Source organism: Callospermophilus lateralis, unplaced genomic scaffold, assembly GCF_048772815.1.
Source record: "Callospermophilus lateralis isolate mCalLat2 unplaced genomic scaffold, mCalLat2.hap1 Scaffold_183, whole genome shotgun sequence".
Lineage (NCBI taxonomy): Eukaryota > Metazoa > Chordata > Mammalia > Rodentia > Sciuridae > Callospermophilus > Callospermophilus lateralis.
The window spans coordinates 7287-151465 of NW_027512861.1; the positions used below are offsets into that span (position 1 = coordinate 7287).

Genomic DNA, 144179 nt, shown 5'->3' on the forward strand with positions numbered 1-144179 from the left:
CTTATCCTAGTCAACTTAACACATAAAATTAACCATTACAGTGACCACTATCATGTTGAAGTGTTGTCATGTTGTTAAGAATTTGCCTTAATCTATTCTTTTTATTGCTATGACAGAAGTCAAAGACCACATAATTCATAGAGAAAAGATATTCATTTTGACTCATAATTCTGAAGGTTAGAAAGTACAAAATAAATTTATGCTACGTTATAACATGCAGGATGGCATCACTTGGGAGAGTGATGACTGGGTACATGCAAAGAGGCAAAACACTTGGTTTAGAATAAACCCTCTCTCACTGACTAATCCAATCTCATGAGAGCAAGAACTCACTATTCCAAGACAAGCATTAATTACTCCTAAGGATTTAATCACCTTTTAGGCCTTAAGCCACCACACTGAGGATCAAGTCTCAACAAGAGTTTTGGTGAGGACAAAATATGTTCAAACCCTAGCAACTCCAGGAATCTTTAAATGTCACTTTATTTGAAAAAAAATGTCTTTGCAGATATAACCAAGGTGAGGTGACTGGGGGGAGCTCTAATACAGTATAACCAATGCACTTATAAGAAGAGGAAAAACAAAAATAGAAAAGAATTCTTATGGTTTAGGTATGGGGTGTCCCCAAAAAGCTCATGTGTGAGACAATAAAGAAAGTTTAGAGGGGAAATAATTAGATTATGAAAGTCTTAACTCAATCAGTGAATTAATCCACTGATAGGAGTTAACGAGATGGTAAATGTAGACAGGTAGTACGTGACTGAAGGAAACACTGGGGGTGTGCCTTTGGGATTTATATTTTGTCCCTTGGGAAAAAATCAGAAATACCAACCCCCTCTATCCCTCACTTTTCTGGTTGTAATGATATGAGTTGCTTTCCTCTCCCATGCCTGTCCACCATAATGTTCTGCCTCATCTCTGGCCTCACCTCTTCCTCACCTTTGACTAATCCAATCTCATGAGAGCAAGAACTCACTGTTGCCCAGAGCTATGGAGTTGTTCAATGATGGACTGAATCTCTGAATCCATGAGTCAAAATTAGCTTTTCCTACTTTAAGTAGTTCTTGTCAGATCTTTTGATCACAGTGAAACAAAGCTTACTAAAAGAGAAATCAGTAATGAGAGTGGGGCATTGCTGTGAACCTGTGGTTTACAAAGCTGATTTTCTGGGGAAGGATTTTGAAAAGTTTAGAGACATAAGCTGGAAAAGCTTTTGAATACTGTAAACAGAATTTAATTTGTGATTCTCCTGGGAGCTTAAAACACCAGAATGCTGATAGAACTGTGAAAAATAAAGACTGGGCTCATGAAGTTTCAGTAGAGGAGGATTTTATTGGAAATTTTACTTGGGGCCATTAGTGTTATAGTTTGGCAAATAACTTGGCTATATTTTTCCCATGCCTTGAGACTTTCTGTGACACTTAACTTAAATGTGATTAAATTAATCTGGTGGTGGAAATCTCAAGGAAGTACAGCATTCAGGTGGTGGCATGGATATTGCTGGTGGATTTTAGCCAATTTATCATGATAATCAGAAACAGAAAGCAAAGCACACAGATTTGAAAATCTTGGACTTTGGCCAGAAAGGTGTGAATAAAACTGGGACTAAGGTAGTTGTGATTGTTAGAGTTTATAGTCACTAAAGAGATGCTAAGTAATTGGCATACAGAAAACAGGAAGATTGACTGAGGGCATCCTGGAAATTGGAAAGAGCATACCCATTTCAGATTCAAGGATGTAAAACAAAAATTTCATTGACAAGAAGCCATGGGGGGATTCTTCTTGCACAGGGTGGGGGGTCTAATAAGTTGTTTCATTATGCTCAATTGCCCAGGCACTCAGAGGCTGCTGTAGCCAATAGTGTAAGAGGTTTGTGTACTGCTCAAGATGATGGCAGACCCTGGCTTCAAGCATGTGGTGCTTTTTTAATGAAGGAATATAGGATGATAAAGTTAGGGTCATGAAGGATTCCACTGGGATTTCTAAGAAAGATCTGGGAGACCAGCAAAGTGCAGTAGGTTTGGAGTTAGTGGGCTAGCCCTGAGACATGATACAGGAATATTTGAGAAGGAAGCCAAAGCTGCACTGGAGATCCTCAAGGGTGTTAGTAACATGGAACATCTGCTGAGGAAAACTGTAGAAACAGATCAGATAAAAAGCAAACAGGAAGGCCATGTGGGCTACAAGCAGCAAGTCCAGATGTGAAGTTATACAAGCCCTTTGGGAAAAATTGTGGTGCCATGTGTTCCAGATATTGGACATGGAGCTTCAGAACTTGTTTGCCCAGGTGGATTTTTTCTTGTTTGGTTCCATCCCTTCTATCTATGTCCCTATTTCTCTCTTATGGAAATGAAATATTTACTCTATGCAAATTTATATAGGTTATATGTGACTTACTTTTGATCTTTACAGGGAAAAAACTTTCATGAGTTTGCTTTGAATCTCAGATGAGGGTTTGGACTTAGACTTTTGGATAATGCTAAAACTGTTAAGACTATGGGTCTCTTTAAAATAGACTTAAGTCTATATTGCACTGTGAAATAGACATGAGCTTTTAGGGGCTTGGGCTGAATGTTATGTTTTAGACATGAAGTCAAAAGCTCATTTGTGAGACAATACAAGAATATTGAGATATAAAATTATTAGATTGTGAGAGCTTTATCTTAATCAGTGATTTAATCCATTGGTATGGATTTACTGAGTGATAACTCTAGGCACAGCAAGATGTGGCTGGAAGAAGTAGGTCACTGGAGGATGTGCCTTTGGAGTTCATATTTTTCCACTGGTGACTAGACCTCTCCCTCTTCTTCCTTATTTCTGTGTCCTGAATTGACTTCCTCTGCCACATCTTTGTACCATATAACTCACCTCAGATCCAGAGCTATGAAGTTATCTGACCATGAACTGAGCTTTTAAATCCATGAGCCAAAATGAACTGTTCCTCTTTTAAGTTGTTTTTGTAAGGTTGTTTGGTCACAGTGAAGCACCATTGACTAAAACAATGATGTAACAGAAATAGAATGCCATATGATAACAGACTGGAGTGATGCATCTACAAACCAAGGAACACCAATAATTGCTGACAGTATCAGAAACTAAGACAGATATTTCCCTAGAACCTTCAGAGGAACACATCCCTTCCTGCACATTGTCTTTGGACATCTAACCTCAAGAACTATGAGAGAATAAATTTTTGACATTTCACACCACCCAGTTTCTGGTACTTTGGTACAGGACCCCTAGGAAACTGAGACAAAACTCTTTCCTTTCAGTTTTAAGATTCATTGCTCTGACTGACAGGCAGGTGTATCAATAAAGTCTGGATATTGCTGAAAGCTAATTGATTGTACACACTTATTGATCTACTTCAAGAAGATAGAGCTAATTAACTCTTTCATTCATTACTTAGGGATGTACAGACTAAAAAATATTACCACAGAAATTTTGTATTCACTTCTTTTTATAAAATATTTGTTTTTTAGTTGTACGCAATACCTTTACTTTTGTTTATTTTTATATGGTGCTGAAGATCAAACCCAGCGCCTCACTTGTGCTAGGTGAACACACTACTGCTGAGCCATAACCCCAGTCCCTGTATTCATGTCTTAGAATCTTTTTGATAGCTCTAAAACTTTTTTGCAATACAGAATTGTATAGAATTTTTAAAATTCAAACTTCCAAAAAGAACAAACAAATATAAAATAGAAGACAAGTGCTCAAACCCAAAAAACTTTCATTTGCCTGATGCACAGAAAATGTGATTTATTTTGAGCATTGCTCAGTGTGTTGCAGACATATTTTGAGGACAAGTTCTGGCATTTCTTCTGTCTTCCCTTCTTCTGTGCTTGCAGCTTAGTTTTAGAAATGTGCCCTGATTTTTTAATATTTTTTTTTAAACTGTGCTCTCCCTCAGTTCTTAGCGAGGGAAGACCTGCATTCTTTCTTAAGGAAAAAATGAAAGGAATTCTTGCCAATCATAAATCAGGGAGCAGAGGGTACTCATAATATGAACAGAAGGTGAGCTGCATGCTGCTGCCCTGGAGCTGTCCTTGCCAGTATTTATGAAGACACCATATCAGACTTAATAGCTAGATACATCTCTAGAGGACTTGTTATTTTATCTTTCAAGTAGAAATATATTTTATTTATATCTGTTAAGACTATTTTAAACAAAATGATAAATAAGTAGAAGAAAACCAGTAGAAAAAAAGAAATGGGAGCGAAGAGAAGAGAAAAAGGAGGAGTACTGGGGCTTGAATTGGAGCAAATTATACTCATGCTTGTATAATTATGTCAAAATGAACCCCAATATTATTCATAATGATAATGTATGAATTTAATTTTTAAAAAGGTAGCTGGGCACAGTGGCACACACCTGTAATTCTAGAAGATCAGGAGGCTGAAGCAGTAGGATTGCAAATTCAAAGCCAGCCTCAGCAAAAGGGAGGTGCTAAGCAACTCTGAAAGACACTGTCTCAAAATAAAATACAAAATAGTGCTGAGATGTGACACAGTGGTAGAGTGCCCCTGAGTTCAATCCCTGGTATTATAACAAAAATATTTATTTTTAAATGAAGTGGTATTTATTTTTATTTTTTGTCAAAGAGCTTGTATTAGGAATATATTCACTGCAGAGATAAATGATTTAGATTATATTGATATGAAGGAAACTCAAGACTAAATCATCACTTAACCAATAATTTATAAAAGCAATGAGTTTTTTAAATGTATCAAATTAATTTTAATTTATTAAATTTTGCAAAAAGTGTAGAAATAATGTCTTCTAGCCATTATCATATACATGCTATATGTGGTAGAATTTATGCAAAAGGTGTAATTTGAAGGAAGAGATCAACCTGGAAGACCCAGAGAAAAGAAAACAACTGATAGTGCTTTAGATGCATAAAGGAAAGCTTAGGCAGGAAGCTGTAGTTCTGCCAACCCAGGAAACTCTCTAGACAGTGGCAGGATTTTAGAAAACATCCCACAACAGAGGAGAGTAGGCTCAGTGAAGATCATGTGTGTTCCCTGGGCCTCCCTAAGTAATGACCCAGAGTGCATCATGTGTGCTGGTGCACACAGCAGGGTGCTCCACAGCAGAGGAATCCTGAGTCACAGGAAGGACAGCAGCAGAAGGCCTGACTTTCATCTGAGGGGCAACAGCACCTCACTTCTCAGGATTATTGTTTCAAATACACCTTGCCTGGATAAGCTGCAGCCAGAGCCTTGTGTTTCTGGGAAATCCAACAAGAAAATGCAACAAGAAATCAGGGTCCATGGAAGACTTCTTCTCTCTACACATCTTAAGGGTACAATTGTCCCCTCATCCCAAAGTGAGCCAAGTTTGGACACCCCAGAGGATGCCCAATAATATAGATTTTGCCTATACATACACAATTGTGATAAAGTTAAATTTATAAATTGGAAACAGTAAGAGATTATCAACAACTAATAATAAAATAGAACCATTATAAATATGTAATAAATGTTATGTATGTGATTGTGGTATCTCTCTCTTCAAAGAATAAAAACAAATGTTAGCATTTTTAAGAAATGGTTGACCATAGTAACAAGACACAGAAAGAGAAACATGGATAAGAAAGAACAACTTACTATATTTCAATGGGTAAAGGAAATGAATTAAAACAATTTTATGGGAAGAGTGCACATAAATTACAATCCATATGTGTGGTTGATAAAAAAGCAAAATAATGCAGCCACTATGGAAAACATGAAAGTTTCTCCAAAAAAATTTAATAAAGAACTACATTCTAACCCAGCAATCCTACTTCTGAGTATATATCCCAAAAACATTGAAAGCCAGATATCAAAGAAATATTTGTATACCCATATTCACCAAAGCATTATTTGCAGTAGCCAAGAAGTAGAAACAACCAAAATATTTATGAACACATTAATAGATAAAGAAAATGTGGAATGTACATATAGTAGAATACAGGCAGCTTTATAAAAAAATGGAACACTAATCACATGCCGTAACATGGATAAACCTTAAAGACAATATGCTAAGCAAAATGAGTCTGTAATAAGAGGATATACACTGTATAATTTCACTTGGTATAAAGTATTTAAAATATTCAAAATCATAAAAACAAAGAAGAAAGTTTGCTTCCAAAAGACAAAGGGATGGAATTTTTATTCAGTGGTACAGAATTTTAGTTTTGTAAGATAAAAAAGTTCCAGAGTTCTGTAGCCTAACAATGTAAGCATCACAACTGAACTACATACTTTAAAAAAGGTTAAAATAGAAAATTAAATGCCATAATTTTAAAAAATTCTCTAAAGTATTTTTTTTCCTCTGTTCATTTCAAATCCTAGTATTTAATTGAATAGCAATGCATGCATGTTATTTAAAACTGGAAATAATTTCATGTCCTTTACCTCTACTTCTATATCCAGAAAAAAAATTCCATTAATAATTTCTTAAATATTTTTTCAGAAATACTCCATACATTTATGTGCACAAAAGTATATATGTTAATCCCAAGAATTTCAAATCGTTGCACAATGTAGTATGATGTATCTCACAACTAAACACTCAAGGTCACTCCAGGTGAACTGGGTTGCATGAAATAACCACACAGAGACAGACAAATACCTTTTTATTTGGATCCTGTGATGGTTCCTCTGACCTTAGGGGTCCATGAAATTAGAGAGAGAGAAAGAGAGAGAGAGGGGGGGAGAGAGAGAGAGAGAGAGAGAGAGAGAGAGAGAGAGAGAGAGAGAGAGAGAGATGAACCCTTTTATTAAAGAGAAGACATTCAAATAAGGCAAAGGGCCAGGGTTCAGGGGGTTGAATCTAGCCTCATGATTTCTGCTGTTAGCAGGTTGACTCACATCTAGGGAGGCCACACCCATCTCATGAGTGTGGGGATTATGGCAGAGCAAGTGAAAAGAACAAAGAACAGAGGGACAACAACAATTCAGTCCACTTTTTGTGTTCGATGTCCATAGTTCACATACACACAGCCTATGGCTGGCTTGCCACATCTCCACATTCTCATCACTCAAGGCTAAGGGGTGCTCATTTCCTATGTGGCAGCTCCCAACAGTAGTACATTGTTTTTCTGTGCTTTACCAAAAGTTTCTTAAAGCTTGTTTATCAATAAGTATATTTACTTCATTCTTTTAAAAGAAAAGGCCTGTATATTCCAGTATTCCATAAAACGAAGGTGTAGTGATGTGTCATGTGCTCATCTATTTACATGAGCTGAATGATGATTGTAAAGAATGAGGCAATGGGGTGGGGGGCTGGGGTTGTGGCTCAATGACAGAGCACTTGCCTAGCATGTGGGTTCAATCCTGAGCACCACATCCAAATAAATAAATTAAAGGTCCATCAACAACTAAAAAACATTTTAAACAAAGAATGAGTCAATAAGTAGTTTGCACACACCATCTGTTCACCTCTGTGAGTATCTCCTTGTGATTAATTTCAAAACAGTGGGTGTGTCATGTGGTGTAGATGGTATCTTCAGGGAACTTAAAGCACTGATCCTGGGCTGGAAGTAGAGCTCAGTGGTACAGTACTTGCCTAGCATGCACAAGGCCCTGTACAGGCCCATAGCCCTGCAAAAAAACAATCCTTTTGCATTGTCATTTCTTGGAGAACTGAAATACACTAAATGCTTTTAGACACTGACTTAATTTCATAGAAACATCCCTGAAAGGGTTTAGTCATTTTATGCCCCTGCCTACATTGAGAGAAACTGCTTCCACTGTGCAATGAGGAAGAGGATCCCCGTGCTGAATCATCTTAACTTCACAGTCACAATTGCATTTCTGACCTGAATCCCCCATGCTGGCTCTGACAAGGCAGTTTTTGTGTGGATCCTGCAGCTGATGGCTGTGACTTCATAATGATCTATGTTACACTGTACAACTGGTGTCATATTTCACACAATTTCTTTATTCTTACATAGCAGGGCCCATGGGAGGATTTGGTGAATAAATATGCAAAAAACACAGAGCATGGGTTCTGGCATCCCCCAGGCATTCAGCTATGTTAATTTATTTTGTTTCTTTCATAATTCTCTTTCTTTAGTTTTATGCTCTTGCTATGCTGTGATATCATAAATCTCATATGCTATTTACATTTTAATCTGAAATTTCAAACAAGATGCACAAATTTAAAATGAAAAGCAGTTTTTACTATGGTACATTTGGGAAAATACTGTTCTATGCAAGGATTCTGGAAAATGTTTTATGTGGCACACTGTTGTATCTTGCATTTCTTCATGGGTAAGAGGAAATGAACATCTTATTAACACAACTTTTTTTAAAATTTTGTAAACTACCTATTTCTGTCACCACAGCTCTCCCACTGCCCACAGCATTAGCTACTTGTCTCTTGCCTCCTCTTCACCATCTTCAGTCTCTTCAAAGAAAGCTTGGAAGAATAAACAAAACAAAAGCATCAACAACAAAAATCTATTTATAGAAATAAAAACATGTCCACAGGGCCCCAAATGCACAGAGTAAGCTTCAAAAGTCTGGGAAGCCATCTTCCACAGAAACATTGCTCCCCCCTATAAGAAATTAGGATACGTTTGTTTTAGGATTGTGTGAAGATACAATAAGAAGATGTGTGAAGTGCCTAATAATTTCCCTCCAGGTACAACCACCTGATGAAAGACAGTCAGGCTGCCTGCACCAGATATTGCTGCCCTCATGGCAATTACATCAAGAGGTCACACTAAGTGCTGCAATTTGCAGCAATTCCATGACTTAGTCATCAGTCATTGCCAGCTTTACTACAGGTTCCTCAGGAGGTAACTAAAAAATACTGAATAATTTGCAGAAGAAGATGAGATGATGAAGAAAACTAAACGAGCAACAATCATGTGAAAAGCTCAGGACTTGCCCTGCCTTCATTATTCGGGCCAAAGATGATTACACTGATCAATGCTTTGGTGGCCCCAGTGAATACACTGCCCTAAAGACTGTTGGAGTGTCAGCTTTTTTAAGAGAAAAAAAAATACTCAGAGTTGAAAGGTGAAAATAAGTGAATGCTTTCTCATTTTTGTGTGTGTGTGTGGTACTGGGATTGAATCCAGGGCCTTGTGCCTGCAAAGCAAGCACTAACAAGCATGAGAGCACAGATAAATTAAAAGATTCGCCCAACTTCAGGGCATCCCAATGTCACTCAAATAAATGCTAAATTGGAACTGTAGCCAAGGTAAGTTTTCCCCCAAATCACTGTTAACATTTTTTCTAATGGCATAGGAACCAGCTCTGTTTGTTTCCTCACTTAACTGCATCTGAATTCACAGGTGTCTCTTTTGTGTTTCTAGATAATCAGTGTGAGTTGGAGGGCAGAGAATAAGCAGTATTCACATAAAGATGCAGGCAGCTGGATGCATGCAACTTGCTCACTCTCTCAGAGATCTCTGGGATTTACACCTGAGATTTTGAACATAACCCTGGAATTTACAAAAGTATTTACTTTAGCTTTGATTCCTCAGTGAACAATTCCAGTTATCTATATGCAAGCTTTCTAGCTACCAGGGTGAAGAAAATGTGGTCTTATCTCTAGAGTCATGGAGGTATGCTCTGACTCCTTTCCCCATGCTTATTGAAATTTTCCAGAAGCCTGAGCTGGTGTGCAATTTCCCAAAAAGTGCATCCATAATTAAAAAAAATCACACTCGGAAACCTAATGGTAAAACAGTTTCTAATGAAATGCATACATACTCTATAGTGGCTCTGCAAATAAACAACTCAAAAATAAATTGAAAATATGTTTATATTGGTCAATCTGAGATGTTCATTAAATTTCAGTAATACTGAGGCAATTAAAGTATATTTAAAATCAAACCCTTGCTAGATAGGCCACAATCATCCCTTGGGCATGGAGTAAAAGAAGGACCTACAATAGTGAATATGTAACTTCTGAAGCACAAAGGCTCCATCAAGGTCAACCTCCTATTCCCCACTCAGGTCATTCTCAAGAACTTAATCATCAGAAGAATTTTTCTCCCAAGTCTTCAAGGGAAGAAAGAACCCTAAATTTGACAATTACTTGCCTATAGCAAACACAGCTAGCCTACTCTCACTTAAACTAATCAAGCCTTTATACTTCTCTGACTCTGAGACCCTATTCTCCTTGCTTAGTTACTTCTTTTCATTCCCTTTAAAAATCACTAACTCTGAAGGTCACTCAGTTTAGCAAAATAATATTAGTCTCCTACTAGCCTTGCTGTAGCCAGTACCTCTGGCACAGGCTTTATAATGATAATCGTTACCTAGGTTTCTTTTCAGGCATGAGAAGGCTGTTTTTCATTTTGTTTTGTTTTGTTTTTTGCTTGTTTTTTTAAAAAGGACTCTTTCCATGGGCCTGTTCAGGTATGTAATGTGTGTCCTATTGATGTTAAAAGGCCAAAGCTCCACCCTCATATCATGCTAATGCTGACATTTTCTGAACACACAACCCAGGAAAAGCCATGAATGTTAATTACACCTATAAAAACCACTGATTACCTCAACTCCAATCATGCCCATGCCTTAAATACCCTGTTTCCATATCCCATAAATGTCCTCAAACCCTGTTCTCAGGAGGTCAATATGAGACTTAGGCTTCCCATCTTCATGTTTGGCCACCTTGTGGATAAACTCTTGCTCCTTTACAAAACTCATTTCAGTGACTGGCATGCTGTATGGTGGGCAAAGGAGCCTGGTTTGGGAACTCAGCTTGAGAGGTCACCACTAGCTTCCTGAAGAGTTGTGGGTACAATCCCCAGCGACAGCTTCCAGTGCCTTTTGGCATTTGATACACACTTATGTAGCTCTTCCTACATAAAAAAAAATTACCACTATTGTATGTTACTCTGTTTTTTCATGTGCACAGTCTCCTGAACAAGTTGAAAGGAAAGAGGCCAGAGAGGCACCATGACATTTTGAAGATCTGTTTTGATCTGTTGCTTTCAGGTCTTAGTTGTTGGAAGTTCTTTACTGACAAATTCTAAAACAGTTCTGCTAACTTTTCACATTAAAAATAAAGTTAGAATTGCTTAGAAAGCCTATAGACAATCTGAATATATACAGTATGTAATTTATGCATGAATAAATTATGCCACCAAGCTGATTTTATCATGTAAAATCCTCACATTTGTGAGGTGTTATTCAGAGATCTGATCAGGGTCAATGAAAGCATCTGTGTGCATCTTCCAGAGGTCCTCTGAGTTACCAAAATACATAAGACTTCATATTGCCACACAGGAGATCAGAACAGTAGCATGTCCCTTTGTTGTCCTTATAACAATTAGTAGTCTGCCCAGCAAAGCAGGAGGCCAGATACCCTAAATGCTGAAAGCTCTCTGTTACTTTTTCTAATGAAGTTAGTTAGTCACTATTTTTTTTTCAAAAATTAAATGTAGTATACATCCATGGCAGGAAATTCAAGGGTGAGACCCTCAGAAATAATTTCATGAGAACTAAATACTCTATTTATTGGTATGGTCTGCCAAATGATTCTGGGAAAGAAATCCCATTGATGGAAAAACATTTTCTTTAAGGATACTATGATAGGTTAATTAACTGCAATTTGTAAATGTGCTGTGAGGGTCTTGGGAGAGAAGAGGCACAAGTAGATTCCCTGTCATAGGATATATATTGCTCTAATACACATGCAAAATAGAGGAAGTCCAAATTTCACAAATGGTGAATTCCACTGGTAAAGAACATTCCAAGAGGGGGCATGTGTCCCCGTAGTGTGATATTTGACCTTATTTCCATGGAGCAACATCATAGGAGTCAAACTTCAATGATTATGGGGAAGAGAGATGAAGGAGTCCCAGAAACAGTAATATAGTCAACCCCTACTCAGGAAGGTCTCCACTAACTTTCAGCAAAATGAGACATTCCATTAGTCTGTAGCAATTGCTATGCTACAAATTAGACCTGCTATTTAGGAATCCTATGTGCTTTGATTTAAAAAGGATTCATGCACTGTAGTGAACCAAATTGCCTCATGAAAGGTCGCTAATTCAACCTCAGCCTTTGGCCAGGAATGAAGGCCCTCCTTGTTGGTAGGCCTTTTACCAGGATCCCTGAATGGGAAAAAGGGGAATCTCTCATTGCCCAGAAGAGGCAAAGCAGTTGTTTGTGCATGGATGAGGAGCCATTGAAAGTATGGCAAGCCATGGGCAAAATATACCTCCATTGGGACAAGCATTTCATTCATAAACAGGTTAAGTAAACAAAGACACCTTGCTTATAAAGAGAGCACACACTAATATTCTCAATGTACTGCAGTGTATCAGGAATAATATAAGAAGCTAAAAAATTAAGAATAGTTATTTTGAAAAAGAAAAGAAATAGAATTTGCTACCCAACTAGGTTAGAATGTGGTTGGTCCCAAGAAGGCCTCCCAGCAACATTTGGGAAGGTACCAAGTGAGCCTTAGGTACTACTTACTCTAAGATAATTGGAAAACTTTCAAGGAAAAATTGTGGTCACCATGATATACTAACCACACCGATCATATACACAGAAATAATTTTGAAATAAGCTGCTCTAATTGTCATTCCTCACCTTTAGTTATTGCTGTTTGCCAGGGATCATTGTACTATTAAGTCCCAGATAATCCAGGGAGAGTATAAACAATTCAGAAAAGAGGAAAGTAGGATGTGATGACTTTGGGCTGCTCAGGAGAAAGAAATGCCTAACACATGGTGGGAAAGTAATACACATTCCTTGCTCAGTAACAAAGGCCCAGAAGATCATAAAAGTCAGAGGAATATGAGAAACTTACAGGCAGGCTTTTGGTTTGTTTCCCTATGGAATTTAGGGATATGATCTTGTAGGGGCAAAGTGGTCATCAGCCATTACCACCCTTTTCCAAATACTAATATTTCTTCACTTAACATGGCATTGCAAAGTGGTGAACCCATCATCTAAAAACATTATAAATGGAAAAATGCATTAAGTACACCTAACCTATCAAATACCACAATATGCTATAGAGGACAGGTTGTTCAAACTTAATATAAGATCATGTGGCCCAAGAAATGTTAAAATATAAAATTCAAAGTACAGTTTCTACAGAATGCAAATCACTATCACACCATAGTAAAGCTGAAAACTCACATGTTGTACCATGCCAAGTCAGAGAAAGTCTGAAGTTCCTGGTTTTACACTCCCTGGTCATGTAAAGCTTTCATTTTCCATGCCCTCTGTGGTTTCACTGGACAAAGTGACTAGTTGCTGCAGCTGAGCTGATAGGTCAGTTCTGAGCCTAACCTGCCAGGACAAACCAATCAGTACTTTTTTCCACTGGCTCAGAGTGACTCAGAATTTCCATCAAAAGGTCATCAAAAGGAGGCAAAGAAGTAAGCTGAGTCTAACAGAATCTAAACAGAAGTTCAACATGACAGCGGCAAAGTAAACATAATCCAGGCCCTGACTTTCTGCTCAGGCCATAAATGAAAGTCACAAACTTCAGGGAGGCCACACCATCAGCAAAAAGCCAAATGACATGGGACACATTCAGCACAGGATGATGACTGCTCCCTGGGAACACTTAGAAAGTCCACCACAGGCTTCAGGAGAAGATGTAATTAATTAGTCTTCAGGGTTAAGGCCAGGCAAACTTCCTCAGCACAAGCAAGAGTCAAGGACCAGCATGAGGAGTTGATGTGTACCATGATGTCTCCTCCTATCATACAGTTCCACAAGGGCAGGAGACTGTCCTGTGCATCCAAATACCATTTCGCAAGGAAGGAACAACACTAATAAATCTAAGCATTCCTGGAAAGTGTTCAACCATCCAAAACAGGCAACTGAGTCCAGCAGAGTCCAGATTCTGAGGGTACTTCTATAATTTGACATAGTTGGAGACAAAGTCACACCTAACACTGCCCCTCCAAAGGCTGCTGACTACAACAAATCTGGCCGGTTTATTCTGTTTATCGCATCTGGTAACTTAAGCTTTATGGAGAATATGGAGGCTCTTAAACTAGAGGAGGAACAGAAAAGAACAAGAGCAGATGAATGTTTACCTTCCATATAATTACTCCAGGGAAGATTCTGTACAAACCTTGTTGATTCAAGGTGCTTCCCCATGCTACCATTTTGCAGTTTGTAAAAGCTGACTAAATAAAGCTATGTAACTGCCAAGAAAGGGCTGTGTGCTAGCACATGAACATATTGAAAACAGACATTTTTACCTTTGGCCTGTCCACAGCACTTCATACCCATAGTGCATCTTGCAGGGTTAAAAACAAACAAACAAAAAAACCCTTTTTATCTCAGGACAAAACATAATGTTAGCTTAAAAATAAAAAATTTCTTTGCCCTCATAGGTCTAAAATTTTTAAAAAAGTAAATAGAATTAAATATCTGATGTGCAAAGGCAAAATCATCCCTGTATTTCATTCATCTTATAGAAATCTAGTTTGCAAGTCCCTTTGCTGTGATTTGAATTGACCTACTTGATGGAACATAGGCCAGTTCCATTAGGCATCTGCCTGTGCATAATAATGAAAAATAAAAAACAAAACATAACAAAACAGAAAACAAACCTAGGTTCTATGGAAAAAATATGAGGGTAAGATTCACATTGAATATTTAGTAATATTCTGATTTGTATCAGAGATTGACATACTTTCAGATATTTTAAATTATCATTTACTCTTTTAAGTTTTTAAAAAACATTTCTTGAATTAAAAGCCAATAAATTTTATATCATACACTATTTGGGAAATTTCAGAATTGAAATTGTAAATATTCATGTTGTAAAAAGCTATTTAGTATCTTACGGACAAATTTAAATATTTTCCCTTATCTAATCATTTTTATTTTCTTATTTATCTTCCTGATGCCCATAACATAAATGTATATACTACTAACTGTATGGAAGTGAGAAATAAGTATCTTAGTGTTAACAAGAGTTTATAAAATGCTTGGCAATGACTAGTATTGGAAGTATTAGGCAAATATTTTCCTGGATCCACAAACATATGAGGTAAAAATGTTAAAATACAAAATTCAAAGTACAGTTTCTACAGAATGCATAAAACAGATTAGCTTATGCTAACTTACAATGGGGTAAGGGGAGAATAGAAGTACTTTGCATTAGATAAAGGTAAATGAAGGCAGATGAGTGCAGTCCATGTTCTGTGGACACATATTCAATGGCATTGGTAAGGCTGAGAATTACAAGGAAAAGAGGAACAATCAAATCAGTTCCATATGTCTCTATCTACTTTTGTTTTGCAAAAACAAAAATTGATACTGCATTCTCAATGCCACTTTTGATTCAGTTGCAATCAAAGAAGTTTACAATTTCCACTGTCTCAAATGGGATCACAAATGCACGTGGCCACTTTCAGCTTTAGAGCTCACAATTTCAGCATCTGCATTATGAACAAAGCAGTCCTTTCCTGGAAAAGAGCATTTTTGCAAGCACTTGGGGAATTAGAAAAGAAAAAAAACACTGGTATAATTTTCTAGTCAATTTCAACCACCTCTGCCAAGATCATGGCTCTGATATCTAGGTCTGCACCTACAGCCCCCATGACTGACAGAATGAGAAGGTGCCAATGAGGCTGGAAGGCACCAGCATCTGAATGCTATAAGTCAGCTCTATCTATGGTCCCTAGAGTCCATGAACAAGCAAAATGTGGAGTGAAAGCTTATATAGAGATAGTTTTTTGTGTTTTTTTTTTATTTTTTACTTTTTAACATTTAACTGGATAAATGTGGAGTAGAAAGTTTCTTAAGAACGATTTTGAAAAAAAAGTGAAAATTAATATTATAGCATTTTTTTTATTTAGAATGCATACTCAGCAATCTGCTTTTATATGAAACATACTAACTCTTAATTTTAGAAAATACAAATTTAATTTTGATGGCAACAAAGTAAACAGTCAAATCCAATTTTGTTAGAAATTTCACCTGTATCAATTGCACGAAAGGTGGAAGAAGACCCTCATCATTATACAAAATACATGTATGATGATGTGAGGGGGGGAAGAGAAATGTGTCACATTTGATTGTGTAGAGAGAGGTGATGGGAGGAGAGAGGAGGGGAAGGGGGGATAGGAAAGGCAGAAGAATAAAATAGTCACTAGTGTTGCTGTATATATATACCTGGCCATATAACTCATGTGATTCTGCAACCTGTACACTTGGAAAAAATGAGAAATTATACCCCTTTTGATTAAAATGTATGATATGTCAAGATCATTGCATTGTCATGAGCAACTAATAAAAAATAATAGATCATTTTAAAAATTGCAAGAATATGATTCTTGTTGGACCATGTCAGTCCAAATACATCTCAGTAACAATGCCTTAGATATGCATTTCTGGTCAAAAGCTATAATTGAGAGTACTTTTTTAATGGGGAATCCAAATAAGTAAACTTATAACCCCTAATTAAAGAGGAAAATATTTTGGTGCAAAAAGATAGTCATGTTCAAGGCATTAAAATTGAATGGATATTTAATTACAGTTAAACTTGTCCTGAAAGTAAACAACAATAAAAAGTGTCTCTTTAAATAAAGGAATTTTACCTGTATCCAATGACATGAATTTTCTTAATTGGGAATAAGTTGTACTTCTTAAAATCTATCAATTTTGGGGCTGGGGTTGTGGCTCAGTGGTAGAGCGCTTGCCTCACCTGTGTGAGGCACTGTGTTCAGTCCTCAGCACCACATAAATATAAATAAACAAAATGAAGGTATTTAAAAAATCTATCAATTTAAAAAACTTTAGGGGAGGCATTGTGAGATGTTAACTTTTAAACAGTTTATGTTTCTTGAAATAAAAATGTAAGGCATATCATGTCAGGGCCACTCTATTAAATGTATACCTGGAACCTACCCTCAGGCTTTAAATGGGAATTCCAGAAGAATCACCACAAGCAGAGCTTTTAAAAATAAACTCTTAAAATGTATTATATATACACAATGGAATATTACTAAGCCATAAAGAGAAATAAAATAATGGCATTAGCCAATATATGGATGGAACTAGAGACTATCATGCTAAGTGAAATAAGCCAGTCCCCCCCCCAAAAAAAAAAACAAAAAAACAAAGGGCAAATGTTCTCTCTGATATGTGTATGCTAACTCACATTAGGGTAGGGGGAGAATAGAAGTATTTTGGATTAGATAAAGGGGAATGAAGGGAAGGGAGGGGGAATGGGAATAGGGAAGATTCTAGAATGAATCTGACATCACTTTCCTATCTTCAAAGATGAATACACGACCAATGTAATTCCACATCATGTACAACCAAATGAATGGGAAATTGTACTCTGCTTTTATATGTTAAAATATATTCTACTGTCATAAATAAAAAACAAATGAACTTTAAGAACATTTAATTCTATGTTGAATGATAATACAAATCCATTACTATTGCTACAATATTTTTTCTCTTCCAGTAAGAAACTCAAAAAAATCACTGACTCAAATATGGCCACAAGATCACTTGCTTTGATGCTCAGCCCCTTGGGAACTTCCTCTCTGTCTTTGGTCACTGGAAACACCTGAACCTGCCCAGACTTTGATACTCAGCCTTCCCAGTACAGTTCATAAGATCCCTTTCCTTTATTTGTCATAAAAGTGTTGCTAAGGAATACTTTATTCTTTTCAAAAATCAATAGAAAACAACACAAATACAGAAATAAATAAAATGCATTAGTATAAAAGAAAAATTATACACATAAAACAGAAAACACATAAATAATCCTTCAGAAGAAGTATTGATACATTAAGCTTTGTAAATCACACTTCAGGAATGAGCATGAAGTTTGGTAGCAATATCAAGGAATATTCATTGAAACACACATTACATGCAATTAGAGTTGCAACCATAAACACTAAACCTAATCAGCTGAATGCTACTCTCTTAGGAAAAATTAACTTAAATATGCAGTGAAAGTAATCTAAATATACATGGTGAATTTAGTACTACCATTTTGTAATGACTACTTATCATATTCTGAGCTGTTAAATTTTTAAAATTATTAGTAATGGAAATAAGTAGATTTGAAACTAGAAGATTTATTCGTCTATATGTTTATGACCTCCAAAGTACCTACTGCAGGGAAACCTGAATCATAACAGGTTTTTGTCTCTGCAGATCAGAAACACAACATGCAAGACCATTGGGCTTTTTTAAAATAATTGAATTGACCCTTCAGTAAATGATTGGACAAAAAATGTGGCATATATACACAATGGAATATTACTCAGCAATAAGAGAATAAAATCATAGCATTTGCAGGTGAATGGATCGTATTGGAGAAGATAATGCTAAGTGAAGTTAGCTAATCCCCCCAAACAAATGCCAAATATTTTCTCCAATATAAGGAGGCCGATTCATAGTTGGATAGGGAGGGGGAGCATGGGAGGAATAGATGAACTCTAGATAGGACAGTGGGGTAGGAGGAGAAGGAAAGAGGCAGGAGGTTATCAAGGATGGTGGAATGTGGTGGAAATCATTATCCAAAGTAGATGTATGAAGACACAAATTATGGTGAACATATTTTATATACAAGTTGAGATGAAAAATTGTGCTGTATATGTGCAATAAAAATTGTAATGTTTTCTGCTATCATTTATTTAAAAAAGAAATTTTAAAAATTTTAAAAATGAAATAAAAAATTGAGTCTTTACTTAGTTATTATAATCTTTGCAACCACTGAAAAGTTTAGGTGTTAATATGGTATTGGATTAATCACCAGACCAAAAAATGTTAATTTGATAATGTAAATAATAGATGAACTCTGGTTTCAATGACAGTATATTTTACAATATATTGAATGAGATTTGAAGTCTAACTCTCAGGCCACAGAATGCTCATGCACATTTAAAAAATGAGAGAGGACAATCATGGGCAATTTAAATATTTTATATTTAAATATCACGTTCTGGGTTTTCCTCTTGTATCGACTGTTTCCTATCAATGTATCTGATAACTAAGCATCATGCATGATTTTAAAGGGATAAAGAAACTCAAGGCTGTACTTCCACCCAGATCTTTGGAATATTACATAAAGGGAGCAAATACTCAACTCCAGGCTACATCACCAATACTTACAATGATGTACTTAGAAGGGGTAGAGCTCATTTTAAATTGTACTTCCTGAATGAATTAATTCACCTATCACAGAAAAATCAGTCTACCTCTTTAGAATTTTGTAGAAAGATTTATCTTTAATTGTATTAACTTATTTAATCCTCTGAACTACTATTTGTGCAACAGAAAAAAGTAATTTACTCAATGATACTGGAGTCCTAAGATGGAATGATACATCTCCAAAAAGCAAGTTCACAGCTTCCTTCATACTACCTGGGAAGGAAATCCCTACTATCAGAACAACCTTCCCCTGGCTTCCTCTCATATGATGTCCCAGGATGGTGCTCATTGCCCATCAGGCAGCCATGTATACCCAGTGCTATATATTCAACCTTGTATGATCTGATCCCAAAGTAGATTAGAAAACTCAGAGGTTAGTTGCTAAATTGCTGCGTGTAGTATCTCTGGTAAAAGCCAACACCAAGAAACAAAAAGATGTTATTATGTCAAGATCAGTCAGACTCCAATATGAAATTAGTTTTTAGTCCATTCAATTCCTGGTTAACAGTCCTATATATCAGCAATTGTGAAAACAAAGGTGACATTAACTTGGAATCCAAGTGTAAGTATCAGGTGTCAGTCTATTTAACTGCCTTTTCTGTTCCAGAACTTATAACTTAAATCCCAATAAATAAAGCTTGCGTTACACTCATTTCCTCTTTTGGAGAAGCTCACAGAATTGTACAGTGCTGTTTTATGCACCTCTAGCCACGTTCTCCTACATCAGAAGCAGGGACGTTGTCACTCAATGCAGAGAGTATTAAAGAAGAACTTGCCAATTTACTGGAATATCAATGGAATAAACAAAGAAACTAAACTTCTTGGTTTACTAGGACTAGATTTGAGAGCATTTACTAAGAAGCTAATCTTTTTATATATTAGAGTAGCAGGAAACAAAAAAGTTTATAGGAAGACATAAAGGAAGTAGAGTATCCTGAGTAGAGTCAAACTAATCCAGGAAGCAAGCAAAGGAGACAGTCCCCTTAGTCACATGACCACCCCAAATAATCTATGCTCTACAAAGATCCTTTTGTACAAATTTCATGGTGATATTAATTGAGCTTATAGTCATTTGCCTTTATGGTAAAAGTATCTATTCTAATATATGGCCCACAAAATTTATATTCTGATGGGTTTGGGGTGGGAGCCCTGGACACAGAATTCAGTGTCATTTCTGGATATGAAACTACATGTATATTAATCTACTTAAAATTAAAATTATCACCTCTATGCTAATAGACTTTTGCATATATGCTTATACAGTCTATAAGACTTTCCTACTCAAGAATTTTCTGCAATTTAACATGGTGAAAAAAAATCTGTTTTCCCAGAAATACTTCTGTATGTATTTTGCCTAGTACAAAGCCAGAATTTTTAATGCTTGAAACTCTTCTATAAGAATGCAAATACTTTGAGGGAAAGGATAATCCCTTATTCATAGCATTAAAAAGTACTTTTTTTCATAAGAAAACTTTCAAACATGTATGTTAAAATATAATTAATTCCAACTTAATTTCCTTTTAAAATTCTTTCCTCCCTTGTAATGAAGTGGGTCAAAGATGATTCAAATGCTTTTGAATCATTTCAAACATTAGAAAGGCAAGTGTGCTAATTTGTGTTTATAAAAAAAGCATTGCATTTAATTTGACAACAGTTCACATGAGCAAAAAAAAAGCAGCAGCAGTTTAATCTCACATATTATTTTGAATAGCACTTAACATTTTAAAGGTATTTTATGAGTTTTAGAAAATACTTAAAATCATATCTAGGTCTTTTCAATTTTAAAGGCACTAAATATACAGCTAAGTAGATCTCCACTTTTCAAAACTTAAGGAATCTATAATGTATTTTGAAGGACAGCAGGATGATTTAATGTCAGTACACACAGAGCTATCTACTGAGAAAATATGCTACAAAAGAAGGGAAAGTATGTTTTTGAACCTTATAATTACCATTAAATAAAGAAGTTACTTGTTTGAAGATGATTCTGTAAATCTTTATGAAGGTTCTATATTCCAATTTTGAAGCTCAAATCCTGCATTCAGAATAAAGAACACAACATGTACAGATGTAAATAATGTAACAATAACAGATTGAGTTTTTTTTTCGTGATTTAGATACTAGTTTATTGAGCCTCAGTTAGAGTTCAAAATTTTCTCCCTTTAGAATCATTTAGGGCTACTTATGAAATATGTTCATTTGGTGACATGGCATAGAAGCAAATTACTGAACACAGTACAAATAAAGAGGAAATTCATTAAAAACTTGGATTGCTTAAAAACTAAATAGTACTTTTAATAGTTCCTATAAAACTTTTCTCAAGAAAATTGAATTCACATAAAAATGAAAAAAATTTATTGATTTTTGTTTGTCTAGATTATTTTTATTAACAAAACGATTGTTTTTAACATTAGGAATTTGGAAAGCATACCCATCTAACCACAAACCCATCAGATACTTATTTTTTAAGAATTAGCCTGAAAGTTTTTTTTGGACTGGTTTAAATGAAACCAGTCATTTTCTTAAGCAAAATATTTATTTAACTGTCTTGCAACTTAAATGTATCTTTAGTTTTAAAAATAAAACAATATATGAAGAGCTGGTTTACTCTTTTTTGATTTATTGTAGGTAAAAGTTACTTACTTGAGATGGCACATTGGCAGGTCTGGTGTTTCTGACACTATGAATATTTAAAAACAAATTCGCTTGAAAAGTTTTATCATCCAGAAAGAAAAAAAAAGGTGACTTTCCAGAGTTGAAAATTTCTTGAAAAAAGGTTGAGAGGATAATAATCTAAAAACCACACCACTCTTGATAAAGAACTGAGGCAGCTTTGAATTAAAACTACAAATTTAAATTAGTTTTATAAAGTACTGAAAAGTAGGTGAAATTACATACATAGGCATTTAATCAATAATAAGAGGAATAGCAGCAGAACTTAAATATATGATAGTTTATCAACAATAAATAAACATTTTTAGTGCAAATAGTGCAGAAAATTTTCTCAAAGCAAAGATCATAGCAAGTATTTTGATCTATACAAAATCAGTCTCAGTTCTGTATACAATCTATATAGTATATCTGTGAATTCAGCCCCCATGATGAAATGCCAATTTGCAAATCATAAATATAAAACAATGTGCTTAAGTTTTATGTCTCATTTTTCTCTTGGCAGTTCATGTTTTTGGGAAAATCTATAGTGGAGCATGAAATTGGCTGTGCATTGCTATCACCTGTTGAAGTTTCTCTTCCTTGGCTCTTCTAACAGTGGCAAATTGTTCTCTTTTCCATGAAGCTACTGAGAAAATTGTCTATTTCAGTTTTTCCCTCCAAGAAATCTTCAGCGATATTATCAGATTCTTCTTCAGCTTCGTGTGCAGCTACTTTCAATCTTGCCTGCAGGGTACTTGCACTACAGCTCTCACTAAGTTCATGCTGCCTTTGCATCTTCTTTTCAAAAGTAGATTTCATTTGTGTAAGTAATTTATACTTATCTAAAACAATCTGCCTTTTGGCTTCCAAGCTAGGTTCCAAAAGAAGATTTTTTCTTGCTAATTCCTCGATACTTTTTACTAAGTCGTCCTTGTCTGCAATAATTTGTTTCAATTGAGGCAAAGTCAGGAACTGTTCTAGTAATGCTTCCTCTTGTTCATTCATATCTGTGAGTTGTGATAAAATTAATTCTGAGAATTCTGGAAATGTATCAGGAACATCTGGCATCTTATAACCAAAACCATTCTGACTTATCGGAGCTGAAGTGTCCGTTGAGGGAACAGGTAATGGCAGACTTGAAAGGACACCAAATGAAGGAGCAGCAGGCTTGGCTGTGGTATAACTTGTTGTTGAAGAAGAAACAGCGTCAGCAACAGACAAAGAAGTGATATTCCTGTTAGCTTCTTGTGGAGGATATGGAGGAAGAAATGGAAAGCCCTGAGAAGCATAAGGAGGCATACCTCCTGGGTTACTGTACAGGTATGGAAATGCTGTCAAAGCAGGAGCTAAAACTGGGGGATTCTTCCAGAACTCATCCAACAGACTTTGAATAATTTTCCCAAGATCTGAATGCATTGTAAAATTGCTTACTAATGGAGAAGTAACATAAACTCCTTGTTTATCCATTAAGTGATGTCTTATTGGTGGATAAACACTGATCACTGGTTTTTCCTGAGGAAATTGTGGAGGAAGTAATATATTAATGTTAATAGTCAGATTGTTTACAGTGAATGGCAATCTGTATTCCACATCTTTCTGTATTTCAGCTATACTGGAGTGTGAGTTCCGGAGGGACTCGATCAAGCGCTGCTTCTGCTGTTGGAGGCTGGTGAGGCCACCAGGAGAACCAATCGCGGAGGAGGAGGCGCTCTTGGTTAGGGGAAAGAGCCAGCTCATCCTCCTTGGGTCCCCGGGCCCAAGGCCCTAGAAGGCTCTGGCCTGCTTCTCCCAGCTGCTCAACCCGGGCGTTCTCCAGCGACAGAGAAGCGGGCTGAGACGTGAGTGGCCTAAACGCTGGGGGGGCCGCATCTTCACTAAGCAAGCCCATCTCGCGGTCTCCGGGTTTTGGGGGACATGCTATAATGCAGTTAGCTGGAGAGGGGCAACGTGCCGCCAGGGATAGGCAGTCCTACCTTCGCCGCCGAGAGGCCCAAACCAGCCAGTCAGGGAGGCTGACCGCCCAGCACTCCACCACCCTAGCCTTCGGCCAACAGATTGAGTTTTTGTACTTCTTGTTCCCTGTACAATTTTATTATAAGAATAAATCACATAGTGTCACTTTTCTTCTTACAAGTCACCTCTGAAAATAAAGCATCAAAGCCTAATATTCTTTCTTGTCTAAATTCTCTTACTTTTTAATGTATGTGAAGAGCAAGAATAAGCTAGAGAAAAATCTCACTGTCTTTCACTGACCCCTTAAAACAGTCTATTCCGCTATCTGTGTGCATCCATCCTCCTCATCACACTAACGTCAACTTGCCAAAATAAGAAAAAAGGACATTTACTTGAGATCAGATCCTGAAAACATGCTTTATATAAAGGTTTTCAATGCTTTTTAGGACATCATCATAAGTGCCACATACATTTAGACAAAAACAATCCTTAAATCTTTTTTTTTAATGCTTTTTAATGAAACAATTGCATTTGCGAATATTTAAGAAAATGTTTACAACAGTTCAAAATGTATTGATGCAGTTTTGAAAGAATATTTGAATGACTAAGATTCTACCACAGTTTAGGAATTATTTAGAAGTATACATTATAGGAAACTATCTATTTTGAGGATTTTAAAAGTAAACTTCAATTTAGAGAACATGTCTTACTATCATCATAATAATACTCAAGTGCAAAAATCCATTTTCTTCAATTTTCAAAAGAATTAGTTGTTCATGTGTATTATATCAGATAGAAGAATAATATACTACTCATCAGAATTTCTTCTGTTATTGAATCAAATTCTGATTTATCCATAGTGTTTAGGTTTCCCATAGTAAGAAATGGCCATGTATTGAAAAGTTTCTATGAAAACAACCTCTTTATAACACCACTCCTGGGATAGTAACCTAAGTGTTAAGGAGATGATGACTAAAATGGGGACTAATGCAGGAATGAATTAATGCACAGTCTATATGTAAAACAATTTGTTGATTTGTAATTTCTTAAGCAATTCAAATAAGTGCCTTGTTGCCATAGTGTTTATAATTTGGTTTTTCTACAATTGTGAACCTTACTTTTCCTCATTAAGAACATTGTATTTTTAGACAATTTAGGTATACAAAATTTTGTATTATATCCATCTAAAATTGGATCTATGTATGAAAACCTCCAAGGAAGTACAAAGTTGTTATTTATAAATGAATGACTTCTTCATGATCTATCAGGGGGACCATTGCATCACACTGAAGTGCTTAGAGAACACAAATGCTGTAGGAAGTTACCATTACTTCAGTCAAAAATCCATTAGCATTGATACCACTTTGTCAACATTTTATTCCTTGGGGAGAGGCAACACCGACATCCAGAGTCAGTTTCTGAAGTGAATACCAGCATTTAGAAACTAACATCTGCTGAGTCCCAATGCTCCAGCTGCCACGGAAAGCAGATTTTCAAAAGTAAATCTGCCTCATTCATTTCTTTGGGAAGTGGGCATTCAATGGTTGAAATCAATTAATGCTTATTTGTGTTTTATCTTAAAATCTATGATTTAGAAACTTTAATTGACAAAAATAATGAATGACTACAATGCATTTTGGAGTTTGGGTTGTATTTTAAAACAAGTGAAGGTAATTGTAAGTGAAAAATGAAAGAAAGCTGCATATCTCAGTAAATGAGTGATTAACCTTTCACCTTCCAAACCAGAGAAGAAACCCTGATGATAATAACCAAACTGCTTTAAAAGTTCTTCAAAATGATAATACAATTAAATTGATAGTTTGAAATTTATTTTCATTGTTTTCAAGCTATTTCAAATTTAGCCTTCCTCATATGAGTAAGAACTTAGTACACACATCTCTCCACCCCCTCAACATATCTCTGCCTTCCTTTTGCTTTGATAGGAGCAGTGATCAAAAGGGAAGGGAGAGAGGAAGAGAGACAGCTCACAGCAGAGAAAAAAAGGAAGAGAGGAAAGAAGAAGAAAATTACCAATAAAAATAAATTCCAGAGGCACAATCATTTTAAAATTGTTTTATAATAATTGAACTCTCCCAAGTTGTTTTTTTGGAGAGCATATAGCTTTTGAATTTGGGGAGAGAAGTAGGGATAAGTGTGCTAATGTACAGCAGAATTTGTAGCTGAAGTAATAAAGGATCAACTGTAGCCTGGTTCATTCTCAAACAGTGGCTATTGCTCTGGTGATCTGGCCCATAGCCAGGCTGGATATCCCCAGCATCATAGGTTGGCAGCTGGACATTCTCACATACTACTTCACAATCACTCAGTGACAGGTTATTCCTTTGGGAAGGGTTTAGGTAATATCTAAATTATATAGGAGAGCTGAATGATTTGGATTGAAGTTGGCCACACTCACACTTCATTAAAATGGAATACAAGATGTGTTAATGTGTCTATTTCTATGCACATGTTACACATATTTTGATATAAAGCATATGTTATACATATTCTGCATATGTTATATATATTCAGATATAAAACATGTTATATAGATATAGCCTGATAAAATGAGATTCTAGATGACTTTTCAAGTCCTTAAGAATCCAAACGAAGCTGTCATTTAAGGTAGACATACCTTAATGTTTCTTTTCAGTAGCCAATCTGTGAACTGATATTTCCATTAAAGTAATTAGAAGCCTGTAATCAATATGATTAATTTAATACTTTTAAAAATACTTACATCAGCAGCTTTACTCTTTCTACCCAAAAAGAGATAGGAGCCTAGCCCTGAATGTTATATTGATGTGATTAAGACTACATAAAAATATTTCTCCTAAAATTGCCTTCGGATAACACCATTCACTTAAAATTACGTTCAAAATTTGAAAGTCAAAATAAAAATACCAAGTCTAAACATTTTCTTCACTCCCAGATTTTACCTTTATATGATTTCTAATTATTGAAAATAATTTCATTATACTTTACAAACCAAGATTTAAAAATGGTGAGTTGAAAAGAAAATGCCATAGGCTCTAAAGGCAATTCCAAAATAAGAATTACAAAAATGTTCTGTGCACATAAACCATTACTGGAACATGTCTTCAGCCTCCCATGGGGTCCTACCTAGTATTGAAAGAAAACGTTTACACGATGTACTTTGAGTTCTGAGATACTTGTTATAAAACAAAACTCTGATAGTACTTCACTGTCATAAGACAATATTTTATTAAATATTAATGTAGTTGCTCTGGGAAGCTACACTTTGATTTTGGTTGAGAAAGAAAGGGATTGGAGTTTAAAAGATCTGAGTTCTAGTCTCTGTGGTGCTCTGACATTTGATGTTAGACTGTGTGGGTCTAGGTTCTCTTTAAAGTAAGAGGCAAATTTTTTTGTTGCTTATAATGATATAAAGTGTGCAAAATGCATTTTAATGTCTAAAGCATTTTGTGACATCAGTAGCCTTACATGGGCTTACAGTCAAAACATCATGAGCCATGTTAAGCTCCAATTATAAATCCCTTCCATCTTCCCTTCAAATACCTGAAAATGATGTCAAAAGAAAAGTTTGAAGATTTCTTTGTTCAGTATTGCATTTGTGTTAAACTTGAACTTTCACCAGACAAATTCACTTAAGATCTAGTACCTCAAGTACCGTACTATGAAGCCAAATATCAGGGTTAGACTCCTATTTTCTTCTCTGTAGAGAAAGTTAAACTGCTGATATATTTTGAAAGTAATCAATTAATCATATTTATTACATCCTTCTAATTACTTAAAGAAAATGTGAGGTCACAAATTGGCTACTGATAAGAAAGTTTAGAATACAAATATTTTATTATTAAACTCATATCACAAAATTGGATCATGGAAGATACATAGAAGAGAATGAAGAATTTTAAATATATGGAAAAGAAGTCTTTCCCTAAATTTATTTCATGTGTTTAATCAGGTATAATAAAAAAACTGATAACCATAACAAAATAAAAATATTAACAATAACCAAAATGTTTGTTTTTTAAAAACTAAAACTTTTACCTTTAATTAATATGAAAGAAAAAAAATACTAAGAGTAATGACTGTGTTGCTCATGCCTTGAGTTTCTGGGCTTATGTCTGATGAGCAGAACTGTGTAAATATTTAGACTTTTTTCCTTTCTAATCGTAAAATAAAATACATGGTTCTCTGATATGGAGTTGGCTCTTTGTATCAGAAATATAATTCTGGTAAGAAGAATTTTCTTGCTATCTCTTGCTGACCATAAGATCTGCAAAGTGTTGAGGGCTTGTTAACTTGTCATTTTAAACACCATATCTTTAGTGAAGGATTTTGCTAACAGATTACCTATGTTTTATGTATCTTAATTTTCCTCTAGATGGAAAAAACATGCAAATTATGAACGTTGACTAAATTATTGAAAACTAATTAGGCAAATTATTTGCATAAATGTGTTTTCTTATTACGTATTAGCATTAGTCCCTGGGGATCTACAAGACCAAACTGTTAAGTCAATGTATAGACACAAATTTACAAACTGTCCCTTAAACATACAAGTTACTATTTACCATTCTTTATAACCATCAGTTATAAACCTTGCTTCATTCTGGGACTCCATAGAATTACTCTTTCCTCAATAAAGAAGCCTAATCCTAACCTTTGTGTTCTTTAAATATGTGAAATAATATTTTGAGTTTAATGTGTTTGCTCTTGGCAGTCTATGAGACTAACTAGAATAATTTGTTATGTACAAATTTTACAGTTCAAAAAAAAAGAGAAGGCTTAGCCAACAATTAATAAAATGTTTTCTTCTTTCATAAATACCACTTAACATTCTAATCCTTTAAGAGATGGCACAATGATTTTTTTACAAATAAGCATACACTGAATAGCACCATATTTTAAGGTAGAATATATTGCAAGCTGTAATAAAGACAATATGCTAAATAAATGGCATCTCTGACCTCATGCTATTGGCTGATTCTTACCTGCTATATATAAGGAACAGCCAAATTAAATATTGTTCCAATCCAGGATTCATTAGCAGGACCTGTCAGCTGTGTAAAAGCTTCCTCACAAGTGTTTGATCCGTACTCTGGTGCATACTTGTTGAGCTTCATTTACAAAATTGTCAGAAATCTAAATGTATTTTCACAGCACCTTGCAAATCTTTAATCATGCAATGTCTAATGAATCTAAAAGGCAATTTCTCAATTCTTTTCCACTTCCTTTTTCTCCCAATAGGATATTTGCAAACAGAGAAAGAAGATGACACACAAATTAGTGGTACAAAGGAAAGACATCCATAATCCACATATTACCAAACCAAAAGTTTCAGTGTCATTCTTCACTTCAAGGAGAACTTGAAGGAGAATTTCTTTTATTACAGGGTCCACTAATGCCAACTCTAAATTCCCATCCTTTCACAGAGGAGTTTATAAAATCCTTCTTCAATTTGTGAAAAGAAAATTTTCACAACACTGATGCACAAAATGACATTTATTGACATTAAAAGCCTCATCAGTTATTTCTCAGTAGTCTTTATTCCTTTTGCTGAGGGCTTTATTGTGCTGTTTGGCAAGAAGGAAACTGGCACACTTTGATTTAGCAGAGTCCGGCCAGAAACCAATACTCCAAATAGTTTCTTTAAAGCCAGGTATTTCATAAATATTGGATTAAGTCTTGTGGGTACCTGTATGTGGCAGAGACGAGCATGATATAATAGAGTCATAAAGATCTTTTGAGGCATTTTCTTTGTATTTAACTGATTAGTTCTATATTTGCATTAGAAATTGTAATAGGCTGCAATGTATTGAAAATCTGTCTTGTCAGCTCACCAGGGTTTTTCTACTTGTGTCTCATCCCAGGAAATAATGGTCACACATTTTCTCATTTTTTCAGCTTCATTCTCAACCAGTCTTTAAAAAAGCAAGCAATGACCAATTTATGTCTTTATTACTTAAACATCTGGAGAGCATCAGAGTTAGGGCCTACCCCCACAAGAAGCTCTTTATCAGGCATTTTTTTTTAAGAACAACCAAGATCATTGGTTCCAATAGGGTTCTTCAAAGTCAAAGCATGTTTCAGACCGTGCACATTAGAGATAGAAATAAATATAGATTCCATATCCTCAAGGAATACACAATATAAAAGAAAAGATATTAATACTGGGCAACAACTATAATAATTTTCGGGCAATGCTATAAGAAAGGCTTTGTAGGCTGATTTTCAATGGCAGGAAAGGGCTTGACCCAACCTGACTAGAAGTGAACCATCATCATGATCCCAAGTACCTTGCCAAGAAAGTTTCTGTTCTTTGTTTTGTTTTGTTTTGTTTTTTCCCTAAAGTTAACTGGAAACCATTAAAGGGTTTGGGATAGAAGATCTGTTAGGGGCTATATGGATTTGACTTCTGATTTTTCTTCAGTTAATAAAATTGAATGGATAATCTACTCTGGATTCAACAATAATAAAGATATGTCATTTTCTTTGACAAATTCCATTAAAGAGAACTAGTTATAGCTGAGATTATACTTTTCTTTGTTAAGTCTTATAGGGCTGTATAGTTTGAAAATGTAGGTTTTAATAAGATGAGTATAGAATAAAATAATACATTTCTAAATAATTTTCTACATATGATGGAATATTTGGTAGTTATCAAGTGTAAAAGACAAATCATTAACTGTAAATATGTGGTTCAAAAAATTAGTCAAAATGATAGCATTGGTCAAGACTTTCAGATTCTAGGAGATAGTTTATTAATACTAAATATGTTTATTTTTCAATATAGGCCCAAATTCTATATATTTTAAAAATTTCTAGCCATGATTTATACTCCATATTAACTTTTATTTTTCATTTATTAACATGACTTTTTTCATTAAATGTATTTTAAACAGTGGTATATTAGGATACATGTCCTTTGAGATTACATACTGATCTGGTCACCTACAGCTAAAGTGGAAAAAATATCACTTACTCTCTTTCTTAAAAAACGTTTAGACTCACCAATGACCTGAACTGGATCTCCCCAGTGCTTCATCACCATTTCCTTTGGGCACAGGACACCATGAGAAATGAGGTGCCGGGTGACTTGTGTCTCCATTCTCTACCTCTGGAACCCTGTTGTCACCCACACAGATTGTACTGTGCAGTGCTGGTATTTTTTCTTTTATTCCATCCTAACAAACGAACTTTGATTTTCATTATTGCATCACTCACATTGCTTTTGGAATTTCAATTTTATTTTGCATATGTGTGATAAATATTTTTGAAATAATAAATTGTGATTAAGCTGAGCTTTCTGCCAAACATAGAAATTAAGAAATTAATAACTAAACAAAAAATCAAAGATCTCAAAATTATATAATTATAAAAATTATAAAAGTGAACTGATTGATTATTACCATTGTGAAATGATGAAGTGATAATTCTGTAAAGTGCTGTAGAATTTGTGAAGCACTCTTATTATCTTATTCAGTTTTAAAACAACCCTATGTGATAATTGTCATCATGTTACATTTTACAGATACGAAAACTCAGTTTTGAGAAATTAAGTGATTTTCTGCAGTTACTTTACCAGAATGTAGCAGAATCTGAGGCCCAGATATTAATCTAACTCTGTCTTCAGGGCAACCACATTCCATTAAAGCTTTTATGTCATTAAGGTATAAAACACATAATGTACTTAATTTTTTTTCTTTTTTGCCACTTGGAATATGATATTGCTCAATAGAAGCAGTCTCTCCTCTCCCTACACCTCATCCACATATGGTGGATCATATTGCATTATGCTAAGTCAAATTCTAGAATCGAGTAATGGTGGTCATAATGATGACATTAAAAATTCTCAATAAAAAGTTTTAAAGGGCTGGGGATGTAGCTCAGTAGAGTGCTTTCCTATAATACCTAAGGCCCTGGGTTCCATCTTCAGCAACACAAAAATTTAAAATATCAAAAATTATATTACACTTAATATCCATTTAATACTATGCAGCTATAATTGTATGTTACTTCTTAAAAATACATCATTATTTAATGTTATTATACCTGCTCTCATTTAACTGATAGGTTATTAATGAAACAATTACAGAAGCATAAAGACAAAGCTAGCACACAAGTTAATATTTATACTATTATATTTTTGCCTCAATTTAAATAGACAAATGTTCTAAAATGTAAATTAAAATTTAGTTTTCTGAATAAAATTCAGTTTGTTATTTCTTTTGGAAGATGAAAAGAAATAAGAAATTTTTGATACATTTAACAGTATAAAAATTGACATTTTAAACATATTTTATTTTTATAAAGGTTCTCTCAGCTAAAATAAGAATATGCTGCTCAAGAATATTGGTTTAAACATATGCACAGTTAAATCAATGAATTATGTTTTAATATGAATTTATGTTAGATATGTTTCTAAATAAGTCATTTCATAATATTATTTTCAGATCAAGGTCTTATGTTTTAACTATTTAATATTACAAATATATCTTAATGATTTCCTAACAAACAAATTTTCTAAAAAATAAAATATCAAATTTCTTAAAAAAATATATAAGAGGGATGAGATGGCTCAAAAGTAATAACTAATTTACGGGAAACTCTCCATAAACAATAGGGCAGAAATGTCCTCTGAAATGAAACTTTTCTATGATTTTCAAGGCTTTTATCATTTGCCTAGTTTTTCTTTTCTTTTTTTTTAAATTCAGCTATGTTTAATTTTCAGTACTATGAAAAGAACAATCTCAAATTTAAGATCAGTTGACAAAAAAATGTTCATGGTCACTCCTTTAAACTTCTCTACTAAGAGTGTAATCTGCATTTAATTTATCAATAGATGTGCAATAATTAAAAGAAAAGTGAGAAATCCACTAGAGCATGGGCTGCCAATGCCACTATTACTCCTCTCTTATGGAAGAAGAAAAATCCAACAATGAAAGAAAAGATAGTTTGGATTTTCAGAGTCTTTTTTTTATCTTAATGATAATTTCATGATACCATTGTTCTAATTTCCTATATTTGCTTTCATTGGAAACAAAGGTTTTAGGAGAATCTGAATGAGGAAAGGATTCAAAGAATGAAGACTGACAAAGCCAAATGAGGACACTTGGACACTCCACACGTTCTCATTCACTATCAAGTGATTGGGATTTTTTTTTCTTTCAATATATTTTTTAAGTTGACTGTGGACCTTTATTTAATTTATATATATATATATATATATATATATATATATATATATATATATATATATATATATATATTGCTGAGAATTGAACCCAGAGCCTCACACATGCTAGACAAGCACTCTACCACTGAGCCACAATCCCAGTCCCAGGGATGTTTTTTCTTTATGCATTCTTAGTAGGACTTGATTGCTAGTACACTTTTACAACCATTTTTTTCCTATCACTTCTGAATATCTTATATAGGTAGATATAAAATTAGTAAATTAGTTTTTGTTTCGTTTTGTTTGTTTTTAAGGAAAAAAACTTGAAAAACAACAGGGATACACACTTTACTTCATACACTCAAGATCTAGTTGCTTTTTATTTTTGGTTTCAGCCTTTGGCTAAATTTTGCCCTGCTGGATTTATTTACCAAGTTAACTGGTGTCATATCTTTTGTATCTTGTCCCCTAATTACTTCAGGTAAAGACATCTGAGTAGGTCAAATGGTGGGTGTCTCATTGGTCTCAGAAACTATGCACTTTGAAGAACCATCTTATTGAACCTAAATCCCTATTTTTCTTTTCAATTTTTGAGAGATCAGTATCCTAATTTGCATGAGGCACAATTCTTCTGTAACATATAAAATCAGCATACACACAGAAACAGAGAGAGGGGGAAAAGAGCAAAATGACCTGAGAACAGCATGAACCTCAGTGGATGAGATGAGAGTACATTTAGAGTGGACTTTGGGAGGGGAGCAACACCTTATCACAGACTGTTATTGCTTAATGAGATCCATGACCCCACATTCATTGTGTGGGATCAACCTGGATCCCTGCTGGGTCCCCACAGCCTGCTGATGGTTGGTGGTTATGATGTTAACTGACTTGAACCCCTAGAAATGTTTCATTTTTTTCTGATTTCTGCAATACTGAAATAAGACTTGAATTTCCCAAGAATATACAGAAGCAATATTAAAATAGCACAGTTTGGGCATTCCCAGTAGCAGTTCTGTGTTGTTACTTTAAGTAACATTTATGTTAAGAGGTCATCTTATTTAAATTTGTGAAATACTTTTGAGAATACTTATCAGCTAACCAGATATGAACAGCTTCCAACATATTAAATTTCTAATATATTGTGACCCTTTAGTCAAAGGAAGCCCTGGATTTACAAATGTACATATGACCAGATGTTTTCAGACACTGCATAGAATAATATGGGTAATATTAAGAGACAATACCAAGTCTTGATTTTAGTCTTCATTCTGATTTTCTGACAGAAAATCTTTAACATATGGATGCTGATGTGAAAGCAAACTACCTTTTATGTAAATTTATCATTTAGACACAGTGAACAACTACTTGATATGATGCAAGCATAACATTCTTCCTAAAAAAATTGTATTTTTCAAGAAGGACAGCCATATTCCTGGCCAAAAAAGAAAAGACACATCAGATATCCTCCCTTCCCTCCCTGCTTATTTTAAAGAAAAATCCCTATATGGGTGAAAATATATAAAAAAAATGTTGAATCTTTATTTTTAATATATAAGAGCAAAAAGAAAAAGCACCATCTTTCATACTACTATCAAGATCAGAAAACTATTCTAGACTGGCAATTATTTGTTCTGGTGACTTTGAGAATCAAGGATAGTGAGGCATCCCCACAGCATACTCAGCATGGAGGCAAAGTCATGACTCAAAGCACCACTAGTAAGTTAGTAAACAACTCTGTTCTAATGTAGTCAGAATGCCATTTTAAATCATTTGATGAAAAGTAAATTACATTTTGAGTAATCTCAGGAGAGAATATGAAAATCAATATTAAAATATATTCTCTAACAAGTATCTTTTCACTTATTGTAAATTAATTAATTAATTTTATTTATAGATTTTTTTGAGAGTTTCTTCACAGACATTGTGTATGTGTGTGTGTGTGTGTGTGCATGCACACACGCGAGAGTGTGGCTCTACATGCTGTGTATGTAATTACTCTACCACTGGACTACACTCCCAGTTTTTGAAACAGTTTTTAAAAAGCAATGTTGGCTTCACTGGATGGTAAAGAGCATCTCCTATATATCTTACTACCCAAGATTTCTTTGGGCATTATAATGAACTACTGAACCGCTTATTGGATTGGTACTCTGGCTCTTCACTGACTTTGCACCTGAAATTCCTTCTGCTCAGAAAAATCTCAGCTAGGGCAGCAATAGTACTTGGTTCTTTTGTGCAGTGCACAGACCTTATGACAGCCAAGATTCCTACTAATACATTTCATAGGAATATGAGCATTCATAACTTCCCATTGCAGTACCAGTGATATAATAAAATTATCATAACAAAAAACATTCATTAAGTACATATTTTGAGTCAAATGTTTACATGTCACCACTCAGGTTAAACTTTTGAGCTTTTCTGCAAATGTGTACATTCACAGAGATTCTAAGTGACTGTGTATCATGACCAATGCTATACTGAAAATAATGATAAAGTCTAGATTTGAATATATGGTGATTGACTTCAAAAGGTAATCTCTTAACCTCAACCCTAATGTGGTTTCACAAATTTATTAGGAACAGCTCAAGGGTAAGTTTCCGGGTCTTCCGTGTACGTGTACTTCTCTCCTTGTATCACATGTATCCATGTACTTCACTTCTTGTATCATTGTAGCAAAGCAAAAAGATAATCCTCAGACAAAGAAGTCTGAAAATCACTAGAAAGTATTTTGTTGATGAATAATGTTTTAACATTGTTTATGGAATTATTTATGACCCAATTTATTATGGAAATGATTTCAATATCTCTCACTTAAATCAAACCAAATGTGGTGGTATATTAAGCAACCAAACAAGTAAATTGGAGCCATTCATATATTTCAGTAGAGAATCTGGGATGAACAGCATTGGTTCTCTGTAGAATGAATGCCAATCTTAAATCTCTTAATCATGCATGACTATGAGACAGAATACTACTCCTAAAACAACAGATATATTACTACTACTAATAATAGGCTGCCATTAATTGAATATTTTCCATGAACAGGACACATGTAGGTGTTTTCTCGAGACCTTAAAAAAATCACATATGGTAGCTTTTAGCCAACCCTTTTGTACATAAGGAAATGATCTGTGATTACTTACTGGTTAGAAAGAAAAGACTAATAAAATTATAAAAGACACTTAGGGAAAATCTGAGATGTATAAAATGAGCCAGCAAGAATAAACAAAAGGGAGAGAAATGAAGGCTAAAAACATTGCTGGAGGAATTAGAGAAGACGTTATAGAATAAGACTATCTGTTAAAAATATTACCTATGATTTTCCAGCCTACAATGATACCCCTACTGTCTAAACTGAACAAAAACATTTCTGAAAAATATTGCTTGGTAATGTTCCCTCAGTTTCCTCAAGCATAAGCCTCTCCTCCCCAGGACTCCATCATCTACTCTTGGAATGGGTTCAATACAAGACTCCATAGCTGGCACTGAAGGGGACTGAGACAACAGATAGTTTTGAATCCACATGATCCAGGAATGCTCCTTCCAGCCAATGAGAGCATTATGATGAAGTAATATGTACTGCAATAAAATTTCAGTGTAAATTGAAAATCTAAGGAATTCTGGAAGTTAATTGTTATTCTGTATGATTATTGCCTATTTTTAATCAATTACATTCTAATAAAAGTAAGTTTGACGTTAACAAACAGAAAAGGGGGATTCTCTCAGTGGTTACAGATAGAAAGCAGCCTCAACACATCTTGTTGAGGTAGGAGTCTTCATGCATTATTCTCCATATATTTACCAGGCAGGAAATAGACACAGAGAGAGGCTAAGTGACTTGCCCAAGGACTAACAAGGTTTAAATGACATGACAGCAGTTATGTATGATAAATATGAATAATCATATGTACTATGATGTTCAGTAACACACTGTAGAAATTATGAGGGTTGAGAGAAGATTGAATTTGAGTTTGATCTTGAGTATAGGATTTATACTGGCAGAGATAGAATTTCTTAAAAGTAGGGAATAGCACAGCCTAATAGAATGGAGATAAGTTAAAGAATCAGAAGTTCAATCAAATGCAAGTGACTTTTTTTAACATTGAGATTTCTTCTGTTAAATTCTTCCATTAAAGCAATCTATTTCTACTATTTAGCCTGTTGCAAAATCAATTGATTCATTTGAAATGCTAGCACTTAGTGGTTTTTCGGGCAACCTAAACGTCTCAAAGAATGCTAAAGGGATCTCATGGAATCTTTCTTATGGACCTGCAGTTTGTAATAGAGTGCTTCATTAGTGGGAGATTATTTTTATGTTATCTCAAAGGATGGAACAGAGAAACTAACTACTATAATTCTTTTTTATTTTTATGGCATATTTGCTCTTACTATTATATCTGTTGGAATAATTTTTTCCCCTCTAAAATAAAGATGGAAAATATTTGGTTAGTAATTATAGTAGCTTTCACTTTCTACTGAGTGCTTTTTATGTACCAAATATTTTCTTGGGATATTTTAAGTATATTATCTTTTTCTTAAATAGCTCTGTAAAATAAGGCATTATAACTTATTTTACAAAAAAAAAGGAAGCTTAAACTCAGAGAAATTAATTAAATAAGCTTAAGAGTGCATAGCTAGAGAGTGACATAGTCTGGATTTGAACTTATCTTGTCTGACTTAAAAGCTTAGAATGTTTGTAGTTCATTCACTGCTTCTACTTTTAGTGTATAGTTGGCATTATTAAAATATGATTTACAGTTTTAGAATCTATTTTTACAAAGCCCATTGTGTATTATTTTCTAAAAGGACTTTGCTTGGCTTGGTTATAGTCTAAATATCCCCATTTTTCTTAGTAATGCTCTAAATAGGTCTAAATTTTTTATCCTTAAGGTAATGGTTTTTAAATGAAAGAGGTTTTTTTTTTAATGAAATCCCTGTACAAACAAAATTTTATGTGAATATCTAATAAATAAAATGGAAAAGTGTTTTTTTGTCAGACATGGCCCAATATATTCCCTAAAATTACGCCATTAAATTCTGGGGAACATACTATGAAAATCCTTATACTAACTTCGTGCATTATGTGCCCTTTCATATGAATGAGTAAAATATTATTCAAACTTAGTTGTTTCCACTTTGTACATGGCAATAAGTGGCTAAAATCACCTAAAGCTGTCAGTAGACCACTCTTCAGTTTGTTAGGTGAGAAAAGAGCTAACATTGCAGTAGACATTTTAAGTTGCTAAATAAAAAAGCATATGAGGGTATCAATTTTTAAAACAAATAAAAGTTATTGTCAGATTTTGTTTTTTTTTTAAACAAATTCTACCACATTTAAGTATCCAAAAGTAATTTATTTCTGGGAACTTGGTTCAGTGTTTTCTGCTTTAAAATTTTTGGTCTGGCTTCTTTTATAATAGCAGTTTATATATTTCTGTTTGAAGCCACATTTAGAATTTCTTGCATAGAAAGGTTATTTTACAAATTATCTTAATTCTTGGAGTTTATAATAAATGTTTTTACTATTTCTGTATATGCTCTGAGTTTGGATCACTTAATTTTTGTTGTTATTTGTGTGATATGATAATTAATTATATTATCTGTAAATTAACTCCAAAGTATTTGTACTTAGTTATGAGTAGTATTTTAGGTGTTCAAAAATATTTTTTCCACTGTTTAAATCATTGTAGGTGTGAATGAAAGTTCATTTTTATCAAAACGTCCTTCTGCTTCTGAAGTAAACAGTGTTAATCCAAAAAAGCCTAAGCCCTGTGAGGGTGTTTCTGGAACAAATTCTCCAGCTGAATTCCCTTCACTTAAACCTCCTTCACTGACATCTTCCCAGGCTATGCCATCAAAAGGTAAATATGAAATCTGACATTCTATACTATAAAAATTACTATAGTATTTATACATAAATTTTAGAAATTATTATAAATTTTGAAACTATCAGTGATTATTTAATGTTCAAAAGTGATGAGTTTTGAATCATAAATGTTCTGAATTTATTTTAGGTGCAAACACCTCATCAAATCAATCTAAAAATGGAACACCTTTTTCAAGAGCTTGTCCAAAGTGCAATATTCATTTCAATCTTTTGGATCCTTTGAAAAATCACATGAAGGTAAAACTTTCAGAATTTAATTTTTATAAAGGTTGAAGCCAGGCATGGTGGCACATGATTATATTTGCAACTACTTGGGAAGATGAGGATAGAGGATTACAAGTTCAAGGCCAGTTGGGCAACATAGTGAGACTCCCCCACTCAAAAAGGAATTTTTTGAGATTTATAGTCACTATGGTCTATCTCAATATTTAGATCAGAAATTTTCTCATAATAGAATTTCTATGTAGCTTAGATAAAAATCTGCTTTCATAGTAATTATGTAAGACTGGCATTCCTTAATCATCAGATTTAAGAAATTAAGTTCATATATGTATAATGGATGCTTATTCTTATTTTATTTTAAAAATCAGTATTTTATTGGTCACATTGTTTTTCAAATTTAGAAAACATTTGTTTAATTTTTAATAACTTAGATATTTGTTACCTTATTTTCATAATCATCAACATGTACATGTCACATTACATATGAAAATCTGAGTTTTTACATTTTGATTTTTAATAGTCAGACATAAACTTCAAATGGTGAAGTGTTTCATATGAAATAATTGTTTTAACACACAGTTCAGAGCATAGTTTATATAATTCTCTTGAACTAGTTTGAGCTTTTTATTATTGTAGGAGGCTCTGAAATTCAGATTTTAAGGAATTTTTTAGATTATATAAGAAAAAGAAGGGTTCTGTGGCAAAGAAGTAAGGAAAAATTCTTGCTCACTATTTCAACGGTACACAGCTTTTTTGTCGCATTTTACAAAAAAAGAAAGAAAGAAAAAAGCAAGGAATCCTTTTAAATTTTTAAATACAGGCTCTTTATTAATGTACAGACTATATTTGATCTATACCACTTCCAGCTCTAGTAGTAGTGTAGTGTAGCCTCTAATCACTTCAATTTAGTGCTTAGGTTCTATATGAAACTATTCCCCTGTGAGTATTTTCAATTTCCTCTTCTTTATAATGTTTTGGTGAGACACCTGATGTTTTTTATGTTTTGCATTATAGGTGGAGAGGACAAAAAAAAGACTACATTCAGTCCTCCCCGAAACTGATCAAACTTTAATCTTTTAGTTATTCTTTTGAAATTTTTTAATTTTTAAATTTATAATTATTAATATGTCCTTATTGTACAAATTAAGAAGTTTCACTGTGATGTTTCAATGCATGTATATATATTGTGCTTTGATCATATCCATCCACTCTCCTACCCTCTCTTGTCCTTCCTTTCTGACCCCTACATTTTGTCCCTTTTCTCTTCCTTAAGAATGTCTTTCCTATTTCCAGGTTATCTTTATGTATTTTGGGCAGTACTGGAGACTTGACTGGACCCAGGGCTTTGTGCATGCTAGGCTCTACCATTGTGCTACATCTTAGCTATTTTTTAAGTTTCCACATATGAGAAAAAAATATAATGCTTGTTCTGTCTCTTAATTATTTTGCTTAATATGGTGTTCTCCAATTTCATCTTTTTTTTTCTGCACATGACGTGATTTCATTTATCTTCATGGCTGCAAAATATATACCGTTTTTCTTAATCCCCCTCATATGTCGATCAGCAACTAGTCTAATTCCATAGCTTGGCTATTGTGAATAGTACTGTAGTAAAAATGGATATGTAGGTATCTCTTGTATGCTGACTTAATTTCCTTTGGATAATAATAATATACCCAGAATTGATAAACTTGAATCATATGATAGTTCCATTTTTAATTTTTAAAAACTATTTTGAGGAACCTTGATACCCATTTTTATAGTGTCTGTTTGTACTGTTATATTCCCACAAGAGTATAAGAGGTTTTTTTCCATGTCTTTGCAAGCATTTTTGGATTTTGTTTTTGATAATAACATTCTAAGGTAAGATAGAATCTCAATGTAGTTTTGATTTGTAGTTCCCTGATGGATGAAGATATTGAATATTTTTTCATGTATTTATGGCCATTTGTATTTCTTTAGAGAAGTGTCTGTGTAGATAATCTGCCCATTCTAAAATTTAGATTACTTTACTTGTTCTTCTGTTGTTAAGTTTTTTGAGTTCTTTATATGTCCTGGATATTAATAATTTGTTAGATGAGTAGTTGAAAAAGTTTTCTCCCATTCTATAGGCTGTCTTTTCATTCTGTTGTTCCCTTGCACTGCAAAAGCATTTTAGTTTAATATCATCCCATTTGTCAGTTCTTGCTTTTGTTCCCTGAGTTATTGAAGTCCTATTCAGGCAATCAACGATTGCTTGTATCAGTATCTTGAAATTTTTCCCCTATGTTTTCTTCTAGTAGTTTCAGAGTTTCAGGTCTTACATTAAAGTCTTTGAACCATCCATCTTGACTTTATTTTTGTTCAGGATGTAAGATAGGGTCTCGTATTTTCAGTCTTTTATAAGTGAATATCCAGTTTTCTATCCAGTTTGAAAAGGTTTCTTTTTTCTGATATGTTTTTGACACCTTTGTCAAGAATCTGTTGGCTCAAGATTGGTGGCTTTATTCTTGTTTTTCTATTCTATTCATAGCCTTCATGTTTGTTTTTACGTCAGTACATATCTTTGTTACTATAGCTGTGTAGTGTATTTTTAAGTCAGGTATTGTGATGGCTCCTACATTGTGCATTCTGCTGAGGATTGCTTTGACTATTCTAGGTCTTTTATGATTCCATACAAATTTTAGGATTTTTTTCAAGTTCTATGAATAATGTCATTGATATTTTCTTAGGGATTGCATGGTACATGTAGATCACTTTTGGTGGTATAGCCATTTAATTTATATTCTCCTAATATGAACATGGGAAGCCTTCCCATGTTCCAATAGTTTTTTCTTTTTCCCTCAAGTTCTTTATGTTTATACCTCTTTGGGGTCATTTTTATTATAGAAGTCTTTCACAGTTCTGTTTTTATTTATTCCTAGGTATTTTAGTTTTTGTTTTCTGAGACTACTGTGAATAGGATTGCTTTTTGATTTCTTTCTCAGTGAGTTTGTTATTGGTGTCTAGAAAAGCTACTGATTTTTGTGTGTGCATTTTGTAAAATCTTACAACTCTGCTGAATTTGTCAGTTCTAAGAGTATTTTGGTGGAGTCTAGGATTTTCTGAGTATAGAATTGTGTCTGTAATCAAGGTATACATTGACTTCCTCCTATCCTATCTTTATCCCTTTTATTTCTTTCTGTTGCCTGATTGGCCTGGCTAAGGTTTTAAGTACTACTATATTGAATAAGAGTGGTGGAACATGTATGAAGGCACGAATTGGTGTCAATACACTTTATATATAACCAGAGGTATGAAAAAGTGTACTCTATATGTGTAATATGAATTGTAATGCATTCCACTGTCATATTTATAAAAAATTATAATTGTAATGCATTCCACTGTCATATTCAATTAAAAAAAAGATTGGTGAGAATAGGTATACTTGTCTTATTGCTGAGTTTATTTATTTATTTATTTTAGTGTTTATTTTTTAGTTGTAGCTGAACACAATACCTCTATTTTATTTATTCATTTTTACGTGGTGATGAGGATCAAACCCAGTGCCCCGCATGCACTACGCTAGCGTTCTACTGCTGAGCCACAACTCCAGGTCCTTGTTGCTGAGTTTAGAAGGGACACTTTCAATTTTTTTGTATTCAGTATGATGTTGGCTATGGGTGTGTTATATATATCCTTTATATGTTAAAGTATGATTGTGTTATATATAGTTTATTCAGAGCATTTTATCATGAAGCTTTACTGAATTTTATCAAAGGTTTTTTTCTCTTATCTATGAGATCATGTTTTTTTTAATCCTCTATTAATTTTTGTATTAATGTGCTATATTACATTTATTGAATTGTGTGTGTTAAACCATCCTTGCATCCCTTTCATGAAGCCAACTTGTGGACAAGCTTTTTAATGTGCCATTGAATTTGATTTGTATTTTATTGAGAATTTTGCATTTATTTGCATTTATGTTTATCAAGGATATTAGTCTATAGTTTTCTCTTTTTTTGTTGTGTCATTATCAGGTCTTGGTTGCCGGGTAATTCTTGCTTGGTAAGCTGAGTTTGGAAACATTTTCTTCCTTTTTTTTTTCTAAATAGCTTAAGAAGCATTGCTGTTCTTTAAAAGTCTGGTAAATTTCAGCATTGAATCTGTCTAGGCGTGGGCTTTTCCTTGTTTGGAGACTTTTCTCCTGCTTCAGTCACATTGCTCATTACTGATCTATTTGGATTTTTAAAATATGTGTCCAGAATCTCCTCCATTTTTTCTAGATATTCCATTTTTTTTGGTATGTAGTTTTTCCAGATTTTCCCAAAGGATCTTATGAATGTTGTCTTTTGTAGTATACCTTTTTCATCTCTAGTTTTGTTAATTTGGGTCTTCTCTTTCTTTTGGTTAAATTTGGTAAAAGTTTTTCAATTTCATTTTTCTTTTCAAAGAAACAGCTCTTTGTTTCATTTATTTTTTCTTTTCTTTTTTGGTACCAGGGATTGAACTCATGGTCACTCAACCACTGAGCCGCATCCCTAGCCCTGTTTTGTATTTTCTTTAGAGACAGGGACTCACTGTTGCTGAGGCTGGCTTTGAACTTGTGATGCTCCTGCCTCAGCCTCCCAAGCCACTGGGGTTATAGGTGTGAGCCTCTGCACCTGGCCCCTTAGTTTATTCTTGTTTTTCAAAGACCTTGAGATTTATCTTAGGTTATTATTTGGGATCTGTTCCCCCTACCTCCCTCAATATAGCCATTCATATCTATAAACTTCCCCCAAAGTACTGTTTTAACTGTATCCCACAGGTTCTACTATATTATGTTTTCACTTTTATTTGATTCTTGGAATTTTTAAATTTCCTTCCTGATTTTTTCCATAACCTACTGTTTGTTCACCAGTGTATTTTTAGCCTCAATGTTTTGATATAATTACTGAAGTTTTTCTTGTTACAAATTTCTGCTTTCATTCTATCATGATACAATAAGATACAAGTAATCATTTCAGTTTTTCTGAATTAGTTAATTCTTGCTTTATGGTCAGAAATATGATCTATTGTGTAAAAAGTTTCATGCACTGATGAAAAGAATACACATTTTGCAGCCCTTAGATGTATATGTCTGTTAAGTTATTTGAACTATGGTATAATTCACCCCTGTTGTTTTTCTGGTTGATTTTATTTGGTCTGTATGGTGAAAGTGGGTACTGCATTTACTCATTATTAGGGCCATCTCTCCCTTTGTGTCCTGTGGTGTTTTATAAAATTGGTGCTCTTATGTTTGGTGCATATATGTTTGTAATTGTTAATGTGTCTTGATGAATTATTTCCTTTATCAATATGTAATGACCTCCTTTGTTTTTTCTGTTTTGTCATCTATGAGTATAGCTATTGCTGATTGCTTTTGGATTTGGTTTGCTTACAGTATCATTTTCCATCCTTTCACTTTCAGTTTGTGTATGTTTTTTCCAGTGAGTTCTTTAGGATGTATATTATTTGGTCTTCTTTTTTAATCTAATGAGCTAATTTGCACCTTTTAATTGAAGAATTAAGACCATTTATGTTGAGAATTCTTATTCAAAGGTGTGTGTGCACTTTTTTCTTGTTATTCTGTAATTTTAAAAATTATTTTATTTGTGCCAAAGATTGAACTCAAGGGCATTCAACCACTGAGTCATATCCCAAGCCCTGTTTTGTATTTTATTAGAGACAGAGTCTCACTGAGTTGCTTAGGGTCTTGGTAAGTTGCTAAACCTGACTTTGAACACACAACCCTCCTGTCTCAGGCTGCCCAGGTGCTGGGATTACAGACATGTGCCACCATGCCTGGCTGAAGTTTTTTTTTTTTTTTTTTTTTTTTTTTTTTTTTTTTAGAGAGAGAGAGAGAGAGAGAGAGAGAGAGAGAGAGAGAGAAAATTTTTAATATTTATTTTTTAGTTTTTGGCAGACACAACATCTTTGTATGTGGTGCTGAGGATCGAACCCGGGCCGCACGCATGCTAGGCGAGCGCACTACCCCTTGAGCCACATCCCCAGCCCAGGCTGAAGTTTTTTCCTAGTTGTTTTGAATGTTCTATTTTGTGTCTTGCTCTTTTATTCATCTTAGAGATTTGATGATTTTATTAATACTGTTTGGTTCTCTCCTTTTTTTTTTCTTATTAGCTGTTCTAATCTCGTCTACTGAAATTTATTTTTTCCTGTGTCATTATTTTTGTGTTAGTCTTTCTTCCTCACTTCTGTGTAGAATTCCCTTATGTATATTCTATAATGCTGATTTAGTGGTCAGGAATTCCTTTAATGTATGCTTATCATGAAAGTTCTTTATTTTTCCTTTGATTTGGGAAACTTTGCTGGGTATGGTAATTGAGTTTGACATTTTTTTTTAGGCCTTGAAATACATCATTCCTTGCCCTTCTGGCCTTTTTGAGTTTCTTCTGAGAAATCCACTATTACTGATGTCTTTGTCTTAAAATATGACTTGACCCTTCTTTTTTGCAGCTTTATAAATATTTTTTGTTAGGTACTTTTGGGAGTTTAAATATAATATGTTGTGGGTAAGCTTTTTTTTTTCTTTTCTTTTTTCTTTTTGTTATGTCTACTTGGGTTTTTTTGTTTTATTTTGTTTTGTTTTGATACGGGGGATTGAACTCAGAGTAACTCAACCACTGAGCCACACCCCCAGCCCAATTTTGTATTTTATTAGAAATAGGGTCTCACTGAGTTGCTTAGTGCCTTGGCAGTTGCTGAGTCTGGCTTTGAACTCATGATCCTCCTATCTCAGCCTCCCAAGTTGCTGGGATTATAGGCAAGCACCATGGCGCTTGGCTACTTGGGGCTCTTTATGTCACTTTGACCTGCATATCCATGTCTTTTCCAGGATTTGGGAAGCTATCTTCTGACATTTCACTGAATAGACTTTCTATGCCTTCAATCTGTATCTCTTCTCCCTCATTCTTTCTGATCATACCTGTGTTTGGTTCTTTAATGGTATCCTAGAGATCTTGTATATTATGTTCATTTTTACTGATTTTTTTAAAAATTAGTTTCTGAATATGATAACTCCTCAACTTTTTCTTTAAGTCTTGTTATTCTTTCTTTTGGTCTATCTAATGTTTTGGTGGGGCTTTCAAGTGAGTTTTTAAAAATCTGACTTATTGAGCTTTGTATTTCCAAGAATTATGGTTGGTTCTGTTTCAAAATCCCTGTCTATCAAATTTCTCATTCATATCCTGCATTGGTCTCCTTAATTCATTCAGCTCTTATATCCTCTTGAAATTCATTGAACTGTTTTTTAAAAAAATTATTCTTTTAATTTCTCTGTCAAGTAGTTGATCTACTTTTATATCTTTGGATTAGAGATTTATTAGAGATTTATAAACCTCAGGAGCTATTCTACTGCCTTGTGCTTTCACATTTCTTGTGTTTGTATGTTGAGATTTGCTCATCTGCTGGGATGGATATCTTTCACTCTTTTCCACTATTTCTTGGTGAGCCCTGGGTTACTGGGTTTCTATTTAGTATTGAATTTAATTCAATTTGTACTTCCTTGTGTACTTTCCTGTGGCTTCTTTGGCTGTGGTTAAAGATTTTTACACAATATATAATATGTCAGAGCCTAAGTGATTTATTTTCTTTATAGGACTTGCAAGAGGGTAGTCTGTCTGGTATTTCAGGCAATTTTGCTATAGACAGCAATAGATATAGAGTGTACCCTCTGTGATTACTCCTATAGTGGGAATCGAAGCCCCTATCAGGTATGTGTTGGGGGTTTCCCTGGGCTTTGTGGATCTTGGCTGTTAACTTGGAAGCAGTTCTGCTACTGGCTGTTCCAATTGTGGTGTTGTCCTGGAGCCTTTATCTTTTGTTTAGACATTCAGGGTATCTCTAGTTGTTTCATGGGGAGAAACAATGGCCAGTTACAGCTCCCTCCACTGTCACACTCACCTCCAACCCTATCAGCAATATGCTGTCTGATAGGGTATGGGAATGACAGATATTGAGGCCCCATATATAGGCACCATATGTATGGTGCCTATAACAGTTATGCTATTTCTTCTGTTCTTGTTATAGTAGTGAGGGTTCCCAAGAGGGACTTCAGATTCACCCATCTTGCCATGCTTGCTTGGAGACAGGTTATAGTCTGTGGGCTTTTATTCCTCCTATTCTCTAAGTTGAAGTATCTGCCAAGGTTTAAGTGTGGCCCAAGCAAGGCATAACTCCCCTCAGCTGGGTTGGGAGTGTAGCTCAGTGGCAGAGCACCCAGCTGATGTGTTCAACACAATCAGACTCAATCTCAATCACTGAAAAAAAAGAAGAGGAACAAAGAAGAAAGAAAAAAATGAGATAGATAAATAAAGTAAAATCCAAAAACTAAAAACAGTAATACCAAAACAAATGAAAAGAATGAAAAAAAATAATATTAAATAACAAACAGTTAAAATAATAAAAATAGAATTAATCAAAGGGATAAAATATAGTTGGAGAAAAGTAAAATAGAAAAGGGAGAAGGGAAGAGAAGAAAAATGTTTCATATTAAAAAGAGGAGAAAAATACAGGCATGGTGGCACATGCCTGTAATACCAGTGACTTGGGAGGCAGAGGTAGGAGGACCTAGAGTTCAAAGCCAGCTTCAGCAATTTAGCAAGGCACTAAGTAACTCAGTAAGACCTTGTCTCTAAATAAAACACAAACAAGGGCTGGGAATGTGGCCAAGGGGTCGAGTGTCCCCGAGTTCAGTCCCCAATATCAAAAAAATAAGAGGGAAAAAGGGAAATAACCACAAAACAGCACATAAAAATAATAACAACAACAAAAACTTAAGCCAGGTGTGGTGGTATATGCCTGTAATTCCAGTTATTCAGGAAGTTGAGGCAGGAGGATCACAGGTTCATAGCCAGTATTGAAGAGAAATGAAAAGGGCTGGGTATGTAGTGCAGTTTTGAAAGTACCCCTGAGTTTAAAAAAAAAAGTAAAACTATGAATAAAAAAAAATGAATATTTTCTTTTCCCTCAGGTCCCCAAGTGAGCAGGAAGGATAGAAACTCTTTGACTGTGCTGATCAGAGAATTTCTTTGTCTTTAGTCTGTGTGCTGCTTGGACAGAGAAAAGACTGGGGCTTACTCCTTTCTTTTGTGGTACTAGTCAGTTGACTGATGGTAGTAATTTGTGGCTTGATTCAGTTGAAATACCTCTCAGCTGCTTTGTACACCAGAATGAGCTAGTGTGGAATGCAGAGTTCCCTAGAAACAAATTCTCTCTGGAGCTATTTGTGTTATGCACTTCTAGAGCAGAGATGATGCTGACATCATGGCATGTCAGAATGTGGAACTCCCCAAATCTTCTCTTCAAAGCTTAGCACTTGGAGGGTAGAGCTAATACTAGCTCTGTGGAGTATCCCTGTATGGCCCCCCAAGGATGGAGAGAGGATATAGAGTCTCAAAGATCTGTGGTGGAAGGGATGGTGGTGAGTTCTGCATAATCCACAGTCCATGGTTCTGGTGTTTCCAGTCCTGGCTACATGTGACTGCTTATTCCCCAGACTCTGAGAGCTGCGTCTGGCAAACTGCCAGGTCTAATGAGAAGCATCTTCTGTTACTGCATATGCTGATTGCTAAAGCAGTAAGTAACCTCAGACAATAGGACCTTTTCTAAGATGGCTCCAAATTATAAAACTGAGAATATGCAAAGAAGTACAGGGGTCTTCTACAGAGCCAATTCAACATGCAAACTGTACTGTTGTTTGCTTAGCCTATATTTCTGCAGGAGGCTGAATCCTATGCCAGTCATGTTTGTTGGGACTCTGTTTCTTCTCTACCTCTGGGGCATACTTCCCTGGGATTGGCACTGGTGCATTTTGTTTCATTCTGTCTTCCACAGTCCATTTTATTTGGGCTTCTCCAAATCTCTATCCACAGTTGAAACCTGGTATTTTCTCATAGTCATTCATCTCAGTGAGCAACTATGTTACAGTTATTTTAATTTGGTTTCAAGGAGATGCAGGCAAGTGTATAATGCCTCTAATCTACCATTTTTGGAAGATCTCTTGCTACTATGTTCTCTTAGTCACATTTATTTATTTATTTATTTATTTATTTATTTATTTATTTATTTTTACTAGGTGACAAAGTCACATTATTAAAAATTAAAAATAGGAAGGTGTGTATGGGAAGAATCTTTACCTCAGACTCTTATGCCCTGGTTGCCAGTTTTATATCCTTCCTGATTTTCTTTCCACATATAGAAGTAGACATGAATGTTCTTATTTCCCCTCTATTTTGCATACAGTCTGTATACAAAATAGAATCAATTCAACATGCAAAACATACACACTTCTGGGCCTGGAGAGATTGGCAACTTTCTTCCAAGTGTGACTTTCACATGTTATAGCATTATTTGTGATTACTTGTACTGGAAATAACCAAAATATTAAAAGATTTATGTAATGGAACACTGTAACATTTTATGAAAGGAGAGTATCTCTATAATAGATAAACTGGGACAATGTGTAAGAAATACTATTTAACTAAATTGAATGCAATTGAATAATATATGTGTTTATAATAATGAAGTCTCAAAGCATAGTCACAAATCTAGGAAGGACATGTTTAAAACTGGAGAGTTTTTCAGGGACAGAAAGAAAAATACTACTTGATCTCACTCAGTGGGCAGTTTTAAAAAGTTGATCTCATAGAAATCAAATAGACTAGAGGTCATCAGAGATGGGGACAAGTAGAGGGGGAAGGGAATAGAAATTGGTTGGTCACCAGGTACAGTGTTATAGTTTGATAGGCACAGCAAATTCTTATGTTCTATGGCATAATAGGGTGAGTATAATTAACAGTAATGCATTCTATATCTCATATTAGAAGAGGATTTTGATTGTGTTCACACAATTGCATCATAAAAATGTAAAAATCACATTGTTTCAAAAATGTATAAATATAATGTGTTGATCATAAAAATTAAAAAATAGAAAACTCGGGACTTTTTTTACATTTTAGCTTTTATATTTTTATATTTCAGTTAAAATTTAATATAATTTCCATAAAATAAAGTAATTTTTAGATCAATAATTTAAAAAAACTTAAATAGAAGTTTTTGATAAATCAAAGTTCATTATATCACAGTTAATGTTTTTTTCCCAATGGAAAAATATTAAAATATCCTATAATAATTTATTTGATTCCATGTGTCAAACATAAAACTAAGCTTTAAATAAATACCTTATTTCATTTATTCTTTAGGAATTTCTTAAAGTTAGACATTTTTCTCATTGTATCATTAGTTAATTGGTATTCTAACCATACCTCTTATAGTAAAGCCCAAGTGCTGATGAATACTTTTTTTTCTTTAGCAAAAATGTCTGTAGGTTGTTTTCTTTACTATTAGGTAGAAATTTGAAAATACATGTATGATATAGTAAGATATACTATAGATAGTGAGGTACACTAAAAATAATAAGTAAATTATTTGCTTGTCATATAAACTTTTCCAGAGTATTCATTATAATTTTAGTCTTTATTTACATTAATTTTGACTGGTACATAAAGCATAAAATTTTACATATTAATGGGGTACAATGCTTTGATATGTGTCCATTGTTTAATGTTTTACTCTGCAAACACTTATCAATTCTTTATGGTGAAAACTTTAAATTTTCTGGCTTTTTTTAAAAAAAAAATTAGCTGTAGGTGGACACAATGTCTTTATTTTTATTCATTTATTTTTATGTGGTGCTGAGGATTGAACCCAGTGCCTCACTCGCACCAGGTGAGCACTGTACCACTGATCCATAATCCCCACTCCCTTTTTCTGGCTTTTTAAAAGTGTACAGTGCATTATTATTATCTATAGACACCCTACTATGTAATAATAGCATACCAGAACTTGTATTCCTATCTAACTGTAGTTTAGTATCCACTGATAAAACTTTTTACATATCCTTATCTTCACTTATTCTGTCCTAGATATATAATCACATCTCAATCCATATCTTTCATTACTTAGCTGATATTTGTGAAACAGAAGAATCTAGCTTTCATAACTGTATCATGAATGTATCCTTAACATTTTAAAATGTTCAAAAAGTGTTTTGTTTTTGATTCTAGTGTTCAGTGTTTGTTGTTGTTTGTTTTTTGTTACTTTTTGTTTTGGTACTGGGAATTGATCTCAGGGGCTCTTTACCACTGAACTACATTCCAGTTCTTTTTTTTTTGTTGTTGTTTTTTTGCAACAAGGTCTCACTAAATTGCAGAGGGTCTCATCTAGAAAGTAATAAGTTTCTTTTTCTTTTTCTTTTTTTTTTGATACTGGGGATTTAGGGGCACTTTACCTCTGAGCTACATCCCAGTCTATCTATCTATCTATCTATCTATCTATCTATCTATCTATCTATCTATCTATATTAGACGAATATTTTTAAGATTAATAATTTTATAGTGACATAACTTACTATGGAAAGTTTGAGTCAGTCTTCTCTAGTGTACAGTGTATTCTTTTGACTTTATATTTGTGTCTTCCTTTGTTTTAGCACAGTTTTCCTGAATTATATTTTAAAATATTTATTCCATACAGTTGTATGTCCAAAATGAATTTTTCTTTGCATGCTATATCTGTCACTTTCTCTCTAATCTTAATCTCTCTTTTTTTAAACCTTGCTTTTCTCATTACTGGCCTCTCTTTCCCTTTTTTTATTTTGCAGTATCTGTTTACTACTATCCTTGTTTCTAATTTATCTTAACTCTCTGTTATTCATTTTTCCCTGTCCTTTTTCCCTTGATGTGCTACTTCTTTATCTCTCTCTGGGGGTGAGGTGGGATTCTAAAGCAAGTTTATTTCTGTAGAAAGGGCATGTTTTATGTTTGTGCACAGGGAAGAGGAAGAGGAAACCTAGGTATTCAGCCTCTTTTTTTCCCCTTCTCAGAACCCAGTGTCTAAGTTTTCAGCAACATCATGCAGTGCTTTAGCAATCTTACTGGGACCAGAGATGTTAGGATCATGAAGTGTCAGACTGGTCAACAATTGTTTAAAGTCATCCAGGCTTCATGGTAGAGATGACAGATTTCCAGGTCTAAGAGATGACCTGTTGTTGGTGAGGGATCCTGATTGAAGTTGAGCAAGAGACCAGTCTTGTGCTGGGGCAGCCACAGAAAGAACTGGTGCAGTGTTATATTCTTTGTTAATTGTGTGGCTGCTTTACCCCACACCTGGGCCTGGAGCTCCAAACGTTGCCCCAACAGGCTTTGGTTGGTCACTGAATGACAGAAAACTTCTTGGTTGTGTGAGACTGTTCAGAGGTCACTTACATCAATGGCCTCAGGGGGTAGGATGGAGAAGAAGGTACCCTCAAACAGTGGATAGTTTCTTGTGGGCTCCATGGGCCTGGGACTAGAGTATAGGCTCTAGAGAGATTTAAAAGCAACCCACATGGGGACACATCACCTCAGCTTTGCTGTCTCTTCTTACATCTGCTCAAGGATAACATTTTCCTGATGTTTTGTTAGAATTGTATATATTCCTTTTATTAGCCTCCTTTTATCTGAAAGTATTTTTGTTTAGATGAGAGCCTAGATTTCTAGTATAGTCTCACAGCCTGCTAGTTGGGTTATATAATTCTTTGCTTGGCAGAAGACTTCCTGAAAATGCAGTGTGTGTGTCTGCTTCTTTCTATAGCACTGCCTTTTCAGCTTTCCTTTTCCAAAGTAGGTCTGGGTTACTTCTTCTGCCATGCTCTTGACCAGGTTCTATATCTGCGTTTGCCTGCCTGCCTATCTATCTATCTATCATCTCTCTATCTATCTATCTATCTATCTATCTATCTATCATCTATCTATCTATCCTTTCACTTCAGGATATGCCTATCATGTCACCTCTTTCAGGATATATATTTAAATTGTCATATTTCTGTTTTTCTGTTGTTGTTGCTGGTGGTGGTGTTTTTTGTATGTTTGTTTGTTTGTTTTCTTTTATGGTGCTGTGGATCAAACTTAGGTCTTTGCATATGCTAGGCAAGTGCAGTACCACTGAGCTATATTCCCAGCTCCCTTTACTGACACTTTCTAAGATCTTTTGGATTCTTTTGTCTTTGATCTCCTTCTGACTACATGCTTTATTTCTTGGATGCTTTGGGTAGTGCTTTTGTATATTGTGGCCTCTGGATTTTCTCTGGATCTAAGTTTCAGTGAAAATCGGGTTTGTGGAATTTGGTTGTTGTGGCTTTTGGATGAATTCCTATAAGTGGGGAAATGTTGACTTATGTAGGATGTTTGTATGAGAAGTTCTATTTTACTATTTAAAAATTGCATTCCATATTCTTTGCTCTGAAAATTCTACCTAAATTTTTAGGGCACTAACAAAGCTATGGAAGATGACCTATGTATTGGGAAACGTAAAGATGAGAATAGCATTAAAGACATTTAATATTTGTAGACTAGCCAGCCCAGGAAAATAAAGGCTGTGTGAAGGGTTGTAGTAAAGGGTGAGAACTAAAAGGGTTCGGGAGCTGAACAAAAGATAACCAGTTGATTTTGGACCATAGTTCACTGTCATTAGTGCTCATTTCTTAAGTTTCTTTCTTGCCTGTCTTTTTTTTTCCTCCTGTAGGCTATTTTGCTCCTTCCCTTCTCCCTCATTCACTATAGCCATTGTCCACATTTGGTTGTCAGCAGTTTATTATTCAGCTGTTTTTCATAGGGATCTTAAATATTGCTTAAAAATAAGTTATTGTGAGGGCTGGGGTTGTGGCTCACTGTAGAGCACTCATATATCACGTGTGAAGCGCTGGGTTCGATCCTTAGCACCACATAAAAATAAATAAAATAAAGGTATAGTTTCCAACTACAATTAAAAAACAATTTTTTAAAGTTACTATGAACAAGATTTGTATGTTAATTTTTAAAAATCTGATCCTGTCTTTTCTGTAAAAGAAAAAAAAAGAACAGCAAGTAATTGATTATATGTTATATATATATATTGTAATTTATTACTCTAGATCAACTTTAATTTCAAATTAGACATTTCTGGAGAATATAAACCTTGCAACATACTCTCTCATAAACTATTTTGTAGATTTTAGAAAATAATCAGGTGCTAAATATGACTCAGAATAACTTCTACTAAAAGCCAGATCTTGTGTTTAGGACACAAAATAATCTGCATTTCTTATTAGGAAGACTTTTCTCTATTATTTATTTTTGTGCATTATAACTTCTCATTGTTTGAGATCTTCCTCCAAGGAATCCTTCAAATAAGTGAAGAGTTTTGTTTGTCAAAATGGTGCCAGTGATACATATTAGTAGTAGTAAGAAGATACACATTTTGAGTAATTTTTCTAATAATGCTAGTTGTTTTATTCCCTACCATGTTTTTCTTCATTTATCCTTAAAGTAGAAAGTAGCATTTTTTTTAAAAGAAGGAACTTAGTCTTGTAAAACTCCTTAGAAATAGTCTGAATTTCCTAAGTTTGAGCTCTCAGATATTATGTGATATTGCAAGAAGAATATAGGAACATAAATAGCAAAACCTTTCTTACCTCCCTTTTTATGTTGTATTTCTATTTCAATTATAATTTATTCTGAATGGAAGACTACAGAGATTCATGTTGTATTAGAGAAGTAATCTATTTGTCCTAATTTTGCATATGGGTGAAACCTCAACTCCTTAACATAGGTTAGTTATACCACTTATTTGTGGCCCATTTTACTTAGTATTTTTTTTGTGTCTATTTTAGATTTTTTGTGTATGTGTGTGTGTTATTTCTTTTCAAATTTATAAATTGATAAGTAAAACAAAATAAGTAAAATAAGTAAAATGCAACCTTGAAAGAAATGTTGTAAGTCTGTCTTGGACCAGAAAGGCCCACTGTCCCTTGTAATACAGAGTGTTCCAAATGTTGTCTAACATTTTACATGTGGTAGAAGTGGATGTTGTTATCTTAGAAATGAAATAGGTGTATTAAGAGTTTAAAATTTTCTTATGTTGATGCCAGTTTAACACATAACACATATAGAAAACACTTAAGTTGTAAAAGAATTAACGCTTGTTAAAAAATATAACTTCTAGGGCTGGGGCTCTAGCTCAGTGGCAGATCTCTTGTGTACCATGTATGAGGCACTTGGTTCAATCCTTAGCACCACATAGAAATAAACATAAAATAAAGGCATGCTGTCCATCTACAACTATCAAAAAATAGATAATATATTAACTTCTAGGCCCTACCTCTGGACATTGTAGCTTAGTTGTTCTAAAGTGAGTCCCAGGAATTAGCATTTTAACAAATATTATAATGCACATCTTCCTGAGCTTTCCCTTTAAGTAAAAATATACAACTGAATGTTATGTGCAATAAATAAATAAAAGATAGAATTAGTTCTATCTTGTTGAAAAAGAAAAAGAAAAGCTCATATATGAAAAAATTCCATATTAAAATCATTTTATGTGACATTGTGATTTTACTCCTGATGAGGTAAGTTTCCTCTTCAGATATTTAGCATTCTAGGTTTTAAGATGTAAAAACACTTCTCTTTTATACCTAATGTAAAAAAGTGGATTTTTTTCTTTCTTTTTTTTTTTTTTAAGAAGGAAGATTAGTCTTATATATCTTTGTGTTCCATACCTTTTCTAGTACCTGGAGTCTAAGAAATAGCAGGTTAGTTGGGTCAAAGTCTAGTTCCATTAAGGTTTTACATTTTTTGTGTGTGTTACTTGATAATTAAAAATATACATCAAGGCATATGAAATATTTCTTTCTGTACTCTCGAAATAGATGTGAAATGAATAATTTTGGACCAAGCAACAAATTATTATTAAATAGTTACACCTGAACAGATAAATTGCAAAGGAATGGTTATTACATCTATAGCCAAGTCCTGTTTAAGGGTTTTCATTTCTTTTTGAAAATTTTTTTTTTGTTTATTAAGACAATAAGTGTTTGTCATTTGAGTTTTTTAGAATATGTTTGTGCACCACAAATTTTTGGTGACTATTTTTCCAGATGTATTACCAAGCAGAGTTTTACATAGCCTGACCTTACTTGTAACCACAGAATAATTTTGCTTTTTTTTTTTAAAATAAGGCTTCTAATTTTTTCTCTTTCAGTATTGTTGTCCAGAAATGATAAATAACTTTTTGGGACTGGCTAAAACAGAATTTTCAAATACAGCAAATACAAATAAGACTATTGATTCAGAGAAAGGAAAATTGATCATGTTAGTTAATGACTTTTATTATGGAAAACATGAAAGAGATGCCCAGGAAGAACAGAAGACTCACACAACCTTTAAATGCTTCAGTTGCTTGAAAATTCTAAAAAATAATATTAGGTATGTAAATATTTATTTTTATTTCTATTTGAAAATTGATATCCTACAAATATAAATGTTGTATCTTTAGGTTACATTTTCTATGCTATTCTAGATAAACAATTCTAATACTTTCTACTGTAGACAAAGGCAGACTTTTTGTTTGTTTGTTTGTTGTTGAAAAGCTTGTGTCATTTCTTGTATTTTAGAATTTGACACCAGGATCTACTTATTTGTATTTCTTTCACATTTCTTAAGATGTACAAAGTTTATTTTAACTTAAAATAAAAAAATAAGTTCATTTGTTTTAGCAGTGAATCTTTAGGTAGTTTACATTTTATTTTTCTTCAGTAATAGGAGAAAGCACTTCAAAAGTGTCCAGTTTTGAACTTCTTTATGCTAATCTTAATGCTCAAAGCTTTCAATTCATATTAAGAACATTTACCTAGTGGGAAAAGTGATCTATTTTGGGGGATGGGGTTACTAGGGATTGAATTCAGGGACACTCAACCACTGAGCCACATCCCCAGCCCTATTTTGTATTTTATTTAGAGATAGTGTCTCACTGTGTTGCTTAACACCTCACTTTTGCTGAGCCTGGCTCTGAACTCGAGATCCTCCTGCTTCAGCCTCCCAAGCCCCTGGGATGATAGGCATGTGCCACCAAGCCCAGCCAAAAGCAATGTGTTTTAAAGATATACCATTTCTAGGAGATGTGTCTGCTTTGATTTTATAATTTGACACATTTAACAATTAGAGATTTCATTCACAATGAATTTTTTAAGAGGTGTACACAAATGTTTTAAATTTTAGAAACTTACTTTGGAATTTTTGCGTTACATGACATACTATAAAGATATCTTATGTAAGTGAGTAACAAGAACAAAATAACAAGATATAATGAATGGTATTTTTCATTGATTATATGGCATGACATTTATAGTATATAAGGTACTTTCTATCATTTCATTATAAAAATTTTCAAATACTCATCAAAAATTTAAGTCTTATTGGACACTTCTACACTTACAACTTTTATTTTATTCTTAATATTTTACTGTACTTGCTTTATCATATTTTTCTTCCTTCGGACTATCTGACTTTTAAATTAATTTCAAAGTAAGTTGCAGATATCAGTGTACTTAGACAAGATATGTGTGTGTTTGTGTGTACAAACATACATATATATGTGTATATTCCATTCACTCCTTATGACTATCACTAGTAGCATTTTTAAGCATGTACTTTCACGTCTGGGCCCAGCATTTATTTGTTTTCTTGTCTTCTATTATATGCTCCTATAATAATCATTAATGGTTGCTTTATGGTAGAACTTTTTCAAAGTTCTTTCCCATATCTTATATCATATGAATTTTCTCATTGTTTTACCTCCTCTGTGACACTGTTAACTGCCATCAAGAGGTAGTGATCCCCATTCTTTAACAAAGGGGAAGTTGTGCTTTGACATATAACACTGAAACAGTACTATAATAGAACTCTACCACCTATTTACATATTTTTACCATTTTAATAGTAAAATATGTCAGAAATCATGTTAATAGATGCAATGAGGGCTGGGGTTGTGGCTCAGTGGTAGAGCGCTTGCCTAGCACCTGTGAGGCCCTGGGTTCTGTCCTCAGCACCACAAAAAAATAAATAAATAAATAAAATGTACTGTGTCCAACTACAACTAAAAAATATATATTTAAAAAATAGATGCAATGATAAGCATAGAAGTGTGATTCACTGATTTAAGCTCCTTGTTCAAAGTAAATATGACACATATCATATTACAAATTATTTGAGCAACAAGGTTTTTTTTGCTTTTAAGATTAGCCATTTCAAATTCATATCAAACATGAAAATGGGAAATTCCTTTTTTCAGGAATTATTTCAGGAGACATAGGTCTATATTATCAGAATATTTAGAAATTTTCAGCATGCTCCATTTGATAACATCCAGTGATTAAGCATTTAAAATATATTGGTTATCTGATAAATGTAACCTTAAAGTAAAGTACTTCATAACCAAATTAAGTGTATTATATAACATTGCTTTTAATTTTTCCAGTAAAGCTGGGAAGGCAAATTATTTTTCAAGGATGGTAAGAAACGTACAGCTCAATATTTCTACAACTCTGTTCTGTTATTATCATACTGTGATATTAGTATTTTACCCCTTACTTATCAATGAAAACAGGTATATTTTATTCTGTGAACATGATTCCAAGAAATTTGCCCTTTTAGTTTCTCCCATTTCCAACTGTTCATTTGAAAAATATGAACTCCAGATTGGGCTTATTTAATAATTGAGAAAAATAACTAGCTGATTAATGGATTCTTTATATAAATATACTTAAGTGCTTATGATTTTGAGCTAAAAGATATTGGCTTTTCATATGTAAATACTTAACCAAGACTAGGACTTTTTTGGTAGGTGTTGTAGAGCTTGTGTTAAAACCAAAGAAGAAAGATATTTTAAGGTGTATCATAACTTGCTGTAAAGAGTAGTGTGGTAGAGGTGTAAAAAAAGAGATATATGTTATAACCTTCTTGATGATAGTTATCCAGATTGATCACATTATCATCAATGTTAATAGTTGCAAGATTATTTCTTATAGGGCTTTAAAATGAGTAATTGTAAACAGCTGACCAGTCCAAAAATTGTTGTTTTGATTGAATAACTTTTATTTTCAAATTCAGCAAAAAGCTTCAGTAAGCTCTTCTAAATAAGTATTCTCATTTATACTACACTCTCTGCTGTTGAAGGTCATAGTTCCTTTTCATAAGGAGCCTTTTAGGGAAGCTGAAATAGCAGAATGTAAAACTGAAAAATGGACCTTTTTTATAAAGGGCACAGTCTGCAAGTTAAAATAAACAGTATGTGCTAACAGTAAGCCAGTATCATTTAAAAAAAAGTTCTTGTAATTGTAGGCATTAAAATTGCTATTACATGCATTTAGAAACCAAGACACAAGTAAAAATACCAGTAATTTGTCTTTCAAGCAGCTGGAATCTATTATATGTCTTCACAGTCTTAAAAGATTTCTCTCATGACTCTGGCTGCTTTTGGTGGTAGGGTTTTCTTTCTTTCAGTGTTTTATTTTAAACTAAAAATAGTATTTAAGGTGTAAAAAATAAGCCTGCTCTTTTACCTTAAATTTTAAAAAATAATCTGAAGTAATGATTGAGTTAGAAAATGAGTGATATTTTGATTATTTTGAAATAAATTTGAAAAAAAATTCACTGAAAAGGCAATATTTAAAATATACTCTTTTCTAGAGGACTTTGAAGACATTTTGGATTTTGAGTAATACTTGGTATTTTTAAGATTAAGACTCAGAGACTTATTGGTGAGATTTTGTTTTTAAATCTGAATTTTTGCACCTGTTGACAATCATTTATAGGTTTATGAACCACATGAAACATCATTTGGAACTTGAGAAGCAGAGCAGTGAAAGCTGGGAAAACCACTCCAACTGCCAGCACTGCTACCGTCAGTTTCCCACACCATTTCAGCTGCAGTGTCACATTGAAAGTACACATAGGCCCCATGAATTTTCTAGTAATTTGCAGTTTCATTTAAATGTTGAATATTATTGAATTTGAAGATAGAAACACTGAGAAAACCAGAGTAACTCTGTAAGAAAAATAAGAAATAGACTCTGGAATTTGGGGGCAAAATGAAAAAATTAAGTTTTAACTTTTAGAAATTTTGAAATAAAATTTGTTACTAAAATTAAAGTCCCTCTGGCAAGTAATTCATTATAGTAGTTGCCTTGGCATAATCTGGGCATTACATATTGGGGATTCAGAAGCCTCAAATCATATATATCAAATGCGAAATCAGTGTTCTTCATTTAAACTTTAAGTAACTACGGTTGTAGTTAAAATCAGATTTTGAAGCTAAGTAGCTTGAGTTTAAATACCAGATCCTCCTTTTGTTATAGCTATAAGAATTGAGACATGAACTCTTGGAAAATAAGGATAATAGAAATGCCTTCCTCATATGCTGTTATAGGAATCAAGTGAGTTAATTTAGGTTAAGTGTTTAGGAATGTGCTTGGCAAAGAGTTAACAAACTAAATGATTGATCATTTCTGCTGCTGCTGCTGATACTACCACTATTTATATAAATTTGTAAAATAATTTTTTATATCTTAAAATGTAATACCTTTTCCCCCCTCTCACTTTTAGCCATTTGTAAAATCTGTGAATTATCATTTGAAACAGAACATGTTCTTTTACAACATATGAAGGATAATCATAAACCTGGTGAAATGCCATGTATCTGCCAGGTACATACACATTTTTATTGTGTTCTTTTAAGTGGTTTGTTTGTGTTTTAACTACAAGATTTAAGCCCATTAACTCAGAGGTCAATACATTTTTTTCATGAAATATTTCAGGTTTTAATGGTTTACGGTCATTGTTGGAAACAAGCAACTCTGCCATAGTAGTACAAGGGCATGTTCCAATAAAATTTTATATATAGACATTGAAATTTGATTCCATAAAACTTTCATGTGTCATAAAATATATCAGTGTTTTATTCTTTAATCATTTAGGTAAATTGGTTACCAAAATTAAAGTCCCTCTTATAAATAATTTATTAGTGGAAGGCATAACTCATTCATTATATGAGGGGTAGGCAGTGAGCTGCATTTGGCCCACAGACTGTTGCTTGCTTACATCTGTGGTAGTCAAAGAAGAGCCCAGCTAGACATACAGATGGACATGTCTTACCATATAGGGAAGAATGTAGGTGTATACAAGGGAAATTTGAAATGCTGTTAGTTATAAAGAACCCTAGCTAATGTTTTGTGACCGGTATTTTTCCAGAATTTGAAGGAATAGGAAGACAAAAAAATAAAAGATTGATTGCCACAACCATAGTTTGGGGTCTATTTACAGTCTAAAGAAGAGTGCTGTTTTTGTAGCAGAAAAAGCACTTTATAGGACAGGAGGTGCCAAAACTTGAAAATTTCAGTCAAGGCAGTGATAGATGAACGATCTGCTAAAAAGCACACAACCTAGTTATGTTTTGAGAAGAATTCTTTAATTTTGAAAGATAATTTCTGGGTTTTTTTTTTTTGGTGTTTCTGTTAGTGGAAATTTTCGGTGTATAGGCATCAGCAAGAGTAGTAGTACGCAGTGTTCTTCTAAACAAATGATCCATTATTTGCTTTGTAATTGCACATCAGTTATAAATTTTTGAAACAAACAAAACCTTCTTTCTATTTTTAGGTTTGCAATTATAGATCATCATCATTTTCTGATATGGAAACTCACTTTAGAACATCCCATAAAAACACTAAGAACTTGCTGTGTCCTTTTTGCCTCAAAGTTATTAAAATCAAAACACCCTATATGGATCATTATATGAAACATTAGGTGAGATTTTCTAATTCCTGTTTGTTCATATTATCTTAATGAAAAAACAGGTTAAGTCTTGAAACACTGATTAGTTTTATTCTGCAAATGAAGCAGAGTTGTTCCAAATAAGCCAATTAAATTTATAATTTATGTTGAATTATTTGTGAAACTTCCAGTTCTTTCCTTACCTCCTTTCCAATGATGGTGTAGACCATAAATAAAGACCATAAATAAAATTGTGAAAAATGATTAGAAATAGGCAACCAAGAATTGAGGGGGAAAAAAACAAGAGAGAAGGTGAGTGAAATAAGCAAGTGGCAGATAGTTAGGTCCTAAGAGTAGATCTGGGAATGATTTTGAAGGAGTTTTCAAGAAGCAGGATGGGGGGAATATTACTTTGAACTGAGAAAAAAAAAGATTGTGGATACATAACCTTGTTTTCCTATTCCTTTTCAAACTTTATTTCCACTTTCTAAAGCTCTGTTATTATGAGAAAATGTGTTGTCCTTGACCTAGATTCATCCTTCACAGCTACAAGGCAAAGGAAGCTGTTGATAGATTGATGTATGAATTCTGCCAGAGAACTGTGTTTAGATCCTAACTTCTTTCCTGGATTACTTCTGCCAGTTCTGCTGTGTAATTTTTGGAACTCAGCATTAGTGCTTGGAATTCTGATGTTATGCTTATTGTTTTTTTTTCCTGAAGCACTTAAATTATCCCTGTTTATGCTAAAAATGTTGATACAACAGTATTTTTGTCAAAATCAGAACCTAATGGATTTATTGCACCTGATCATATAATCAGGTTTTTCCAACTCATTAAGCATTTCCGTATTATGAATTAAACTGGCACACCAATTTATTCACCATTGGTACTCACCTTGCTATGTGATGCAGTTGTTAGATAATCATGAAATCAGGTAGTAATTTTTAATTGGGAAAGATGATAAAAGTAGCATTTCCAAATGAATTTGTGATTGCTGGTGTTGTGACTGGGATACCACTCATCCTTGAGAAGTTCTGGAAAGATCTTTTATTTGATGGTCCCCCAACAGTATTCCAACAGGTGTTAATAGGGGTTCTCCCAGTATTGTCACTGGTAAATAAATTTGGTAAATGCCTGGATTTAAAAAATTAAACAGTTTTGTTTGTCTGTTTTTTAAAACAGGACTTTTCAGAGCTTTTAATATGCTAATGGACATCGTAAATCTCCAAACAAGAGATATAGTATGTATCATTTCCCAAACTTATTTGACCACTGAACACTTTTTTTGAACATACCTATTAACATTTCTTGATAAAGAGTTTGGGAAACATTGTCCTTCGTATTTTGTATTTCATCTTTAGCCTTTAATTTTAAAAGGGAGAGTAAGGTATAAACTATTTTATTTTGATGCTTTTTAATGTAACTTTCCCCAGATGCTTTTCTAAGCTCTACATTGAGTTATAGACATGAAAATAATGATAAGATGTGTGGATCCAGTGTGTGGGGTGTACAATGTATTCTATTTATTTTTTGTGGTGTAGGGCATTGAATGCAGGACTTTGCACATGCTGAGCATGTGCTACTAAGTTGTTTCACCAGCCTAGGCTATGTTGTTTAAAATCAAACCTTCATGCCTGGAGCCATCTTGACTTGCCATGGGTTCCTAACTTTTAAAATTTTTGTTTTGGTGTGTCTGGGAAGTAGATAGCCAGCAGTAAAGATAGGGCAATCTATTAGTAAGAAAGAAGGATCATCAGGCATCCTCCAATGTATTTATTATTTGTATACTTATTTATGAAACACTGGGAAACCTTCACTGAGTAGAATTATAAACTTTTAACAGATGACAGTACAATATCAGGTAATAAAAATTGTTGATTCTGTGTCTCATTTTATTATGTTGAAGATCTCACTTGTAATTGTTTCTTTAAAAGATTATATTGTTATGTCTTGAGTAATTTTAGAGCAAACAACCCAGTTTATATGACTTTTATGAAATAATTTAAAAATTTCTGATATTAAAAAAGCTTATTAGATAAAACAATAAGCAGTTAACATATAGTAATCACCATATGGTATCAGGGTACTTAATCCTCACAACCTATATATGTTTTATAAATGAGGAAACAGGGTTTTAGTGAAAGTAACTTGCCTAATGTTGCATTGTCTCATAAAAGGCAAAGACAGAACATGACTTTAGAGCACTAGTTTTTACTGCTGTCATGGAGTTGATTTTACATTGGCATTAGATCTAAAGGTAGAAATTACATACAGTAAGAATTACCCTTAAATCCCTCAAGACTCTCAAAAAATTCAGTACAGTTATTTTTCTATACTCTGAATAGATCATTATATCTTTGATTGAACATTGTTGTTATTAAAAACTGTGATACTGTATCTTCATCACCCTTAGCACATTAAAATGCATATGTACATAACATCAGAGATGTATAAGACTTGAGTCCACCTCAGGGAATTATACATTGATGTTTTATGTCTCAGGATTTTGGATACATGTGCATTGAATGAAGTAAGCAGTCATTTGAACTAGTTAAATTGTACCTGCCGCTCATGTATTTTTCTGCATTAGTCTCTTGCTTTCTGCTTCACTATTTAGTCATCCAACAAATATTTATTTAGGATGCCTTACTGTATGTCAGGACCTCTTTTAGGTATTATATAGCAGTATGATTTAGAAATTGGTACTGTAATGGAGAAAGATAATAAATTTGTGTGAATGTGTGTTTGTATATGCTGGTGATAAGAATTGTGGGTAGGAAATAAATGTGGAAAATAAGGAGTGCCAAGCACTGGGGAGAAGGGTTTGCTCTTTTATATACAGCATGGGCATTAAAGGGCCTCTTCAAAGGAAATTAAGGAGTAAGCCATGTGGGAGAGGTAACATTATGTAGGCAATGAAGTGATTATAAACCAGAGTTACTAATAAGATTGGCAAGGAGGCCATTGAAGCTGGAGCAGAGTTAACTAACAGAAGGATGAATTGTAGGAGATAAGGTTGTAGCAATAGAATGCAGGCCAATTTGTGTGGACTCAGAGTCAGGACTTTGGAAAGCTCCTGGAAGGTTTTAAGTGAGAGACCTAGCATAATTCAAGAATTACCAACAACCATGGAGAGAATAGATCACAGGGCAGAAAAAGACATGAAAGGAAGATAGAAGTTTTTTTTTTTTTTTTAAACCATAGTCTGGGTAACTTGCCCCAGTATGGTAGCAGTGGTTGGAGGTAATGACAAATAGGAATGTTATCATTAGTCTTGAAAGTGAAGTTGGCAGGTTTTATTAATGTGTTAAAAAGAGAGAGGGGTGGCAGGAGGGGACACTGAGTTTTTTGTCTTAAGCATTTATAAGAATGGAGTTTTAATATTCTAAGCTATGGAGAAAACTGAGCAAGGAACAGATTTAGGATGGTAGAAGAGAGATATAGGAAACCTAGAGTTTAGTTTTGTCCATGTTGACTTGAGAAGCATATAAGATGTCAAGTAATATTGCCAAATAAGCATTTGGGTAGGTGGTATTTAAAATCATGAAGCTGGATGAGGTAAACTAGTAAGTGATTCTAGTAAAGAGTTCTGGGAAATGAATTCTAGTGAACTTTTGTTCTGTCCTGTTGTTCTGGTATCTGTTTCTTGGCCAAGTTTTTCTCTCTTTTTTCCTCCTCTCTTTGAATATTTTATAAGTGAATTTGTGTTAAGTTGCTTATATCTATGATATAAGATAGTGCACTACACTGCTAGTCTTAAGATACAGCTAAAATTATTCTAACATGTTGTTCTTACATATTGCTTTGGACATTGTGAAGAACTATTTTCTATTTTTTTAAAATTTTAATTGACATATAACAATTGTACATATTTATTGGAAATAGAGTTATAATTCAATACATGTTTACAATGTATAAGTTCAAATTAAGGTAATTAGCATTTCCCTCAAACATTTTTATCATTTGTGTTGGAAACATTCACATAACTCTCTTCTAGCTCTTTATAATAATATATAAATTATTATAAACATAGTCACCCTGCTGTGCTGTTGGACACTAGAACTTATTCTTCCTATCAAAGTGTTTTGTTTTCCAGTGTCTGATCTCCCTCATCCCTATCCCTGCACCCTTCCTAGCCTCTAGTGACCACTTTATATACTTCCCATGAGATCAACTTTTTTATCTTGAATGTATGAGTGAGAACATATGATTTTTGCGGGGGGAGGGTACTGGGAATTGAACCCAAGTATACTTCACCACTGAGCTATATCCCCAGCCCTTTTCATTTTTTGAGACAGGGTCTTGCTAAGTAGCTGAGGCTGGTCTCAAACTTGAAATCCTCTTGCCTTAGCCTTCCAAATTCTGGGAATACAGGAATGAGCATTACACCCAGCTGAATATGTGATATTGTATTTCTATGTCTGGCTTTTTTTTTAATGAAATGTTTGCTGTGTGCTAGTAACTTTGCTAGATACTTCTCTGTAAATTACCTCAGAGAAGTATTACCTTAAATTTTATGAAGAGTTGGTTGTATTTAAAGGGAAATATTGATGTATCTGGCAGAGATACAGCTTTGAAGAAGATATTTTGCATGTGTTATTCTAAATTTCTATATACTATAAGCATATGTATATGAAATATATTTTTTATATTATTGAGAATAAGTGTGTAAAGGTTTCAGTTGATATTATACAGTAGGAAGAACACTGAATCAGGGAGTCTAGCATTGTTATTATCTAGCTATGGGAGAGGGACTTAGATTTCTCTTGGGTTCTATTTCCCATCTGTAGAATGTGATAGGACCAGGATATTAGTAGGAACTCAGGGAGTTTTCAACTGAAACATAGGTTATGATCAGTTATATTTTATGCCTCCGTATCTATGTTGTCCAGTGTAGTAGCCACTGGCCACAATTACCTGTGTAAATTAATTAAATAAAATTTAAAATATTTAGCTCCTCACTTTCATTTGCAACGTTTCAAGTGCTCAGTAACCATTATATGGCTAGTAATTACCATGTTGAACAGCAAAGCTCTAGAGCATTTCATTATTGCAGGAAGTTTTATTGGACAACATTGCTTTATATAACCATTTTTGTAACTTAACCTTTGAAATATCTAGTTAGATTTACTTGAGTTTAGAGGGTGTAATTTACTTTACCAACTTGTCAAATAATTGAAAATAGCAAAATTTTAAAATGATTTTGACATTTTCTAAAATTAAAACATGGTTAGCTCATTTTCATAGTATCATGTTTTTAAATAATTTAAGTTTATAATTAAAAGCTTTCATACATTTGGTATAACTTCTATTTGAACCTGTTAATAGAACTTTTATGTTTGACTCTATATAGTAACAAATACATTTGATAGTAATATAAGTTTTAAAAAATACTATCTATGTTAAGAAATTATAAACTTTCATTAAAATTAAGTTAGAGTAGTTCCAGGACACAGAATGTTGTGGTTATAAAAGTTATTTTTCCTTTCTTCTGTTTCTCAATAGAAAAAAAGGAATACATCGTTGTACAAAATGTAGACTGCAATTTTTGACATGCAAGGAGAAAATGGATTATAAGACACAGCATCATCGAACATTTATAAAACCTAAACAACTAGAAGGATTGCCTCCTGGAACAAAAGTGAGTTCAAATATGTTATATTTTAACATTTTGTATAATAAAAATTAGCTCTAACCTGGTTTTATCTATTAAATATGACTTTTTAAAAAAGACTTTATATTTTTATTGACTAATTTTAGATTTCATTGTTTTTATGCTTAGAAAGGAAAGCTTTAACCATTGAGTTCAGTGGTGGGTACTATGTTGAAATGGCATTCCTTCATTAAAAGTGTACCTAGTTTAACTGTTCCTTGGATCAGGGGGTTGTTTCAATATTATATAGGCTATTTTTGAACTATGTCAGTTTTAGCAGCTAAACTCTAAGAGACTTGATACCAGGAATCTTATTTTATTTATCTTTGTATCCCCAGTGTGTGGCATAGTGCCTTGAATGCCAAAGGTTCTCAGATGTTTGTTGAAATTGTTATCATTTAGTCTACTCTCAGAGAAGCAAGTACTGCTGCTGGACAGCATTGTATTTTAAGTGAGCAAACACATGTCTGACTGCATACTGATGACTGTAATTTGCTTTTCCCTTTTTGCCTTATATACATCTGTTTTCTCTAACTTCTTTACATACAGTCATCTGTTGAATATTTGCTCCAGTGGAGGGAAACAGAGGCATGGATAATCCAAAGTGAAATAACCCCCAAAACATTTATATTTGGCTTTGGGTACTTACCTTTGAATTTTGGTATGTCTGGTACTTGAATTAAATAAAATAATATAAAGCCATGCTCTGAAGACTTAGAGCAAGAGAAGCTATCCAGCATTCTTCCCTGCAAACCATTCGTTTCATGCTGGAAGTAGACATGCAGAACACTAATGTAAGCAGTGCAGTCCTCTCTCATTTTTCCCCTTAATAATAATAATAATATTAATGATAATGATACTAAATGTTGTTATGACATCTTAGAATGAGGCTTTCAGTGTACTTTTCATACATTGTATTATTTAATCCATACAATCATTCAGTGAGTAGAAGAGGCAAATAGTGCCCTGTATTTTAGATATGAAGAAGTTTAAAGAGGATATCTTATTTACTCAAGATTACATGGCTTGGAAGGCATAATGTGAGATTCAACCTCAGTTCTTTTGATTCCTGACCTAGTGCTTTTGTATAATACCTAAGCACATGTTTCATAGGACTTCATCATAGTCTGTTCCTCACATGCATGAGGAGAGTATAGTCAAGTGATCAATGAGAATGTTGGTAGGCAATTGACCTTTCCATTGTCAACTAACAGATATAATTGAATATTTTTTATTTTGAACACTAAATGGTAAAATTTGTGTTAGTTCCCTTTAAGAGAAGTCTCAATATTAAATTCTTCACACAGTGCAAAAAGTTGACTTAACGCTTTCTTATAACATTTTATAAGTATAAATCCAGGATAATGAGCCCATAAAGGAGAGGTCACATTTAGTATAGATCTATTTGTTTTGTAGTTATGAAAGGGTGATATCAGTAGGCCTTTCTAGAGTTATTTTTCAAGCTTTGTGAAACTTAGACCTATATATGAATTTTTTAAAAATTATGTCACATCATAAAAATAGCTATGGAATGTGCTCTTTTGATAGTCATAAAATTTTTATTAACTCCTAATTACTCATTAATAACTGTGTTTACACATAACTGATTTTACATTAAGTGAATAAATATCAAATTTAACTTCATTTAATTGTTTTGAACATTTGGAGTAAATAAGACTAAATACAATTGTAGTTTATGTGTACTCTTTCAAAATACTTGATGTTTAAATGGTTTTTGTACAGTGATATTTTAATAGTAATATAGTGATTTTTTTTGAAGTAAATATATTCTGCATTCTTGTAGGTTACTATTCGAGCTTCAGTTGGACCTCTTCAGTCAGGATCTTCACCTACACCTTCCATTAATGCAAGCACTTCTACCCTTCAGCTCTCACCTCCAAGGACTAAAAATATAACTGCTAAAAATCCCACAAAATCGAATACCAGTAAACCTAATACAACCAAATACAATGCAAATAAACCTAATGGAAATAAGCCTAATGGAAGTAAATCTAAATACAAATCAAAAATCTCTAATATGCAAAAGAAACAAAGCACATTGGCTAATAGCAATAAAAAAATCAAAGTTAATACTGTATTGAGGAACTTAAGGTGATGTTTTATTCCTAAAATACAATACCAATTTAAATTTAAGTATAAAAACATTATACTTTAGTTAATTAGAATAGTAATATGGCTCTTACTTATTACCTTTGTTTTAAAATATATTCATACCATTTTCTTTGTGTCTCCATAAGGTGTCATCGGGACATTCACAAGTGCATTGAGTGCTGTTCTGAAATAAAAGATTTTGCAAACCATTTTCCTACATATGTCCACTGTAGCTTTTGCAGATACAATACTAGCTGTAGTAAAGCCTATGTAAATCATATGATGAGGTAAGAAGAGTTAAACCTGTAAATTGACAACTAAATTTATAGTACAGGAAGTTTTTGTTTTGAAGCAAAGTTATCCCTATTAGAAACTAGTTTTTCTCCTCAAAGAGCCAAAAGGACCTAGCAGTAAGGAACTTCTAAGATACTATCTGATGTTATTTTCCAACATAGTAACTCAAGTAATTACTCATCTTAAATTGTAAGAACGGTTAATTAAACTAATAAAATTAGGATAGGTTTGTTGGGGAAATAATTATTCTGTTTTTTATTTTTCCCTATAGGTATTTAAAAAATGGTGATTTTCAAATAAAACTTTAAGTGTTTTAAGCTTATTTAGCATACAAATAAATGTCCTCATTAGGAATATCCTCTTCAAATTAGTCACTTTGAGAGAAGCTGTGGTTTTGTGATGAAATCCAGTGATTACTGCTTCTGCTCATAGAGGAATAGCTGTACCTAAATTTATTGATAGTTGAAACTATTAACCTTTTATTCAACTAGTTACTGTAGCTTTTTAATTAATAGCAAACATTATTGGAGGATTTTCAGTGATGTTAGGAACTTCATCGAATCTGGTTTTCTTTCTATTGTCCTTCATCTGTCAGGCCATCTATACATACATTTGTTCAGTGAAAATGAGAGACTATTCTGGTTATGATGCCACTGTTGGAATTCTTTTTCATTAATTCATTTAATTTATGTTGTTTGAGTACCTATCATTACACTATGCTAAGAAACCCCTTCAGAACCCACATTATCTTCATTTGTATTTCTTTAATAGGAGAATATTTTATTCTATCAGGGTGGATTTTTATCTTTAAAAATAGTTATTCAATTATAAATGTGATATACTGCTTATTCATAGTGAGTTTGTTCCATTTAAATAAATTTTAGAATTAATGTATAACTGAGTTTCTTGGAGATCATGACATAACCCCTGTTTTACTTTCTTATCATTATCAGATACTGCTTTTCCAGAATTCCCCTACCTTTCATGGCAACTTTAGCCCTTCTCTCTCAGTTTTTCTGCCTTGATGATTGGCCTACCTCCTGGTGTTTTGGCTTCTTTAGTGCCAGCACTTCACATCAGCTTTTAAGTTTTGGGTCCTCTTCATTTTTAGTCTCATCCAATATACTCTTCATTCCTTCTGAATTCTTATTACTCCATGATGTTCAGAGTTTTGACTCTTTTTGCCAGTCTAGCAGCATTCATCTAACTTTATAGTCATCGTGGTCCTCTGTTTCAAATCCTGTTCTTTTCTTTGTCTTCTACATTTTTATTCATGCTTACCTAGCATAAAAGCCAGTTTAAGATTTTAGCCTCTTCCCCTTTCCATCTTTATGTATGCTCAATTCTAGAATACAAGAGATAATTTATTCATTCTGACTTTATAATCTTTAACTTTGATTAAGACCTATCTATTTTTCTTTTTAAAGACCTCCTTATTTTTACCTACAGTGTTTGTTTAATCCTTTTTCAGTACCCTAAAGATTTTATTTTCATCTTTCAGTTGTTAACCCAACTTATTAATTGCTCAATTGAAGTTCATCTTTTTCATTTTTCCTAAAATCTAGCTCTTTTCAACTCCAAATATTTTTCTTCATCCAGATATTAATCTCAGAAATTAAGCTTGTTCCATTTCTCCATAGCCAGTTCTATCTTTTATCTCCTTCAATTCATCATAACCTAATTTAGTTAACTTGTATCTTCATCCCTATCTTACTATTGGTCTTCTGCTTATAAACACTTTCAAGGTTTTGTTTCTTTAATTTTAGGATGAGGGAGCTGTGTCCTTCCTGCGTATTTTCTTTATTTCTTGTCTGCCTATTTCCATCAACATTTTTCAAAATGTTTGTTGCCAGCTTAATTGTGACTCATTTCTTTACCCTTTTGAGTATCATCCCTACCTTTCAACTGAAACTGCCCCTTTAAAGATTATTGTGTCATTTACTTATCACCACACTTTTCCTCTTTTTTCATTCTTTCTAATTATTTTGTAGATGCTTTTACCCTAGACCCACTGGCATCTCCATAGAACAACAACAACAACAACAAAAGCCAAATATTATTATCTGTCTCAGATTCACATTACTACCATCCCAACTTTTTAAGTTTCATCTCTTTCAGGGCACCATTTTGTGTGAATGTTTAGCTCCAGCTAGAAATAATTTACTGTTCCAAGTTTCTGAAACTCAAGAAGTTTTTTTTATTCACTGTGCATCATGGCTTCCTGAGACTACCTCCCAACCACTGCAGTATCTGATACTCCTATTGCTCTAAACCAGGCCCCATCATTTTTTTCCCTAGTATACTTCTGGGTAGAATGCTAATCTCTTATTCTGTTCAAAACACAAAGCTACCTAGGGATGTCTTTCATTTTGCCCTTAATTTCTAAAGGATCAAATTGGAAAGTATTTTGTGTTTCTTAAACTAAGGTTCATCTGGCCTTCCTTCTCCCATTTATCATAGGTTTCCTTCCTGTTCTGAGAACTTCCAAATCCATTATATCTCCAACCATTTGCAGTTCGCTCAAGACATTCTTCTTACCCTTTTCCAAACCACCCAAACCTGCATTTCATTGTCATCACATATACTCCTTATTCATTGTTAGCTCCTTTCTTCTTTTTTTGTTTTGTTTTTCCTTCATTGATACTGTCGTTTCCCTTTGCCTTCTCACTGAGTAGCACACCCTTATGACTACTTACTGCAGATACTTGATCTAGGTTTGAAGTTTTTATGAAGGGAAACTTCATTTCTCCAAAAGATGTGTACATTCAGTTCTTACTGTATACCATACCAACTCTGTAGCCTTTCAAGTAGTCTTTTTCTTTTTGGTCTCATACCTGCCCAGTCTTCTATAAAGAGAGAGACACTGATCCTCATAAGTTGGCTAATCTTTTCTAAAGTATTTTTCTTCCCATACTTATTTTATATAGTAGTTTTTTCTTATTCTTTATTAGTCCTCATGACACCCTGTCCTTCCCTCCCAGTTCATCTTTCAAATGTCTGGTCAATTCTTTTGAATTGTGTACCATTTATCTGATCTGCCTTTCATTTTGTTTGTGTATGTAGAATCTCCTTGAGAAGTGGTCTTTGTATTTATCATATCACTTACTACTTTATAAACTATAAATGATAATCATTATTTATAATTAGAAGAGGCCCCAAACGTAATCTCAAAGAAGAGATTAAAAAATCTTGAAGCTGTTGAAACATCTTTAAAGTCAGACTCTTTGAAGGAAACAGATCATTAACTTCAGAATTATAAATTATTTTTTAAAAATAGTATTATTGGCGTCAGTTATTTAAATTATTGTACTTTGCTAATAGCTTGTAAGTGGTAATCGAAATCACCTGAGAAAGTGAAAATTAACTACTATATAATATTACTGTTATTCCGCAAAAAGATATATGAGACAACTTTTTCTTCTACATGTAAGAGAATTAAGTTAATGGACATTACTAATATCTCTTTTAATAGTATTTATATCACCCAGATTCATTTTCACAAATACTGATTATTACATACTAGGAAGGTACAGTTTGTGTTTTAGTCAAAAGACCTGACAAGAACAATTAGAGAAGGAAAAGTTTATTTTGGAGCTCATAGTTTTAGAGGTCTCCATCTGTAGATGGTTGACTCCATGGGCCTGGGCCTGAGATGAGGCAGAATATCATGGTGGAAGCAAATGGTGAAGGAAAGCAACTGGGAACATGGCATCAGGAAGGAGAGGCAGAGCACTCTCATGATCACAAAATATATATCCAAAGACGAGCCTCCAGTCACACCCTACCTGCCTACAGTTACCACCCAGTTAATCCCTATCTGGGATCAATGCACTGATTATGTCAAGGCTCTCATAACCTAATTGAGTCATCTCTAAACTTTCTTGCATTACTCACACATGAGCTTTGGGAGTCATATGAAACCATACAGTTTTCTAGAAAGTGTGATAGGCAGGTAGTATTGGGGGGTCAAGTCCTTGCTGTTAATTTTTGCTAATTAGTAGGAGAAATATGTTTACCTAGGTTAATGTGATAAGCAGATGACTATGAGAGCACAGAGAAGGTAAGAATAAATTCTTTAAAGAAGAAGTAGAGAAGATTTTCTATAAATGACATTTCTCTTAGGCTTTGAAGAAAGATGTTAAACATTTCCAAGTAAAAAGAAAGCTGTTGTAATGATTTGTTCCTGTACACAGAGTTCTGTGTCACTGTTGATTTTTTCTTGCATTAATTTACGAATATATATTCATTCCACATTTATTTATTAGCATTTATTCTGTGTCAAACCATCTTCTTCTCTTTCACTCAACCATGAATTCTAGGGCAGGCGACTTACCACTCTAGTTATTATATCATCATTCTACAGTTTAGTGTCTGAAATAGTAGGTATACCATCAATATTGTTGGATGTTAAGGAAGTCATTCCTTTTGTGTTTCTCAGAAAGTTAAGTTGTTTCTTACATGGAATCAAGATTATTAAGAAAAATATGGTCAAAGAGGGATTTTGTCCTCAATTTCCTTGAGGTATAATTTATACCTAATAAAATTTACCTATTTGTGAAGAACAATTCAATGAGCTTTTGGTAATTATAGTCATGCAGTTGGGTAGCAGGTTTTTTAGACCTACGTCTTAACACTGTATTTTTACTGTATTGAATAAAAGTCTTAGCCTTTTCTGTTTTCTTAGGTGTGTTTCTGCATTTCTATCAACTTTGTGGAAATCGGGAAGAAAGGTAGTTTTTTCCTCCTTTTTATTTGTGAGTTGTGATTCACTTTTCCATTCTTACATTACACAAAATTGCAGTTGTAGAAGTTATGTAGTAAATACAGATGAGTCAAAGAGGCAGTATAAATGCTTTTTTTTCCAAAGATAGGAAACTCTAAATCATAACTGGATTCAGACAACTAAAAATTTAATTAGGAACACTTGTAGATATTTGGTTCAAGTTATAGATAGATGTGGAAGCCATCAAAAAGACCCTAAAATATAATTTTTCTCTCTCCTTATCAAAGAATAAATAAAAACACTATACTTGCTTGAAGAGAAAAAACTTTAAAATGTCATTAAAAAAATAACTTATTTTGAACTGAACCTGGTGGTACATACTTGTAATCCCAGTGACTTAGGAGGTTGAGGCTAGAGGATTCCAAGTTGGAGGCCAGCTCATCAATTTATGAGAGACCTAGTCTAAAAATAAAAAGGGCTGGAGGTATATTTCACTGGTAGAGCACACCTGGGTTCAATCCCCAGTAAACCTGCCTCCCAGTCTTGGACTCATTCCTCTAAGGAAACAATTATTTATATATTTTTTTGCACACAATTTCAGGGCTTCCCAACCCCCTGATCTCTCTAAAAACTGTATTTTTGTGATAATATCTTAAATTCATAAATCTCCAAATAATAGTTACCCTAGCTTGAAGAAATGATATTTGAAATCTTCTGAGGCTGTTTTCTAGAGATTATATTTAGCCAGAACATTTCTGTTCCTTTACATACAGGCTTCACTGATGTGAGTAGCCATTTACCTAGTTTGTTGGCTACTGCTTTTCAAACTTTAATTTATGTAAGAACCACTGAAAAACTTGTTAAGGCAGTTTCCTGGATCCCACTGCCAGAGATTAATTCAGTAGGTTTGTGAAGAGCCTAAGATTTTGCATTTCTAAATAAACTCTCAGCTGATGGTGATACAGTTGTCTGTGACTTTCAGATATAGTGTGCTAAACTACTTCTGGTTTTCTAGTACAGAAAGCTTTCCTTATTGGCTACAATGTTTGGTTAGTGGTTTTTTGTTCTGTGATTAGAGGAAGCATTAAGTTATGAGTTCTGCTTTTTTTCTTAAACCTCTACTAACAATTACAAAGAACTGTCTAGATGTTTGAATTTACAAATGGTAAACAGTAATATTTAGCTGAAATAGTGTGTACTTTCTAGATCAATTGAATTCTGTTCCCCTCCCTCTATACCAGCATGCTAAGATTATTAAAAAGTTATTTTCAAAAAGTTGATTTCTAATGATAATTCAGATTGTAGCAAAATTAGTTTGTTAATAAAAATTTAGAATTGTTTTAAATGTATAATAAATGAAAAATTTAGTTTGTTTTTTAACTCTTTGAGCATTTCCTTTTTACATAATGGTGAGGTATTGATCATCTAAGTATATGCTTAGGGAAAAAAGTATGTGTCATTAGGAATTAAAAGCAAAATGGAATATCAGATCAAATGTTAAATTAAACAGAGTTAATGGTTCGTATTTATTCTGTAGTCTTTTAAAAACTAGAAACTTAAGTACAGACTTGAAATATGTTTATGAATTAATATAATTATTATTATAAAATAATAGAATTCTATACTAAAATTATTAAAATGTCTTCTGTCTCTCCAGCATTCACAGTAGTAGTCCAAGTAAAAGGTTTTGTATATTTAAGGAGCATTCTGAAGATCTCAGGTAACTAGTTGATTTTTTTTAATTCTTTCTACTAAACAATGGTTATAATTTACATTCTTTCTTGCATAACAAATTGAAATATAATTCACATGCTGTACAATATGCATTTAACAATAAAATTAATAGGTTATGGTATTGTGCTATATTATACTATACAGTATAGTATAGCATCCAAACCTATAATAGGTTATAGTATTATACTGTACTGCTGCTGTACAGCAATGACCACAGTTAATTTTAGTACATATTGGTCATTCCAAACAGAAACCCTTTCCCCATTCATTAGTGGTTATCCCCATTTCTTTTCAACTCTCCCCATTACTAAGCAATCATAAATCTACTTTGTGCCTATGTAGATTAGTTCATTCTAGATATTTTCTACAAATGGAATAATAGACTGTGTATGTAGTCTTTTCCAACAGCCTATAAAGGTTTATGTATATTGTAGCATGCATGTATGAATGCTTTATTTTTCAAAGTGCTGAATGATATTCCATATTATGAATATGCCACAGTTTGGCCATTCATTCAGTTCATTTTCACTTTAGGTTGTTATAATGCTATTGTGAACATTTACATATTAGTTTTCATTAGGACATGTCTTTTTATTTTTCTTTAGTATATACTTAACATTGAATTTGCTGGATTTTATAGTACATTGATCCTTTTGAGGAACTGCTAAATTGCTTTTCAATGTAGCCTCATTATTTACATTCCCACCAGCAGTGTATGAGGGTTCTAGTTTCTTTACAACCTTTTGTAACATTCGGTATTATATCTTTTTTGTTATAGTCATCCTAGTTGCTAGGAAGTGCTGTATCATTGTGGTTTGCACTTTTAAATTAAACTGTCTGGGAGTGCCAGTGTGGAAATCGGAGTGGTTCCTAATGGATATTATATTGTTCCTTATAAGACCTGAGATATGCCATTGATCTCTTGGTAAATTTATTTCATTGGTGACAAATGGTGTCAAGATGAAATTCTCATGCATTTGCATTGTAAAATGAAAGAAAAAATCAGGCCCACCAACAATATTTGAATATCAAAAAGTTACTTAAGATACCTATTAAAGTGACACTGTTAATTTTTGAAGCACATATGTGAAACCACTGAAATTCTTGAAATCAGTAGTCTTCATAATTCTTTTTTGTTTATTTCTTTTTCAAATAGAAGTATACATCTTAGCTTCTGTAAAGAAACTGTGGATGAATGTTGATAATTAGCATTGGTTATACCACACACTGAATTCAAAATCCATTGAGCACCATTTTTTAAAATTCTGATTTCCTTAGTTTCTTTTTCTTTGTTTATTTTCTGCTTATGTTGCTATTATCCTTGAAATAACAATATCTTTGTTCCACCAAACTAATTTATTGATAAGTTTAGCCAAAGACTTGTTTGATGGTTTGGGTTCATGGAAAAGGAGGAAGAGGGAATGGCATTATGTCTTAGGATCTTTGTGTTTATTATCTCCAATGCGTAGTTTACTCTTTCCCAGATATTATATGGTTATTCCTTTATCTCCACTCTGACAGTGATCCTTTCCTTAATTACTGCATTTGAAATTGTATCCACTCCCCCATGCTTCACTCTACCACTTTTACCTTCTTTTAATTTTTTTTCATAGTGCATTTGCAATACTGTATATTTTACTTTTTGTTTGTCTGTGGTCTGTGTACTCTTACTACATTCTATGTGGCTTGTGGGGTTTTTGTTGTTGTTGTTGTTCATTTGTTTTTGTTTTTTTAAGCCTAGCATATAGTAGGCATTCAGTAAATATTTGTTGAATAAATTAATGTATATGGAAAAAATTATGTATTTGGACAAAAAGTCCCATTTATGATGCTGAGCCAGTAGCTCACAGGAAGATAAAAAATAATGGTTCAATATTAAAACTTTTAGTCTCATTAGAGTGTTTATTGTATTCAGAGAAATTGATTGTTACTTGAGGTACTGCCTTAATAAAGACTTTTATAAGAATGAATAGGATTTATTGCATTTTAAAAATCAGATTTTTATTTGATTTTTACCTCATTGTTGTCTAGCTCAGTTGTGTGTTAGTTTTTTAAATGAATTATCTGATTTTTTAAAGGTCTGGAGTGTTTTTCTCTCAACTCCCATTATGTCTCACATTGAAATTGGTCAATTTCTGAGTGGAACTTAGCATATTTATAAAATTCCATATCCCCCAATCTTTGTAATTACTTACTGAAATGGAATATTTTTTTATTGTGTATATTATGTGTATTATGCATTTATCATGTATGTATTGTAGCAGGTTCTGTGTAGATGATAGGGATAAAGCAATCTTGGAACTAGCCTTCAGGGAATGTTGTTCATTAGGTGGGAAATAAAGTATGAATAGAAGTAACTATGGATTTTAATAAGTGCAATAAGTTATTTCAGAGAAGTGAGAGATTACTTGAAATAATCTGGATAGAAATTAGGTTTTTCTTTGTTTTTAAGGATGAGTTTTTTTTTTTTTTTTTTTTTTTTTTTTACTGGCAGAAGAAGCAAAGGGATCTTCTAGTTGGAGAAAATAGCACAAAAGTGCAGAAATGAAAAAGAGAAGGCATACGGAAAGTATGGCTAGTAGTAAATGGATGGAACATGATGTTTGTGTGATAGTAATGGATTAAAGTCTGTAGCAACAATTTTGAGCTTACAATCATATTGGAATGCATTGAAAATTAAACTTAGGAAATTTGTAATTAATTCAGAGGGCACTGGAGAACCATTAGTGTTTTCTGTAGATTCAAGTGATACTGAAGAAAAGTTGAATTCAGGGACATACAAGGTGAGTTGTAGGTGCATAAATCATTTAGATTAGGGATCTGAATTAAGGTAGTGAGGTGGTATTACTTTGTGTTTATGATGTAATATGGGCTCTGGAATCAAAGTGCATAATTTTACACCTGATTTTGACCTTTACCAGCTCTATGTCCTTGGTAGGCTACTAAGCTAACTCTGTACTGTATAAAAGGGTAATAATTATAACACTTAACTCTTCAGGTTGTTGTAAGATTTAGATGAGATGATATGTTTAAAAGCAGCCTGGCACAGATAAGTACTCAATAAGTTGTTAATATTATAAAATGCTTGACATATTAAATGTTTTAAGAAAGGAGAAAGTCATAGGTAACTATGGTTTGAGCTTTAGTGTCAAGTAAAATGGGACCATAAGAAAGTCAGGAGGAGATGATTGGGGGAGAAAGCAGATGATTTTAGATTTGATGTGCCAGTGAATTCTTTCAGTGCACATATATAGCATGCTATTAGAATAGAACTTAAGGAGGAGAAATCAGTCTGAAGTATCCTGTTTGTTTGTATTCATATACTGGTAAAACATATATATTATGTAATGAACATCAAATATATGAACGTTGAATGTATATACTTTGTATTAAACTGATAATAACAGTGATCGGTTAAATGATCAATTTTTTTCACCTAAACAAAATTTAGGTGAAACTTTGATTTATTAGAGAGATTTCAAAGACTCTTATAGACCCCTAAGTAGAGGAGCAACAGGCAGAGCAAATAAGAAAAACAAAAAGTCATCAAGAACTTACTTTAGTTCTCTCTGCTTTGATCTGCTAAGGCAGCACAATGCTGTCTTATTTTCTTTGGACTTGGGTTTCTTTCTGCTTTCTCTGTACAGACCATCTTTTCTCTACTAATGACCCAACTATAATATTCCCAGACTCACATATTTTCCCAAATCAAGAAATTTGATTAAAAATTCCAATTACAAATCCCTGTTTAAAAACAGATTGAGTTAGTCATGCCATCCCTTTTTAAATTATCTATATCCAGTGGAATAGGCAGTAGCCTGTTCTTTACCAGTGAAACTCTTTTTAGTATCTATGAGGGCAGTTTGTTCATAGAAAAAATTGTAGTTAGTTATTTAAGCTAAGTATTTTACATTTTAACTTTCTTTAAGCTTTTAAGTCTCCATACTCCATTTAGAATTTTAGAAATACTCCATTTAGAATTTGAGTACTTTTTAGTAATCACTTTCTAGAGGAACTTTAATTTAATGTAAGATAAAGTTCATTTAAATTGAACAGACTGAATTTTTTTCAACAGTGACATTTAAGTTCAAATTACTTTAAACAATTTAGTGTCATTTATCCATTAAATATACTTGATTTTCTTTTAAATGGCACTTCAAATGCTTGACCGAACTAGCTCCCAATTGCTTAACATTTTAATAAATCTAATAAGTTCAATTATATAGTGGCTTTCTAAGTTCTCTGAACCATCTCAATATTTTTACAGTCTTAATAATATTTAAGATACTTTTCAACTAAAAGTCACGAGATCAAACACATTTTAAATATGAATCTTAAGGCCATTGACACATAACTTTAATATGCCAATTATGTTTAAATATTTCAGATAGCAAATGTTATTCAGTTTAATTCAGTGAGTATAAGAACTATTCTAGACTCAGAAAAAGTTTTTCATGATTTTGGGACTTGTTTCCTAACTTCCTTTGAAAGTCCTTAATCATATCATGTGTTATTTAAGAATCAAGAACATAGTGGAGTTCTCCCTGCTTTGACCTGCTAAGGCAGCATGATGCTGTCTTTATTTTCTCTGGACTTGAGTTTCTTTCTCTTTTCTCTGTACAGCACTCACAAGTTTTGTTAAAGAGAATGAGTAGTATAGGCCCCATCAGGTAGGCAATAGCATTCACAGTGCTGGGATGATGAGGATTCCAAATTTGTGGACTCCAACATTTTTATTAACTACGTCAGTTAATTCCATGTTAAATAATAACCACCCTTGGAAGATCATGCTTAAACCTTGGCATGTAGTGGCAGGTATCATACTATACTTCTAAATACTTTATAATTTTCTTCTGATTTTGTCCTCAATTAAATAAAATGCTAGATTATAAATTTCATTCAAGTACTGACTGGCTTTTTTGTTGTTGTTGTTCATAATAACAGTGATACAGTTGTATAGACAACCTCAGTAAATATATATTGAGTGAATGAATGCTATTCTCACTTTGCAGATGGGCATAGGAACAAATAGAATGTGACTTGCCTATACTATTGCAAATTGTTAATGGAACCTAGACTGGTTGTAGGTCTTTTGACTGGTAAAAAAGATAAATATTTATACAACATAAATATGCTATGTAAATAAGTAGTAGCAAAATTTGGACATATCTCTACCATTTTATAGAGAATCATTTCAGTTACATCAAATTTATATAACAAATAAGAAGTTACATTTATTACACAAAAAGATAATTTGTGGAAAAATAATCATTGAACTTGTATATAGATTTAACAACAGATAAAAACTTTTCTTTTATGCTATTTTTTTAAATAGGGTCATTACTCTAGTGTGCCTTAATTGTGATTTCCTAACTGATGTTTCTGGCTTAGATAATATGGCTGCACACTTAAGTCAACATGAAACCCATACTTGCCAAGTTGTAGTAGAGAAAGGTACGTATATATAACTGTGCTCTTGTGGATTTTGATATTTATTCCATTATTTTTGGTCAACCACAATATGAACTCTTTACTAAATCGTTACTCTCATCATAGTTCATATGCTGTTGTAAATATAAAACTTTTCTTCTAATTTCAGTTTCTGTCTGTATCCCAACTTCTGAACATCTTTCTGAGTATGTTTAATTTATTTTCAGTGCATTTTACTTTGATGGACTTTAGCACTTACTGCATTTTTAAGTGTATCATTAATAGCAATGAAAAATATTTTTTTAAATGTTTTTTAAACCTGCTTGTTGAAATAGGTCCCTGCTCTGTGGAGCTCGTGACCTGGTGCAAGACAAGTTGGAATTTCCTAAGTTCAAAGTTCTGAGATATTTTCTTACACAAAGCCAGTCAAGCAGCCAAGTTTATGACACTAGCTTTCATTATTCAGCTCTGTTCAGCTTGTAAATGGGTTCAGATTCCTGTTCTACTTTATCTTTGTATCAAGTTGACATATCTTAACATACATTTTTATTTCTCCAGTTGGTTTTCTCTAAAAATAACTTATTGCTATGGTCTTTTCTTACTTTGCTTAAAATAATTTGTGTCTCTCTCTACTGCACTTGCCTTCAGAGTAATACATTCCAAGTGATATGGTTGTTTGTCTTCTGTTTTGTCTGCTTCTTAATTTCATGTTTTAAGTTTTTGGACCAGAATATTGTCCTTTTTCTCATTTGTTGTCTGTCATTGCGCTATCTTTTTTTTTTTTCAGGTGCAGAAGCAGCCCAGAAATTTCAAAAAATATCCAGGGTACACCTGGACAGTGTCCCCCTTCGATGGACACAACTGATGACTATTCTCTCTTTCCAAGGAATGTGAATAATTTGACTGTGGGACCTGCTCTAGGTTTTGGCCTCAAGAAATCATATCTTGGGGAAACTCCCTTCCTGCATGACTGGCCTCTTGTAAGGCTGATGTTGATTTGGCCAGAGATGGCCTCGGGGCCCACCAAACTGAGCATACTTTCCACTGGCAGCTTTGGCTTTCCATCTTAATAAGCTCATGGGCCAATTATAAATAAGAAAAACCTATCAAATCAATGGTTCAGCATACAAATTAAAAGTTTACTCATTTTGGCTGCTACCCATAAATCTTCCTCTATCCTGAATGCAATCCAAGAAATATAAAAAAATCTAGTTGTTGGGAAATCATGACTATTTTTCATGTCCTTGGAACAATGGGTCTCTATAATTATGATTCAAAATCATAGTTATTTTTACTGTTATTTAAAATTATCATCCAGTATCAACTCTAAAATTTTTTCAACAATACCTATTCTCAGATTTTTTTATTTTTAAAAAATTTAGTTTAATTTTAATAGCTTGATTTTATGTTCTCTAAATTTAGTGATATCTACTTTATGATATCTATTTTTCTATTCTTTTCTTTAAAACTTATTCAGTGTTTATGTTTTTAAGAACACCAGGAGATTTCTTAAGAATTCTCTTCAGATTTCACTTATCTACCTGTTGATAGCTTTATAGTGTGACTGTTCTCAGACAGTTATGATATCTTCTGTCTTGTTTCAGGATTATTATTTATATTACCTCAATAATTTTGGCTTTGAAGGTGTTAAAAATTGGTAAAGCTTGCAGATCTTAAAAACAAGTTTTAAAGTAACATATTTGTATATCTATTCTGTAATTTAATAAATTTTTTTGTTTAAATGTCTTATTCTTTGCTAGTAAACAATTTCTTATAAAAACTATTTTATCTTATTGCTTTAATTGTTATATGGAAGCGTTGTTATGTGGCATGCAAACCTAAGAGCTAGTGCATCTTGCATTTTTTCCTCTAGCATAATTAAATTTCATTATACTATACTAATTTCTTGAATTTTAAAGACTAGCAAAGTGCCTTTTATGTCTTAATAGCCATAAGGATCATCAGACTCTGAAATTATAAGTCAGGTGTGGTTTCTTTTATTCTAAAATCAGAGATAAAGCCAGTTTAGATGACTGCTTATTTTGTAATGTTTATCTTATGAGTATTAATCAAAAAAATTAAATCCTGTTAGCTTTAATTATCTGGACAAATTTATAATGTAAATGAAGGATATTCCAAAATGTCCAAAGGTGACTTGTTTCTTAGTATTCGACTTAGTAATATATTATTCTTCATTTCCTTATCTGGCTCCCTGAAGTTTATCTTCCTTCTTTCTACCCAATTTTTAAAAATTTTGCCCAGAAACAACAATTTATTTCCATTTTTAACATTAGTTCTTTATATGTTATAGAATAGAAAATCTGCTTTTCCTTGATTGTAATTAAAAAATATGATATACCAATATATGAGTACTGTTTTATAATTTTTCTGAGACTTAATTTTTTGTAGTATCAAGTTCATTTCCTTGAAGTATAAACTATATTATCACCTGTAACTTCATTTTTAAAAATTGGTTTGACTAAAGCAGGACAAAACTTGCTAATTATTATAGGTAATTAGTTGAATTTGTGTGATACTAATAGGTTTTAGCTTAAGCCTGATCTTTCTTTATCATCAAGTTATTCTAAATAGTTGATTTGCCTCATCAACTATTGCCATGTCACATGTTTATGCTTTTTGGTTACTGTTGAATAGGTCTAATTTTTAGTTTGAGTCTATTGTCATTCTTAGAAAATGACTCTTAAGCTATAGAAACTTGGATTCTTGCCTTATTGTCACATTTTGGCAAAACATCTTGCCTATATTTTAGATGATGGTCAATACTTTGAAGAAGAATGAAGTAGGAAAGAGAAATACAGGAATATGGGGTAGAAATTAGGAGACCACCATTTTAAATCTGGTATCAGGGAAAACTTCACAGACACATGACATTTTGAGTAGAGGTATGAAGGAGGTTATATGGATATTACTTGGATATCAAAAGAGCATTTCTGGGAGGAAAAAACCTCCAACATGGGATAATTCTGAGTTAAGGAACTGTTAGGAGACTAGTTTGGCTGCAGTGGAGGGAAGAAGAAGGAGACTAGTAGGAGATAGTCCTGTGAGATAATGTGGACCATGTGGTATATGAACTTAAAGATCATCGTAAAAACTTTGGGTTTCACTTTTAAATGAGAAGCCATTAGTGAATTTTGAATAGAGGATACCTCAGTAAAACTCCAGATAAATAAATATCTAAATGTAAGAATACTGTATCCCATTATGTGCTTTCTTGAGAATAGTCCTAAGATACCAAGGGCAAAATCAGGGAGATTAGTTAAGGGGTTATTTTAATAAAACAAGTGGGAGCTGGTGGTCGCTTGGGTAGGTGATAAGTGACTCCTTTTTGGATGTGTTTTGAATTTTTTGGTAATTTAGATATGAAGTGTGAGCTAACATGGAAGGATGATTCATAGTTAATATTCTGATCAGCTGAAAAGATAGCATTGTTATCAACTGAGATGCAGAAGACTCAAGAGGAATAGGTTTGGGAGTGAAGAAGAGGATTTTAGTTTGAGACATGTTTTAGTTTTGAGATACTTATTTGATAGCTAGGTGGAGATGTCATTATCCTTTATGAATTTAAGGGTAAGTTTTAGGCTATAAGTATCATTTAATATTTTTAAATGTCATAAGAATGGATGTATGTGAGACTGGGGGATTCTAAAAAGATCAGTGTGTTGTTAATCATTGTCAATATCCTGGTTGTGATATTGAACTATAGTTTACAAGATGCTATCATTGAAGGAAACTGAGCAAAGTGTACTTGAGATTGCTCTGTATTGTTTCTTATAACCTTATGACCATGTTTGAATCTACAGTTGTTAAAGCATGAAAAAGTTCAATTTTAAAAAATTCTTGGAAGTATATGAGCTCATCAAGGGATAACAGTGGAAATAGAGAAAGGGCAAGGTGCACAGGTGAGCTCTTAGGACTCTGACAATAAAAGGTTAGAGAGATGAGAAGGAATGTACAAAGGAAATTAAAGAAGGTATGGACAGAGATGTGGGAAGACAATCATGAGTATGGTGATGCCCTATTTGTAAATGCAGTTACTAAGTTTTAGAGGTCTAGGGGTCTGTTTTTCAATACTGGTTATGACTAAGTTTCATAGTTTATTCTTATGAATTCACATATCTACCCCAGTAACAGAAACAGGAATTCTTGATCTTGAGAAAATTTAATATCCATCTTACTCTTAGGCACATTCAACTCTGTATGTGTACTCTTATAAAAATAACCCTCTTGCATTTTTATAAAAGAAGGTAATTGTGTCATTATTTTTTCTGTTCTGTACTGTAAAATTAATGCCCATAATTTATACATACTTTTGGGAAAACTTTCTGTGGTCAAAATTCAGGTTAAAATTAAAATTCTTTAAATTAAATTTAATGTGGGATTTACCATGTTATATTTGGCCTGTGACTATACAAAAAATATTTATTCAGCCTTTGAATTTTTTCCCTTCTATCATTACTAATTTCATGACAATCTCAATAGAATGGGCTATAGAATAATGATTAGATTTATCATTCTGATTTTTCTATTGGAAAATATAAATGTGGTGTTGAATAAGAAGGACTTCTAGAAATTTCATTCATGTTTCTGAATCATTTATAAGGTAGAGTGCATAATTAGATGCAAGCAAGTACATTTTCACATTTTCAGAAATTTTATCTGGAAAAAATGGTTTCCTCATTATTACATTTATAAAGTCTAAGAAATATATAACAGTGCAGAGCCTCTTCTGATTATAGCAGCAAGGGTATTTTTGATGAAGAGTATGGTTGCCTAACATGGCTTCACTGAGAAGCTTAAGAGATTCTCATAATTATGTCTAGTTTCTCTCTGTAACTTCTTGTACTTAGCTATTATAGAGACTGTTAATATTTCCAGCATTTGTAATATCTATTAAGATTCTTGAATTTTTTTCTCATTTTGTTAAATTTAATTGCCTTTCTTAATGAGATCAAGAGGTCTTTCTTAATGATAAGATTTGAACATTTGATACCCAGATTTGATACGTTCAGCCCTCTCAGACCTTTAAAGTGACAGAGTGATGTGGTACAAGTCTAGGCTCTGTAATTGATTGCCCAATTAGGAGTTCCTACCCTGTTGTTTTCTAGATGTAAGTGACTTATGCAAAGGCTACCTAATCTCTGTACCTCAGTTTCTTATTTATAAAACAAAGATTACAAAAGTACCTACTCTGAAAGTCTTGAGGGAATTAAAGGAGTTAGTTTTCAGATAAAGTACTTCAAAAGTGATTAGCTAGTTCTGGTGGCTGAGGCAGCAGGATCGCAAGTTCAAAGCCAGCCTCAGCAATTTATCAAGGCCCTGAGCAACTTAGGGAAACCTTGTATAAAATTAAAAAATTAAAAAGTAAAAAGCTCAATGGTTAAGCAACCTTGGGTTCAATCCCCAGTACTCCCCCCCCCAAAAAAAAAGAAAAGTAAAAGATTAGCACATAGGAAACACTATAGAAGTTATCAGTGATTCTATTGTTGTTATATTTCTATACTCCATGATTTTATTTCTACCTACATTTTATTCAGGTGGAATTGCCCTGATCTTCAGCCTTCAATTTTTCTTTCTAGGCCTCCCAAACCATTTACACAAATTATTTCTGTTAAATTTCTTTAGAGGTAATTGCTGCATCATGTATAAGTCATACCATTCGATTTTCGGTCTCTAAAGCTCATTAAACTTATATTTTTAAGAAATTTCTATGAACACTTCTGGGTTTATTTTAGTCATAAGTGTCTTTTATAAATCGAATCAGTATTTTCCCCTAAGTTGTAATACCTTAACTTGACTATAGTATGGACATCCTGTACTTATGACATAATTCACTTCTGATTTTGAGATGTTTCTGCAGTCTCACTCTTTTCAGCATACAGTCTTTTCATACACTCTTTTCATACAGCATACACTCTTTTCACATACAAAAGTTTACTATCATCTACCTCATTAGAGAGTCTCCTGTGCATCTCTTTTCTGTATTTTTTTATTAAAATAAGGGATCTTAATGTTTTTAATTGTCCACACTGAAACTGTCCATACAACTCACTGTGAAGTCTGGTATTATGAAAGGAATGTAACCTTAAAATAAGATAGACTGAGGTTTAAATCCTAGTTTTACATCTAACTAGCTCTATAACTTTGAGTAAATTATTAACCTTCAAGTCAGATTCCTCATCACTGAAAGATAAGCAATAATTCTTTTTAGGTTGGCTTTAAGAAATAATGCATGGAAATTAATTAGTTAAATTACCAGTTTAAGTAATTCAGTTAACTATTGATTCTAAATTACTTGGTACTGACCTGGAAGAAAGCCCACACTCACTGTTGTCACTGCTCCTACTCCAGCTTTCCTGCTCTTAATCCTGTTACTAGTGTGAGTACTGCCACTTTCTGATGGCAGGGGATCCTAGAATCTATAGAATCTTATCATCATTGAGATTCAGTGGAAGTACATTGGCATTGTGGTTATCTGTAATTTTGACTCAAGCAGTACTTTCCTCCAGACTGCTTGGTGGATGACATCTCATCACAGTGCTTTAATCGAATCTTGTGTACAATAGAATTGAGAGTAATTCTGGCTTTTTCTGTCTAAAGACTGGGAAACAACACTGCCTTTTTGAAAACTGGTACAGAATCCTGTTTAGAAGGAAATCATGCTTTTTTAACTTACAGAATCCTTTTTTTTTTTTGAAGAAAATTTTATTATTACCAAGTATTTATGTCCATAAATCTTGGCTGTTAATTTTGTAAGAGTGTATAGTTCTTCTAGTTAGCAGTAGTCACATAGCTATTTCTTTTTCAGAACTTTGAAATGATTTTTCAACAATGCCTCTCTTAAATGTTAGAGATATTATTGAACTTAGTCATGAAATTGCTCTTTTCTGTTTCCCTAATCTCCATTTTCCCTCTTTTCCAGTGTACCTACCTGTGTAGATCAGTTGTAACACAGAATAGAAGTAAAGTTTTGTAAGATACTTTTTCTTGACAAAAAGTGAGAATAAAAGGGTAATTCCCCTCTAGAACATATTTAGAGTGTAAGAGCCTGTGGTAAATGCACAATAACTGAAATTTGGAAAATTAGGCTACTTAATGAGTTATCTTTCTTATTGATTGAATCAGATATCCTAAAAAGCACACTTTGAAGTGGTTTTAAAAATTAATTTAGTTCTTCAAGTGACTTCCAGGTTTGTCTAAGCAAAATGCAGTGTATTGACTAAAGGTAAAATATCAGCCCTAGCACTTTCTGACCAACTTTGTGGTCAAGTTTCCTCACTTCATCTGTGAAATGAAGTTGATAGTAATCTTTGAAGATTTAAGAGATGCACAGTGTGCTTTAAAGATTAAATCTATGTATACACTTTGTTAAATTTCCTCTAATTTAAATGTACTAAGAAGAAATAGAAACAGAATTCTGACTTTCCTTAAAGCTAAAGAATTGCAAGAGAAATATTGGGTTTCATCCTTAGCATGTTGCTCTTTTCATAGTATAATATAGATAAATCTTTTCACAAGTCATTACACTGGACATTGATGTCCTGCCTTCAATGTGCAAGACTCTGTGTCAGGTGTTGGAAATGAACACATGAATAAAAGACATGATTGATGTCATTCACCATGGTAATTATAGAATAGGAGAATCAAAAATGTAGACATGAAGTTCATATCTTCACAGGGCCACATAGCCAGCTGATTTCATAATCATTTAAACAATTATAATTATATCTATTGAATAGCTATAATTTTTGTGAAATACTATCCCAGAAGGAATCAGAACCTGTTCTTAAAAGTGAAATATTATTTTATTATACCACTCGCAACTAAACTGTTAAGTCATTAATTGTTTTTCACATATGCAAGCAATAAGTAAACTCCTCTAGGGGTAGAATGACAATATTTTTCTTTAAGTCTTACATTTGAAACTATATCAAAATTTCTGTTAAAAATATTTACTCACATTGAGTCTATGAACATCAAAGAATAAGGGCTTATACCATTGTTTTTCTTAATTTCTGTACTTGGAAGAATCATTGTTTAACCCAAGTTATAGAATCTTAAGTGTTCAAAATGGTCAAAATGTCTTCATATATTTAAGGTAGAAGAAGAAAGAGGAGAAGGAGAAAAAACACCAAACCACTCTGATCTATGAGTTTGGGTATCTTTCTTTAACTTGAAATGTGACTGGGGTTGGAGGTATGAGAGATTCTTTTCCCTAGATTCTCTCACAGTCATTAATAAATCAAATTTTTGGGAACTGGAAGATAGTTTTTTTTTTCTTTTCAAGGTGGATATAACACATTTGTTCCTCATATGAAGTTGCTAGTCAGTATATAGGAGCTGTGCATGAAGATATGGTGGTTTCGTGGCCAGGCGTGGTGACATTTTTAATGCCTGTAATCCCAGGGCCTGGGAAGGCTGAGACAGGAGGATCAAGAGTTCAAGGTCTGTCTCAGCAGTATATCGAGGCCCTAAGCAACTTAGCAAGACCCTGGGGATTTGGCTCAAGGTTAAGTGCCACTGGGTTCACGCCCTGATATAAAATAATAATACTAATAACAGTGGTTCCTGGCAGTTGGGACTAATGCCTTTGATATCTGATTAGCATGAAAGAATGGGAGAAACAGTGAAATGCAAAGATAAATGAAATTGTTGTGTACTTCATCATTTAGAACAAACCATACCAGCTTTGGCTAGTGATTCTATAGTTACTGCCATTTAAAAAAATTTTTTTGGTCTCCTGGTCTTGAGGGTAGTTTATAGATTATAAATGAAATGTCTAGGGTATAATTCAGTTTTCCAACAAAACCACATAACACAATAGATTCCTACTCTTTCATTAATTCTGCCTACATCATTGGTCTTTTTTTTCCTTTACATTTTCACATGCAGATATTTTGTTTTCTTTGTTTGCTTGTCTGTCTTTATCTAGTTCTGTCTTCTATATAGAATGATTTTTCTGCTTTCTTCCCTAACTTTAGATGATAGCTCAAAACCAGGTGTTCAGAAATAGTTAGATCATTTCATACTAGAACAAATAAGTCTGATCCCAGACAAAAAATCAAAAGAAGTATCGAATATATTGTGTTTAAGAGTAGTGTGGAAGCTTGGCAGAAGAATCAAAACAATGGAGATAATTTAGGGAGTAAAAGTGGCCTGTGTTGTGCACTCTCAAGCAAGTCTTGAGCAGGAAGATTTGAAATAATAATAGGTAACATTTATTGATCACATACAATGTGCCCTATAGTCTTCCAAGTATTTGATGTTCATTTACTCATTTAATTCACACCGATTTCTGAGATAAATGCTATTATTGGCCTGAGTTTATGGATAAATGAATATTTCCCTCCTTACAGCTCATCTCCCCATCATGTGGTATGTTTATAGTGTGAATGAAGCCTCAAAAGAACATAACTAGTGTCATTGATTCAGAATATTCCTTTTATATGTAGCCTTATGTTGTTCGTGTGACCTGCAGAAAAATACAGGAAACCATTTACTTCATTTAGGACTTTACAGAAAAGGGATTATTATTTAAAAACAAATATATTTAAACAGGTTTCTATAGAGAAGAAAACTTACATACTTTCAATTTTATTTGCTAATGATGTTGAAATTGATCACCAGTCTTTCTGTTCTCTTTGCATTGAACTCAGATGTCCTAAATACTACACTACATTTTCCTATTAAAAAACTACATTTACAGGTGAAAAGTGTAATTACTTAAAGGCAGGTTATTAGCTCAGAACTTTGAGCTTAGCAAATTTGACTGTCTTCTCTAAAGTAGTTGAATATCTCAAATGATGATTATTTCAGCAAGTATCTTTAATGAATAAGAGTTATAGGTATGAAACATTTTTTCTTTCCTGAAATGTTAATAATATATCAGTAGTTATGTTAGAACTTATTAACCTTCAAGTGTGCATCTCTAGTTATAAAATTTTAGTTATAAATTCATGATGAAATTTATAAAGTACATTTCTAATTGATATTAGAGTTATTTTTCTAAATGCTTTTACTGGTTGTTATAAGCCTGTCCCTTAAGAAGAGAATTATTTTATAGTAAAAGGCACAAAACAATATTTGGGGTCATAGACATCTTTTTTAAAATATTTATTTATTTATATATTTATTTATAGTTGTAGGTGGACACCTTTATTTTATTTTTATGTAGTGCTGAGGATCAAACCCAGTGCCTCACGTATGCTAGGCAAGCACTCTACCTCTGAGCCTCAACCCCAGCCCATCATAGACACCTTAATATTAATTATTCCAATAACTTAACATGATCTCATCTACCAGTTTCTTAGTAAAATGGAGAATTATAACAATTTACATCACTAACCTCCATTGCAGTGATACTCAGAGGACTCAGTTTCCCCAGTGGAAATGCCAGCAATACCAGTTAAATATTCTTAATGGCTTTTATTTTTAATTGCTACATAAAACTAACTTATTATAATACCCATATCAAAAATTATTAGCATGGTAATTTTTTAAGAGTATAAGATCTTTGATAACATTTTAATAGTAAGCTGAAAAGAAAATAACTGTGTGTTTTGCTGGGGATCAAACTGAGGGCCTCATACATGCTAGGCAAGCACTCTACCCAGCCCCCAAAATATTTTATATTTTTAGGTGTTTTCTGGCCCATTTGTTTTAGTTTTTTCAAATTGAATTTAAAATGATCAAATGCTTAGAAATAAAAATCAGTTTTAATGGATAAATTTATTTCAGTGCTTCATTAATATAATATCTATGTTTAGACTAACAATGTTTTTTCATTAAACATGTTATTCTTAAAACAATTATTTATCCATATGCTCCATTAAAACAATGAAGATATATATACTTTATACAGACTCATCTTTATTTATATTGTTTAGATAATTGAGATAATCACACAGTCTTTAACCTCAAATGTATTTGATCAATCTTTTGTTCAAGTTTTATTCAGCTCAACTTGTTTAACAAATTAATTTTAACTTATTGTAATGTACTACCAATTATAATAGTATGCAAAAAAAGGCCATAGCCACTTTATCATCAGCACCATCATTGTTATTTTAGTGGTGCTGGATATTGAACCCAGTGCTTTGTGCATACTGAGCACATTCTCTGCCACTGAACTATACACTCTTTCCTTTTATAGCCCTAACTTTTTTATAAAAAAAAAATTTAGTTATAGATGGACAAGATACCTTGATTTCATTTCTACTTTTATGTGGTGCTGAGGATCGAACCCAGTGCCTCATGCTTGCTAAGCAAGTGCACTACAACTGAGCTACAACCCAGCCCCTATTTTCCTAATTTTAAAAATGCATAGGCACTTCATAAAGAGAAAGAGTCTTTGCCATTGACTAGCCATGAGAGAACGTTTTAAGAGATGACATTTTTTGTCCTATTAGTTATCTTCATTTTTGTTCATGAAATTTAAAATTCAGTGTAGTTATTGCTTGTATTAAAAATACTATTTCTTATAGTTACTGAGCCTTCATCAATTAACTCTTGATTAATGACATTTCAGGTCAGGTTGGCTGACCTACTTATGTGCATTAAAATTGAATTTAGTATATAATATCAATATTTATTGATGCTTAAATTCTCCAAATAATATTTTTAGTCATTAGTTTATGAAACAAAGGTCATTTAGAAAAGCTATCTGTTACATTGTTGATTATTTTACAAGATTTTTCTAGATGGTATATACCTTTGTTAATATTGTTAATAAGTTATAATAAGCATTGTTTAGGAGTCAGGAGGTTTATAAAGTATAGTTAATTGTTGAGCAGTGTTTATGGAGGTTTTTAAGAATATATTCTTCAAAATTCTACATTATTTCTGAGATTTTACTGCTTCTAGAGTAACTTAATGGTAATACAGGTTGAAGTGACATCATTATGGAATTTCATTATAGAAAAAGTTTCTTTTCACTTCTAAGTCCTATTATAATAAATATTAATGTATATTTTATATGTGTGTGTGTATATGTATACATATATGTATATATATTCTGCTTTTTCTTTTTAAGGAGTAATTCTTTATGTCTTTTAAATTGTATTTAGCAAAGAATACATTCCTTAAATGCTCTTGCTTTTTGATAGAGAAATACATGTCTTTATTGATTTTTAACCATTTAATAAATCTTTTGTTTAATAGCCTGCATTTTACTTTTACCTTGATATGAGGTCCAATTTACTATTATGTCATAAAATATACATTGGTTTAGATTTACATTTTAGTTATTATAATCATGCAAAATCTTTCATATTTCATCATTTTAAGTATAAAATAATGAGTATTTATTTTGTTTTCAAGATTAAAAAATGAAGTGCCCATTAAGGAACAAGAATCTGTGTCTAAGGTAAAGTTTGTTTCATTTTTTTTCCTTAATGGTTTAGACTTTTGAAAATATTGTTGGTGTGATTTTTTTAAAAAAAAATTAAATTTCAAAATGCATATGTCAGCAACAATATTGGCATGTAATAGGAAAAATAGATTTAAAAATTTTCATCTTATAAAAATACCTAATTTTAAGTAAAATGTTAAGGTTTTTTCATTTTGACAAACATGTATTTCACTTGCATAATGTTAGTTTACTATTGTGTAATAGATATAAATTTATGAAGTAAAAATCCTGAAATAATTAAAACATCAATCACTTGGCACACTGGAAAATTAGTAGTTTCAAATGATTTTATATTCTGGGACATTTCCAGATCTTTTCATTTCTTGATGTTGCTCTCCATTTCTGTCATATTCCCTTTACTTGCTATATCTTATGTTGTGGGCCTGCTGGTAGTTAATTCTTCCAAGGCTTTTTGTTTAATAAAATGTTTTTTCACTTGGAAAGATATTTTATGGTAGGTACAGAATTTCCAATTTTGTCTTTGTTTTTTCTTTCAAACAGTTGGTTTAAATAATGTTATTGTCTTCTAGCTTGCATATTTTCTGATGTGATGTCTTTCTATAATTATTGTCTGTATCTTTTTGTAATATGTGATTTTTCTTTGCATACTCTCAAGATTAAGTTTTATCAACCAGTATGAACATGACATGTCTTAAGTCTGTTTTGTTTGTTTGCTTTTTTATATGTTTATCTATTTGTGTCTTTAACTGTTTTTGGCATTTATCCTAATTGGTATTTTCTGAACCAACTCTTATCTACTACTTCTGGAGTTTCAATTTCACAAATGTTAAACCATTTAATGTTAGCACTGTTCTTAAGTGCCTGGTTTTGATTTCCACTCCCCAACTGACTCTTTTTTTTTTAATCTTCAGATTTACTGATTCATTTTTTTATTTGTGCCAGGTATACAGATGAGTCCATCAAAGACATTTTAAACCTCTATAATGATAAATTTGTTTGTTATTATTTCTAGGACTTGATTTGATTCTTCTTAGAATTTCTGACCCTTTATTGAAAATCCTATCCTGATTATGCATATTGACCCTTCTTCTACTAAAGCATTTAACATATTAACTGTAGTAATTTAAAATTTTATGTCTGATAATTCTAGAATCTGTATCATGTCTACCTTTGTGTTCTTAGAGGTATTTTTCACCTTGCTTTTCTGTATGTTGTATCATGTTTGGTGGAAAGCCAGACACTATGTGTGAGACCGGGGTAAAGAGTATGTGTATGTGGAAATGTGCATACCTTTTCTTATGTTAGGCCTTTAGTGTAGAGTTTTCGGCTGTCTAGGAAGGCGTTCACCTGAATTTTGGTTTTCTCATTGCTATGATTACCTCAAGACAACTACAGGTTCAATTCCTGTAGTAATTCCTTATGTTGAGGATGGGGATTTTTTTCTCAGTGTTCTTGTTCCATACTCAGCTTTTGACTTTCGCTTGAGACTGAGCCTCCAGGAGTGTCGTTATCTACACTCTTGCATTTCTTCCAACAGTACTGCTGGTGCTTGTTACTTAGTGTTTGCTAGCCAATATAAGGTGGTAGGGAGTAGGGTAATGTTCTCTTTAATGATTTGTCTCACTCATAAACTGACTCTCATTATATAAATTAAATATATTTAGCTAAATGAGTTAGTTAAAAATACACATTTTTAATGCACATTATTTTTTTTTTTTCTCAAACAGATATTGTATCTAAAAAGCCAAGTGGTACAATGTTCAGAAGAAAATGTGTGAAGAAATTGATCAAAACTACAAGGGCAGTAACAGGTCTGTCTAGAAAAACAGTGTTTATCTACTAAAAATGATGAAGTTCTTAACATTAAAAACCTTAGACAAAATTTCTATGAAATTCAGAGTTACAATTAAGAATTTTCTTTGAATTATAAAATAGAAAGAAAATGATATGTTAGAAATTTCAAAAGCTTGAGAACATACTAGTTGCACAAGGAAAAGAAAACACTGAATGAATGTTGTGGTACACACCTGTAATACCAGCAACTCAGGAGGCTGAAGCAGGAGGATTACAAATTTAAGGACAGTCTCAACAACCTTAACAGGACTCTCAAGCCAAGTAGTCAGACTCTTTCTCAAACTAAAAAATAAAAAGGGATGGGGATGTAGCTCAGTGGAAACACCTGAGGGTTCAATTCCCAGTACCAAAAAAAAAAAAAAAAAGAAAGAAAAGAAAAAAAAGATAATTTTGAAGTAAATTTTAATCCTTCATTGTGACCAAATTAAAAGTGATTTTAAAAGAGTGTGGATCTAGCTAAGCTCATGATTTAGATTTTGAAAATCTGTTTAGAATGGGCAAAGATTTGCAGAAGATTAATCTTTTTAAAGTGTTCCATTAGTGAATTCATTATCATGATCTCCTCATGTATACTTAAAACTTCTTGCTTTATTGCATTTTCATTCATACTTTTTGCCCCCTCCATTGGTCACAGGAATTCAACCCAGGAGCACTTAATACTGAGCCACATGCCTAGCCCTTTTTTGTATTTTATTAGAGACAGGGTCTCCTTGAGTTGCATAGAGCCTTGCTAAGTTGATGAGGCTGGCTTTGAACTCACAATCCTCTTGCCTAAGCCTCCCAAGTCACTAAATTGAAGATTTTTTAAAAATATATTTAAACTGATAATAGATGATGCCTTATAGAATATGATAAAATATGTGTGAGTGGTTCTAGATATATATTTTATGCAAAAACAGTTTACCTCTTAAGAGTACACAAGAAATTATTGAAAGTCTGATGTAAGACTATTTCTAATTTATTTGAACTTTTATAAGACATATTGTAATGATATGCATAATCATACAAAGGAATATGTCTTATTTGTCTAAGAAAATTCAAAACATTTATAATGCTATTAGAAAATTATGTTAAATCTGAAATAGTATTGAGAATAAAAGGAAAATACTTTATTTATGTAATCAATCATAAATAAATGTATCTGATTATTAGCTATGTTTACATTAAGAATAATGTCATGACAAAAAATAAAGTTTTGTTGATTTGATTGACACAAAAGAAATAATTAGAAAATTTTATCCCAATAAAACTTAAAAAAATCTAGATATTATCTGGTTTATGAAATTATTAATTAATTAGAAAGAGATGATGTTTGCCGGGCATGGTGCCTCACACCTATAATCCCAGTGGCTTGGGAGGCTGAGGCAGGAGGATCCCAAGTTCAAAGCCAGCCTCAGCAACTTAACAAGGCAGGGCAATTCAGAGATTCCCTGTCTCTAAATAAAATATAAAAGAGGGCTGGGGGTGTGGCTCAGTGGTTCAGTGCTCCTGAGTTCAACTACTGAGCCCAAGCCCCAGCCCAAAAGCATCTTGATTATAAAATACCATGCAAACTATCTTTACAGTATGAAATTTGAATCAAATGGAATAATTTGAAGCTCTCTAGTGAAAATACAATGAGTGTACATAAAACTGCACATTTCATGAAAGGCTGTCTCTCTCTGTTTACAACAAATGACAGAAAGCAATTTTGAAAGTATATTCAATAAATGCAAAACATTAGCCACAGATGGACATTCTTTCTAACTTTGAAAATAAATGAAAAAGTTAAGAAGTTGAAATACATTAATCACTGCATGAGAATATCAGTACTTATGAGGAAAGTATTTATTAAATAGAGATGAAGATTACCAATGTTTTGAGAACTTGTTTGAAAGATTTTAGCACGGCTATGTGATAACCCTTGACCAATCCCGCAGCTTCTGGTAGGACACACGTGGAGTGGTAAGGGAGGAAGAAGACAACCATATAGTCACATGCCTGATTTTATATTTGAAATAGACATGAAAAATGAAGTGTTCTGTAGATTTCAAATTTTTATTTTTTTATATTTGTTTTTTAGCTTTTAGGTAGACACAATGTCTTTATTTTATTTTTATGTGATGCTGAGGATCAAACCTAGAACTTCACACATGCCAGATGAGTGCACTACTACATGAGCCACATCCCCAGCCCCGCTTTCAAATTTTTAAATTAGAGAATAGTTGTTTGCTGTAAATATATACAATTTACATAAAACAACCACTGAATTGGCACTTAAATTTTTTGATAATTTAATCTCTGTTGAGGTTTGATCTGAAATAGTTTAAAGCAATATACCATATCAATGATTTGTAATATACAACTGACATTATGTTTTAAAACAACATTGGGCTTAGTGCAGTCTAATACAGATTTTCAAATGGTATTCTGAGATTTTAACAGTTGTATCCATAGTTTCATCTTGTAAAAGAAATTTCAGTAAATTAACAATGTTAAAAATTTTCAAAATTGTCCATTGGTCAAGAGAAATTGTCAAACATGGAAGTTTGCTCATTTGCAACAAGAGAAAACTTACATTTTGAAAATATTTATTGATGTGTTTACTTTCGATAAGGCCAAGAAAGTTAAATGATAATAAATCCTGATTTGATTAGAATATTTAACTTAAGCTAATGTTTTGGGTTTCAATTCAGGAACTTTTAAGTTTTTCAGTATTCGTAGACTAATGTTCTGAGAAATAATATTAAATACACAAAAACTTGTATATAGAGATATGCATTTTTTTCTTCCTCCTCAGACCCATGTGTGGCTTGACACAGCACTGATTCCAGCGCAGTTACATCACAGTTTTTAATACTGTTACATATGCTGGATCAGTAAGTGTACTATGATCCTTTCCTTCTCTATATTTATTATTTTTCTGGTGTTAAAAATATGTATCCTGGCCCCCATCAGTCCAGGCTGGCCCCCAGTGACCCGTGGAAAAGTCCAAGCCTAGGCCTTGGACTGCGCCTCAGACCCATGCAAGAGTCCAGGCCCAGGACTTTCCCCAGTGAACCACGCAGGGACCCAGGCCCAGGACCACCCCTGCATGGAGCAGACAACCAGGCTGTTGTGCCCCATTTATCCAATGAATGGCTCCCTAGGCCCACCTCAATCTTGGGACACTGCAGCCATCACCAAAGCTCTCCCCACATACTAGCCTCCACCTTGGGACAACAGAAAGGGACTGGCAGCAGCTTCCCACCACAGCACTGCATGCCACAGCACTGTATCTCTTACCAGGCAGCCCAAAGTCATTGTAAGTCCCACCCTTTCAGCCCACCTCTGAAAGTGGTTGCCTCCATCTTGGGACACCCCCACTGCCATTCTGAGTTACCTCTGTTACTACTGCTACTATCTTTAGTTGTAGTAGTATCTGTCTTGGGACACCAGCCATTGACTGAAAGCTCAACACCAAGGTACTTACAGGTTTGATGTTATCACTGCTGCCAACTACAATGTGGTGACTGCCATCTAGGGACACAATCAGGACCTGGAAGACTTATCATCAAGGTCATCAAGCTTGGTTATGCCAGAGGTATCCCTGTTAGGTGTGCTAATAGCCACCATCTTGTTGCAGACAGAAGAGAGCCTTGAGCAGGGTTGCCTCTTTCTTTTCTCCTATTAAAAGTCAACTTTTTTTGATTCATGTTCACTCCTATGATCTAATACTTTTATATTCTCACCTCTTACCTTACACACCCTACACCCCCACCCCCATTTCTGTCTTTGTCCACCAATAGAAACTGTAGACTCTTTTGCAAACCTGTCTATATTTCAGATATTAATTGAACACATCATTTATTTTATTGTGATAAAACTGTAATCATCTAAACAGAAACTATTTGGTTTAAAACTGTATATCATTTGCATTGGGTGCTGTTAATATCCATCTCCCCATTAAAGGCAAGACACCAGAAACTTGCAGGGACACTGTATGATTATAGAATAGAAACTATAACACCTCGGATTTGCACTACTAGAGGAGAAGACACATGGAAAAATGAAATGACAAAGGAAAAGGGTGCCCCAAACAAACCAAGATGATATAATAATAGAATCTGTTTTCAGTACAGTAGATGAAATGTTAGAATTATGTCAGAATGTACATAATTAAAATGATCTACATATCAAACAATGAAATAAGAGCAAATACAGGTGACAATCCATCACTCCAACAAAGAGCAAATACAGGTAGTAAAAGATAGATTTGCGGGAGGCGGGGGACCTTGAAATGAAGAAAAAAATAAACCAAATAAAATTCAATAGAAAACATCACCAGTAGACTATATCACTTAAAAGACAGAACCTCAGACAATGAAGACAAAATATATAATCTTGAAAATAAAGTTGACCACACAGTGAAGATGGTAAGAAACTATAAACAGAACCTCCAGGAATTATGGGATAGCATCAAAAGACCAAATCTAAGATTTATTGGATTAGAAGAAGGTACAGAGATACAAACCAAAGGAATGTATGCTCTCAATGAAATAATATCAGAAAATTTTCCAAACATGAAGAATGAATTGGGAAATCAAATACAAAAGGCTTATAGGATACCAAATCTACAACATTGCAACAGATCCACACAAAGACATATTATAATGAAAATGCCTAGCATACAGAATAAAGATAGAATTTTGAAAGCCACAAGAGAAAAGTTCCAGATTATGTAAAGGGGAAAACCAATTCGTATCTCAGCAGGTTTCTCAACCTAGACCCGCAAAGCTAGGAGATCCTGGAACAACATATACCAACCTCTGAAAGAAAATGGGTGCCAATCAAGAATGTTATATCCAGCAAAATTCAGCTCCAGATTTGATGATGAAATAAAAACCTTCCATGATAAACAAAAGTTAAAAGAATTTACAATGAGAAAACCTGCACTACAGGATATTCTCAGCAAAATATTCCATAAGAAGGAAATGAAAATCAGCAAAGAAAGTAACTACACTGAAGGAAAAAACAATCGAAGGAGAAACCAAGTCAAATACAAAACCAAAAACAAACCATAATGACTGGGAATACAAACCATATTTCAATAATGACTTTGAATGTTAGTAGCAAAAACTGATCAACTAAAACACATAGACTAGTAGATTGGAAAAATAAAAAGACCCAACAATATGCTGCCTTTAACAGACTCATTTTATTTCGAAAAGATATCCACAGATCAAACGTGAAAGGATGGGAAAAAACATACTCCTCATATGAACTGTGGAAACAGGCAGGGGTATATATCCTCATATAAGATAAAGTGGCCTTTAAACCAATGTTAGTCAGAAGGGATAAAGAAGGAAATTTCATACTGCTTAAATAAATCATATATCAACAAGACATAACAATCATATTTATGCCCCAAACAATGGAGCATCTACATAAATCAAACAAACCCTTCTAAATGTCAAGAATCAAATAGAACCCAGCACAATATTACTGGGTGACTTTTAACACACCTTTCTCATCACTAGATAGATCTTCCAAACAAAACTAAACAAAGAAACTATAGAACTAAATGAAACTATAGAACTCAATAATATAATCAATAATTTAGATTTAACAGACATATATAGAGTATTTCATCAATCAATGAGTGAACATAGTTTTTTCTTAGCAGCACATGAATCCTTCTCTAAAATAGACCATATGGTATGCTACAAAGCAACTCTTAGCAAATACAAAAAAAGAAAAAAGAAAGAAAGAAAGAAAAAGAAATACTACCCTGCATTCTACCAGACCATAATGGAATGAAATTAGAAATCAATGATAAAGTGAAATATAGAAACTACTTCAATACCTGGAGACTAAATAATACACTATTAAATGATGCATGGATAGCAGAAGACATCCTCAAAAAAAAAATTTAGAGGTAAATGAGAACTCTGATACAATATGCCAAAATTTCTGGGACACTTCAAAGAGAAAAGTTCATTGCATTGAGCTCATTCATAAAATCAATAAGAAGTTAACATTCAAAGCTCTAGAAAAAGAAGAACAAATCAACAGCAAAAGTAGAAGACAGGAAATAAACTCAGAGCTGAAATCAATGAAATTGACAAAAATGACAACAAAAAGCTGGTTCTTTGAAAAACTAAAATTGATAAACCTTAGCCACCCTAACAAAAAAGGAGAACACTCAAAGTTACTAAAATTCTTGATACAAGATACTTTTGAAAAACAGAAGGTAATTGAAAACTATTTTGAAAATTTATACTTCAAGAAAATAGAAAATCTTGAAGACATCAACAAATTTATAGAGACATATGATCTTTCCAAACTAAATTATGAGGACATACACAAATAGATCAATTTTGAAAATGAAATAGTAGATGCCATCAAAATCTACCAACAAAGAAAAGCCGAGAACCAGATGAATTCTCATCCGAGTTTTACAAGACCTACAAAGAAGAATTAATACCAATTCACCTCAAATTATTCCATGAAATAAAAAACTCCTTCCAAACTCATTCTATGAGGCTAGTATCACCCTGATAGCTAAGGCAAACAAAGACCCATCAAGGAAAGAAAACTTCAGAGCAATGTCCCTGGAACATAGATATAAAAATTAATAAAATTCTGGCAAATTGCATACAAAAATATATTAAAAAGATAGTGCACCATAATCAAGTGGGATTCATCCCAGGTATGCAAGCTGGGTTCAACATATGGAACTCAATAAACATGATTTATCACATCAATAGACTTAAAGATAAAAATCATATGATCATATGATCATTTCAACAGATGCAGAAAATGCATTTGACAAAATACAACATCCTTTCATGTTTAAAACACTAGAACAACTACGGGTATTAGGAACATACCTCAATATTGTAAAAGCTACCTATGATGAGCCCAATGTCAGCATCATTCTAAACAGAAAAATTGGAAACATTCCCTCTAAGAACTGGAACAAGATAGGGATTCCCTCTTTCACCACTTCTAATCAACATAGTTCTTGAAACTCAAGCCAGAACAGTTAGACAGAAGAAATTAAAGGAATACAAATAGGAAAAGAAGAACTCAAACTTATAACTATTTGTTGACATCATGATTCTGTACATAGAGGATTCAAAAAACTCCACCAGAAAACTTCTAGAATTAATAAATGAATTCATTAAAATAGAAGGATACAAAGCAATACCAATAAATCAAATGCATTTTTATATATAAGTGATAAACCCGCTGAAAGAGAAATTAGGAAAACGTCCCCATTCACAATAGCCTCAAAAAAAAAAAAAACCTTGAGAGTCAATTTTACAGAAGAGGTGAAAGATCTATACAATGAAAACATCAGAACACTAAAGAAAGAAATTGAAGAAGACTTAAGATAATGGAAAGATCTCCCATGTTCTTGGACAGGAAGAATTAATATTGTCAAAATGACCATATTACCAAAAGCATTGTACAGATTTAATGCAATTCCAATTGAAATCCCAGGAACATTCCTCATGGAAATGGAAAATGCAATCATAAAATTCATTTGGAAAAATAAGAGACCCAGAATACCAAAGCTAGCCTTAGTAAGAAGAGTGAAACAGGAAGCATTCTAATACCAGACCTTAAACTATACTACAGAGATATTGTAACAAAAACAGCATGGTATTGGCATCAAAGTAGATATATAGACCAATGGTACAGAATAAAAGACACAGAGACAAACTACATAAATACAGTTATCTCATACTAGACAAAGGTGCTGAAAACACTTTGGCAAAAAGATAGCCTCTTCAACAAATGGTGCTGGGGAAACTGGAAATCCATAAGCAGTTAAGTGAAATTAAACCACTCTCTTTCATCATCTACAAAAGTCAAAAGTAAATCGAGGACCTAGGAATTAGACTAAAGACACTGTGCCTAATAGAAGGAAACCTAGGCCCAAATTTTCATCATTTCCAATTAGGTCCTGACTTTCTTAACTTGACTCCTAAAGCACAAGAAATGAAATCAAGAATTAATAAATGGGATAGATTCAAACTAAGAAGCTTCTTTTCAGCAAAGAAAATAATTACGTGAAGAGAGAGCCCACAGAGTGGGAGAACATATTTACTACATGCACATCAGTTAGAGCACTAATTTCCAAGACACATAGAGAACTCAAAAAACACTAATAATAATAATAATAATAATAATAATAATAATAATAATAATAAATGGGCTAAGGAACGGAACAGACTCTTCTGAAAAGATTAACAAATAAATGAAAAATGTTCAACATATGTTTTAATTAGAGAAATACAAATCAAAACCACTCTCAAATTTAATCTCACTTCCAGTCAGAGTGGCAATTATCAAGAATACAAGCAGTATAAGTGTTGGCTAGAATGTAGGGAAAAAGGTATACTCATACATTGCTGGTGGGACTGCAAATTGGTACAACCACTATGGAAAGCAGTATAGGATTCCTCAGAAAACTTGGAATGGAACCACCATTTGACCCAGCTGTCCAACTCCTGGTCTATACCCAAAGGTGTTAGAATCAGCATACTATAGTGATGCAGCTACATCAATGTTTATAGCAGTTTAACTCACAATATCTAAACTGTGAAACCAACCTAGATGCCCTTCAGTAAATGAATGGGTAAAGAAATTGTGGTATATATACACAATGGAGTATTACTTGACATTCAAAGAGAATAAAATCATGGCATTTGCAGGTAAATGGGTGGAGTTGGAGAACATCATGCTAAGCGTAGTAAGCCAATCCCCCCAAAACACAGGCTGAATGTTCTGATGAGTGGATGCTGATCCATAATGGGCAGGAGGGCATGGGTAAATGGAGGAAATGTGATTGGACAAAGATAGGGAGGGGTGAGAGGGAACATGGTGGCAGGAAAGATGGTGGAATGAGGCGGACATCATTACCTTAGGTACATGTGTGGCTGCACATAGGGTACAATGCTACATCGTGTACAACTAGAGAAATGAAAAGTGCTCCATTTGTGTACAGTGAATTAAAATGCATTCTGCTATCATATATACTTAATTAGAATAAATAAATGATTTTTTTTTAAATATCCGTTTTTGCAGAACTGGGGTTGTGGCTCAGCAGTAGAGCGCTGGCCTAGCACATGCAAGGTGCTGTGTTCCATTCTCAGAACCACATAAAAATAAATAAAAGTATTGTGTCCAACTATTTAAAAGCTAATTTTTTTTAAAAAAAAAACTTTTTTTTGCTCATTTTAAAAATTTTCGTTTATATAATGCTTTTTTAAAATTATAATTTTTCTAATATTTGAAAATATTTTTTTCAAAGTTTTTACACACCGAGAAATTTTGAAGAGGTCTGGAGTTCTCCAATCCTTGCTCCAGTTTAAACTAGTTGCTCTTTAAGCCTGATGCGTTTTCCTTTGTCACTCTGTGGCATTGGATATTCTGTTTCCTAAAGCATAAATTCTTCTTTTCTTGGTTTCCTTGTTGTTTGTTGGATTGTGTGTTCTACCAGCTTTCCCAGAAGCAGAGCATCTTCTTTTACAGTCTTTGCACTTCTAAAAATATATTTACTTAAATGGTATTTCGGCTAATGTGGATAGATAACTATTTTTCTATGCAGTTTTAAAGTGGTATTCCACTGTCTTTCACCCAGTATTTTTGATAAGTCTTATAGCAATTTTTGTTCTTTTTCTTGGTGTTTAAGTTACTTTGCTCTTTCTAGAAACCGTAATGATTATATTTATACCAGTGTTTGGAAATTTCGTGATATTTGCTCATCGTTTTTTTTTTTTTTCATTCATTATGGTAGGTATATTTGACAAACCTGCATTTGAAGACTTCTGTTTTTAGAAAGTTTTCTTTTGTTATTTCTTTGTTACTGTCATGTGCTTGCTGACTCATGAGCTCTGTGTCAGTTTTACTGGATTGGATCACCTGCATTAACTCCTTTCAGTGTATGGTATTTTCTTTTCTTGCTTGCTTATCTCTTTTCATTGCAATATTTATAATTTTGAAGAGCTCTTTAGTCATTTATTCTCAGTTTGTTCTGTTTTTGGAGGTTTTCTTATTGTTTAATAGGTACAATAACATACCTCTCTGATAATAGTAAGTATATAGGTACATTTTTTTTCTTTTGTCCCCAGCAACATCTCTCATGTATTCAGACCTCTTTCTTTGTTCCTTTTTTGTTTATTTTGGTCTTTCTCATGTTAGCAGATGTCTTGTAGTGTTTTGATTACTGTCCACATATGATTAAAGAGTGAGGCTCAAAAGTCCATTGAAAATGTTGTGTTTAGATGGAGACAGGGAAGACTTGCATAGCCATATAGGTGTGTACTGCAGAACTTCCAAAGGTACTTTTTACATATACCCATTTGTACTATAAAAAATAATCTGTATTTACCATGTTAGAAATTTTTAAAATGGCTATTGATTGATTTAATGTAATAACAATAAACCCAGTGTATGTTAACAAATAACACTTTTTATTTCTGAAAAATAACTATTTCTCCCAAACAAAAGAAATTTAGAAGAATGGTATTGTTTTATACTCATTCATGAATATCTTTTTAATGTCTGTCTTAGTAGAAGAAAACTAGATTCTTATATTTCTGAATTTGGTATAATATGATATGTTGTTTTGGTAGAAATATCTGAAAAATATCCAGCTTCACCCAGTATTTTAAATCTTTTCAGATAATTGTGATTATTTTCCTCTGATACTACACCAGCACTAGACAAGTGAAATCTTTTTGTTTGTTGCAGTGTACAATCTGACTCTGCATCATTGAATTTCTTTATACTTTGTACATCAAAATCTATTGGTCTGTTTTAAACTTTGAATGGATTTTTTTTACCATGTGTAATTTTGTAACATTATGCATTGGTCATTTGAAAAATATTGGTTCATTAAATTATTTGGATATCCCAAATGCTGACATGTTATGTTATAGAATATCAAGAAATCACATTCATTAATATTAGTGATATTAAATAACCATTATTAGTGAAATAATTAACCATCAGTCTTGGGTGTGAATTTTTCCAAAGTATTAATTTTTTACTTTTGTTATTAGCAAATACTGTCAGTTATTTCTTTTCCTCCTCCCACCCCCTGTGGATGCATCTTGTTATTAAAATTCAGTTTTATTTTACTAGTTTTTTGTTCCACTGTAATTATAGCTGATATTTGAAAGAGATATAAGGACAAGAGGTATTGATATCACTGGATAACTGCTTCTTGAATTTGATCCAGAAATTTTTGATTCACTGAAATCCTTATGGGTTGATATTTTCACAAATTCTAGTTTTATTATGAGAATTATTCTAACACTTTTTCTAATAATAATAAGTATTCTAATTTCTATTATGAGAATTAATCTAGTTGAAATTAAAAAATTGTTTTCCTATTTCTTTCTTGTATTCAGAATTTTTTGTTGGATACATAAGTTCCTTTTATCCAGAATGTTTAGTCTTATAAAAATACTTTTCTTTAAGTTTAGCCATGAATGTAAAAGTAAAGTATTGTGAAACATGTCAGGAAATTGCAAGATCTAATGTGACTGAAAAAAAAAACAGAATCATCAAATTCTGAAAGGTAAATATAAGGAAAAACTGAATCTCTTTTAATTTAAGCATATAAAATAACATGTAAACCACATTATTTCATAGTTAACTGACAAAGGGCTCTATAGCCTTTTGTATATATTATTGGTTTCAATAATGATTTTGTTGAAATTTTTATTTCAACAAAAATATTCCAGATTCTTGGTTTTTAAATCTTATTAACATGTACAGTACATTTAATAAGTTGTAAAATATTTTTTAAAAGTACTTAATAATTCTTATATTACTAAGTAACTAGATGTTAATAAATTTTAGCTATCCCTATTAAATGAAAACAGTTATAAGATCCTACAGGTTATAACACTGGACAATTATTGCAAATAAGAAATCTTAAAATGTTTTCAAAAAGCTATAAAGCTAAAAATTTGAAAATTCAGAGGTTGAGGTTTTTAAAAATTCAGTGCTTAGGTAGATCTCTATGAAACACAACATGTTTCATAGTCCTTTTAAGCATTCTAATTAGAACTTTATTCAGGGTTCTAGATTAAGTATTTTACCCTTTTCTTTATTCTGTGTTTTACAATGGATTAATTGTTAGTCTGTTGAGATTAATTAATTTCTTGTCCCCAAAAAAGTAAATCACTGAATAAGGCCTTATGAAAGTATATATTGGACTTTAGTAGTAAAGTTATCTAGCCTTATCTTCATCTATCAAATTTCCTTGAGTTCTGGAGTAGGTAGGTGGTGCATGTGATGTAACTGACCAGTAAAAATCTAAGAAAATTAACTAATAATGATTGAAATTAATAAGGTGGTTTAATGTAAAAAAATTAAAAAACAGAATCTTTCTGATAGATCAGTGATTATAAAACATACTGAACAAAAAGCTCATTCACAATAGTAACAAAAATGAGAAATGTGTATAAAACAAAGCAAAAGTTTACTGAGATAACTTGCATGATAGATGCTTTGCCAAATTAATTTGTAGATTTAATCAGTATTAAGTTGAATATCTCAGTGAGACTTGGTTTGGAAACTAGCAAACTAAAATAAGATTTATATATTTATAAATATATAAGATTTATATATTTATATATTTCCATTTTTAATACCATGTATTTTATTATTTCTCCATGTTAGATACTAATTTGTGTGTTTACTATTTTAAGCACAATTTTAATGATCATTTTTGTGGAAATAAATGTCCTTTATGTTTTTAAATTATGAGATTTATGAATAGTAACAGAATATAAGTGATTTGCTCTACCTAATAAAGTACATTGTTAATCTTTTGTTAAGACTGTGTGGTATTGGCCCCCAAATAATCTAAAAACAGATCAATGGAATGGCATAAATTTTATAAAAGTAGCTTTATGGATATATTAATTCAATAAATCATAAATGACTATTTGAAATTGTTGCTAGGATATTGGCATAATTCATTGGGAAAAAGTCTGAGTTGCAGGTAGTTTAAATCTGTACACACAAAGATAGGCCTATGTTGTATATATGTATATGTTTTTTCAGGCAGTTTTTTTTAATCGAGCTAGTGAAAAATTAGGGACATGTTTGTCAATGCATATCTGATTTTGCATAGGAAAAGACATTTTAAGCATAAGAGAATACAAAAACAAGTATAGAAAAAGATATTTTTTTTCAAATATATTCCTCATGTTAGGTGCTCTGACAAATTAATAACAACACTTAAATTTTAACTAAAAACAGGCCAGGGACTTAAACAGATGAAATAATGACAGCTGAGACTAAAATCAGCTGATAGACTACCTGAGTGTCTTTTTAACATGTCTCCAAAGTTTCTCTCAGTCTTGCTTAAAAAAAATGGCCTCCTCCTAAATTGTAACCTCCCATCAAAGACAGGGAATCTGCATATGTTTTCCTTTTCAGTTAACAAAGAAGATGCCTTGATTTTTTTTTTTCTCTTAGCAAATGTCTTTATTTTGATGGTGCTCAAATATATTGTTTTATGAAGAAAAAGATAATAAATGACTTTCTCTTTTTCAGTAAGCAACATAAAGCTTCTTCACCAGAAGAAAAAAATGGATGTGATACAAATTTATTTGAAGATTCATTAGCAACAAAAAGTGAAGAAAACACAACAGTTTCAGATAAAGAAAATAATAAGTGTCTTGCAGGCAAGGAAACTGGCTCAAAGAAAATCTTCAGTTATGATTCAAATATTGAGGCAGATAAAATGGAGTAAGAAAAACAAAGACAGCACATTTGTCAGGAAATGGAATTGAAAATGGGCCAAAGTTCAGAAAACATAATTTCAAGTGATCAGATTAAAGATCACAAGTCCAGTGAAGCTCGGTTTTCTTTGAAGAATATTAAGGATTTGTGGTTACCATCAGGTGATGTTAGCATTGATCAGTTTTTGAGAAAAAGAGATGAATCAGAATCTGTTAGTTCTGATGTTAGCGAGCAAGGCAGTGTTCATTTGGAACCTTTGACACCATCAGAGGTACTTGAGTATGAAAGTACAGAGATTCTTCAGAAAAATGGTGATTCTTCTGCCAACACTGATGAAGTAGTGTCTGATCAAAAAAATGACATTCCTGGAGAAGATAGTCCAAGCACAGGAGAGACAACAGTAGACTTGGCAGATGAAAAAGAACAAAGTTGAAATAATTTAGTCATTCTAAGTTGTAGCACACCAACAGAAAGAGCATTTGGAACAGTGCAATCAGGTGAGCTCAGTAGTGCTGTGGTAGAGTTCAGAAATAAGAAAATGTGAGGGAGGTAATTCATACGCTTCACATGTATGTTCAATCTAAGTTATTAAATCAGTTCACCAACTACAGCATGCATGGTATGGATTTCCAAGTTTTTAAAAACACGAACAGGATTTTAATGAAAGCTAAGTGTGAGATCAAAGGCTATGTTTTTGAAGAAATAGGACTTGGTTGTAGATATGAATGGATTTATGAGATTAGTTATATTATTAAAATTTTTCAAACTTTCAGTCCTAAGCTTAAAATCCTTATTATCTGTATAACCTTTTAAGTTACTTTTAAAGAAAGAGATTTGGAAATAATGTACTTTTCAGAGTAATAGATTTTAAATAGTGGCTGATTGGCATTGTTAATAAAGGCTTTAAGTATAATGCTGGAAAATGGAGCATGCTTAGAGTGCTAAATTGATCTAATGAGAATTTGGATGAACGCAAACTTAATTTTGAATTCAGTATAACATTCCAGTCTGTCAGAAGCATGTAAACAGAATTTTTGAATCTGTGTACCTCGCTAACAAGTGTTAGCCTGCCAGGCTGTAAGCTTACCTTTAACTAAACTTTCAGTGAAAGTGGAATTATAAAACATAAATTTATATTTGTGCTTTTGGTCAGTATGTAAGATGTGCAAATATCCCTTGATGTACTAGTTGTACAAAGTAGAAATTCATTGTTGAAACTCCTGTAGCTACTATCCTTTTAATATTGTTTTAATATCTTCCTTAGAAATAGACCCATAAAAATGGTCTGGAAGCCAAACCAAAGTATGGTATAATGTAGATAATGTAAAGCAGTAAACTGAAAACATGTGCTAACATGTATTCAGTCATGTTTAAGTGACTTTTTCTTAATTGTAAAATAGAAACTTCAAACGGGACCTAAAAGAGTGATATAGAAGACTGGTTTGGGGAAAGTAGCCTAATTTACCCATAAGTTGGCTGCTAAATTGATTTTTCAGTTTTTTATCATCTAGAACATAATAGATATAGAATAAAATGAAGAATAATAGTTTGCTTTAAGTACTAATAAACTTTATTTAAATGCTACATTTTTTACTTCTTAAAATGTGCTTTGAATTCTTAAATTTTCTTTCACTGAATGTTAAATGTTTTAAGTGGCCACTAAAATTCTGTTGTAGTTTTTGAGTAAATATTTGCAATGAAAATCTGTCCCTGAATCATTTTACTTTTCAGATCAATGCTTGATTCAGATTACTTTTGGTGCTGTTAGAAATTGTATACTCATTCAAAGAAATTTGTTATTAGAATTCCATTCTGTAGTCTTCACCTGGCATGATTTATTTTAAATCAGAAATTAAAATACAAGGGATAATATTGCCAATATTTACAGAGAATAATTGCTTTATAAATCCTTTTACTTAAACAGAAATACAATTTAATATTGTACATTTTTAAATATGCTCAGACTAAATAGCAAAATATATGATTGTATTATTTTCTTGAATATTTGATGAAGAACTAATATTTCATCTTTCCTGCTCACAAGAAAAGACAGGGAAACCCATTAACTGTCATCTTTTACCTTGTTGAAACAGAAATCTATAGCATGGAAAATTTGGGGAATAATATAAACGATAGAGGAGCAGGGAGTAGAAAAATGTCTTTGTAAGAACCACTTTCTCAGTTTTATTTAATTTGTTGCCAAGCCTATCACCTTATGCCACAAAACTCTATAGAAATTTGTGCTAAATTATGTCTGTAAGTAACACCAAAATCCCTTTTGAGATTTGGGTAATTTCTACCCCCTTCCACCATATACCTTTAGAGTAGTGATATTCAAAGTAGCTGGTCAATGAAATGACTTTTACCTACAACTGAGAAAAGTAATCTGTATCTGACTGTCTTTTATTGAGAAAGTTTGGCAATAAAAAATAAAGTTGAAATAAGCATTGAACTTGGTAGCATAATTGGTTTACATTCTTACACAATCTCTTTGTCTAATCCCCAATCAGAAACTAACACATCAAATAAACAAACTAAATCTTTGAGTAGTGATCAGTGAGTAGTGGTTGGAAAACTTTTTCTCCTCAAGACCAGATAATAAATAATTGTGGGTCATGTGGTGATAGTTGTACAACTCTGCCATGTAGCATGAAATCAGCCTATGAATAATATGTAAATAATAAGCCTGTTTATATTCCAGTAAAACTTTATTTGTAAAATAGGTTGTTGCTGGATTTGGCCCATGGACCATGTTTTGCATAACCAAGCTTTAGAGTACTTAGACACCTTCAATGTGGATATGAAGGCCAGTGAGATTCGGCACACTAGTGAGTTTGCCTAAGATTATCCAAGATGGCTCATAGTTCTCTGTTACCTAATAATAGAATTATGATTGAACATAAGAGCAGTTTCATGATATTAAGACATGTTATGTTCATTTTATGGAACTATATATTTAATTTATATTGAAAATCTGAGTACCTTTTTTATTTGTGTTATTTCTTCTCCTTTGCCTCTCCAATGTTTTAGGGAAGAAATTATAAGTTTTTTGTTTGTTTGTTTTGTTTTTTACCCCATGAATTTGTAAAGAGCTATTATAGACATTTGTTAAGAGGACCTGACAAAGAATGAGTTGCTTTGTTTGGGCTCTAAGTAAACAGATAAGGAAACCAAATATCTGGGAAATTATTTGGCTAAGGTTACAAAGCCAAGATTTGCCCAATTTTATCTGATTCTGAAATTATTGTTTTCCCACCACACCTATAATTCCTAGCATTTATCTTGAATATTCTCTTTTAAAATAACTCATTTTGGGGGCTGAGGATGAGCTTAGTAATAGAGCACTTGCCTAATCCTCACCATTAAAAAAAAACAAAACATTTTTTGCAAACAACTCATTGATGACTAATGTACTTTCACATATTATTCCTATAGGTGACTATTTGCATATGAAATAAAAGACTTATCTTAAATAAAAAGGTCTAATCATCCCTTTTATTAATAGAAATCAAAGACTTAAACCTCAACAGGATTAGTAAATCTCTTATTAGCAAAGAAAAGCATGTACTTTACTTTATATAATGATTATTGAAATTTTAACATCATCACATTTTTATATATTTTTTAATTGTTGATAGACCTTTATTTATTTATATGCAGTGCTGAGAATTGAACCCAGTGCCTCACTCACACTAGGCAAGTACACTACCATTGAGCCACAGCCACAGCCCCAACATCATTACATTTTTTTAGGCTTTTGTTATGTCATTATTTGACTTTATGATTGACATTATTCTTGTTTCAACAAAATTATTCCAAGACCTTTCATTTATATAGGACTTCTTATGTATCAGGAACTAAAAGATCATTATAAATGCTTAATTTTTACTGGATTATTATAGCACTAAGACCTTTATTCAGCTAAGATATTAAATAATTTACATGTTTCTGATTGTTAAAAAGAAGCAGTTATTTTTTTAGTATTTTTTTTATTCAGCAGCATCTGCAGATCAATACATAGATTTTTGAAAATTGTGAAAATATTCATTTTCAACCCAAAAGCCTTAGACTAAAAGATACTTTTAACACATCATTTTGTGTGAACTTAAACACATCTGTAACAAAACCCATAATATGATTAATGAAGGAGGTATCCTGAGTCAAATTACTTTTATAGTTAATGAAAGCTTATTTTTAATTGCTTGTTAAAAATACTATAAAATTATTTTTATTATTAAATATATATACTAAGCATAGTTAACCTTTATTGATGATATACTGTCATTATAATGAAGATTAATGGAGAAAGCTATAAATGAAGCTATAGCTGCAGATATTAATGGCCTAAATGATGGCTGATAATACACATTCCCTCAGATATTGATTTCTGGAAAATATCCCCGGTAATTCTGGAGTCATTTGGCTTTTCCAAAAGCAGAACAGAAATATTGCCTGTATTATTTGTCCACTCCAACCACTTTTTAAAATGATTTTTTCCTCCCTAAATATTTTTAAAGTAAAGCATACCATTTATGAAGAATTTGAGAACTATACATCATAGTGTACTTTTAAAATATCTTGGTTTTCACCACTGCCTTACAGATGTTTTAATTACTGTACTATGGCCAACAGGTGGCCTTTATTTGTTTGTTTGTTTATTTATTTTTTTGTGGTGCTGAGGATCGAACCCAGTGCCTCACATGCGGTATGCAAACACTCTACCACTGAGCCACAACCCCAGCTCATGGCCTCTTATTTTTATAAACAAAATTTTATTGGAACTGCCATGCCATTTTGTTTATATGTTTCTTTTGGTATTTAGTTTACATAGCATCTTATATGTTTGACTATATACAGTGCAGTTATATGTGACAGAGACCATATAGCCCACAAGCCTACAGGGTCACAATCTGGTTCTTTAAACAAAAGTTTGCCAATCCCTGCTATATATTTTTGTATAGGCAGATTATACTTTTATAACCACTCTTTTATTTTCACTATTATAAATAATATTGTGAAACTCTTAGTTCATAAATTTTGGTCTACATTTTTTATTAACTGTACTAGATTTCTAAGTGTGTAGTTTATTAGATTGACGAATATTTTACTTTTAAATTAGAAATCATCCAGACTTGTTTTGTTAAATTAAAATAATCTTTAGACGAAAATATGAAAGCACTACATAAGTCTGTAAGATGAAAAGTGAAAATTCTCCTACCACAATACTTCTGGAAAGCTTCTTGTCTCAGCATAGACTCTTAAGAGCTGAGAATTTATTCATCTAGAATTTTTTTCCATTCTTCTAAGTCAATTTTCTTTTTCTTTTTTAAACCTAATGTGATTTTTTTATCCCTGCTATTTCTTTCTTTATTTTTATTTGTGCATAACAGCCAAACGCATTACAATTCTTATTACATATATAGAGCACAATTTTTCATATCTCTGGGTGTATACATAGTATACTCACACCAATTTGTATCTCCGTACATGTACTTTGGATAATAATGATCATCACGTTCCACTATCATTAATTACCACTGCTCCTCCTTCCCCTCTTCACCCCTCTGCCCTATCTAGAGTTTGTCTATTCCTCCCATACTCCCTCTCCCTATCCCACTATGAATCAGCCTCCTTATATCAAAGAAAATATTTGGCATTTGGTTTTTTGGGATTGGCTAACTTCACTTAATGTCATCTTCTCTAACTCCATCCATTTACTTGCAAATGCCTTGATTTTATTCTTTTTATTGCTCAGTAATATTCCATTGTGTATAAATGCCACTTTTTTATCCATTCATCTTTTGGAGGGCACCTAGGTTGGTTCCACAGTTTAGCTATTGTGAATTGTGCTGCTATAAACATTGATGTGGCTGTGTACCTGTAGTATGCTGTTATTAAATCCTTTGGATATAGACTGAGGAGAGGGATAGCTGGGTCAAATGGTGGTTCCATTCCCAATTTTCCAAGATATCTCCATACTGCTTTCCATTGGCTGCACCAGTTTCAGTCCCACCAGCAGTGTATGAATGTACCTTTTTCCCCACATCCTCTCCAACACTTATTGTTGTTTTAATCCCTTAGCTCTCACCATGCACAAAACTCAACTTGGCCCCCTTTTTTTAATATTTATTTTTTTAGTTGTAGTTGGACACAACACCTTTATTTCATTTGTTTATTTTTGTATGTGGTGCTGAGGATCGAACCCAGGGTCTCGCACGTGCGAGGCGAGCGCTCTACCACTGAGCCACAACCCCAGCCCAAAACTTAACTTAAAATGGATCAAGTACTTAGGAATACAACCAGAGACCCTGCATCTAATAGAAGAAAAAGTAGGTCCTAGTCTCTATCATGTGGGATTAGGTCCCAACTTCCTTAATAAGACCCCTGTGACACAGGATTTAAAATAAAAAATCAATAAATGGGATGGAATCAAACTAAAACATTTCTTCTCAGCAAAAGAAACAATCTGTGAGGTGAATAGAGAGCCTACATCTTGGGAGCACTAGTCACTAGGGTATATAAAGAACTCAAAAAGCTAAGCACCAAAAAAACCAATAACCCAATCAACAAATGGGCCAAGGACCTGAACAGGTACTTCTCAGAAGAGGATATACAATCAATCAACAGATATATGAAAAAATGTTCATCATCTCTAGCAATTAGAGAAGTGCAAATCAAAACTACTCTTAAGATTTTATCTCACTCCAGTCAGAATTTCAGCTCTTATGCATACAGTCATCCCTGCTATTTCAACAAGTACTTCTTTTGTGTGACCATGTGACTAATTCCTGGCTAGATGAGTTGTGAGTGAAACAGACTTCTGGTTTAGAGCATTTAATTATTGATATTAGAGGTTTTAGAACTCACTTTTCCCCATGGCAGTGTGACCAGTCATATTCAAGACAGTGATTGCTCCATCAGGCTGAATTTCTGAGGAACTACTCTGAACAGAGCCTTTCTGTGTATTCGGAAGGAAAGGTGAAATAGAAAAACATTTTGTTATGATCTACTAGAGTTAAGGAATTTTTATTCTTGAAGTATAACCTAGCCTATTTTGACCAATATAGGATTTAATCCAGAAAGTGGAGTACTGGCATAAATTAAATCTAAACTATTACTGAGGCTTTGGTGACAGATGGTGAGACTACATGAGGAAATCCACATTCTGTGGTGATGGAAGATTTGATATACTGTTGCCTCTAATATTTGAAAGACAATGTACTTCATGAACATCTATTTCAGTTGGGATACTTTCTTTTTTATAGTTAGAGGTATTTATTTTTATTTTTGCATTACAATTCTTAATACACCTTTATACCATAATTTATCATATCTCTGATTGTATATAAGATATGTTGACACCAAATTAACATCTTCATACATTTATTTTGTATAATGATGAGGGTGTCCTTTCACCATCCATGCTATTCCTCTTTTCCCTCCCTTTCCCTTCCACCCGTATTCCCTATCTAGAGGTAATCTTTCTGTTAGGACACTTTCGATAACAACATTAATAGTGTATTTTGATTACTATATTAACAGCTTTTGGTAAGATAATTTAAGGTAAAGAGACAGATGGGAAATGGTAGGATTGCAAGTGGGAACAAAAGAGGATCAAATGGTTTAGAAATTCAGATACTTACAGAGTTAGAAGAAGCAATAACTTCTTATCCCTAACCAGTAAAAGGAGAAGGTCTTTAAACAAAAGCTTAATTAAATCAACAATATAGCCATCACACTAGTTGTAAAACTTGTAACTAGGTTAAAAAGAGAACTTGTAGTGTGGGAATTCCAATATTTCTTTTGAAAATTATCTATTTTTCAAATCTCAATCAAGAAATTGTTGAAAGAGGGAACTGTGTTATACTATACTTTGAGATTAAAGTTTAATAATCAGTTTAGAACCATGACTGTTTGAAGGATAATCCATGTAAGTCAAGCTCAAAACCAAGAGCAAGGAAAGTTGACAAGTGGAGTTTACAGGTAAGGTCAACATTTCCAGGAAACAGAACAAGAGCCCATAAAAAAGAAGTGGTCACAATCTAATCACTTTCTCACTTAAGTACTGTATGTACATGTCTGTGCCTCCTATCTGCTGGTACTGGTGAATTACCCTTAAAAAGTTATACATAGTGTTCTTTATGCAAATTTATCAATGGTATTCTAAGAAATAACACATTGTGGAAGCAAAACAAATCCTTCAATTGGCAGTTTCAACTTATGATTCATGTAGTGCTGTGAACCTTTCTAAAAAACCCAAATATTACATTATGCAAATATTACCAAATAAATTTGTTGGCACTTTCCAGTGTTGATTTGCCAAAGGCTTCTATTCTTTGCAGATACTTAAGAAATGCAAAGAAATGATGATGTGAATGTTGCGGAACATGAAAAAAAATTAGAAACTTAACTCCAATAGCAACACTAAATCAGAGCAAACAGACAAAATATTTCATCATTAAAAAAAATCACTGGGCATGGTGGTACATGCCTATAATCTGTTTATGTGGAGGCTGGATCATGAGGATCACAAGTTTGAGGAAGCCTCTAACTTAGAAGGCCCTGTCTCAAAAAATAAAAATGACTGGGGATGTAGCTCAGTGGTAGAGCATCATTCCTGGATTCAATCCCCAGTATGGTGATGGGACATGGTAAACTTCTATGAAGCAATATGTAATCTAACCTAATACTAACTTGAAGATATTTTTGGACACACCTTTAATAACTTATCAATGAAAATCAATTATTTTTTTTTATATCTGAACTACTTGTTTAAAAAAATAAGGAATATCAGGGCAACTAATATTTTGTGTGTTTTGAAATTACATTTTAAGAAAAAGTTTAAATAAATAATATGTGGTACTTTCAATTTTCAAGATTACTTTTACATTTGTGTTACTATTTCCTTTATTTTCTCTTTTCAGATATCTATATTATGTATATCATCTTGTTGCATAATAATAAAAAACATACATTCGTCTTTTAAACAATGTTTATGAAACATTTAGTATAACTATCACAAAATTATTCAGTTTATCTTGGTCACCCAATGACTTAAAAATGTTAAGTATAATGATATGAAAAAATAATGATGAGCTGGGCAGAGTGCCACATGCCTGTAATCCCAGCAGCTCAGGAGGCTGAGTCAGATCACAAGTTTGAGTCCAGTCTGGGTAACTTAGCAAGACCTTGATGCAAAATGAAACTTTTTAAAGAGCCAGGGGTGTATCTCAGATGTAGAGAGCCCCTGGGTTCTATCCCTAGTACCAACAACAACAAAAATCTAAATATTTATCTCTGTCAGGAATTTGAAAATATCAATACCCAAAGAATCTTTTCAGTTATCCAAAATCACTTAGGAAACAGAGAGTAAAGTGTCAGTCTTCCACCTACATCTATGGGCTCAGGGCACTCCAGTTAAGCATGAGGAAGAGTTTGGGAAACATACCTTTAAAAATCCTGGATGGCAGCAGGGATCCAATTTGGAGAACTAGAGGGAGGCTGCCTTCCTTGTCAATCTGTGACTCTAGATTCAAACAGAAGAAATACTGTTCCTCTGAGTCAACCCTCACTGCCCACCAATCCCCTGCTCTTTGTACCCCATTTGTGTCACTGTGATCACCAGCCCTTTGCCAGTAGATCACCCACCTTTTGCATGCAGATCACTCACTGACCACCATTGCCAGCTGCTGGTTGCCCATTTGCCTGCCTTTTGCTTGCCCATCACTACAGCTGATATCCACCCGCCATGCACCCTCATTTGCCCGCAGACCACCCACAGACTGCCTGCTGCCCCCGCCCATTGCTGGCTAGAAGTCAATTGTCAAAAGACTACCCACAGGTTTGGTTACACAAAGCCACCACCATCTTGGGTTACCAGCCAGGGCCTGGAGATATATTGTCAGGGTACCTACAGGTTTGGTTGCACCTCCAGGTTTTCCTGCTGGGTGCACTAGTGGCCACTATCTGAATGCCCCTTTACAGGGATGCTCTTTTGTGTGACCACATCCCTAGTGGTCTCTCTGCAAGTTGGAATGGCATTGAGATCTTGAAACTGCAGCAAGGTAGAGCCTGGGGAAGTTGAAGCCCAGGTCAATCGGATTGCAGCTGGGTCTGCATGGGCCACCCTGGGACTGGCAAGCCTGTGGAAAACCAGAAACTGGGGGCAGTTCCCCAGAGGGGAGCACAGATTGGGGAAACTGGAGAAACTGAGCTTTCTCCAGTTTAGTGAGTCCTGAAGTGCATGGGGCAGAAGGGGCTGGCTACATCTGATGAGAAGACTGGAAGAGGGCGTATGGGCACTTTACTATTGGCTAGCCCAGCCAACTGGTCTGCCACTCACCAGGCTGAAGCTACCATTAAACTTCAGACAACCCCACCTATCAGTGGAGAGGGAAGCTGAGAAAATTTTTGAAAGCCCCGCCCCCACATCTCTACCATCTTTGAATCCAAATATTTTTCAAATGTCAATTTATTGAGGAGTGGGATGTCTGAATAGTATATTACAGTTTGGTTGTGTAGTCTTATATTTTTACTTTTTCTAAAAAAATCTGTATATATTTTTTCTTTCACTTATCTCTGGATTCTCTTACTCACATCTCTCATGCTAACAACCAACCTCTATTAATTCTTTCTTCACACTTACTATAAATTTTTACATCTATCTTCTCTCCTCCCTCATAAACATCACATCCTACAGTTTTTCTGTTTCTTCTATGTTCATAATTTGAAATGGTAAACCGTTTTAGCAAACTTACTGTTTATCTTGTACACAAAAATTAAACACATCCTTTATGTTTATTGCAACAAAATTGTGGACACCTTAATAGGAGCTATTTAGATTAAGGTTGTATATTGTTGTTTGCATTGGACGCTGTTAATATTGTTCTCTCCCTTAAAGGTGAGGTACCAGAAGCCTTCAGGGACACTATAAGACTAGGGGTAGAAACTCTACTGCCTCAGATCTATACCACTAGATGGGAAGACACACAAACAATGTGAAAAGTCAAGGGAACAGAGCATCTCAAACAAACCAAAATATTACAACAATAGAATCCATAGACAATGCAGTAGAAGAAATGTCAGAGAAGGAGTTTAGAAGGTACATAGTTAGACTGATCTTCAAAATAAAAGGTGGTATGAGAGAAAATGCAGGAAGTGAAAGATCACATCAATAAAGAGGCAGAGATTATAAAAAAATCCTCAAAATGAAAGAAACAATAAACAAAATTTAAAATTCAATGGAAAATATCACCAACAGACTAGACCACATGGAAGACAGAAACTCAGACAATAAAGACAAAATATATACTCTTGAATATAAAGTCGACTGTAAAGAGATGGTAAGAAACCATGGACAGAACATCTGAGAAACATGGAATAACATGAAAAGACCAAATTTAAGATTTATCAGAAGAGATGAAGGTGTGGAGATACAAACCAAAGGAATGCACAATCTTTTCTTTTTTTTTTTTTTTTTTTTTTACATTGGCTAAATTTTTTTTTAAATTTTTATTGATTTTTTTAAATGACAGCAGAATGCATTACAAGTCTTATTTCATGTATACAGCACAATTTTTCATATCTCTGGTTGTATATAAAGTATGTTGACATCAATTCATGTCTTCATATATATACTTTGGATGATGATGTCTATCACACTCCACCATCCTTGCTAATCCCCTTACCCCTTCTTTTCTCTCCTACCCCTCTGCCCTATCTGGAATTCATCTATTCCTCCCATGCTCCCCCTTCCTGTCCAACAATGAATCAGCCTCCTTATATCTAAGAAAACATTCAGCATTTGTTTCTTTGGGATTGGCTAACTTCACTTAACATTATCTTCTCCAACATCATCCATTTACCTGCAAATTCCATGATTTTATTCTCTTTTATTGCTGAGTAAAATTCCAGTGTGTATATATGCCACATTTTAAAATACATTCATCCACTGAAGAGCATCTAAATCAAAGAAGACCTTAAAAGGTGGAAAGACCTACCTTGCTCTTGGATAGGCAGAATTAATATTATAAAAATGATTATACTACCAAAGCACTATACAGATTTAATGCAATTCTGATCAAAATCTCAATGGCATTCCTCATAGAAATAGAAAAAGCAATCATAAAATTCATCTGGAAAAATAAGAGATGCAGAATAGTTAAAGTAATCCTTAGCAGGAAGAGTGAAGCAGGTGGCATTACTATACCAGACCTTAAACTATATTACAAAGCAATAATAACCAAAACAGAATGATATTGGCTCCAAAACAGACTGGTAGACCAATGGTACAGAATAGAGGACAGAGAGACTAACCCACAAAATTACAATTATCTTATATTAGACAAAGGTGCCAAAAACATGCATTGGAGAAAAGATAGCCTCTTCAACAAATGGTGCTTGGAAAACTGAAAATCCATAGGTAACAAAATGAAATTAAACCCCTATCTCTCACCATGCACAAAACTCAACTCAAAGTGGATCAAGGACCTAGGAATTAAAACAGAGACTCTGCATCTAATAGAAAAAAATTAGGCCCTAATCTTCATCATGTGGGATTGCCCCAACTTCCTTAATAAGACTCCTCTAGTGCAAGAATTAAAACCAAGAATAATAAATGGGATGGAATCAAAATAAAGAGTTTCTTCTCAGCAAAAGAAACCATCTGTGAGGTGAACAGAGAGCCTACATCCTGGGAGCATATGTTTCCCCCTCACACATCAGATAGAGCATTAATCTCTAGGGTATATAAAGAACTCAAAAAGGTAAGCACCAAAAAATCAAATAACCCAATCAACAAATGGGCCAAGGACCTGAACAGGCACTTCTCAGAAGAGGATATACAATCAATCAACATATACATGAAAAAATGTTCATCATCTCTAGCAATTAGAGAAATGCAAATCAAAACTACTCTAAGATATCATCTTACTCCTGTCAGAATGGCAGCTATTATGAAGACAAACAACAATAAGTGATGACAAGGATGTGGGGAAAAATGTATACTCATACATTGCTGATTGGATTGCAAATTGGTTCAGCCATTATGGAAAGCAGTATAGAGATTCCTCAGAAAATGTGGAATGGAACCATCATTTGACCCAGCTATCCCTCTCCTCGGTTATACTCAAAAGACTTCAAAACAGCGTACTACGGGGACACAGCCACATCAATGTTTATAGCAGCACAGTTCACAACAGCTAAACTGCACAATCTTTACAATGACATAATATGAGAAAATTTCCCAAATCTAATGGAGAAATACATGGGATCTGATACAGGGAGTGAATGAAAGTGAATGATGTATATATACTGAAGAAATAGGAATATAACAATTTTGAATAAAAATTTAATTCAAAATACATATCATGTCCCATATGAATATACTTTCATTGATGTTAAACTGGGTCACTTACTGTAGAAATATTAGGGTTAGTACTCAATATTCACTGAAGTTCATTTTGAGTATTCCGAAATGAATATGTATGTCAAGAAAATGAATATTTCTGAAAAATATCTCCTGAAAAGTTGATTATAAATCCACACAGATGGACATGAAAGAATCAAGGTAGTATAAGTATATGACACATATAGTTCATGTTTCCAAATTCATACTATACATATATATATATATATATATATATATATATATATATATATATTAATACATTAAAATGTAATAGTATGTATACCAATTGAAATTCATAAGGGCACATATATCCTTCACATATGTACCCAAAATATTCATTTTCCTCTACATTGTTTCATGTCTAAACTTGTTAAAGTATAAAGCTCACCACAGCTTGAATTTTCAGTTACCTCAGTGTATTGGGGGGCAGTGATCTCTTCATGAAATTCGTATTTACCAAAGTGAGAGTAATCTCAAGAATATACCTGTGATGGCAGTAGGATTATATATAGGTATATAAAAATACACATTGTGACCCAGGCGACAGAGACAGGGAGTCAGGAAGTTACATATTTGTTGATTGTGAAAATTCTTGGAGAAGTAAAATGAGAAAAAATGTGTCACAGGATTTATAATATGTATCTCTGATGAAGCAAAAGGCAAGTCCAAGTATACACCATGCCTCCTATCTAATGCCTCTACTTGTATTCCTTTAGGATTATTTTTATCGATGTTAGGATAAGTAGTCAGAGCCTAGAAGGTTATGGGTTAGTGTCAGAGATTCAATATTTCAAATGGCAAAACGGAAAATGAGTCTAATACATATGGGAACACGTGGCACATAAAAATCTTCCACTGTCATCCACCACAATGCCTGGACATTACTATCACCCCAAAGAAGACACAATGAGACGAGAAGAGAAAAAAAATCTGTGAATACATATCTGGAATTGGAAATTCTGAGGAGCTCACAAACTTGGGTGTGGCAGAAGAGATCCCAAAAGTAGAGGACAGGGTAAACATTCCATAAACATGGAACTTTGCTGGCCTAATGACTTTTTGACTATCTGCCTCTGTCATTCGTCCACTAGAAATATAGCTTGGTCTTTTAGCTTCCTTTGTAGTGAGATCATGAAAGCTTGGTCTGAGTCTATGTGAACAGGAGGACATTGGTTCATATTTTCCAATAAGAACAGGAGGCAGCAGAGCTGAATCCTATCTATGCAGGTAACTGTGGCCGTTGGGGTATGAATGTCTCCCTGGGTGCATTGTCAAGCCTTTGGCTCAAAGCCCAGTTTTAATGGCATTTCTTGCAGCTTCCCTGGAAATTTGGTGTTTGTTTTTGAAATACAAAAAGGTCAACCAGGACACAGTGCTGGAGGGAGATCTGCCACGTGGGGTGAGTCAGGGTCTCAAGGCAAAAACACAAACTGGGCTGCTACCCCATATATCTTTCCCACTTGAGCATAGCAACTTGTTTCTGAGCATCGCACCAAATCTTCTCCCCACAACAACATGCCTTTATTTTTTCGGGTCTACTGGCTGCACCTTGTCAGTCACATGTCATTTGGATGCCAATGACAGAACCACAGGGGCCCACCACAGATGTTGCATCACACACCTGCACTCAATTGCTCCAGGCCCAGTTCCCTGCTGGCTCCTACTCACTGGCCTCTCTGTTCTTCACCATGGTCATGAATTCCACTCAGTCAAAAATGGCACTCGCTGGTTTAGTCATGATGAGCAACAGGAGATCTAAAGGTTCTCCAGGGATTTCTGGTCATGGGATTCTCAAAAACTTCATGGTATTGGCCTAGCCATATTTCAAGAAAGAAGAAGTGGACACTGTGGGTTTTAATTCATTCAGGAGCCATTGAGTGTTGAGGAATCTCCTTTCAGTAAAAGCATGCGGACAAGGTTCCCAAAGAGTGGTGAAAGGTCACAGGATTCCAGGCTGATGGGTGTCTAAAATATGAGGTTCCTGTGAGTTTTGGCTCTCAACTCTAGCTGAGAAGGCTTTAACAACAAAATCATGTAAAATCCTGGCTGAGATTCCCAGTGCTGTGGAGAAAGCCACCCTTGGCCTAGATCTCAGTTTCCAAAGGCTCCAATAATGCCTGGCCTTCTAAAATCCCAACACAATTCATGGCAATAGTTCTCTGAGATCAGTTCCAGTACTCAGTCTCTAATGGCATCACACCAGAGTTCAAGCTGAGGTGGACCCAGTCATCTTTTCCAACCACCACACAAAAGACCACTATTCTAACAAAAACAATCCCACATGGCCCTCAACTTCTTCCATACAGACACTCATCATAACATTCTGGCTGGGGGTTTCTATAGGGTGAGCAGCCTTAGAAGGCGTGCAAAGAAAGCTCTCATGCCCATCATATGCCAAATGTCATGGTGGCCTGGACACCCTTCCTGAGAAACAGGATAGATAAAATTGTCCTGTAGTTAATACTACTCTGCTTCTCAAATTAGAGGCCTCCTGCCTGCCAGGGGTAGATTCTTTATGTGTACTGGACTCATGAAAAAACCCAAACACCTGTGTGCTAGTTACTGGAGGGCTTGCAACAACTCATTTGACCCAGAGGATCCCTGTTCTGACTTCATACGGGTCAGGAGCCTGACCAGAGGAAGGCAAGAGACTTCATCCAATAGTACACTTCCTTTTCATCCTTTTAGATTGGGATGGACACATGGGATTTTTCTTGAGTTTCCTGGGGTGCTGAGAATGTAATTCACAGCCACACACAGGGCCAAGAGTCTGATTCAGACACAGCTTTTACAAAGCACTTTACTTAAAAGGCACAGATTAGGCCTCTTCATTTCCATTTGAAACTGTTTGCTTGAGGAGTCCCAAAGGAGTGCCCTAAGGCAAACACCTCCCTGACATTCAGGGGAACAGAACAATAGGGAAGAAAGAAGCCTGGAGAAAAACTTTTCTTTAATTGAACACTGTGGCACTGACAGCTCCTGATCATGCAACTTGGGTTATTATCTATGCAAGCAGGGATTCTCCAGAGAGATCCTTACCAGTCATGCTAATTTTTGAGTTTTCAGAGATGCTTGGCATGCCCTTCAGCAATCCAGTCCATGGCCATGTCACAGAGCTTGAATGTGGTACACATCTTGGACACAAAACTTTGAACCCCTTCAGAGAGTGACCAAAAATCAGGAAGAATACAGAAACTTAGGATCTTGGTAGGTGTTGCCCATCTAGCAGTCCATTCATAAATTAGCCATGAGGAGTCCTGCAAAGATTTCCACTAGACAGGACACATTCACGGCTGCATTCTTCTCTCTACTCTCTTTAACCACAAACCCAGTGGGATCCACTGACATAAAAAGGCTCACTAGTTAACAGTCCATTTCAAACCACCACCACCAACAACAAAAAAAAAACCCAGTTTTTTCTTCATGTTCTCAGAACATGAGACAAAATGACAAATTGAAACTCACACCCACTGAGACACACAAACCACCCCTGCGTTTGGTCTGCATCTATCCACTCTGTCCTCTGACTGGTGGGTGAAAATATGTTCCTCAGCAGTGGCCTGTTTTGTCTCAGCTCTGGTCTCCTTGGCCATCTCTGTGTAGTTGTCAGGAGCCAGCAATGAGCCAACACTTCTTTCTCAGGAAAGGCCCCTGTTGAGACCATTCAAGGCATTTGGCTATCCACACATCACTAGGTACCAACAAAGAATGACTCTGGCCTTGGTACAGACAATCAAGTGAGCCCACTGGGAGTGGAACTGCCTCTGGATGCCTCGCCTCCTGGATCCCAAGTTCAGAGAGTTCCATCACCAAGGAAGTGAGGTGAGGTCACTTCCTTCAGGGAATTGAATGAGGTCACTGCCTTGGCAACCACTTTGTCCTAACAGTTGTTACCAAGGGTCCCATGAGATGGAGGCTGCCCCACCTTCCTGTGACATTTTCACAAGACATAAAGGTCTATATACCCTAGGAGCCCGGGATCAGCAATCCACACAGACTAAAACTCTCAACCACTTAGAACTTAATCACTTAGAAATAAATCCTGTTACAATGTAGGAAGGGATAACTATCTCATGTCATTTAAAAATGGTTTAATTTTTAATTTAACAATCTTCAGATATTAAAAACTAAATGTTAAAAATATCTTTTGTGGAATAATATAGTTTCATTGTTGGAACTGTATTTCTTTGGTTTTTAGACTACTTTTGTTTCTAACTTAGAGCAAATTACCATATTGTTTGCTGCTGTGTATCTGGATCTAGAATATTACTGAAAACAATCAATCAGTTACATGTTGGTCAAATAAATAGATATCTTATACTGAACTAGTAATAGAGTGGTCAGGTTTAAAGTCAAGACTGGCTTTTACATAGAAAATAAGTTTGGAAAAATCAAACATGGTGCCTATGATTGGGTAAGTACAAGTTCAAAAGCCAGATTCACATTCAACATTAATGATGAATAGAAGTCATGATTGTGAATACTCTTTTCTTGACCTAATCTGTGAGGTTTAAATATTAAGGGTTTTATATTAAGTCTAGTATTATTCATAAGTTTTGATGTGGATGCATTCATTCCAAGGACCGAATATTTTTATTTCTGTTTCACTAAGCATTTCATTAGCAATGGATGCTGAATTTTGCCAGTGACTTTTTCTGTGCCACAGTAACAGAGCCTGACACCAGGTAACAGAAAAGAGGTTCATTTGACTCATAAATCTGGTAGTTGAAAAGTCCAAAATGCGTAGAAATGTTATCCTGCTGTACTACAGCATGACAGATGGCACATGACAGCAGCAGGTGAGAGAAGGAGAAAGGGAAGGAGTGGGAGAGCCATGTTACATGATGAGACACGAAGCAAGACAGCAGAGAGGGGCATATATATCCCTGTTTTATAACAATCTGATCTCACAGGAGCTAATCAATTCCTGGGAGTGCTAATCAAACTGGAGGAAAGTAACCCAGTTTCTCAAGGAAGACATCAATTCATTCTTGAAAGGATAAATTTACCATAAATATCCCTTTAAAGCCCTCACCCACTCAATGCTGGGTATTTAGACCTTGAGAAGAGTTTTAGTAGCATCATACCAGTGTGTGGCTATGGAATTAATCATGTGGTTTCCTTTATTGTATTGATATAATGAATCATATTGATAGCTTTTTAAAATAAAACATTTAATTCAAGTTATCGAAACTATTAACATTTTGACATATTCAATTAATTTATCATTTTTAAAGTAAAAACTTATCATGAGATCTAACACCACATTTTAAAATATAGAGTATTTTTTCCTCTAGGCATAGTTTGCTATACCTGTTGTATAGTGATTCTACATTTTCCCCACCCCCAGATTCTGGAAATCAGCCTTCTATTCTGACCATGACATTGGTCTTGAGAATGATTTCTTATATATCACACCAACAGCACAGCAATAAAATCAAAGAAAAATAAATGGGGCAACATTAAATGAAAAAGCTTCTTCCTGGGAAAGGGAATAATGAAGACTGATAAGGCAACCTACAAAATGGGAAGAAAATATTTGCAAACTGCATATCTAATAAAGGGGTAATATCCAAAATCTACAAGAAATTCCTATAATTTAAAAAGAAAAAAATAAACTGATTATACAGTAGGCAAAGGAATTGAATAGACAATCCAAATGAGGCAAATATATGGTCAACAATTATATGAACAGATGCTCAACATCACTCTCTCTACTCAGGTAAATGCAAATGAAAACTGCAATAAGTGAACACCTCTCACCTGTTAGAAGATGCATACACCTGAGATAAGGGTTAGAAAGGATGTGTAAAAAAAATGGGATACTTGTGGGTACAAATATCAATGGTACAGTGCCTTGGAAAATAGTATGTATTTTCCTTGAAAAGTTAAAAATTCAATGATCTAGCAATCACACATCTGTGTTCTTATCTGAAAGAATTAAAAATAATAGCTTAGTGCCATATGCTGCTGGGAGCCATCAGCCAAGTAGGTATGACAATCTCCTTGCCAGCTTACTCCCATGCTGTCTAGTGGAAGGACTTCTGAAAGGTGACCTTGCTCAAGGACCAGGGCGGTTTAGCATAATAAAAGATTAGGGTGTTCCCCCTTTAGAATAGGGCAGTTTAGCATAATAGGAGATTAGGGTGTTCCCCCTTTAGTATAGGGCGTATCCTGCTGCTGAGTTCCTCTTGAGTTCTTAGAAGCCCAGGAGAAGTGGATTTGGGCAGAGTGTGGATTAGGGCAGAGAGTGGATTTGGGCAGAGAACGTGGATTTCCCCAGAATGTGTTTGTAGACGGCCGGTGTGAGATCGGGAATAAAGAATTGCTGTTTGAATCTACAAGCTGTGTGGAGGCTCATGATTAGTGCCCAGCCAGAGACTGCGGCAATATGCACCTCTAAATTTCTTGCCATATAATTCACAATGGCAGAAAATGTAGAAATAAGTCATGTCTTCTGGCAGATGAACAAATAAAGGACACATGATATGAACACTCAATGGACTGTTGTTTAGCTTTAAAAATGGAGAAAGCCAGGCAACGTGAAACAATGTGTATGGACCTGGAGGACAACTGTACTAAAGTGAACAGTGCTGCCTGCTTTCACTTATGTGGGGTTTATACATCTGTAGAAGCACACAATGGAATGGTGGTAATTTTTTTTTCCCTCACTAGGGGATTGAACTTGGGGACACTTAACCACTGAGTCACATCCCCAGCCTTATTTTGTGTTTTAATTAAAGACACTGTCTTACTGAGTTGCTTAGCACCCTCCCTATTGCTGAGGCTGACTTTGAACTTGTGATCCTTCTGCCTCAGCCTCCCAAGCCACTGGTATTACAGACATGCACCACTGCTCTGAGATGGAGATAGATTTTAAATTAAAAATGAATATTGCATTGCTTGGATTTGTAAGGTTTTAGCATCAGGATAATTCTTACTTCATAAGACAAGTTTGGAACTGTCCCCCTCTTTATTTCTGAAGAGGATAACATTTTTATTCTTTTAATCTGGAGAACAAATTTATTTTAAAAATAGATCTCAGCAAAAATAAAATATCCAAACTGGTCATTATTTAAAAAGAAAAAAAGATAGCAGAAGTTTGCTTTTTGTCTTTCCTGAAAAATACAAAATTATCACTGTAATAAATTGTGAGTTATCATTTATCTGTATTTGAGTTGTTCATTTTCCATAAAAGAAAGAAAGAAAAAGAAATGGGGCAACATTAAACTAAAAAGCTAAATTATACAAGGACAATTTTGAATCATAGATTGAGGTTGTGCCTAATATTTAGACATATGGGTTTTATTCTTACCTTCAAATAAATACATCCTTAAGGAATAAAAATAAAATTGAGCATTTGCTTAATATAATTAGGAAAATAAATTTATGCTCAGAAAGTGTGTTCCAAAGTAATATATTCTATACCATCACTTTTCTTAATGTTTTAGATTTTAAAAATTGTTAAAGATACTGGTATTTGAAAATAACAAATTATACTGATTATATACCGAGAAAAGCCATAATTCTATTATTTTCAACCCAAAGCAGAAGAAACATTCAAGGCAAATGACATTTGGTGCTTAAGAAATGATTTTCTATTTGTAAAGTTGTAAAGAAACAGTATGAAAGAAAAACTTGAGGCCAGTCTGTAAAATTATGGTTGACCAGAAGCACTGACTGAACTTCCAAGAATACAAGAGAAAATAAGTTAAAGGTCCTCTTACTACAAATAGATTTTGCACAGAAATAAAAGCAGTAGTTTTATAACCAGTTAGGGCTGAGTTTGTTACTTTCAACTCACCTAGTAGCCCACTAGGTACTTTTCATAATAACCATATGTGTTTCATAAAATTCCCTCCCTAGCATGTTGTATTGAGTCAGTCTTACCCACAAGTTAGTTAATTTTTTAAATCATATTATTCAAATCAATTGTCCATAATACCCAGCAAGTAGAAATTATCCAAATTTACATCAAAACTTTTGATATTTGGCATTCTTTGAAAACCAAAGTTGATGACCAAAACCATAGTCCTGATTAAATGCAGTGCATACTCAATATCTTAGTTCACTTTTGTATTTTCAGAAGTAGCTGTTGTTTACTTTGGCCTCTTGAGATACAGATGTTATCTTAGTACTTAGATACTAAATATGTCTTTTGTTCAAACTTGACTGAGCTTTGATTATGGAATATAAACTTTATGCCTTGAAACATTCTAAACTCTATTAGCTAATAGTGATGTCTCTATGAAACTTTGCATTTTCCTCCATTAACATAATGCATCTAGCAGTAACTCCTCTTCAGCCATGGAGTTGGTGATTTAGGGAAATACCCAAATAAGGTAGCAAGAAATTGTCTGACTAAAAATTTTCTTTCTTAAAGCTTGATGGGAATTTATTCCAAAATATTTGTGTGTGTGTGTGTGTGTGTGTGTGTGTGTGTGTGTGTGTGTGTCTCATTTCCCCAAGCCTCTGAGTAAAATCAACAGTGCATGAAGAAGCAGCATTCTCGGGCTGGGGATGTGGCTCAAGTGGTAGCGCGTTTGCCTGCCATGCGTGCTGCCTGGGTTCGATCCTCAGCACCACATACAAACAAAGATCTTGTGTCTGCCAATAAGTAAATATTAAAATTTAAAAAAAAAAAGCAGCATTCTCATTCTGCAAAGTTTTGTAGTGGAGGAATATCCCATAGTCTCCAGTTTAATAAAATTGGCATTAATCTATAGTTTTGACTACATAGAGTGTTTCTTTTTTGGAAACCATATAAAGGGCTTTTAAAAAAAAACTTAGGTATGTTTATTCTCCACTAAAATAGTCAACATATTTATTGTAAGTCTACAATTCTCAAAAATTATTAACAAAATATAAAATTAACATTAATGAGTAAATATGAAATAAAAGCAATTGCTAGTCGTGACAATATTCTCACAGGGAAAAACTAGAAGATAGATTTGCTACTATCATTCAAGTTTTACAAGAAAGTCTTTAAAACATTATTATGTAAACACTGCAGTTGACCTAAGTTACAGAGAAAATATTATATCAATTAATGTTACAATGTCAAAAGAAGTCATTTATAAAATGTATGTTCTTAAATGCTCCAATGATTTAATATAGGTTTCATTTGGGATTTCATCTGAAGAATTATTTTGTATTTTGTTTCTAAACCAACTACTATACTTCAAAACATATAAAATATTTATGCTTTCTTAAATCATGCTTCAGAAGTGCTTTACTCAATTGCAATGTCTGTTGTGTAGAATTAGTAATTAGGATATGTCCAGATCTGAAAAACACTGAAGGTCTTTGCGTGGGTGACAAAAACACTCAAAATCCTAAGTGCTGTGACAAACACCTTCTTTGTATGCCCAGGTTAGGGGCATACAAACATTGTGTGTTCAATGTTGTATTTCAATTACTGATTCTATGTGACAAATGCCACCAAAAAAAAAAGGACTTGTTTGGCATGCAATGTATTTGATGAAAGTGAATATTTTCATTGCACAAATTGTAAGCTCCAACCATTCATTAAAAAACTCAAATCAAACCCTTTTAGTAATCATATGACACCTTTGCATATTTGTGTAACATATTGGGCATTATTTGCAGAGCCTGCTTTTACTATTTCCAATAAGAGAATATTAAACCAAAATTTTTAGGGCTGCATTCATCTTTTTCCTTTCTTCCTGTTCTTTGGATTTCCTTAAATGATGACATGTTCATCAATGATTCTATGGATATTCCCATGCCTCTTCTTGGATGTATTTTGCATCAAATGTAATGAAAAGTAAAATCCCCAGTTTTAATACCATAACACACAAGAAAGCTGCCAGTACCAAATTTTATTTGCTCATTTTCTTTATACTGAATAGTTTCTGTGATTGTTACTGATAAAGAAATAGGTGTCACTAAATTATTGTGTGCTATATATCCTTCATGGATATTGACATCTGGGTGGTTTTTTCAAACAATTGTTGCTTTGCATAAAGTGTTGAAAGTTATATTTGTTGAAATCAGAAACGGACTTGAAGGTGGTTGTAGTTATTTGTTGAGACCTCTGATGTTGACCCTTCTGACATTACTGTAGGTGTCAGTGGCCATTGTCATATTGCTTGGGACTGGTTATTTTCATCGGCAGCAAGAACTGTTGGCCTCTCTGCACCTAGACCCCGCTGCATATGCCCTTCTGCTGGTATCATCTCCTTTTATTTTCTTAAATGTGTGAGCAAATTTGCCAGGAAAATCCTCAGCATCTTCAATTTATTCATTTGTTTACTTTACCTTTTATGTAAGTTATCTGACAAGTTTAGAGACAAAAGAAAAAGTTGAAATCAATGAAGTGCATTTCAGATTTAATCTGTGGTCTTTATGATTTTCTTTATTATGTTTTTTTTCTTATTTTTTCAAGATATTGGATCTCTTTTTCAAGGGATAAAAATTGGTGTAAAATGATTCCCAGTATTCCATTGTCCTCCTACTGTTCCCTTTCTTCTTTAAAGATACGATCTTAATTCCTGGCAGTTTGTAATTTTTGCTTTCTTTCTGACCTCAGAAATAACTTGTGGCCATGTTAATTTTCTCTCATTTTTTTTAGATCATTGATTGTTAATCTTCATTTCCCCCCTTCTATATAATTTGCTTTTCTTGTTTGAGAACTTTAGATTTTTTTAGGTAGAAAATAAGTTATTTTTAATTTTTCTTATTTGTATAAACAATTATACAAAAACTTACACTCTGTTGACATTATTCCACACACTTTCATATGATGTAGTTTTATTTTATTCAGTTTAAAATATTTTAAAATACTTTCTCTCTAGAGCTATAGGCTATTTAAAAGATGTATAGTTTAATATTGCAAGATTGTCGCCACTTTTGGCTTAATTTTACTCATTTTTGACTCATTTCCGTTAAGGCCAGAAAGCACACATAAGATTTCAGAGGTTTGAGACTTATTTTTAAAATTTATTTATTTACTTATTTATTTTTTATTTATATATAACAGCAGAATGCATTACAATTCTTATTACGTATATAATATGAACTCAATTTTTCGTATCTCTGGTTGTATGCATAGTATACTCACACCAACTTATGTCTTCATACATGTACATTGTATATTTTGTGGTCTTGTTTGAGTCTGTCTAAATAAATGTTTCATGTGTAGTATAATTGAACATGTATTTCATGTTTTGTATAAATATCAATGATCAATTAAAATTTTTAAATTCTATTTAGGTACTCTATAAATTAACATTATTTATCTAGTTATTCTGTAAATTCACAATACAGCATTATATATACACAATCAAATAACATTTTATCATTAAGAAATGTCAATTTATCTCATATTTCTTATTTGGATATCTACGTTTTAATAATATAATCACTTAGGGTCTCTTATGCTAACTGTTGCCATGATGTGATTAAAAATAATTGTATGTATATGTGCCCCACTTGTGTATTTGTTGTAGGCACTTCTCTTATCTGGCTTGACAAGCTATCTTTGATCTGGAATGTTTATTTCATTTACATTTGGAGTTGTTTCTATGGTTTCATTTGAGTCTACTGTTTTGCTCTTTATGTCCTTCACTTGATTAATTGACCATTTTTTAGCATTCTGCTTTAATTCCTATATCGCTGTATGAATCTCCTTTCATAGTATGGAATAGTTCTTTAGGAATTATAATAAGCAACTTTAGCTTATCACTGTCTGTTTAGAAATAATTAAGGACTTTTTCATGTAACAGGAACATGGATGCATAATTTTAACCTTTAGCTTCTTGTCTGTTGAACTATTAATTCAGAATGGTTTATTTACATTCTCCATCACACAGTGATTCTCTCCTATTGCACCCAAGTTTTCTACCTCTTCTATTCTCTTTACCTAGAGCTCTGTACTGACTCTTTTCACTAGAACAACTTGCTGTCTTCATTGTAGACATCCAATTGTATACAGAATGAACAAAATTTCGTCAGGGGTCAAATACTATCATGCTAATTCTTTTTTCCAATTCAATCAAATATATTTTAAGAATTTGTTATTTTCCTTTGCATCTGAATTAAATATGTGCTACTACATTTTGTAATTGAAACTTTTGTATCAATGTTTGCAAACCCTCTCTATATTTAGTTAATTTTACAAGTTCTCAATCTTCAAGCACTAGAATTAGGGATTAAATTCCCATTTTTACCTTTTAAGCAGATGTAAATAATCAGATATATCCACACATTTGATAGTAAGAAAAGGGTTATAAGGCACTGTAGGCAGCTATCATTTTTAAAAAGTGCATTATAGTTATACAAAATAGTGTGCTCATTTTGACACACTGATCCATTCATGGAATATAGAATTTTTTCATTTTAGTCCCCACTGTAATATTATTTGATGCAAGTGTGTGTGTCGGGGGGTAAACTTTCATTGACAATTTCTGTCTTCCGTGATTGTTTTCCTATGAGTGAATAGTTAATTTTATGGACAGAAATGGGATTTGTATGGTGTTAACTGACATTCTGGTTTTATCCTTTTAAAAAATATGTTGTAAATTCTCCTTTGTTTCTGGTACTATTACCTATACAATATAGAATTTCATAGTTTTGTTCTGGTTTTGCAATCCAGCCTAAACTTATTTTGGTGGGTGAAACTCATTTTTGAAAAGAAGTAGTTTGGGTTCATAGAAGACAGAAATGACAATAAAGAAGAAAATAAGGAAATATATTTGTCACCACAAACAAATTAATGAAATTTTGCAAGTTCAACAATTCTCTTTCTAAACTACATTCAGAATTTATATTTCTCAATACCATTAAATTAATACCAAGCCATATCAGTAAATGAAACTCTTATTTCATGAGGGGTTTCCAGAAATGTGTAACAATAGACATTCAGGAAGAAAATGAACAGAAGGCCTAAGGAGGTAAATACCATGTGATAATCTAGGTGGAACCCTGTTGTGTAGAGGGAGCCCTAATCCTCTTTACCATGGCATTTATAAAATAAAACTTAGATTCCTGTGAACTTGCTAATTAATATGACTTTCATTGACATTTCATTAACCTAAATGGTTTGGGTTTCCTGTAGATAGACTGCATGTATTCTCATCTTTAACCTTTCCTTAATGTTCCCTAATTATAGATTTCACTGATTCTTAATAGAAAAAGAATGCAGTAGTTTATAAAGTTATGTTCTAATTTGTTTTATACTAATACATGAAGTGATTTTGACTTTTATTTCACCTCTAGAGATAATTATGCATTCTAGGTTAACAAAAATTCCTAATCATGCTATCATTGGTTTAAACTTTACAATGAACTCATTATTATCATTTATTACTAGCTGTATTTATGGCAATATGTAGCTAATGAATTCTCAAAAATATTTCTTGAGAGGTTAAAGAGTATCTCAAGTAAATGCCAAAATTAATTTATCTATCTGTATTTTCAACAAAAGTTTTCTTTTTAACTTCAAAGGGGCACTAATGAAATTAGAATGTAAAAACTTTCTGGTTAATGAAATTGAAAATAAAAATGGACTATTTTTTTTCTTCATGTGGTTAGTGATATGATTTTTTTAAAACAGTGAATGTTTAATTTTTAAAAGTTGTTTGCATCTATCTTATTCATAGGAGTGAGCTACTTAGTTGAGCATGTTGATTGAAAAAAGATGGTCCAAATTTCGATTTGTTTAATAGTTTCTGAATAGTTCAAGTCCAGAGTTACTAGTACATATAAGATCATGTGAAAAAGAATTAAACATATAATATTATGTATAATACATACATACACTATATATATATATATATATATATATATATATATATATATAGCAAAAGAATGCAGTAGTTTATAAAATTATGTTCTATAACTTAACATATATATATAATATGTTTAAGGCAGACAGCTTTTAGTAGTAACCTTTGGAATTTTGCAGTCATATATTGTGTAACAACAGAATATGTTCTGTGGAAACACATCCCTTGCCTATTTTGTCATGTGCAAGCATTACAAAGGCTACTTATGCAAACCTCATGGTATGGCTCACTGTACTTCCAGGCTATCTGGTGTAGTCTTTTGCTCCTAGGCTACAAACATGAGCAGCTATTCCTGTGATGAACACTGCAGGCAATTATAACACCATGATATTTGTGTATCTAAACATCTGCAAACATAGAAAATGTTCAACAAAATATAGAAAAAAAGAGATAAAATAGGTATACCTGTACAGGGTGTTTATCATGAATGGAACTTGAAGGACTGGAAATTGCTTGGGTGAGTCAGTAGTGAGTGAATGTGAAGACTGTGGATGTTACTGTACACTTCCATAGATTCTAAAAACACCACACTTAAGCTCCACTAAACTTGTAAGTAAAAATTTTTGATAATAAATTAATCGTGGATTACTATAACTCTATTTAATTCATGCATCTCAGTTATATAGAGTGGTAGGTTTCATTTTGGCATATTTGCACATACATAAAAATGAAATTTGATAAAATTTTCTTCCCTAAATGCCCCACTGTACCTCCCAACCTCTGTGGTCTTCTACCCTAATGGCCACACTCTACTTTCATGGCATCACATTTTTTTTCCCCTCCAGCTTCCACATATAAGGGGAAAATACACCTGTCATTCTTGAGTCTGGCTGAGTTTGCTCAAAATTATTGTCTCCAGTTTCATTTTCCTGCAGATTATTTAATTTCATTCTTTTGTGTCTGAATTAAATCCACTGTATAATTTATAACACATATTTTTATTCATTTATCTATTGACAGCACCTAGGCTGATTCTATAATATGGATACTGTCAATTGTGCTGTGATAAACATTGGCTTGCCTGTATCTCTAAAATATGATGACTCTAATTCTTTAGCATAAATACAACAGAGTGGAGTGTCGGGATCACATGATAGCTCTATTTGCAGTTTTTTAAGAACCTCCCTACTGATTTCCATAGTGGCTGTACTAATTTACATTCCCACAAACAGTGTATGAGATTTCCATTTTATCCACATCCTCTTAGTGTTTATTGTTATTCGTATTCTTGATGACTGCTGTTCTAACTGGAGTGAGATAGAATATCAGTGTAGTTTTGATTGCATTTCCCTGAGGGTTAAAAATGTGAACATGCTTTCATATAGTTGTTAGCCATTTGTACTTCCTTTGAGAAGCATCTGTGCAGTTAATTAGCCCATTTATTGTTTGATTCTTTTAAAATGTTGAGTTCTTTACGTTCCTTATATAATATATAATGGATATTAATCCTGTTTCAGAAAAATACCTGGCAAAGTTTTTCTGTCATTCTGTTGGTGATTTCTTTGTTCTTTTAATTGGCTTGTTACAAAAACGTTTTTATTTGTACTTTTACTTCAAAACCTTTTAAAAATATTTGAATTTTTTACTTTTGTCATAACACTTAAGATACAAACACATTATTATCAAGTGTTATATACTGCACAAAACTGTATATGCTACACTTTTATATGGCTGACAGTACAGTAGGTTTATTTATACCAGAAATATCACAAATATGTAAGCAATATATTCACGATGGTGTCATAATGACTACAATGTCACAAGCAAAAGAGACTTCATCTCATGGGATCACCATACTATAGGCAGTGCATCTTTGACTAAAAATTTGTTATGAGATTCATGACTGTTATAAATCCTATGCAACTGGAAATTAATTGCTTCAATTTGTAAATATGAAATACAAATGGAAATATTGCATGGCAACAATAGCATACAATTAAGTTATAAATCTTGCTTTTGATGAAAATTCTTTTAAAAGTGCATGTAAATTGCTAGCAAATGGAATATACAGAGCTGACAAATAGGTAAATAAGCAAAGATTTCTGCAAAAAGCAAAGATGTTTGCAAATGCTGTTTGATAGAGATGCAATTTTTTCTCTTTTTATTGGATAATTTCCAGAAATATGTACTGCTTTAGAACATTGGACAAGGGATGGAGGCTATAGGCAAAAATAAACAACAAATAGAAACAGATGCTCAAATATAAGAATTTTTATGAGAAAATTATCAAATATTAGTAATTTCAAACACAGCTTTGCCAGGTAGTATTTTCTGAAAGTATCACAGCAGAGATGGGTTATGTGTTCAGGTAGATCTTATTAATGAAATAGGCAGTTAAGTGTCAGACACTTGAATTTTAGGAGGTGCATTGACATCCTAAAAAATACCTCTCCCACAGAGATTTTCTGGGGATGTCTAATTATCAGAAACATAATTCTAACTGGCTACTTCCATGAATTAGTCTACAAAATATTTATAATTTGCTTTTCAGAAAGTTTAAAGTTCTGTTCCTACAATTTTGCAAAATGAATGTTTATCAGGACAAAATATTAAATAGTAAAATTTGTTGGGTCCTACAAATTAAAATCTAGCCACCTTAGTTTTTTCTTCTTAATGATTTTTTTTTTGTCTCTTCATTCATGTCTTTATACATGGAGCAATGCTCTGGAGACCTTTTTTGAAATTCTTGGCCACCAATATAATTAATGTACAAATAATTATTCCACCCACAGAGGGCTGGTTACATTAAATTGGAAGCAGTTTGCTAATTGGCGTATCCTGGAAGATAACCTAATAATAACTTTTATAAGAGAACAAAAGTTTTCATTTTATGAAACATGAAATGTAAGCTTCACAGTAAATGTAAAACTTCCAGCTGCAAAGTGATAGTTTGTAAATAGTACAGTGAATATGCCAAAGGACAATAGTTGCTTATCTAGCAAATCTATGCAAAAGTTCTGGGACAGGTCCAGGTGCAGGTGAAGTTATACAGTACTTGACACTTGAGTTCAGAGTTTTTCTCTCCTTCAGAGGTATTCTACATATCAAAGAGATGCAGGCTGTGAGTAGAGATTACTAGAATCAATAGTAGGGAATGAGTCATAAATAAGTAAATTTCCCTGTTCTGGATTTCCCAACAGTTTCAAAAGACAGCAGGTGTATTTCTCTAGGCCCACATAATCTTTTTACATAGCAAGACCAAGTAGAATCTGGTTAAGATGTAAGGTGTGTGAAGGTTGTAAGATGGGTCTAAATATATTCACTCAGAGGTCTGTTCTCATTGCTTATTTTAGCATTCAGTAACTAAGTTATCAGTGTTGCAGTAAGCAAGGAACTTAACTCTTATCAAGTTTGATATCAACCCCCAAGTTAGGTCATTTGAAAACATAACTACAGATTGCCTCACACAAAGGGACATACCCAATTATGAACATTCAGTGATATTTCTATACATAGAGCACTCCAGGCAGCAAAAGATACACCACAGGAAATGGCAACCTGACTTCTTTGACTTTTTACCTATGAACTCATCTATAATTTTTTAACTCATAAGAACATAAAATAACTCATAAAAATACATAAATATATGGAAAACCAGGTAATGTTTCAAAACATGTATGCATTATATAATACTAGGTTAAACATTTATCTCCTCAATATTAATTATTTTTATGATGAATTTTTACCATTTCATCTAGCTTTCTGAAATGTATAGCATGTTATCATGCATAATCATCTCACTGTGCAATAAAACACCAGAATTTTTTTAATCTAACTTCATTACCCACTGACTGATAGCATCATCTCTTCCTTCCCCACATTATCCCTAGTTTCTGGTAAACACCATTTCATTCTCAACTTCTATGAAGTCAACTTTTTTTTTTAATTTCACATATGAGTGAGATTATGTACTTGTCTTTCTAATCCTGGTTTATTTCACTTAACATCATGACATCCAGTTATTTCCATGTGGCAGATGACAGTATATCCTAATTTTTTATTGATAAGTAGTAATGTGTTGTATACATGTACTATATTTTCTTCATCCATTTATTAGTTGATGGACACTTAGGCTGTTGCCACAATAAACAGAGGAGTGCAGATGTCTCTTCCCTATGCTGATTTCATTTCCTTTGAATTTATATCCAGTGGTGGGATTGTTGGATGATAAGATGATCCTATTGTTTTTTAAGGGACTCCATACTGTTTTTTATTATGGTTTTGCTAGGAAACATTCCTTTGAACAGTGTGCAGTTGTTCCCTTTTCTTGACATCCTCCCCAGCACAAGTTATCTTTAGTCACTTGATGGTAGCTGTCCTTATAGAATGAAGGGATATATCATTGTACTTTTAACTTGGATTTCCCTAAATAGTAATGTTGCACAGTTGTACATATACTTGACAATTTGTGTCTTTTTTGAATGATGTCTATTGCCCATTTTTATGAGGTTATTTGCTATTGAAGTTTCTTATATACTCTGGGTATTATCCCCTTTCCAGGAGTAGTTTGCAAATATTACCTCACATTCTGAAAGCTGTTTTTGTACTCTTGATTGTTTCCTTTTCTGTATAGAAGCTTTTTAATTTGATGTAACCCTATTTGTCAATTTTTGCTTGTTTGCTGTGTTTTTGGAGGCTTATCTAAAAAAAATCTTTGCACATCCCAATGTCCTGAAGCATTTCCCCTATGTTTTCTTCAAGAACTTACATAGTTTAAGGTTTTACATTTAAGTCTTCAATTCATTTTGAGTTTTCTAAATGACAGAAGGGTCTAGTTTTATTTTTCTTTTTGTGTTTGTTTTTCTTTTGTACCAGGGATTGAACCCAAGGGTGCTTAACCACTGAGCCCTTTTTATTTTTTATTTTCAGAGCAGGTCTTGCTAAGGTGCATAGAGCTTCACTAAATTGCTGAGCCTGGCTTGGAGCCTATAATCCTCCTGCTTTAGTTTACTGAGTTCCTAGGATTCCAGGCATGCACCAGAGCACCCAGCTAGTTTGTTTTGTTTTTTTTTTTTTTGCATTTGAATATCTTAATTTTTCCTGAACCATTTACTGAAAAACTGTTTTTTCTCTAGTGCATGCTTTCACACCTTTGTTGAAATCAGCTGACTGTAGATGTGTGAATTCACATCTAGCCTCTGTATAATGTTTGTTTGTTCAAGGTGTCTGTTTCATGCCAATATAATAGTGTTTTGATTGCTATAGATTTACAGTATATTTTGAAGTCAAGTTATATATGCCTCATGCTTTTTTTCCTTTTACATTGGATCTATAGGTTAATTTTGGTAGTGTGGACAATTTATCAACATCATTCTTCCCCTCCATGAACATTGGACAATATTCCAGATTTTTTTGGTAATCAATTTCTTTCATTGATATTTTATTGTTTTCATTATAGAGATTTTTCACATTTTGATCAAATTTATTCTTAGGCATTTTATTTTACTGTGCCATCATTGTTAAATTACTTTCTTAGCACAAATCAATTAGTACTGATTTTATATGGTGGTTTTTATATCCTGAAGTCTGCATAAATTTGTTTATTCTAATAGGAGTTTATTTATTTATTTTTTGTAAAGTCTTTTGAGTTGTCTACATAAATACATGCCATCTGAAATATCAGTTTCTTTCCTGCCTTTCCAGGTTAGGTGCTCTTTATTTATTTCTCTTGCCTGATTGCCTGGCTAACACTTTTAGAAATTGTTCAATAAAAATACTGGAAGTATCCTTTCTTGTCTGTTCCAGATCTTAGAAAATTGTCAGTATTTCCACATAAAGTATAATCTTCACTGTTGGCCTATTATAAATGGTCTCTATTATATTGAGGTATGTTCCCTCGATACCGTATAACTTTTTTGATGTGCACTTGGATTCTGCTTGTTAGTATTTTGAATTTTTACCTCTACATTCATGAAGGATGTTGGCCTGAATCTTTCTTTCCTTGTGCCTTTGCCTAGTTTTGGTATCAGGGCAATGCTGGCCTTCTTGCATGTGTTTGAAATAGAAGAAAGAAGAATTCTTAAGAATTCTTAAGAAGAGTTGGTATTTATTCTTGTTTTAATGTTTGGTGGAACTCAGTGGGGAAGCCATCTGGACCTTCCTGGGCTTTTAGTTGATGGAAAGCAATTAAATTACTGAAAAATCAGTTGTTATTTGTCTGTGCAGGCTTTTATTTCTTCGCAATTCATCATTGTCAAGATGTATGTATTCAGGAATCAGTTTCTTCTAGTTTAAAAAACTTGTGGGCATAAAATTACTCATATAGTCTCCACTGAACCATTGTATTCCTGTAAAATCAGTTGTAAAGTTTGCCTTTTCATCTCTGATTCAGAGTTTTAGTCTAGCCAAGAGTTTGCCATTTTATGTATCTTTTTGAAAAATCTGATCTTCATTTAATTAATTTTTTATATTGAAGTTTGTATTTTATTTTATTTCTGCTTTGATATTTATTATTTCTTATTCTAATTTTCTGGGTTTTTGTAGTTTGTGAAGATATAGCAATAGCAATAGCAATAGCAATTTGTGATTTTTTTTTAATGTAGGCATGATTGGTATAAACTTTTTAGTATTTCTTTTGCTCTATCCCACAAGTTTGGGTATGTGGTGTTTCCATTTGTTTCAAGAAACTTTTAAATCCTCTTCTTGATTTCTTCATGGCTCATTGTTTTAGTGTAACTTGTTTACTTTTCATGTGTTTTCAAAGGGTTTTCTTCTTGCGTTCTGGTTTTATTTATTGGGGTCAAAAATATACTGGATATTTCATTAATCAAAATTTTTTGATTTATTTTGTGGCCCATCATGTGGCCTATCCTGGAGAATGTCCATATTCTGTTGAAGAAAGTGTATTGCACAGTAGTTGAGCAGAATACCCTTGTGGTATGTTAGAACCATTTAGTCTAAGGTGCTGTTTAACACTGCTATTCTTGATTCTCTGTCCAGGTGGACTGTCCTTTGCTGAAATTAGGGTACTAAAGTCCTCAAACATTTTTGTATTGGATTTTGTGTTAGGTATTTTGGTCACTGCACGAAAAACCTGACAAAAACAAGTAAGAGGAGGAAAAGCTTATTCAATTAAGCTTATGGTTTCAGAGCTTTAGTCAGTCCATTGTTGGTTGATTCCATTGCTGTGGGCCCAAGTAGAGGCAGAAGATTGTGGAGGAGGACTGCTGCTCCATTCATGCCAGCCAGGAAGCAGAGAGAAAGAGAAAGTTAGAGAGGCTCCAGGAAAGATTCTCTTCCAGGGACTTCGCCTCATGATCCATCTCATCAAGCCATACACCACCTGCCTACAGTTAACACCTGGTTAATGTATTCAAACTAGGAAGGACTGATTAGGTACAGTTTTCATAATTAAATGAATTTACTTCTGAACATTCTGTATTAACACATGGGCTTTTGGGGGACATATCATTTTCAAAATAATAACATT

The 144179-nt window shown here is 33.3% G+C and overlaps 1 protein-coding gene and 2 pseudogenes across 2 annotated transcripts; 1 reads left to right on the forward strand and 2 right to left on the reverse strand.

The window, feature by feature from the left end:
- Positions 1–22042: 22042 nt before the first annotated feature.
- Positions 22043–23568, reverse strand: LOC143387990 (vacuolar protein sorting-associated protein 37A-like). 2 transcript variants are annotated; one of them, XM_076842043.2, is made up of 2 exons: positions 23375–23568; positions 22043–23299 (listed from the first exon to the last, which is right to left on the reverse strand). In XM_076842043.2, exons 1-2 carry the CDS (start codon positions 23497–23499, stop codon positions 22372–22374), a joined length of 1053 nt encoding a protein of 350 aa, XP_076698158.2. In that variant the 5' UTR covers positions 23500–23568; the 3' UTR covers positions 22043–22371. The 2 variants fall into 2 exon arrangements, with proteins under 2 accessions (XP_076698158.2, XP_076698157.2); XM_076842042.2 differs by having other exon boundaries at positions 22043–22304; positions 22344–23568.
- Positions 23569–34926: 11358 nt separating this feature from the next.
- Positions 34927–110078, forward strand: LOC143387998 (zinc finger protein 280D-like; annotated as a pseudogene).
- Positions 51870–52327, reverse strand: LOC143389985 (ran guanine nucleotide release factor pseudogene; annotated as a pseudogene).
- Positions 110079–144179: the final 34101 nt, after the last annotated feature.

What these genes read in the sequence shown, in the direction of transcription:
- LOC143387990 (XM_076842042.2), bottom strand. Translation starts at nt 23,499, where the DNA reads ATGAGCTGGCTCTTTCCCCTAACCAAGAGCGCCTCCTCCTCCGCGATT.